Source organism: Arvicanthis niloticus, chromosome 10 (assembly GCF_011762505.2).
Source record: "Arvicanthis niloticus isolate mArvNil1 chromosome 10, mArvNil1.pat.X, whole genome shotgun sequence".
NCBI classification, from domain to species: Eukaryota; Metazoa; Chordata; class Mammalia; order Rodentia; family Muridae; genus Arvicanthis; species Arvicanthis niloticus.
In genome coordinates, this window is record NC_047667.1 from 64928120 (window position 1) to 65035273 (window position 107154).

A 107154-nucleotide genomic window follows, 5' to 3' on the forward strand; every position below is an offset into this window, starting at 1 on the left:
AAGTGCGGGGCTTAACTGAAGTCTTGGCTGCAACAGTCTGTGAGGCTGGACCAATTGAGTTAGCATTTTAATGTTGTCCTGGATGCAGATTTTTGAGCAAACAGCAACTAAGACATTCTGTGGGGCTGGATCATCTGGGCTATTTGTCTTGTCTTCATTGATGTTTGGTCCTTTTGCTCTGAAAACATAAACTTTTAAAAGTACACATATTTTGTATTAACACATGTTTGGAAATGTGTGGTGTGCATAAATCAGTTAAGATGATTCTCTGTTCTTTGTTTGAGCACGAAAGGCATCAAACTTTGTATGTTCGCTTGGATCATATAACCAAACTGTAATATAAAATTCCATTCATGGCATTTGAAAGGATGTCATATAATAATAAGTCCTGTGGACTCTGTAGACAACAAGATTTATTGGCTACACATAGACCTTCGTGTCTCAGCCAGTCTCAGAGCTGTTCTCACATAGAGGGATGAGCATCCACATCACCTGTCTGGTTGGTCTTCTAAGGTCTCTTCTTCATGTTTGTAGCCAAGATTTTTAGGCGGTCTCCCCTGGTGAAATCTGATCTTTATTAATTTTGAAGTAATCCACAGCGTTTCATTTCCTGCTGAAATAAGGGCAAAACTGCTCCCCAATGTAAAATATCTCTTGACTTCCATTCTGAGTTTAAGACATCCTCAAAACACATAAACTGGTTGAATTCAGCAGGTTTTTCATAAACCAATGTCTCTCAGCAGCTGTTGTTTTGCACATCAGCATTAAAAAGTTTAAAGTTAATAAAACAATGTAATATATCTTTGGCGTCTTTGTTAACCTTTTCTATTTATTTATTAAGCATCTCTTTTAAAGTATGATTAGATCTTTCTATAATTGCTTGTCCTGTAGAATTGTAAGGTATCCCTGTAAGATCTACATGTTGGTATGTATGTATATTACATATGTAATATGTTGTATATATATATAATGTTGTAATATGCAAAAATTATTTATTTTATTAGATAGATATGCTGGAGCATTCTTAGTTTAATTTTTATAGATATCCCCATAATAGCCATAATTTCTCATAAATGTATAATTATATAATTAGCCTTTTTAGAATTTCAAGCAGTAGTCAGTTGAAATCCTGAATATTTATCTGTGACATGGTGCACATATTTTAATTTTCCAAATTCTACAAAATGAAACATACCCATTTACCCAATTTCATTTTTTTTTTTTGGTACCTATAGGATTACTTATTGCAGGTAATGAAGTTTGGTTCTACAAAGAACAAGTAGGACATTTCCTTATAATTTCCTTGGCTTGTTTTCAAGTGACAGAAAAATCTTCTTCAAATCTTTGCTGTTAACATGATGTTTCCTATGGAATTCTGAGGCTTTTAGTGTTTTTCCTATTAATAGCTGATCAGTTTCATCATTAACTTGTGCTCGATGGCCTGGTAGACTGTTGTAGGATCTGTCTGATATGCGTTATATACAATGAATACTTTCTATTTTTTGATCACTTGTTGTATTGAATAAATAGCAAAGTTTAATTGTGAATCATCTGGAATAAACTCATCAGTTTCAATATGCAAAGCAACTCTTTCTGCATATTGAGAGTCAGTTACTATATTAAGAGATTCAGGGAAATCTAATAATACCATAAGAATGGCATACAGCTCTGATTTTTTAATTGAATCGTAAGAGCTCTGAGCCATTTTGTTTGTTTGCTTGTTCACTTATAACCTGCCTTTCTTGGTTTATTTACATTAGTATAAAATGTAGGGGCTCCAGAAATTGGTGTCCCTTTCACTATACAAGGAAGAAACCAATTAGTTCTTTTTATAAATTGAAGTCTCTTGTTTTAGGGATATTGTTGTTAATCTCTCCTAAAAAAATCACTGCAAGCTCTTTGTCAATGTTCATTTTCTGCCCATCCTGAAGTAATTTCAGTATTAGTCAAATGTACCACATTTTTGCTGGGTCTATTCCTGTTTATTAATGGTCTTATTTTTCTTTTCAGAATCAATTCAGAAATCTTTTTTACATAGGCTTTTAATTTTTATTCTGTTTATGTGCTAAAAGTATCCATTTAAAGACACTATCTTCTCTCTGTATAAGAATTCCTGTGGTAAAATGAATCAAAGGCAAAAAAGCTAAAATACAATCCAGCTTTGGATCCAAATATTAGAAAAAAGTCTTTGCATGGCCAATAGATCTTGACTACAAAATCTTTAAGACTTTTCATACCATTCTTAAATGGTATAGATAAAAATTAATATTATAATCTGATATATAATCCAAACAAACTTGTAAAGAAAGACAGATATCTTTCATCTGCTCAAAGAGTAGAAAATTGTTCTTAATTGATTTTTGCACCATTGTTGGTTTGCACCAACATTCCATAGAAATAAATGTCTTTATAGAACTGTATATTGCTTGTAAGGTATGTATGCTATAGACTGGAAGTCCAGGAGGGCAGCCGGGTCAGGATCCACCCTCTAGAATGCTAGGACGCTCCATCCTGCCTCAACTGATGCTGTTTCCAGGGACTTGTTTGGAGAGCAACTTCAGGAAGGGCCGCTAATCCCAGATGTCCTTGGTTCTTCCAGCCTTTCAGACTGATCCAGTTAAGACTTCACTTAATCAACATACAGAGACTGGACAACAAATGCTATAGCAAACTTTCTTAAGGATAACTATTTTTCTAATTCTCTTGGGTCCCCTAAAAAGGAATCCTTTGCCCCCAATTCAACAGGAATCAATTATAAGTAGACCATCATCCCAGTTCCTTAAGTTGGGGTGGATGGTTTTAGACATTTTTTGAGTTATAGATATGTTGTAATTTTAAGGGATGATTACAAATAATTGTGACCTTGGGTAAGAAAGAAATGAAAAAAAGAGGTATTTCTTTTCTTTTTAAATTTCTTTTCTCTATATTTTTTTTTCCCTTAGGTAAGGGAAAGAGGGTTGAAAAGGAAAAGAGAGAATATAGAAATATTATAAAGAATTAGACAGGTAGGGGTGGATTATTCAATCTACTCTTAAACCAAAAAACATTTTATAGTCATAATCTTACATTGGTAGAGAGATTTATATTTTGACACAGAATTGAGGATATATTTTCTTACAATGGTACAGAATTTTGTATATTCATACAGTTTTAAAATTTTCATTGGCATAAATCTTTTGTATATTGATACAAAATTTAAAATTAATTTTGTTACAACAATATATATATATATATATACATACACATACACATACACATACATATATATAAAATTTCTGCTGCTTTACAACTTGGACTACCAACCGTACTCATTGGTATGAGTTGGAGGTGGATTTGGGGTTGGAGCTGAGGTCCTGTGGAATCAACAGCTCAGACTCTGGGAGTAGGTGAAAAAGCTGCAGCAAGCTCCTGAGAATACCACCACCGCTCACTTATTTATCCTCAGTAGTGCCCTTTATAGCCTCCACTTGCATCCCATTGGTCCCAAGCAAGTGTGTCTTCCAAATGTTAGTTCTCGATTGGCTGGCTTTGTCTGCATCACCAATTTTTAGGCTCTCAGGCAGTCTTCAATTAGGTCCTCTCGTGGTCCTTCTCAGCTTCAATTAGGTCCTCATTAGGTCCTTCTCAGCTGGGCAGACCCCAACCTTTATATGGAGGTGGTCACTGCTCCATCAGTGAAGCCTGTCATTCCTCCTACATTTCCACCCTTTTGGTTTTAGATTTTGATAGCCTAGTGGGATTGCCTCCACATTGTTGGCCCAAGCTCAGAGGATTCCCAGTATATCGAACTGCGATTGTCTTTTTTTTTTTTTTTAATTTATTTATTTTACATATGTGAATATACTGTAGTTGTCTTCAGACACACCAGAAGAGGACATCAGATCCCATTACAGATGGTTGTGAGCCACCATGTGGTTGCTGGGAATTGAACTCAGGACCTTTGGAAGAGCAGTCTCTTAACCACTGAGCCATCTCTCCAGCCTGAACTGCGATTGTCTTAGGTTGTCCTGCCTTCCATAATCTTACTCATCATTGACAACAAGCCCTTAAAGAGACATTACTCTGGCCGGGCGGTGGTGGTGCACACCTTTAATCCCAGCACTTGGGAGGCAGAGGCAGGTGGATTTCTGAGTTCGAGGCCAGCCTGGTCTACAGAGTGAGTTCCAGGATAGCCAGGACTACACAGAGAAACCCTGTCTTGAAAAAACCAAAAAAAAAAAAAAAAAAAAAAAAAAAAGAGAGAGAGAGAGAGAGAGAGAGAGAGAGAGAGAGAGACATTACTCTGGAGGCATGTCGTGCAAGGGGGAGATGAGGAACAGACTACATGGTGGTCTCATGGATCTCTGCCATCCAGGCTTTGATCACTTCCTTAGGGGTGCCATAATCAGATTCTCTAGAGCCATCAGTACCTGGATGAAGCTCCGCCTGGAAATGTGCTGTGCAAAACACTTAATATTAGTATAACAATTCCTCCCATCATAGTGTAAGTGGCTATCCATGAGGGATCGGATAGCCCCTTAATATTGTCCCACACTTTTCCTAAGAAACTGGTATCTAGGGAGAGCATAAACACCCTGTTTGCATTGAGGTTGGGTATGCTCTCCCTTAACAGCACAGAATAACTAAGGAATTTGTCTGACCAGGTACCTTCAAGATATTGAGCCAACTCTTGTTGGGCTTCAGTGGTGTTATATACCTGATAAAGAGTTAGGCAGACTGAGTGAAACCACAGGTCGTAGGCCAATAGAGATATGTCCCTAACAATGGTCAACTCTTCTGCCAGAAGGTTAATCCATTGTTATAAAATGTGGATGGCTTGATAAAGATATTGATTTAATACCACCTGTGCCTGTAGTGCCTCAGCTGACTACCGTATTGACAGTCTCTACTGTCATGGCTGTGTGGGTCAAGGCTACAACAGCTGTTGTCACCCTAGCAATGGCTGTAATGATGGTCTCAGTGATGACAGCCATAATACTAAAATCTCTCTTTCCTCAGTGTAGGGGTTATAAGTGACTTTGGGCCATCAGAGTGACAACATGAAAGTGAATGGTATTTACCACAGGCACCCAAATGGCAGCTGGTTACCATTGTTGAAAACCCCATCCAGCAGACAGTCAGGAGACATTTTTCATTAAAGCAGTTAAGGCTGCCTCTGATAATGGAGGTATTGGTGATCAGAAAGAAAAAGGGAGATCAGATACAGACTGGGGTGGCTTTCCAGTCAACCTAGCTGCCAATGGTCACATTCATGGGGGGGCACCCCAGTCCACATTTTCGCTGACTGATTTATATGCAAATATGTCCCATTATAGAGGCATAGATATCCTGGTTGCATTGAGGTTGCAGCCACCTTTTAAGAGAGTAACAGGTGGCACAGATCAAGACAATTCAAGGGGCCACATAGATCCCAATTGCTCATAATGGGGTCATATCGAAATCTAATGGGATCCCTGTTGACATAGGAGTAATACTGGAAGCATCATGTGAGGTAAACCTCCACATACCAAGTATTAGGTTAGATGACAATATCGGGTAGTCCCCGGCGATTCTTACACCTTGTGCAGGCTGGCAGTGCTCCCAAGGGATAGGAAGTTCCATGAAAGTAGGTACTTGAGGGACCCTTGGAAGGTGAAGCAGGGGTGAATGTGATATGTTTGGGGGATTCTTTGGAATTTGTAATCAGTAATGGGAACGTGAGGTTCCATGCCTAACATGGTGCCACAAGTCCCCTGAAAGTCTCCTGTGGTCATATTGTATAGTTGGATACAAGGGCCGATGTAGGAGACATTGGTGGTAAAGCACAGACAGATGCCTTCCAGTCATCATGTAGTAGTGACTAAGCACATGAAGGGCAAACCCACATTGGAAGAGAAAAAGAACAGGGTAGGCTGGGGAGGTAAGTGCCACAGGCAAAAGAATGGGGGGCAGGGACACCAAAGTCCAGATCTCATCAGCCCTCCCAGGCTGAAGAAAAATTAATAAACACAGTAGTTACATTACCTCTCCCAGTCCTGGTCCTCTCTTGACTCCTTCATCACCCCCTGGTCTGTGGCTGGACGAACATCTCTCAAGGACACTCATACTGGCGCAATTGCATCCTGGGAGAAAACACAAGTATAACCTTACCCCCTTGTCAGAAGCAATGTGAACAATTGCCATTGAGAGGTTATTGGGTCCCTCCATCTGACCAATGGGAGGGGTATGTCCCCGGGCAAAAATGCCCAATGTTTGTAAGCAGACCTCAGCCCCTTCTCATCGAAGGAGAGTGTTCACATGAAATAAGATCTCCACCAATGCTAAATGTGGATCTCTTTTGGATTCTGAGGAGGTGACTCAAGCAAGTATTTCCTTCAAGGAGCAAATTGCTCTTTCCATTATTGTTTGGCCTTGGTGGGTATAGGGTATCCCAAAGGAGTGACTGACCCTCCATGAGGATAGAAAGACTCTGAACTGCCGAGAAGAGTAAGCAAGTCCATTGTCAGACATGAGTGCCCAAGGCACTCCCATTACCAGCATTGCTGATTTCATGGCCTTAATAGCATGAGAGGCCTTTGCACCTGCCATGGCCACCGTGTATGAGAAGGCTGAGCAAGTATTCACCACAACATGTACACACCTATGATTACCAAAGCCTGGGTAATGAGTGACATCCATTTGCCAAATTGCATTGAGAAGTAGGCCTCTATGGTTAACTCCTGATCTGCCAAGGGGTCCCAAAGGCACAGGAGGTACACATGTTGCACAGGACCTTGCAAGATGTTTACATTGCAACATAGGCAATTCAGCTAGGAGCTTTATGCAAATTCTGAGGGGAAAGGTGAAGTTGCTGGAGTAACATTCTGGTTTGTTCTGGCAATTCCATGTCTATAGCCATAATCAGGGCATCAGTCCTCTCATTTTCTTCTGCTAGTATACCAGGCAATTTAGAATGTGACCTTATGTGTGAGATGAACCAGAGATGTACCCTGTTCTTGAGAGCCTTCTGGATAGATTGCATACAGACATGTATAGGGCTGTTTTGCTCTTTAATATAGGAGAAGGACAGGGAACAGACAGCCTGTACTGCGTATTGGCTATCTGAGAAAATATTGACTGGCTCCTGTTGACAACACTTTGTAGGAAGCCGTGGTCAGTGGTTGCCATTCCAAGATGGCACTGGCCTCGTGTTTTCCCAGCAGTAAACAAGTAACTGCGCAGCTGCAAAGACAGAAAGCCCGCCAAGTCACTGGCCAATCCTGAGGCGTAATATTGGGTGGTGAGCAAACAGCCAATCAGAAGTGAATATGTCACTCTAGGGTGTATTTAAGCTAGGCCCCTTCCACGTTTGCTGATTCAGAGTAAAGCCTCATTTTGCAGTAACTACCCGAATTGCATCTCTTGTGTTTCTCTCCCATGGGTGAGGGAGGACACGGGAGGTGCGCGAAACAACACTTAAAATTTTTCAGAAGTCCAAGTAATTCACCTAGTTGCACTGAGCCAGGATTAGGGAGAATGTGAGTTTTGTTCCCACTCCATCCCACCCCCATATCTGGATAAGGACCCCATATCTGGCTTTATTAACATAAGAAAAGGCCATAATCGCCTTGGGAATGGAGTGAGCTAGGTATACTATGGTGTTTAACTGTAACTGGCAGCTGGGGCAGAGCAGTAAGATGCTTGGCTTATGGTGGGTGATTATCCAATGAGCCTGTGAATCCTGCCACCATTTCTTAAAAGCTGATGGAATCTGCTCATGATGATTGAGAATATCATAGAGAGAATGGTAGAATTATTTTGTCTGGTTCCCTGTTATAAGTTCTCCTTGCTAACTAAGCCTCTTGCCTTAAGGGCGAGGCAGAAGGCAATCTCAAACTTGAAGGTAACCTTAAGTATACCAGAGTGGGCCTGGTATAACCACATGAGGAGCCCATTCTGCCACAGCACTCCCAGGACCCCTCAAGGGACCACAGAATTATGATCAGGAGGGGTTTCTCTGGATCATTCCTTTCCAGAGTTGATATAGAAAGGAGGGCCATAACTTTCTGTAGTAGGTTGCTAGCCTCAGATGTTAGTTTAACGCTGGTGGAGTGGCTACTAGGGCCCTCCAAGAGAGAAAAGAGATGCCTCATCTCCTGGCCTGGAATCGGCAGGAAAGGTTTGAGCCAGTTAACAGTTCCACATACTTGCTATAACTCCACAAGGGAGTAGGATTATTCAAATCCATTTAATAATTGCTATTACAAACTGTTTAGGGTAATTAAGTAATGCATGTTAATAGTCAGTCAGTCAAATTCATGATGTTGTTAGGTACTAGTCTGAATTATCACAGAAATATACAGCCTGGGTTGTATTTATAATATGTAGCTGGAGACAAGCAAAATTTTCCTGATCAGATATGCTACGAAGAGATAGATGGTCTTCAAAAAGCTCAGAGACTCACAGAATATGGCATTTAAAGATGTTTGTATTAATTTAACGCTTTTTGACATTGAAACATGTCAGTTCCTGGCAATACCCCATTCAACTTGGAAGATGATCAACACCAAAGGACCTCCATTTGGAGATGGCTTCATTTGTGACGAGCTAGCAACTGGGCAAAGAAAATGCCGTAACTTCATCTGCAGACAGAATCCTGTCCAGAAAGGATAAACTGATACAGGGAAGGCGACTGTCAAGCTCTGCCAAGACAGAGTAAGCAAGTCCTTCAAAATTCCTGGTTCACAAAAGGTCTATCAGATATTCTGGACCAGAAGGCTGAAGATAGATGCTCCAATGTCATAGAGAATATTGGGGACTGTCCAGCTATCTCTGTCATTTCTATAATTTTTGGAAGTGGTATCCCTGCACTTCCCACACACTCAGGTAATATTTATTCCTTCTCAGGTCTCTGATGGTGTTAAAGACTAGATAGTTCTTGCCTTACTGTAAGCTTAAATTCTTTAGGATTGAAGATGATGTTCTAGGTCTAAGAAGATGTTTTCAGGTTGATAATGCAAGTTAGGATAGAAATTGATTTAGATACAGAACTCTGAACTCACCAGCATAGGAGTTGCCAAATACTAACAGACTAGACTTTTTTAATGTAACTCTTACTTAATAGTTTTCACAATTGTTCATATTTTTCCTACTGTATGTTGTTTATTATTATAACTAAAATAACCTTTTTATTTAGACAAAAATGGGGAATTATTGTGGTTTGGGCTGTTGCTATGTATTAAAATGCTAAATTCTTTACCTGAAGGTCTAGGCCTAGGACTGAATTCTCCACTTACCAGCTTTTGTTGTGCAAACATTGTTCCTTAATTTAAAATTATTGGTTAAATAAAAATGGCTACAGTCTATTGCTAGAGGGACTAGAGGTAGGTGGGCTTTTTAGTTACCTGGTTGAGTGGAGGAGAAGAGAGAGTAGGAGAAAGAGAAAGGAGAAGATGCCATGAGAAGAGAGGTATCATGAGCACATGGCCAGGAAAACCAGCAAGTATTTGCAGGTACACTGCTGGGGAGGTAGCAGGCCAGCAGTGGGAAAAGTAGATTAGGGGTTATTCCCCAATAATTAATTGTCAAAGTCAAATAAAATAACCATAGTCTGAGTCTCATTTATTTGTAAGCTAGTCAGGGATAAGCATAATTTGGTTCTACTATAGGCATTGTTAGCTCACACACAGCACTGTGTTTGGAAGAAACCATGGCTTCTATGTTCTGGGACCTATTCTCCCTCCAAGTTCAGTGCATGTGTGGCTGCTAGGGAAAAAATTTCCCTGCTTTCCATCTGGCCCCCTTTTCAAGGAAAATTTGGATTTATGCCCTACAATGTGCACAAATTATAATGTGACTTTCTTGGTCTGCTATCTCTCAAATAATGACATGGAGACATTTTATTAATTATGAATGCTTAAGGCCTTTGCTTAGGGTTGTTTCCAACTAGCTCGTATACCTTAAATTAACCCATTTATACTAATCTATGTTCTGCTATACGGCTAGTTACCTCCTGAATACTGGCATTTGCTTTGTCTTCCATGTCTGGCTTATGAATCTCCCATGCCTTTTCTTTTTCAGAGTTTCTATCTCTCCCTGGAAGTCCTTCCTTTCCTCTCCTCCCTCAATTATTGCTTGTTCAGCTCTTTATTAAAACTAATCCAAAGGCGTTGGAGGGGATGTTTACAAGATATACGTATCCATATGAATAACAATATCAAAGTCCAGGTATGCACTCAACTCTGTTGGCACAGAAATCAACATTTGAATAATACAAAGACAATCTTTACATAAAAAGATCACCCTAACACACACATATTTTTAAAATTTACTCTTAAATAATTTAGTTTAGGAACTGGGCATGGTAGCCATGGTGGTTGAATGAGACGGGCCTCCATAGGCTTACATATTTGCATGCTTAGTCCCAGTTGATGAGCTGTCAGGGAAGGATTAGGAGGTGTGGCCTTGTTGGAGGAGTTATGGCCTTGTTGCAGGAAATTTCAAAAGCCTATTCCAAGCCCAGAATGTCTGTCTGTCTCTTTGTCTTCATGCCCCACCTCTACACACACATATACAGTGGATCAAGATATAAAGCTCTCAGCTATTGTCTCAGTATCATGTCTTCCTGCCTGCTGCTATGCTCCCCACCATGGTAATACTGGATTAATTCTTTTAAACTATATGCAAGCTTCAATTACATGCTTCCTTTATACAAGTTGTTTTGATTATGGTGCCCCTTTACAGCAACATAACAGTGACCAAGACAGTGGCATATGCTTCTAATGCCAAATCTTGGGAGGTGGAGGCAGAAGACTAGTCAGAGCTGCAAAGTAGACTCAAAGACAGCTAGGCTATAGTAAGCCTGTCAGAAAAACAACTAAAACCCCAACAATTAATGCCTAGCATGAGCGAATCCTCAAGTTCAATCCATAGTATCACCAAAGCAAAGAAAAGAAAAAATATATAAGTTTATTAAGAAAAATAATACATATGAGAATATATACATATATATGTATATATAAACTATATTTTAATATAGTTGCTTTGAAACAATCTCTTTCCTATTGTTCAGCTGTTAAAAGTTAATTGTTTAAAAAGAAATAGGCTCTCACTTCAGTCCCATTCTGAGATCTAAATGTTCAAATTGAAGAATCTTCTTAATGCAAACTTGGGGCCCCTTGACCTTTTTGGTTTGAGGAATTTTTTTCCACAATGCTTATCTCAAAAGTTGAAGGTGTTTTCCATTCAATCCTACTTTTCCTAAGAACACATCACAAACCCAAATACATTGTTTGCATTCAAGAAATACATCATATAAATCTATACCACCTGATACATTCCTTCTATATTTGAAATAGTATATGAATGTCATATACTATTTGTCATGACAAATAGTCATAAAAGATGTGTTTAAAGATGTGTTTGGACAGTCTACATCAGACCACACTTCTTAAACATATGAGATCATGTAACTAAATGTGGGTACCATGAAAGATAAACTGGCAACAGTAAATGGTTCCTGACTGTGCAATACCCCAAAATTAATTGAAAATAAAAAACATAATGAATCTGAGGTGTTTCTGAAGCACTTGCTTCTGTAAAATCATAGGCTTTATTGCAGCTTTTGTTCTGAAAGCATAATGTGTACACTTTGTACTATACATGCAATCAACCATGCAACACCAAATGAATGTTATCTGAAACACCTCAGCTCAGATTTGAGATGACTGTATCTGCTTTTACTCCAAATGCAAAGTTTTTTGTTCTTATAGAAACAGTGATTTAATTATTGAAAACTAGGTCTTAGTATTTTTCTACTTTCAATTGTTAGAATATATCAAATAAGTATCTTTGTATTATAGTGTGAGAAAATGCTTAATTTATATAAAAAATAATAATCTGGAGTTGCTGAGTCAAATTTCACTTAAAAATAATTAATTTGGCTCTGGATTAGAACAGAATTTCCAAAAATTCTGAAATGGCCATAACCCATTTCTGCCACTTTGTACTCTGCATTTTTGTAAAAAGCAGGGCCCTCAGCATTGATGACATATAGCCAAATATCAGTCAACTCTGAAAAACTGAAGATCTGTGCCCTTATAAAATAAAATAGTTGACCAAAATGTAATCTTGATGTGAAAAAAAAAACAAAAAACAAAAAACAAAAAAACCACAAATTTAGCCCATGGCCCAGGCTTGTAATTTCAGCTACTTGGAAGGTTGACTCAGGAAGATCACAGATTCAAGACTTCCTTGGAACAAAGAATGAGTTTAAGGCCACTTAGTGAGACTTTGACTCAAAAAGTAAAATAGCTCAGTGGTAGAGCACTTGCCTCATACACATGAGGCCCTGAGTTCACTATCCAGGACCCTCAAAATAACTAACAAATCTATAAGCACATACATTTTTGTAGGTAAAGTTGCTATTGGCTTCAGTGAATGGTAAAATTATATACATACCAAATAATTGTTTAAAAGTATATTTCTCTATGATTCATTATAGTCAATGTTTGAACCTTATCCTAATTATTATACCTATAGATCTGGTGAAAGGGGGTCAGGAGGTTATTTAAGAAGCCCTGCATGAGGTAATGTAAGCAAAAGTGTTAGCTCTCAGACACCACGTTTAATATCATGCCAAGTTTCTAAGGTTGTATTTTGCTACCACATGTGCAATTATTAGGTTATGTTTTAATGATCTTATTCAGAGTATAAGAACATGAAAATCATAGCCCAAGGAAGGAGAGTGAGAAGTGGCAGAGGGAATGCAATGATTAGATCTTCATGTTCAGTGATTTCAAAGAAATCTATTATGAAATTATTTTGAGTTTTCTCCTGAAGGGCTGAAAGAGAAAGTTTTTGAAGTGTAGTTGCTTGTATTACAAATGCCAATTATGTTCCCCCAAAACTGCTTACACAATTGTCTGCACATAGCTTCTGGGAACCTGCCCCCAGCTGGTTCCAACTGATAAATAAAGATTCCAACAGCCAATAGCTGGGGAGGTCAGACAGAGGTGGGATTTTAGGATTTCCCAGGCTTGAGACTGGGAGGAGGAGAAGGAAGAGATCTGCCATGTGGGGAGAGTGTGGAGGAGAGGAGATATGCCAAGCCTGAGAAGAGTGCAGGACAGAGAGACATGGCCATCACGTGAAAGAGCTGGGACAGCGCCCAACTGGATGTAGAGCAGCCAATATAGAACATAGAATTTAATAAGTAGTAACTCGGAATTATCGGCGGGAGTCAGAGTCTATCAGCAGTGAGATTAGGCAGTGGTCCAGCTATTGTGCTGTTTAAGGCATATTAAAACAGAAAGGCTGTATGTGTGTCTTTCATTCGAGAACGTAAACCATTGGGGACAGGCAGTGAACCCGCTGTTGTGATTTATTAATAGTTATTTCAACACTGAAGTTTCCCAGCCATTTTGTAAGGTTGAGCTTTCCTTTACCCTGGAACTGCACTGGAGTGTTGCCAGGTGCTCTAAGCTAGTATGTTGAAATTGAGGAATGCCACTGTCCACTTACCCTCCCAGCATGATGGCATCCAGACAGAATTATTTCTAGTTAATCAAGTACTGAGTTAGGTCCCAGTGTGACCAAATGTTACTTGTTTGGTGTCAAGAATGACATTTAATTCTGTTTACTTGTCTATAGGATAGCACAGATAGAAAGTCTTCTTCAGCTGTTATGAGATTATGCATAACACAGGGACCAGGAATAAGCTGAAATTCAGTGAATGGTTAAGACAAATGAGTGACTGATGAGAGAACTGTATACTCTTTCATGTAGGAAGTAATTAGGAAAGTCACTAGAAGCTTTTTATGGCAATGTAAACAATATAGTAAATCAGCAATTACAGTTCATGGATATCTTTAAGTATAGAACAAAGCTGATGAGCCATTTCAAACAGCCATGTCAAAGGAAGCTGTACTCTGTAAAAGAAGCAAACTACCTTGTCTCTGCTAACTTCAAAATATCATTGAGAGCAAGGTTGGACTTATGTTACATGATATATTTCACAGATTAAAAACCAGGCTCCAGAGTTACTAAAGATGACATGGGGTGAAGGTAGCAACTGCATTCAGGAGACATGAAGGTGCCGAGTGGTCTGAGTAGCACAGCAGTGATTGCTAATGGGCAGTCACCTTCTGAAGCAGCAGGAGGTGCCCTCACAGACTAGCACACAACCAGACAGTTCCCGAGAATTCTGAGGCCTCATAGGTTAGAAAGTGTCTATTCCAATAGTTCTCAAAGTAGTCAAGTATTTCCTAAAGTGTGGTCAATCTCAGCACTAAGAAGCAAGTGGCTGCCATGCCCACAGAGATGATATCTAAAAGGAATACAGTATTTATATAGGATCCTAGCCAAAACCACATAACCAAAAATTTAACCACAAGATATCAGCCAAACCTTCAGTAAGGAATGGTCTATAAAAGAACTAGCTTGTATTCATTTTTAAAAATGCCAATGTCATAAAAGGAACAAAGACAGGCTAATGAACACTTTCAGAATTAAAAAAAAAAAAAAAAAAAAAAAAAAAAAGGATGACACTCTAAAGATAATGTGTGTCCTTGGACTGCATGTCAACTTGGGAAGAGAGGTGCTACAAAAGGCATTATTGAATCAACTGATGATTACGTATTATGCATGAGATAAAGTACTGTATTAATGTTAAATTTCCTGAATAACTTGACAGCAGATACATTATTGTTATTCTTAGGAAACACTGAAGTTTTTAAGGTAGAGATATAATGTACAACATATTCTCAAATTGTATTAAAAATACTTTGAGACAGAAAAAGGGACTGATAAGTTATTAATAGCCCTACTTTTTACTCCTTTTGCATTTTCCTAGAAATGTAAAATTATATACAAAATTAAAAGTTGGTTTTTAGGTGCCATGGATCACCTGCATCAGAACATGGGAGAACTGTATTTGCTAATGACACAGACTCACAGGACCTGTCACTCACTATTGAGTAAGAAATTCTATGGGAAGAGCTTGGGGGAAGGTAATTCAGTAGTGGAGTGCCTGTCTAGCATGCACAAGGACCTGGGATCAATACACAGAATAACAAAAACCTGGAGAAAAGTCTGGGAACTTTGATTAAAATATCTCCCTGGCAACTATTTTGTTTGAAAACCAGTTGGCATGGATTTTAACCTATGCTTCCATTTTATTTTAGCGGCTAATATATTTTCTTAATTAAGTAGTTACTTTGAAGTCTACCATCACTAGTTAAAATGCATCTTATTGTAGTCAATTTATTCAACTCTCATAATAATTTCTATAATTATGTACTTCATACAGATGAGGGAATAGGGCACAGAAAGATGATAGAAACAGCCAATTCATATTAATAAAGGATAGAAAGAGGACGGAAATTCAAGGCAATCTGACTCCAGGGCCAAACTCTTGGAAACCATATGTTGATATGATTGGCTTTGGTTATCATAAACTGCTATGCTACTTAGTTATAAAATCCATTTTGAGCTACATATTAAGGAAGGAGGAAGTTGGGCAGAGTGATGGTTTGAATAGGTGATGAAGGTAAGGCACTATGGACTCATGCTTTTGAATACTTGGCTATAGGGAGTGGCATTTTTAGGAGGTGTGGCCTTGTTGGAGTAGATGGAGGAAGTGTGTCACTAGGAGACTAGCTTTGAGGTCTCAAATGCTCAAGTCGGGTCTAGTGTGACATTAACTTCCTGCTACCTTCAAATCTTAGCTCCGTCTCCAGTATCATGTCTGCCTACACACTGCCATGCTTCCTGCCATGATAATAGACTAAGCCTCTGTAACTGTAAGCCAGCTCCAGTTAAATGCTTTTCTTCATAAGAGTTGCAGTGGTCATGGTGCCTCTTCATAGCAATAAAACCCTAACTAAGGCAAGCAGCTAATCAATATACATTGTGATAAGATGTGGGGTCCCCTGCTAATGCCTGTCCAGATGATAGAGCCTTGGCTCTGTGATGAAGGTAAGGCCACCCCCCTTTTCCCCCCTCCTGAGTTCTACTGTGATGTTTGTTTGTTTTTACATTTATTATTATTTCATGTGTATTAGTATTTGTCTTACATGTATGTCTGCACATCATGTATGTAGTTGGTACCTGCTGAAGCCAAATGAAGGCATTGGGTCTCCTGCAACTGGAGTTACAGATAGTTGTGAACCACTTTGTGGGTGCTGTAGATAGAACCCTGGTCCTTTGCAAGTGTAACTCGTGTCCTTAACTGCAGAGCCATCGTTTCTAGCCCCTCAACTATGATGTTTCCCATCACAGACATCTTGATCCTTTTCAACCTTCAGGACAAAGTTGGGTGACATCTGGATGTACCTTCACCAGAGCTTCAGGGTGGGGCTAAAAATGAGCACCAGAGGGTCTCCTCTCAGAGGGGAATCTCATAAGTGTTTTAAGTGAGAAAAAGAACTAACCTTGATAAAAAAAAAAAAAAAAACAAAAAACAAAAAACAAGGAAATTCTTTAACTGCAATTAAGGCATTGCCTTAAGGTACAACTTAGCCCCTCCTGCTGGAAATGTTACTCTTCTGAGGCTCTGCAGAGACAGCCAGTCCACAGCAGGGCCCTCAAGAATAACCCTGTGAAGTAAGCTGGGCAGGCATTAGTCTCACTAATGTCTCTATTGCAATTTTATTTATTTGTTTGCTTGTTTATTTTTACATGTATTTTCATTTTATGTTTATAAAGTGTTTTTCTGGCATGTATGTTTGTACACCATGTGCATTCTTGGTCCCTTGAAGAAGCCAAAAGAGGGTATTGGATCCCCTGGAACAGGAGTTACAGATGGTTGTAAGATGAACAGAGCTGGGCTGATTTCTCTCAGTTACCCTTAAAAGGCTGCCTCCTAAGTCAAGCATATCAACACTGATTGTTAGGATCGTTGCCTCCGTGTTTACAGGGAATGCTGAGTGCAACTTTAAAGTAGAAAGTAAAAATATGTTTTCAATTATACCCAGTTGAAAGAAAATGTAAAAATCATCGATGACTTTCCTTGAGAGATCACATTCAGTGTGCCAATCTCCTGCCTGAACTTTATGCTTTGCCATAGATCAAATCCTGTGCATTAAACAAATATTCTAAACATATCTCTTCCTCTGTTCTAGGACTTAGGTGATTCAGGTTCCTAATGAGAAGACAAAACATCTTTCAGCAAGACACCACACTATTTTGAAAAAGCCACCTCTAGTGCAGCTCTGCACTGCACCCACACCAGTGTGACTGTCATTTATTACAAGAACCCTCAGGGTACAAGTATATCATGATTTGATATCATGAATAGTTTGAGAGAAATTTTTACAACTTATAGCTAAGTTCAGCAGAATTGGAACATGCAGACTAATATTTTTAAAATCAATTATAAATAAAATGGGGAAAATATATTAACAGCTGCATAAAATAAAATACTTAGAAATAAACTGAATAAAAGACATACAGAAACTTCACTCTGAAAACATAAAATAACACTGAAATTAAAGACCTATAAGCAAAAGGACTTCATTGTTAAGATGGCAATGTTCCCCCCCAAAAGATATTTTTTTTTCCAAAAACTGAATAATCTGATTGTAAAATCTATATAGAAATCCAATGCACCAAGAACAGCTAAAACAATCCAGAAGAAAAATAAAATTGGAAGACTCATATGTCTAATTTTAAACATACTGTAAAGTAACAGTGATCAAAGCATCAGAGAACTGGCTGGCACAGGAAGAACAGGGCAGTGGAGGGGGTGGAGTTCAGCACTTGATCAGTTGTTTTTGATCAGCTTGCTAAAACCATCCAATAGAAGAATATTTGTTAGTCAAATGTAATCCCTGCACTTGGAGGGCAGAGGCAGGCAGATCTCAGTGAGTTCCTAGCCAGCCTGGTTTACACAGTGAGTTCTAGGGCAGCCAGAGCTATATAGTGAGACCAGGTCTTGAAAATAAAAAAACAAACAAAAATTTTTAAAGAAAAGAAAAAGAATATTTGGTTAATAAATGATTCTGGGTAGCTGGGTAACTATATACAAACTAATACAGTTGTGGCATAGGAAGCTCAGGGGCTGGAGAGGTTTAGGGTAGGGGGCGAGGTGAGAGAGCTGAGAGGAGCCAAGACTCCAGAACAGGTAAACTTGCAAGACTGAGAGAGTTTGGTAGCCAACATCTATGTGTACCGAGTTTCTTTGGGACCTATGTTAGACCTGTGAAAAAAAAGCCATTTCCATGACAGATTAAAGCAAGCTGTATTTAGAAGTGCAAAGGGACTGTCCAGACAACTAGCTTCCCCTAAGTCAGGGTTTCAGAGAGCAGCCCCTCACTGGCTTTTGAGGTCTCTTTTATGGGGAAGGGTTAGGGTTACCAGAAAACAGCTGTTGAGAAATTGGTACTTAGCAATTGGAAAGAAGAGTGGGGAGCTCAGGGCTCAAGGCTGCCTGTGGGTAGATATCAGCAAGAATACATCCTGTGGAAGGGGAGTCATCACAGGTGTACAGGAGTTTAGCAAGACAAAGGGATGGGTATACTTCATGGGGTTATGATTCAGCAGAGGCTGAAGGACAAATGATTTTCAGGATACATTAGGCTTAGGAAACAGATACTTACTCTTGTATGTGTGGAGACTTGGTAACAATGTATAACAATATAGCTCCTGTTTTGGTTTCACACCTAACAAATCTTTGCAGTTTTGGAGTAGGCAATGATTTCTTAGATGTGGCAACAAAAGCATAAGCAACAACAGAAAAAAAAAAAAAAAACATTAGTAGGATATTAAAAAAAAGGTTTTGTGATATATCATAAAAATGGAAGATGGGAAAATATTTGCAATATGTAGCTGATAAAAGGGTTGCTTTTAGAATGTATAAAATATAATTCAGCTATAAAAAAAGAACTTAAAGACAGAAAAAAGTTTGATTGTTATTTCTCCAAAGAAAATACACAAATTGTTAGTGGGCACATGAAAAGACATTCATCGTGAACCACAAGAGAAATGCAAATCAAATCAAGGATCTACCATTTCACAGCCACTAGGAAGGTGTGTTACTTTTGCATGATGTGACAAAATATCTAACAAACAACTTACAAGGAGTTAAAATTTCTTTAAATTCATCATTTCAGAGATTTCCTCCATTATGATAGGGAAGCATGGTGGAGCAACTTACCTTGAAGCAAACAAAAAGGGGGACATGAGAAGAGTCCCAAGTGAGATACAGCCCAAGGACACACCCCTAAGTGATCTACTTCTTGCAGCTAAGCCCTACCTCCTACTTTAACCACCTCCCCAAAATGCCACCATATTCTGAAACTATCAAGGGGTTAAGTCATTGATTAGCTTAGTGCCCTTGTGATCTAACTTGTCTCTGGAGATGCCAACCTGATGAGGTGGGCTGCACCAAACCTTTAGGGTTGTTTTAGTCCAATCAAGCTGACAACTCAAAGTAACTCTCTCAGATGGCTGTGATCAAAGAGAAGGAACATAAGAGTGTGGGGAACCTAAGCCACCGTCCTTTGCTGGGGGGCTGTTAAAGAGTGTAGCATGCTGTCTTAGAAAATATTTTCAAAAGGTTAAACAGAGTCACTGTCTATCCCACAATTTCATGCCTAGGTATACATTTAAAAATACTGAAGCTGGGCAGTGGTGGCACACGCCTTTAATCCCAGCACTTGGGAGGCAGAGGAAGGTGGATTGCTGAGTTTGAGGCCAGCCTGGTCTATAGAGTGAGTGAGTTCCAGGACAGCCAGGGCTACACAGAGAAACCCTGTCTCGAAAACAACAACAACAACAAAAGTACTGAAGACGGGCCCACAAAAAACTAGTTCATTAATGTCCACAGCTATGTTTTCATAACACCTACAAAGTAGAAACAACCCAAACATCTATCAGTTAATGAACTGACTGACACATGTGGTATACCCAGACAATGGAATTTTTAGCAATACAAACAAGTGATATTCCAATGCTGTTTACAATGCAGATAAACCTTGAACTAATACAAAGTGAAAGAAGCCAAACTCAAAAGGCCGTAAATTTTATGATTCAATTTATTTGACCTGTTTAGAATAGATAAATCTTTAGAGACAGAAAATAGTAGTTTTCCTAGAGCTAGAGAATTTGAGGAAAGTTAGTGAATGATCACTAATGGTCTTTTGGGGTTGACAGAAATACTTTTATGGTGATAATTGTATAACTCTGCAAATGTACTAAAAAGCATGCTTTATATACTTTAAATGAAGAAAACAAAGGCTGTGTGAATCACATCTCAAAGAGACTGAAATATATACTGTACATTGATGAGAACCGCACTGCCCCACATTGCTCCAGTCCGAGGGTCAGGGTTCAGCAAGAGAGAGTGAGTACAGATGCAAGGAATAGAGACCAGACAGAGTGTGATTCAATCCTGCTTATTCTTCAGTCTCTCTTCCTAGTCTAAGTCCCAAGTCTTGAGTTCCTATTCCCTAGTTCCTAGTCTCTAGTGCCTCCAAGTTCCAAGTTTCCAGTTCCAAGTTCTAGTCTCGAGTCTCATCCAAGTATTCTTCCAAGTACAAGTGTCTAATCCAAGTTGCCTGTCTCGAGTCTCAAGTGCCTACTAATTTCTTCTGTCTGCCTCTCGCCTTTTATATGTCTCACTTCTAAGCCACGTCTTTAAGTCACACCTTTAAGTCTTGCCCTTAGGTCTTATCTCTAAATCACACCTTTAAGTCTCACACACCCAAGGGAAGATCCTGGATATCTAAAACAAGATGTTATTAGAGTGTGCTCAGTTGTTGTAGGCTATTGTAAACAAGTCTCTTGTCAGGGTATATGGTTCAAGATGGCTGCAAGGATGATAGCAGCCTTCTGTACATACTTCTATGTACATATGGCTCTTTATAATTATAATACATTTAATTATATCATGATCTATATTGGTATAGCTGCATGATGTGTGTATACACATACACACATACATATATATATTTCAGGACTGGTTCTTTTCCTTCTTTTCTCTCAGCTGATCAATAGCTATTTTTTATTACTTAGAAATTTGATAGTGTATGTATTTTTTTCTCCTCTCCTTCTTCATTGAGACAGGATCTTGCTTCTATTACTTGCTAGCCTGAAACTCCCTATGTAGCTCAGGCTAGCCTTGAACTTACAGTAAGCCTCCTGCCTCATTCCATCCCCACAGCACTAGAATTGGAATCATGTACTATCTACTGAGTTTTATATAGCAACACGAACTGTTTTATGTATCTTAAGAAACATGAACTATAACTTGTATAGTTGATGAGAAGCATATAAAGATGGATACAGAGAGGTTCTATCTGGGGCAGGAGACTAGGCTTTAAAGAACAGGTGCTGATCAACTCATACATTAAAACTATAATTTGAGTAGAAAATATACATAATACACTTAACCTATAGAATACCACAGCTTTATCCATACAATACAACAATCTGTAGTTGGCTAGGGGTGCCCTGACTGCCCAGCATCAAGAGCATCGCACTGTATATCACCTGTCTAGGAAAAAACAGACTCAGAACAGGAAGCAGTTTGTATCTACCACACACACATCCCTTTGTTGTGGATGAAACACTTCCTCCAGCCTTCCAGTGGAGGCTGAAATTTCTTGTGCTCCAGACAGAATAATTCACAGCTGGATAAGAGTAGAGTGAGAAAATAGTGAAAGTGTAAACTACCCAGGGTAGAGGGCAGGGCAAGTCAAGGAGCAATGGTTTGGTCTTCCTCCTGCATATGCTCCTTTAAGTCTTGTTGTACCATTTCTCTTCCTGTGGTCTACCTTTGGGCAGTCTACAGTGGTCTCCTGGAGGAAGCTCTGGCCTTTTTAGGAAATGTTCTAACTAGCTGGACACTAGTGCATGTCTTTAATACCAGCACTCAATAAGCAGAGGCAGGTAGATATGTAAGTTAAAGGCTATCCAGTCAGGGCTACACAAAGAAACCCTGTCTCAAAAACACAGAAAAGGGGGGCGAAAAGAAGAGGAGGAGGAAGAGGAAGAAAAAGAAAGAAGAAAATGTTCTTACACACAATTTAGTCTGTGAAAATTAGATGCAAGAACACGTAGAAATGTGTAATTGCCCATAAAATTAGGAAGTTCACCAGGGGAAAGGGCAACTGTACTTTGCAGGCATTTCTTGGGTGGGGGCTTCATGAAAGCTGGCTAGAGCCTGTTCAGCCTGGCTTGTTATTTTTCCTAGAGCCCTGCCCCTCCTCTTATCTGATCAGCATGGCTATCTTCATATCCATCAGACACCTTTTCATCTATCTTCTTCCCCATTTGTGCCATTTTAATCCTGATACACTTTTTAACCATAGCAACCTCAGCAACACTGTAACATTTCTGAGCCAAATCATCATAAGTTGGGGGTGTCAAGAAGACATTAAGTTTGACTTGAGGCCCATGGAGTGAAAGCTGGTCAGAGTGCTCAAGATAAAAGGATTCCCAAGTGCCTCCACTGCTGGTTGAGCCTGGAGCCATGTTATACCGTGTAAGGCATTTGTATCACACCAAGAAACTTTCTCAGGCTGGTCCAAGAGCTTCATGTTGGTATGATAACTCTGCTGGCAAGGTACAGAGTAAGGAGCAAGAGGGGACAATGAGAGGGACCGAAGTGGTGAGAGAGGTGAGAGAAGCACAGAGGAAAGGGCAGGTGGAAGGGAAGTAATGGAGATGTGAGGGAGTGAGAGTGGGATGAAGGAAGCTGTGGTCAGAGGCTGGTAGCAGAGCCGGCCTCATGATCAAAGCAGTTACCTTGTCAACCAGCTCCAAGATGACTTCTGCCTTGGGGCTTCTAGACATTGAGGAAGCATGTACTTTGTTGCTCACTTGTTTGTTTTTACCAAATCAGTTATTCCCAGGAAGGGAAACAGGATTTAGTGCTGCCTTTAAAGAGTGGAGAAGTTGGGTATAGTGGCACACACCTGTAATTACACAACTAGGGAGGGAGAGGCAGGAGGATTGTGTATGGGAAGCCTGATCTGCAGTGAGAACCTGTCGAAGAAATCTAAACCTAACAAGGCAGGCAGAGAGCACAGGCCTGCACGCCTTCCCTCCCGTTGTCTTTTGCGTTTGACTCTGTTACCTGAACTTATCATAGTTAAGTCCAGGCCGTTCTGTACTTCGCTGGCATTGCTGTAGTATTTTATGATGGAATCAATGAATTCAGGTTAAAATACTAAATGCTGCAGAGTATAACTGAGCTCTCCTACAATAAAAATACTAACTTATTATTATTATTTTGGTTTTTTTTTTTTTTTTGAGACAGAGACAGGGTTTTTCTGTGTAGCCTTGACTGTCCTAGAACTAGCTCTGTAGACCACACTGGCCTTGAGTTCAGAGATTCACCTGCCTCTGCTTCCTGAATGTTGGGATTATAGGCATGTGTACACCTGGCTTTATACAAAGTATTATTTTACAAAGAAACCACTTTAAACTTTTTCCAGTGTATGTTTGCTGTGCTTTCCTGGGTTCCATAAGGACAACTTCTCTTAAGTACGCCATATCTTCACCATATTTACATTCCAGACCTGCCCTGTCTCTCTCCTCCTCTTCCATCCCTCCTTGTACTTTATTGTTAGTCTGCTTGTAATTTATTGGTCAAAATAAAATAAAAGTACTGAAAGTTCTTGAAGGCTTATTAGAGACTTTAAGTTAAATATAACCAGAGAAAAACAAAGCATGCAAAGGGACCGGGCTAGCCTCATACTGCCTGCCTCTGCCTCCCAAGTGCTGGACCTAAAGGTGTGGGCCACCATGCCTTGACCACCTTTTGATTTTATAATATCATCTTTTGCCCTTGTTTGTTTTGCTCATAACTTTAACTTCCTACTTCTAAAGCCAGACATTAGTTTTATGATGTATAAAAGAACACACAGCAATTGAGAAGTTTTATCTATTGTTTGTTAGACTTAACTAAAGAAGTGGACTGTCTTACAAAGGATGTTAAAGTGATCACAAATAACAATGATAATCCTAAGTAAGCAAGAATTTCCTTAACTATCTTTAGCACATGAGTTTGTGAAGCATGGCAGAAACAAGCAATTAGTTTGAAGCACAGTTCTTATACCAATAAAACTGAGTAAGTAACTCAGAAGCCATTGAAGCATTTTCTAGAGGGAGGAGCAACACTTAGAATGGATCCAGGCTAAAAGACTTTTTTGGCCTCATTTCCAGTGAATCTGCTTGGGTTAGGTGTAGGGTCAGGATATAAAGACTGCTTTCCTTCTGGAACACACTGATCTGAGGTGGTTTAGGTGGCCCTTGCCTGAGGCAACAGTTAGACAGCCATAACTATTTCATTATAACTTTTAACTCTTAAGCCTGTGTACCAGGCTAGTTTGTGATTTCCCAGAAACTACCTCCCACTGTATTTGACGATCACAGTAATAGAGAGTGCCCTGTGTGGTGAATGCAGACTTCATTCTCACGCTTCAGTTACTTTATATGGTCTGGGATGTGGTTCTTCCCATTTCTTACCAAGTTCTGCCCATTTTTTTCCTCCTAAATTTCTATCAAGTCCATCTTTTTCAGTGTCACCATCCCCACTCCAACATGAGCTACAGTAGTCTCTCTCATGGCTAGATGCTCCTGAAAACGTAACTGAGCTGGTGTCTTAAAAACTGCACTCTGCCTTTGTGCCTTCCATGCTATTAGTTTTCTTCACAGCTGTAAGGGAGGGGGTGACAGGAACAGAGAGAGGGATATCAGACTGATGGGACAGACCTGCAGATGTGACTACAAACAGACAGTTAAAATCTCAGCACTCTGAACATTGAGCCTGCAGGATCATTTGCTTGAGGCTAGCACTGGTTCCACAGCAAGATGTTCACCACCCTAAGATTCTGGTCAAAGCCTACCCAAAGTTCCCTGTCATGCTTAAAATACAGCTTTCCTTCGTACTGCCCTCTTGGGCCCCCAGGACATGTACTCCTCCAGGCTGTTCTTGTTCTCAGAACTCTGGTCTGTCCTAGTGAAGGAAACGTGCATTCTATCTACCTTTACTTAACTTAGCTTCATCCTCTGTAAGCTGGCTTAGCTACCCCTCTATGTCAGGTCCCAGGTGTAGCTTCTCCAGACATACTGCCCTTGCCCTTCAGGTCATTTACCCCACTTGCCATTAAATTACATTACTCATCAATCATCTGACATTTAAACTCAGCATCTTGGTTAAGATTTCTAGTGCTGTGATAAGATACCATGACCAAAAGCAACCTGGGAAGGAAAGAGTTTATTTCATCTGGTTTATGGTCCATTTTCCAGGGAAGTAGGGGTAAGAATTCCAGACAGAAACCTGGAGTGAAGGGTGTTGCTTACTGGTTTGCTCATCCTGCTTTCTTATAGCATCCAGGACTACCGGTCCAGGAGTAATACCCTCCACAGTCAGCTGGGCCTGCCCTCAACATTCATCAATCAAGAAAATGCACCACAGGCCAATGTGATGGGGACATATTCTCAATGAAGTTTCGTCTTCCTAAATGACTCTAGCTTGTGTCAAATTGACATAAAACTAGCTGGCACAAGGCCATGAACTCTGCATGACTTTTTGTGTGGCACCACTCAGCAACACTTCCATTTCCTATAAGCTCAATGTAAGAACCGTACCTGCTTTTATCATTGTAGATTTAAGTTCTAGAATGTGCCTGGCACCCAAGAGGTTAAATAAACATCTATGCTTCAAGTTCTACTTCAAGTGCCACAAGCCAGATGGAACTTTTGAAGCCTTTCCTGCTTTTAGACTATTCACCTTCCAACCATGAGTGTCACCACCGCCACGCTGGTCTTTCAGATGTGAACATCTTCACAGAACACCACTGGCACAGTCTTCTAAACAAGTCTGCTGATCTGTCCCTCTGAATAATCAGAACAGACACTCTCTGTTTTACTTGAGAGGAGTCAAGGGTTAGTGAGATTAATAATCCACAGGGTACTGGGTCCAAATAAATCAGCTTATAATGAGAAACGGTTTGTTTTATTTTGTAGTTCTGAGGATTTTTGCCCATGGTCTTGTTAACTGTGATAAAATCATGACAGAAGCTAAAAGTGGGGAAAGCATTGAGCTACCAGGATAGGACACTTTAGAGAAGAAAAGGAAGGTCCTGGGATCTAATATCTCCTTCAAGGGCACACACCTGTAACTCAAAGGCCTCCTCCTAGGCTGCATCACTTGCCCATCATGTTACAGATTAGGGTCCTTTGTCTCATGGGTCTTTGGGCAGTGGTTCTCAACCTTCCTAATGCTTTGATCCTTTAATAATAACTTGGCTCCTATAACTAAAACATTGTATTTCTCCATTCTTGCCCTCCCTGCCCCATTGATCCCCAGTGTCAGCTGCCCAGGAGAGACACTTGTCACCCGACATTTTCACCTCTCACTTACCTGTCTCCTTCCCTAACTACACCTACAGTGGCCAATCACAGGCCACAAAGGGAAACTGCAGTTGCTTTCTCATAGCCCCTTTCTTCCCTACTTCTACCCCAACGTGGAAGTGGCTCCTGCACTGGAGAGCCCCTCTGCAGGCCTTCTCCTGACTTAGGCCTGCGAGGTCATGAGTAGTGTGTCCCTTTGTCTTGCCTTCTCACTGAGATCACTGTCCTCACTTCATTAACAGAAAGGAAAGGTGTAAGGAAAGGCATGTCTCTTTCCTTTAGAGAACTGCAGAGAAGTCATAGCCAATCTTCTGCTTATGGCTCACAAGCAGGGACATTGTCACATGATCCCACCTCACTGCCAAAGAGGTGTAGAAATGCAGTCTATGTTTTGGTCAGCTACAAGCCCAAAGATTATTTCTATTTAGTATTTATTCATTTTATTTACTTAACCTATTATTAGCATTGTTATTAATTATCATCATTATATCAGTTAATGTAATCAATATTTATTATTATACAATTTTATATAAACTATAAATTGTATTTATAAATTATATGCATTTTAATATTTTATAATAAAATGTTATTTTTATATTAAATATTAGTTTATATCATTATATTTTTATATATAACATAAATAGAATTATATATAATAGAATTATAAGTATATATAATTAAATATAATAGTTATATATTATATATAAAATATAAAATTTACACAAAATATAAAATTGACTGATATAATGATGATGATATAATTAATAATGATGATGATGATAATAATTTTGAGACAGGGTTTCATAGCTCAAGAGGTGTTTTCCTCTTACAAGAAAAAAAGGAAGAATGGATGTTGATGAAAATAATCAGCATTTACTAAACCCACATAAAGCCACATAAAGCCTCTATTACTGTAACTGGACTTTTCTTTTGCAGAAACCTGACTTTTAAAACTCTACATTTTGACTTCGCTCTAGTCACATTAACCCACACTGGGGCGTTTAATCGCTCTGTCTCTCTGACAAATCAAGTCCATTTTCCCTTTCTTCTTGTTCCTGACCAGGTGATTCCTTCTCCTCCACAGGGGGAGACTGTTGCAGTTGGCTTCTTCTCCTTCCTTGAAATCCAGCTGTAGGCCAGATGCAAGGAAACACATCTTTAATCTAGCTGCAAATGCCAGATAGCCATGAGGTATAGGGCCATTTCACTAGTCCTCAGTGTCAGTTTTCTTTCCCCCTAGAATGGGAAAGCAAAGTCTAGACACCTAGCAAACACCTACTAAGCACTTCCTGATTAATGTGTAAAGCAGGCCTACCTGTTCTAGCACTTGTCTAGACCCCTGCTCTATTCAGGAGACTGTTAACACAAAGTACACACGGTGTGACTTCTACACTCCCTCTCCTGTGAAAATGGATTCACTTAACCAATATTTATTGAGTGCTTGCTACAAAGCATGAAAGAGCACCACCCCCCCAACCCCAGATCAGCTATACACAGCTCTCACTTGCTTCCAGTTTGCGAACTAACAACTTTAAACAAATTGGGATCACATAGGAATCTTATTAAAAATCTTATTAAAACGTAAAGTCCTGGCCCAGGAGATCTGCAGTATAGTCTGAAGGACTGCATTTCTAAACAAACTCCCCTGGTGACTCCATAATGGAAGACAAAAACAGCAATGCTCTGGATATGCCACACTGCCCACCTCCAATCACAGGAAGCTACGTCTAAAACCCAAGGCTCGTGAGCTTGCCCTAGGCCCTAGGAATCAGGACCTCTGGAATGTGGTCCCAGAATCAGGGCTTAAAAAGTCTCCCAGAGCCGGGCGGTGGTGGCGCACGCCTGTAATCCCAGCACTTGGGAGGCAGAGGCAGGTGGATTTCTGAGTTCGAGGCCAGCCTGGTCTACAGAGTGAGCTCCAGGACAGCCAGGGCTACACAGAGAAACCCTGTCTCAAAAAAAACCAAAAAAAAAAAAAGTCTCCCAGATATCGATATCTACAGAAACATAAAGTTCTGAATGAACTGCAGGTGATTCCTATGGCATGGCATGGCATGTCGAAGAACCAGAGTAGGGCAGTCAACCTTTGGAAGAAACTTCTAAGACAGAGAAGCTAAAACTACCAACACTTGATGCAGGAACCTAACTATAATGATTCAACTAGAATGGTTCTAAGATTTAAAAATCCCTTACTTAGGGCTGCAAAAGAGGCTCAGTGTAATCGTACCTGGGGCTCATTTGGATCTCAGCATGCACACTACGGGACTCACAACTACTTGTAATTCCAGTTCACACACACACACACACACACACACACACACACACACACACACACAGGACCTAGTGTGGTAGTGTATTCCAGCACCCAGGAAGCAGAGGCAAGTGAGTCTCTGTAACTCTGAGGCTAGCCAGGTCTAGTAAGGTAATTTCTTAAAGGATAAGTTAAGTAAGTAAGTAAGTAAGTAAGTAAGTAAGTAAGTAAGTAAGTAAATCTTTAAAAACCCCGTACTTAAACCCATACTTTTAACATCTTTCTTTTACCCAGAGCTTTAATTCTAAGCACTTACAATTAGAGCTGACCCAGCACCACCCCCAGTCTAATTGGTGGTTTCTCAAGGTTGTTGGGCTGCCAGTGGCTGATTTAAAACCATTTAGATCTCTGCTTTAGTGGATACTTTGAAGAGAAAGTTTGTGTTTGTTTGTTTTGTTTCGAAAGAGGGTTTCTCTCTGTGTAACTCTGGCTATCCTGGAACTCTACACTAGACTGGCCTTGAACTCACAGAACTCTGCCATGCAGGACCATCACCTGGCTAAAGAGAAAGTTTAAGAGAAATAAAGGATTTAAAAATATGCTTCATAAACTACTCCAGAAGTCATTTCAATGGAAAACAAACAAACAAAAAAAAAAAACAAAACAGGCTGAGCAAACCAGTAAGCAGCATCCCTCCATGGCTTCTGCATCAGCTCCTGCTTCCAGGTTCCTGTCCCACTTGATTTCCTGTCCTCACTGCTTTCAATGGCAAACTATTAGATGTAACTGTGAGTGAAGTAAACCCTTTCCTCCCCAAGCTGCTTTTTGGTCATTCAAATGAGGTTACCAATCATTGGCCAGGGTTGAGACATCTCCAGGGTTTGAGATTCTCAATGCTAAAACTAAATGTCCTGAGTAAGTAGGATGTGTTGGTCACTGTAATGACTATTCCTACTTATCAACTTGCCTATATCTGGAATGAACTACAATCCAGAATTGGAAGGCTCACTTGTGATCCAGATCTTGAGGCTGGGAGATACAAGTTTCTGAGCTGATCTTGGCATGGAGATCTTGAGGCACAGTATCTATGAATTCCAGGAGACTAAGGCAAGGAGATCTTTGAGTTCATGGTCAGCCTGGAACAAAACAAGTCCCAGACCCAGGCATGGTGGTATACACCCTTAATCTGAGCCATACCATTAGCTGGAGACCTCCATAAGGACATTGGAAGAAGGAAGATTTGTTCTTCTTCACCTGCTTAAATTTACTTGCAAGCATATCTGTTGGAATCTACTAGCCTTGTAGGACTGAGAAACTACTAGATCCTTGGACTTTTCATTCACAGTTGATCACTGTTGAGGAGCCGGACTCTAGACTGTAAGTCATCATAATAAATTCCCTTACTATACAGAGACTATCCATAAGTTATGTGACTCTAGAGAACCCTGACTAACACAGTCACCTTAAGATAACACAGTCCAATTTTGGTACATGTTGTGATGATCTGGTCCCTAATTTCTCCATACCTGAGTTCCCCATTCATAAATGGCATTACTGTATAAACTAGGTGTGGTAGTAGAAGTCTTTCATCCTAGTAGTAGAGAGGCTGAGACAGGAGGATCAAGAGTTTCATACCAGTTAGGCATGGAAGCATATGCCTTAAATCCTAGAGCTCAGGGGATCAGAGGTGAAATTCTGTGAGTTCAAGGCCAGCCTGGTCTACATAATAAGACCCTGTCCCATAATAGATAGATAGATAGATAGATAGATAGATAGATAGATAGATAGACAAAGAGACAGATATAAAAAAAAATAGTTCCAGGTCAATCTCAGTTACATCAGGAAACCCTGTCTTATCCTAATTCCCACCAAATTGGAATTATCCTGTGTTCCTTTCATGAGGAATTCATTTCTATCATTAAATGTCACCAAACCACAACACTTGAATTCCAGAGTAAAGGTGGCCCAGGATTTTTTTTTAAAGTTGTGTTAAAGTTGGAGATAGAGAACACTTGTAAGTGATCCAGAAGCCAGGAGTTCATCTGTGCTAGGACTTGCTGCTGTGAGACGAAACATGTGATGTGTCATTCTGAGGTCTTCTGTGGGCTGAGGGAAGAGAAATGAGGGAGGCATGAATTAGTTCAAAAGCCAGTCAAGGAACTATGTATAGAAAGAAGTCTGCTTTGGAAATGTCTATTGCTACAGGGGCATTGCCAAGTTGGAATTTTGATGACTTTGAGCAAACTCAAAGCCCAGGAACCTGACAAGAGCCAGCTTTCCCAGAAGCTAGGGAGTCTGGGGTAGGAGTTGGGTTTAAGCAGGAAGATGGAGGATGAGATAGAAGAATGGGATGATTGGAAGGATCAAAATACTGAAAAGTCAGTAGATAAAAGGGCAAGGTTGGGGAAAGAGGATAAAAAATAACTTGGCATGTGCCAAGAAGGAGACTGTACAGAAAAGGAAGAACACCAGCTAAGAAGGCTAGAGAGGAATGAGAGAAAACTGAGGCAGGAGGGCAAACTGAAAAAAAAATCATACTGTCACATATGTCTTACAATACCTTAATAAAACCCAGTGTTTTGTATGCTAACTTAAATTTTTTGATTATAAAAATTAATTAATGGGTTAGGCCCAAAAGATGACTCAAAGGGTAAGCGTGCTTGTTGTCAAGCCTAATGACTGGGTCTATCCCTCAAACCCACATGGAAGGAGGGGGAACCAACTCCTGATAGCTGTCCTCTGACCTACACACACACACACACACACACACACACACACACACACACGAATGCATAAATAACAAATGTAAATTTTCTATAGTGAATTTCCTCAAAAGAGTGCAATCAGACATGGAAGTGCACACTTGTAGCCTCAGGACTGGGGAAGCACAGGCAGAAAGGCTGTTGCAAGTCAGATACCAGCCTGGGCTGCAGAGTGAGTTCTAAGTCCCTTAGGCTTATGTAGCAAAATCCTGTCTCAAAGAAATCCAAAATCCATAAACTTTTAAAGACATATGAACATCATGACTGCTCCTGGTCACGGACTAAATTTCATCATTTAATATACCCAACTGTTGTTAGAAAGTAGAAAAATAGGTCAAATAAACAAAATAAACACTGAATTTTAAAAATCTATTTCTTATTCCCATACAATAGTGGTTCTCAACCTTCCTAATGCTGTGACCATTTAATACAGTTTCTCATGTTGTGGTGACCCAACAACCATAAAAATTATTTTGTTGCTACTGTAATTTTGCTACTGTTATAAATCATAATATAAATATCTGATATGGGAACCCCTGTGGGGTCCCTACCCACAGGTTGAGTAACTGATGTCATTCAAGGCACCAGAGTAGCTGGAAAACAGCAAATGAAAAGAAGGTAGGTGCTCGGAGCCCTCACGGAGAACCTGAAGTGTAAATGCCCAGGCTTTCCCCAATCAAGTCAGCAGAGGAGGCAATGAATCTGAAGTGATCTAGGAGTGTGGAGATGGTGCTGTTGAAACAGTAGCCACAAAGGGTGAATTTGACTCATGGACAAAGGGAAGGGAAAAGCATGAGATTCTAAATGCAAAGTAACTAACCACACCCCTCCCTCCATCCCAACTGTGGGTACTACAGCAAAGTAACTAACCACACCCCTCCCTCCATCCCAACTGTGGCTACTACAATGGGGGGGGCAGAGCCAGAGGCCAGCAGGAGACAAGACTGAAAGAGACAAGGCTGATGAGATGGCACAAGGGGTGATGTATTCCTTGTACATGTAGGACTTGATTCAGCTCTCCAGCACCCACATAAAAAGCTGCGTGTGGTGGGACACAAATGTATCCCTGGGCTCACTGGCCAGCCAGTCTAATCAAAAAGGGAAACTCCAGGTTTGGGGAGAGACCCTGTCCCAGAAAATAAGGTGGAGAGTGATTAAGAAATACACCTTGCTGTCACTCTCTGGCCTCCACAGGTGGCCATAGGCACCCATTTTTTTCTCCCAGCCTCTGCTCCCAGAATGATGACTCTGAGACTATTTATTATCAAATGCCAAGGCCATAAACTTTGGCTCCTTCCCTGACTAGCTCGTAACTTATTTAACCCATTCAAACTATTCTATGTCTTCCAAATGGTTAGTTACCTCTCCTTCAGTCCTGATCTGCTCCTTCCTTTGAGGTTCTCTCAGCTTCCCCTTTTATGCTCCCACTATTTCCCAGAATCCTCTCTCTTCCTGCCAGTGTCCCACTGCCTATTTCTTGCCTCAGCTCATTGGCCATCTGCTTTTTTTGGTTTTTTGTTTTTGTTTTTTTGTTTTTTTTTTTTTGTTTTTTTCGAGACAGGGTTTCTCTGTGTAGCCCTGGCTGTCCTGGAACTCACTCTGTAGACCAGGCTGGCCTCAAACTCAGAAATCAGCCTGCCTCTGCCTCCCAAGTGCTGGGATTAAAGGCGGGCGCCACCACCGCCCGGCTAGCTTTTTTTATTGATAGATGATCCGATGCGCACTATCTTAGAGCTGGGAGGGGAGATGGGAGAGTACCTGGGCTTGTTAGCCAACCTAGCCTTCTTGACCAGTCCTTGACCAATCAGAGACCGTTTGACACCAGATGGAGAGAGAGAGAGACACACACACACACAGAGAGAGAGAGAGAGAGAGAGAGAGAGAGAGAGAGAGAGAGAGAGAGAGAGTTTGTGTTTCTGTCAACAGCTAGCTCCCAGAGGAGCCCTGAAGACTGTGGACAGGAGCATACCCTTGGAGGGAACTGAAAATTTATTCCAGATTCCTCCATTTGCTAAGTGACCCAGGTTAAATTGCTTAACCTCCTTGTTTCTAAAATGCAGGTAACAATAAACCTTATAAAGCTGTTACAAGGATTAGAAGAAGGAATGCAGGGTGTGATGTCACAGACCTGTAATTACAAGCATACTTGAACATCGGTTTGAAGATTGTAAGTTTCAGGCCAGACTGAGCTTCACAGTGACAAGTTATCTCAACAAAAATAAACAGCCAAGGAAACAATGAGGGCCAGTGAAATGGCTCAGTAGATAAAGGTGTCCCCCAGCAAGCCAGAGTTTGATCCCTGAAAACTTCTTAAGGTGGAAGAAAAGAGCCAACTCCACACAGTTGTCCTTTGACCTCCACACATGAACTCTGGCCTGCAGGCCCCTACCCCCCATCATATGTACAACAGTAAACAAAATGTTTCGAAGGAAGGAACGCACACAAAGCACTGAGAACATGACTGGCCAGCTTTGGAGTGTGCTCAGTCACTGCTGGGGTGATCACAATTAGCAAACACATTGTTCTTTTCTTTCTTGCCTCAGGCAGATATAATTTTAAATCTGCATTTGTCTTATTCACAGGTGTACCATGTGAATCTGTGGGTTCTGGAGGATCAAGAACTTGCTGGTTTTTTTTTTTTTTTTTTTTTTTTTTTTTTTTTTTTTTGAATATCTTACACACTCTAGCCCCTAAGAAGCCCCCAGTAGAAATGGGTGCAGCTTTGGGCTTGTAGAAAATGTTAACGCTTTAGGAATAGGGATCATTTTCACAGCCAGAAGCTATGTGTTGTGTGACTGTCAGTAGGCAGGACAGATAGGGTGTGTCTAGGGAAACAGCTCTGGGCAGAAGATTCTAGTTTAGGGTGCTATCTATTGATGAGATTGCTGTCTTACGGACTCTCCAGGGGCCTAGGGATAGTTTTAGCTGGGGCAGAATAAAAAGGAAACCAGATGGACAGGATTGGATCCCAGAGAAGAAAAAGTTGTTTAGGTCATAAGAACGTTGTTTGGAAACAACCCTGTTGAGAGATTAGTTACTGAAGTGTTTCAGTCAAGACTTGAGGGTCTGACCCACCTTGTCTAGAGGACTTTAAGATGACAGCCCCATAGGTTTTATGACTATGGATATCTTTTCGTCCAGCCAGAGGTTGATGCTGACAGCAACTGGAATGCCAGACTCTCTGGGGCTGCAATCTTCTAGGTTGCCACCGTTTCCTAGCAATCCCGGGCCTGTGCCAAGTCACTGCACAGGCACAAAACTGCTAGTGGGTTCCCCCTAGAGAGGAAGTAGTTCATTGGAGCCTCATTGTAGAAACCAGCACAGGCAGGTAAAATGTTTTTATAATTGCCACTAGGAAAAAGAGCCGGCCCAGGGGGAATCTTCTACCCAAGGGGCCCCCCCTCTAGTTATAACCTAATTCATTGTGCATATGTGGATCATGTGGGTGGAATTTATCCTTCTGAGGTGTAAGGTTAGATTGCTTTCAAATGTGTGGAGACTCCAAGAAATGGAAGTTGCTGCATTTTCCCACCATGTTCTGTGGTTCAAATGTAAGGTTTTGAGACAGACCTGTTGCCATAAAGTAGGGTGTGTTTCCTTTTATCCCTATGTAGGTTGTACACAAAGGCTCTGCAATTCTAGAATTCATGTTTGCATTTTGTTAAAGACAGCTCTAAGGTGGTGGGACAAGGAACTGGAAGCCAGTTGTCACGGAATTTTCTACAGCCATTTCGATCTTCCTGTTAGGATCATTCAGGGAATTTATATCTCTATTTGCATGTGGTAGAGTGCAAATAAACCACAGGAAAACCTCAGCAAGTTAGTGTTAAAAAGTGGCAAGGCAAAAAAGTTTTCTGGCAAGAAGTTATTATATGCAAGGTGGAAAAAATGAATGCAACATGATTAACTAAAATGAATGTTGAAATATAAGGAATTGGTGTAAACACTATCTGAAATGGTTTCCTAAACACGTTAGACCAAACACCACTTTTCATGATTTCTAGAGGTTTAATTGTCTTAAGCGAACATAATTCTGTGGTCGGAAAGCTAAGATAAGACCCTTCCACACACCCTTGGCATATTTATTCCTGTAGCATCCTGTGCAGCACAGTTGGCAGAACTTGAAGAGAAGCTGCACAGGCAGCTTCCCATAAGGCTGGGGTATAGCTAGAGCTGTAAAGTGCCTACTCAGCAGGCATTCAGCCCTGGGTTCTCCCCTCACTAAACAACAACAACCAGACAAACAAATCCTCCTGGGTTGAAGCTAGTTAACATAATGAGATGATCGAGGGAACTGGGCTTCCTGGTCCTTTGCCTGAAGAGGTGGTAAACCGACAATGTCTGCAGTGCAGGGAATAGAATGTTGTGGCTGAGCAGCACCCAGAATTCATACACTGGAACTCAGTCTCTGCTTCCTCAGAATGCAAATAGACTTGGGCCTTAAAAGAGACAAGTATTTTGAACCGCAGCCATTAGTGTGGGCCCCAATCCAATCAGACTGGTTATCTTATAAGAAGTTTGACTGGGTGTGGTGGCACAAGCCTCTAATCTCAGCATTTGGAAGGAAGATACTTCTGTAGAGTACCGTCTGAGCCAAATAATGAGTTGAAGGCTGGCCTGCTGGTTTCCTATGGAGACCTGTCTCTCAGAGAAACAATAGCAGAAGAGATTTGGACAGAGCTAGAGACAACTGCTTACAGAGAGATGATGTGTGAGTACAGGGTAAACCAAGGAGACAGGCCAGAAGAAACCAAACCTGACCACACCTTCATCTTTGGCTTCAGTTTCCAGAACTTGAGGAAAACTAATGACTAGCATTTTGTGTGGCCACCGTTGTGGACTAATGCAGACAGAACAGATGTGATCCAATAAGAACTTGCAATTAAAAGGTTGTATATCTCTAAGATTCCGCTTACTTAAAGTCTATAAACTATCAACCTCAGAATCTCCTATTAATGATTTTTGTTTCTTTGGTTGGTTGGTTAAATTTTTGAGACAGGGTCTCTTTCTACATAGCCTCAGCTGTCTTGAAACTCACTACATAGATCATGTTTGCCTCAGACTCACAAAGATCCACCTGTCTCTGCCTCGGAGTATCTAGTGTTCAGGCAGATATTCTACCATCTAGGAAGCAGATGTAAATCTCATTGTTTGTTATCAGTGTCAGTGGGTACCATGGTGTGTGGGGGAGCTAAATGAGGTGAGAACAAATGGAATCCTTGAAGAAATTGATGTTTGATTCTGGAAATATGTCTCTTGCCTATCTTCCTTAAGAATATAATGACACAACATGAATGGTCATCTTATTACACTTCTCTGCTTAGGTTTATTTGAAGGTCCAATATCTTGGTGCCTAAACTGACAAAGGAAGAACAGGAAATGAATGGGTGTACCTGACTTCTATTGACACTCATCAGTTGAGCCTCTGTGGACAGTTCCCTGACACAGCCAACTGCCTTTAATTCTTTTTCGTTGTGCTTTGTCATATGCTGGGCAGGGCCTTGAAAATACATGTGAGCTACATCCCTAGCATGCCCTGTACAGTAAAATATATCTGTGAATAGGTAAAGGATAATAATAGCTCTACAAGCTAAACATACATGGAAAGGATACATATATTTCATACAGGTTCTATGTAGAATGGGAATAAAAATATTTCTATATGGCATAAGGCAGTTTTTCTGTCATTCCTGGATCAAAGTGGGAGGGAAAAGAGAGGGAAAGTTTATAAAAGGATGAACATTTTTTTGGTTTGATTTTTTTTTTTTTTAAACGAGGTCTGGTAGCCTTGGCTGGCCCAGGACTCCTGGTACTCCTGCCTTAGCCTCTCTGGTCCTGGGATTATTGATGTGTACCACCACACTGGGCTTTGACATTTTCACAGTAGAGACAGACAGTAAGTGATACTCCTTCAGATATGACAGTTCCCTAGGAACATCCCATCCTAACTAGACATTGTGGTTCAAACCTATAATCCTAACAATGGGGAGAATGAGGTAGGAAGATTTCTGTGTTGGAGACCAGCCTGAACTGTTATAAATTTCAGATCAGCCTGGACTACACAGAAAGTAAGGCCTGGTTTTAAAAGAAGGAGAAAACAAACCGCTGCTCGATTCACAAGGCTTTACTTATTCATAGGCAGGGTCTCACTCTAACTCGTGTATAGGAACCCATTCTGTATCCCAGGCTAGCCTGCAGCTCACATCAACCTTCCTGCCTCAGCTTCTCAAGAGCTGAGATTACAGGCATGAGCTACCTCGCCCAACAAGAGATACTGGGTCTGTAAGGACTCCTGGTTTTGGAGGTTTTGTTTTGTTTTAGGTGTGCTGTCTGTATTCCTTATCGTGTTCAGCCTTTGAACCCAAATTCAGCTACTACCCTAGTAGTGACCAGGGCTGACTAGGAGTCCTATGGCCACTGGAATCAGTATCAAGCATGTGGCTAATTGTTTTTTCTTCCTTCACTAACCCAACTATTCCTGTACAGAACACTGGATTCTCACTGGATCCGCCCCCCACCTCCCCACCTCGTGTGTGTGTGTGTGTGTGTGTGTGTGTGTGTGTGTGTGTGTGTGTGTGTGTAGCGGGATTGAAAATGTTGTCATTCAGGTTCCAGGTGCTTTCCAGAAACAAGAATTCTGGCACTTAAAACAATTGATTTAAAACGCTAGACCGTAATGCCTTGGGGAGGTTCAGAAGAAAAGCCCTGAGCGCAAGCGGGCTTCTTTAGGAATGAAAAGGAGAAAGCGTGCCAGCCTGGGCAACCGAGGAGCCTCAACAATGCAGCGCGGCGGCCCTTGTGGCTGAAAGGGGTCCAGGAGGGTCCAAAAGGTCCCCGCGCAGGGAGGGCCGGCCTTCTTTCCAGACCTTTCCGAGCAGCGTTCTGTCCCGACTCGGGGCTCGGCGAGGTCCGGGGCCTAGGCGGCGCGGCCCGGGGCGCCCTCAGTCGCGCACTAGGGGGTCCGTGGGGCGGGCCGTGCCGCGCCTTCGTTAGAGGGCGCTCCGGGGCGCCGCCGCTTCCTCCCGCCAACCCTCCCCGCCGGCCGGGGCGCACGCAGCCGCCGGGCCCTGGGGAGCGAGTCTCCACGCCGCCCGGGACCTGGAGCCGGGAGGGCCGCGCCGCCGCCTCCTTCCGCCGGCCATGCATTCTTCCGGCTCCCACAGCCCGGGCCCGGCTCCGGCCTGCCCGAGGTAACCTGGGGCGCGGCGGGCCGGGCCCGGGAGGCGCTGGGGGGCGGGGAAGGGTGCCGTTGGTCGCGTGGCCTGTGGAGGAGGCGGCGGCGGCCCGAGGGCCGAGGGCGCGGTAGGCCCGGGGAGGAGGCGGAGGCGGGGGCGCGGGGCATCGCCCGCCTCCCCGGGACCCGCCCCGGTGACAGGTCCGGCCTCTGAGTCCCCACCGCGCCTCTGTCCACAGGCAGCCGCGAGGGGACTAGGGCGCCCGCGCGCCCGCTCGCGCCGCGCCTCGGGCCGCCTGGGCCGCCGCAGCCGCGTCCATGACCGCGACCCCCGGGCCAGGGACTCCCGCCGCCGCCGCCGCCGGCCCTCGGCCCTGTCGCCGCTCGCCGCTCGCGCCCACTGAGGTGAGCCCTCTGAGGAGACCGTGCTGAGGGGAGCCGGCTGAAGAGACCTGGCCGGGGATACCTGGCCGAGGGGAGCCCTCTGTGGAGAGCCCGCTGAGGGGACACGGCCGGGGAGAGCCGGCTGAGGGGACCGGGCGGAGGAGAGGCCGCCCCGCTCCTCACCTGGGGAAACCGCTGCCCGAGCCTCCTCAGCCGGGCGTCGCGGGCTCCGCATCCCTCGCCCCTCGGCTTCACCTTCTGGTCCTGCTCCCCTCCCCCTCCCCGCCGGCTTCCTCTCACCTTCCTCCTCCTTCCTGGGCCCCTCTCCTCTCCTTCCCCCTTAGAGGCGAGGAAAAGCAAGCACCCCGCTGTCGCGGACGAGCCCTTGGGGAGCCCCGGTAAAGGCATGGCCGGGCGTTCGGGACCGGCGTGGCGGGACCTCCGGCCGGCGGCTCCGGGTCCGGGGCAGCGTGCGGAGACCGAGGGTCTGGCGGAAGCGAGGCGGCCGCGGTGGGTCGCGGTGCGGGACTGCCACCGGCTAGCGGGACAGTCTAGCGTTGGCTAAATATATTCCGCCGTGGTGGCCCGCGCCCCGCGGAACGGCTCTCTTGACCTTGTGCGGCTCCTCCCTCCTCTCTGTCCCCCCTCTGGAATTTGCCCTCGAGATCGCCCGGCGAGCGCTGCACCGGGAGAGAGCTCAGACCCTCGCGGTTCCTTGTATTTTTGTGCTGGAGATTTTCTGTGCTGCTGACTGCACCCATTTTCATTTTGAAATGATTTTTCCTTTCATCCCCAGAAAGACAGGATCGACGCCAATGTGAGAATGGCTGTGACTGTGGAAGAAGCTCCGTGGCTGGGCTGGATCGTAGTGAAAGCCCTGATGAGATTTGCCTTCATGGTCGCCAACAACCTGGTTGCTATTCCATCCTACATCTGCTATATAATTATACTGCAGCCACTCCGAGTGCTGGACAGTAAGCGCTTCTGGTACATCGAAGGACTCATGTACAAATGGCTTTTAGGAATGGTGGCTTCCTGGGGGTGGTATGCTGGATACACAGGTAAGAGTGAGAGGAGAGCACTTTAATGCACTTGAACCAATTTGCAGTGCTACGCATAAGTCAGGAGCCATGATTGAATCTACATTATGCTTTTGGTTGAGAATGCCTTGGCTATTAGGAAAGAAATAGTCTTGTTGGCTTTCTCATCAAAACCTCAGCCAGGAAGCCTGATGATTTATAATTAGCATAGAAGTATGATTTTATAATTAAATATTGTTGATAGATTCCTTAGTGTATTTTTAATGTGATTGACTTTGACTTTTTAAAGTAGGTCCTTAAAAGCTGTGCTAGAGGAATAGAATGCATTATATAGGACTTGAGGGCTTACAAAGTGAAAATGTAAGATACTTAGTCCATAAGCGTTGGACACTCAGAAAAGCCATGGAGCCATATTTCTGCTCAGTTTAATACATTTTTTTCATGTAATGTAATACTGCACTGTGTAGTGTTTTAAGCTAAGCTTTCCCCGTTTCTGTTAAGTATGTTTCTTTTGTTTTCTAGAATTTACATTTTATCTCATGAATCTATTATTAAAATTTTACAAATTTGTTATGCTAATTTCCCGAGTGTCTAGGTGGATTTCTCGATTTGCTTTTAGACTTCCTTTTGCGGAGGAGTAATGCTGTGCTGTAGTGGACTTTAATAGCACTAAACGAGACGAGATGCACGTTTTCTACAATAAACTTCATGTATTTTGAGAACTTCCATTTCTGCACAAATGCTGTATCTTTTTTTTTTTTTTCATTGATTATTTCTTCTTTAGGATTACAAGAATGCAGAAAGGGTGAAGCTTCTAGCACTTGTGAGATGTGGAAAGTTTTATGATGGAAACAAAACTGGTGGGCAGATTCCTCAGCAACTATGCTGCAGTTCATAGCTAGAAAGAGTGGAGGGTGTTTTTTAAGGATCAGACAGCAAAAACGATTCTCCATTTTTAGATCTGTCTCCCTCTTGCCTGCACTGCCTGCATCTGCAGATTTTACCCATACACACCAGAGATGGAGTGGCAGTATAGGGCCTGGCAGCCTCCTGCTGTGTGAGAGGATGTTTCTGTGGTCTAGATGAAGGGTTTGTCCTTCCCTCATTGCTGTCTGGTACTCTGTAAGCCCCTGGCATGGTACCCGAATTGCTTCTTGGTAATGAGCTGTTGAGATGCCAGTGCCTTTTTGGATACTATGGGTAAGCTCCTTGTCCTTTTCAGTGCCTGGTAGCAACAGTGATGGTAGAGAGAACATGACATTCCTGCCTGTCATGCTGAGTCTCATCTTAACTGCCTTGCTTGCTTGCTTGGTGTCATTGGCTTTCCCAAGTATTGTATGTAATAGCTGGCTGGTAGCTCTGCTGTGTGCACAGTATACTTGTGCTTGCTTGTTTAAAATGAGCTTATAGGCTTTCAAAAGCAGCTTGTATTTTTTTCTACTTAAAAACAATGAAATAACTGAACTGCCTATACTCATATGTGATACGAATTTGTGTAGACCAGCCTGATGAAGTAAAGTAGCCATTGACCTTGAGATTCTGAGAGCAGAGTGCTGCTGCCTGTGACAGTCACCTGTGGCTAGGGCTCCCTGTAGTTATCCTTTTACTTCTCTTTTTTGGGGAAGGTGTTATTTGTTTTGTTTTTCTTGAGGCAAGATTTTGCCTATATATCCTTGACCATTCCTAAACATGTCACCCATGCTGGCATTAAACTCAGATCAGAGCATTTCTCCTGATGCAGCTTTCCAAGTGCTGGGAATACAGCTTGCCTCCAGTGTGTTTTTAAGCAAAGCTTCTTGGGGCATCTTCTTCTTACTGACTACCTATCTATGAGGGTTCTTTTGCCCCTAGCTCAGTGGTCGTGGTGTGACCTCTGTGTTTAGTCTCTTCCAAACATTTGCTCTTCTTCAGCCTACTACATGTTGACAATCTGATCAGTTTTTCATCAGATTTTAGTTTCTTGTGAGCAAAATACTTGCTTTTGGAGAGTCTGGTCACAGCCTGATCATAACAGAACAGGTAAGAAGTCAAACAAAGTGGGAACTAAGTCTGTTGGAAGCCTGAGCGAGGTTTAAAGATGACGCCTACCTAGGCGTAATGAGCTCCTTTCTTTGCATTATGTATCTCGTTTCTTCTCTGTGAGTCAAGAGGACAGTAGGCATTTTATTTTCCTTTCACAGATGAAAAATTGAACAATGTCAAAGTAGCTCAGTAGCTTGGTGTTAAAACATTTGCCTAACATCCACAAATTTCTGGCTCCAAAAACTAACAAGTGGGGCTCCTTGTTAGTGTCCAGGAAGATTTATTGAAGCTCTGTGAGGAGGCAAACATGGAAATGAGTCCTTTACACACACATGGTTCTTGCCCCATAAGCCCATGGCCCTGTCTTTGTTTCTTTAGACCCTTTTATAGGTACGCCTGCTCACCAACTCCTGTCATTGCAGCATTGTTGGCTCTCTTGACTGTCTGTTATGATTGTAGTAGCAAGTAGAGTATGTTCGTATTTTAGAATAAAAATTGCCAAATATTTATTGAAAATCCACTTAAGGAAGTTTTAAATATCAGAAAACTGAAAACTGGATTTGAATGAGAGATTTCAAACTGGTATTTTAGTGTAAGACAAGACAAGGTTGCTCAGCTGGGGACTTATGCTGATGATCTAACCTACATTGCCCTAGATGGTAGCAACTAGCTGGATGTGAATTAACAAAACAATGTGAAGCTGATATTCAGTTTGCTTAGACCTACAACACTTCAGCTGTTGTTACTGGGTGGCTTAGGGGCTGCTGAACTGAAAAGTACAGATACAGATCAGGCCATCATAGAAAAGTCTACTGGACAGAGACAATAAATAGTGCTTAAGGCTTTTTTCCTTTTCTTAGAAAAATTGCATTTTCTTTCTATCAGGAAAGTATCTTTTTTCTTTTTAATCTAACGGATTTCCAGGCTAGGGGTATAGCTTAGTAGTAGAATACTTGCAGTTTATGTAAATAAATAAACAAGTTCCTTTGGGACGTTCAGGAAGATTTTTTAAATTTCTGTAAAGAGGCAAACAAAATAAGTCCTTCAGACGCACCTGTGATTCTCGGTGAGGAATTACAAGGCCTGTCAGCCCAAGACTCTTTTGTTATTGTTGGTTGTGTTTTGAAAGAAGGTCTTATTATGCTTGTACACAGCCCTAGAACCTCAGGAGCTTCCACTTCACAGTGAACATCTTTAAAATGTTTAATGCACTCAGACTGTAATTAAATGTGTCTGACTAACAATCACTTTTCCAAAATAAGGGAATGAGAGCCAGACTGACCTTGAACTCATGATGATTCTCCAGCTTCAGCTTCTGATATTCTGGATTATGAGCATGAGCTACCATGCCCAGCTGCCCAGAATTTTGTTTTTAGTTTGTCTTCTCAGAGTTGAAGAACTACATGTAGACACAGAAGATAGAAAGGAGATTTCCTGGTCCTTCTGCCTGTTTCTGACTTTGTCTTGTCAGATGAACACATTTCTTGAGAGGACTCTGAAGACAGTGTGTTTGTGCAGGCTCACTTGGTCCTAGGGAGAGGTGAGCATTGCTGCCGCTAGCTCTTCAGTGGCAAATAATGTACAGACATTGCATACTGTGGACAAGTTATACTGCTTTGCCCTGATACTTTGAAGACAGTCTGAAAAGGTATTAGTTTAGCCAGGGATCTACTTCTACATGTATTACTTGGATCTGAGGTAAATTAGCCTATCTCTCCTCCAATTTAAGTGGAGACAGGCAAATTTCAGAGAGAGATTATATTTAAAACAAAACGTACTTATTTAAAGTATTTTGCTTTGACTTTCACTTATTTTGGCAAAGTCATTATTACCCAAACACATTTAATTAAAGTCTCGGTACGTTAAGCAGTTTAAAGATATTCATTGTAAGTGAAAGCTCCAGAATTTCTATAGAGGACTGAGAGTCTTTGGGCCAAAGTCTGGCTAGCAGGGGCTTGGGGGCTTGCTGCCAAGCTGGCCTTGCTTAGCAAATGCTGCTTTCCTTAGAGTGGATATTTACCTCTGCTGGCTTTAGGGAAAGCCGATGCAGACTAGGTTTACTTTCCTCCTGATCTCAGGCTTTGATGGATATATATATATATTCATCTTTGTGTGTCATTTGACTATTTGGTAGTGTTAGTGTGCCGAGCTGCAGAATGTGGTGGGGTTTTTTTTGTTGTTGTTGCTGTTACTTTTACTTTATTTTTTACTGTGAGTGCAGAAGCATCTGAGAAGCATTATTCTGAAGAGAAGTACACTGCAGTTTGTTCTCGAGTCAGTGATACTAATCCATTCATTGGTGGGTAAGATGCTTGCCTCTGTCTTACCCACAGGCTCCCTGTAATCCTAGAGCCTGTTCCATTGTCTGATGTTCATAGGGTGCTTGGTAAGTGTGTTTATATGTACGTTTGAGATAGAGTCTCATGTTCCAGGCTAGCCTAATTCACTGTGTAGGTGAGGATGCCTCTACCTTCCAGAAATCTACCTTCTGGGACTATAGATTTATGTTACTCCATAGAGGCTAAGGTGATTATGTTTATTTGCTCGTTTTTCTCAGGAGATAGAAGCTAGGACTACATACATACTATTTGAAGCCCTCAACCCCTGAGTTACACTTCTAGTCCAGCAGCCTCTTTCTTGAAAGACCTCTTTCCTTTTTTTTTTTTTTTTTTTTTTAGGAAAAAAATCTCTTTCACTGAATGCCTTCATGATATCAAAGTGGCTACAGGCTATAAAATATGAACCCTGAACCAGATCATATGAAATAAGCATTTGTTCATTTAGTATGCTTGTTTGTTTTTAAACAGTGTTTTGCAATGTAGCTTTGGCTGGCCAGGAACTCACTATGAAGATCTGTTTGCCTCTGCTTCCCAAGTGTTTGGAAATAAAGATGTGCACCATCATGCCCGGCCCTCATTTAATGAGTAGGAGCAGGTGCCCTGGAAGTATTGAGACACACAAGAAGTAATTGACTTTAGGAACCCTCAGCAGCACTGGCAGGGAGAGTACCACAGAGGAACATACACAGAATGATGCTAGGGAGCTGTGCTCCTGCTTGATGAACGGCTTCAGTAGGGGTGGAGGTGAGAGGGAGGTCACAGGGTACACAGTGCTGGGGAAGGAGAGAAAAGCTTCAGTTTCTCTCCCTGGGGGCTTACCACTGCCCCACAGGAAAATGCTTCTCTGTAGGATCTTTCCCCTAATTCTATCATCAGCACTTAGAGTAGATTTAAAATATTTGAGTAACTTAGCAGTTTGAAATTTGTGTCTTTGTAGCAACAATATTAGTCAACACTGAAACAAAAGCTCAGTGGTTCTCAGCACTTCCGTTTTCATGAGCTTGTCATTTTACTTCACTTCCCTTTTTGCTCATGTCATACTTGGAGCAGTTGTGTCGTCTGGTACTGTTATGATCCCTTCTCCTTTTGTTATTGATGTGGAAATAGAAACAGGGTTTATAGTTGCTTCCCCTTAAACATTAGCCAAATTGATGTTTGCCACAGTTTATTTTTGTATTCAAAGAGCCAATATTGATCTCTAGATCATGTTCCTAGAGTGTTTCTTAGCTTTACCTTCCTCTTTGCCCTTTGTTTCAGAGTTGTGAGCTCTCTGAAATAATTCTATCATCTGAAAACAGTATCACAACTGGATTTCTATAAGAAGCTAAATATTGCTACTTTAATTTGTAATGTATTGGAAATTTATAAAATCACACTTCCTCTATGTTTTATATTTTCATATATATAGAATTTAGGTCTTTAACTGTGTTGCCTGGTTTTTGTTGTTGTTGTTTTGGTTTGGTTTGGTTCGGAATCTTTGTATTTTTGCCTCATTTCTTTATATCATATTCTTAGTTCTCTATTTAATAACCCTGATGAAGAAAGGTGAAATTCTTTTTAATCCTTTTCCCCCATTTCCCATCTCCATCACTTGATTTTAGTAATTTTTGTGAATTTTTTTTAATGAGACAGAGTCTCACTATGTAGCTCAGGCTGTCCTAAAACTCATTATACTTTATGTTATCTATCTATCTATCTATCTATCTATCTATCTATCTATCCATCCATCCATCCTATCTAGATATCAGGCTAGTCTCAAACTCACAGAGATTCACCTGCCTCTGCTTTGCAAGTACTGGGATTAAAGTCATGCCCCACTATGGCTGGCTGATTTTATTCATTTGTATGCATAGTTGTATACAAATTTATGTTATTATGTGTGCTTATATTGACTACTTTGATTTGTGAGCTATAAGGCTAATCCGTTGGCTCTCAACTGTTACATTTAGATATTTCTCTTGGGTTTTTCTCCTTACAATTTGTTATTTGCTTTTAGATAGTGTTATAGCCTGCAGTTTGTTCTATTTTATCTGTTTTTGTCTTAACTCTTTACTTTAATTTATGTAATGGCCACCCAGATATATGTCAGGAGTTTTCTTACAGCATTTTCAGAACTTGTTGCTTCACCTGTAAAGGACAGCTCACCAGGTTATAAAATCCCTGGCTCACACTTTGGTGTAGTAGCTTACAATACTGTATAAATGCCTTCTGCCATTTACTAGTACTGTAGAGATGTTAGACACTAACTTGAAATTTCCTCATTGTTAGTGATTGATCTTGTTGGTTTATATGTCCAATGGATTCTCTCTTTGTTTTATTATGTAGTAACTTTACTAGGATATATTGCTGTAGTAATTGAACTCTCTTTTTTCCTGTGATCTTTATAGATTTAAATATTTTTGTTGTCATTGTTGAAAGGGTCTTGTAGGTATATTGTTATTGTGCACTGTGCAAAGATTATCCTTGTATTATTCAAATGCTGATTTCTCTGTCCCCATATCTGGTTGCAATCTGGACATGGCATTGTAATGCCTATTCTAAGAATCTTCCCTCTCAGTTGTCCTGTCAACACTGCTCCCCATTTATTCTCTAATTTGTCAATAAAAGCTGATCAACCAATAACTGAGCAGAAGAGAGAATAGGGTTGGATTTCCTGTCGCAGCCACGGGAGTGATGGGAAGGAGGGGGAAATAAAGGGGAATACACCTGGACCAGAGAGAGCCAGATCAATACTAAAGTGCAAGTGTCTTGGGGCTTTTGGCTGAGAGGTAGCCAGATTAGCTCAGAGGATTAGAATAGATTAATAACTGTTCAGATATTGTATTGTAAAGCTTGATCAAATAAATTGTATAGTCTTTGTCTCATTTAGTTAGGAGCTAGCTGGGATAAAGGAAAAAACAATCACTTAAAAAAAAAATGGTTCTAGCCTGGCAGTGGTGGTGCATGCATTTAATCCCAGCACTTGGGAGGCAGAGGCAGACGGATTTCTGAGTTCAAGGCCAGCCTGGTCTACAGAGTGAGTTCCAGGACAGCCAGGGCTATACAGAGAAACCCTGTCCTTAAAAATAAAAAAAAAAAAAAAAAAAAAAAAAAAATTCTAATATGTATGGTCTCACTGTGTAGACCAGACTGGCTTTGACCAGACTGCCACTGCCTCTGCCTCCCAAGTGCTGGGATTAAAGGCATGCACCACTGTGTCTAGCTGGATTCAAATATTTTATTTCAAATTTATATTTTTAAATGTTTATTACAGTTCATTGTTTTGGTTTTCTGCAAGCTCTCTTTGTATGTCTTCTATATTAATTGTTTTTCTATTTAACTATCTTTAAAATTTTAATTGCGCTTGTGTATATACCATAGTGTGTATATGGAGGTCAGAAAAGAGTCTGAAGGAATTGGTCCTCTCCCTTTACCACATGAGGCCTGGGGATTGAGCTCAGGTGGTAGTCTTGGTATGCTGTCTTTCAGTCCTTTTCCTCTAATTCTTTTGTTGTTTTTATTTGAGACAGGGTCACCTGTAGCCCAGGCTGACTTTGAACTCTGTGGAGCTGAGAATAACTTTAAACTCCTGAACCTCTCAAGTGTTGAGATATAGGTGTGTCACACATTACAACCAGCTTTGTTTTTTCCATTATTTCTATCTTTAATGTCTGGTTGTGTTTTGTTGTTGTTGTTGTTTGTTTTGTTTTTTGTTGGGTTTTTTTTGCAGTACTTTTTCTTTGTGCTCCTTTATATTTCTTCCTTACTCCTATGATTTAAAGGTTTTCCATGTCTCCCTTGAATTCTGCCAGCCCACACTTCCTGTATTGCTGTAATCTGGATATTCTCCTTTGAGTCTTTCTTTTTGTTTTGTTAGTTTTTTGTAGTCTTATTCATAGGGGAGGTAGTTTCATTGATTCTTACAAATTTGTGCAAGAATATTTAGTTACAATTTTACTTTCTCCATCATAATTCTCCTGGTGGCTGCTCTTGGACACTCACATTTTGTTTGTTGCTTAGTCCTATGCCAGGTCCTTTTTTTATTCCTTATAATGTAAATGCTTGGATTTTCTGCAGTTGCTGTGACAGAAGGTTTGGATGAGGCCAGGTAGAGTTCTAGATTTCTTCCTCATGATGCACATACAGCACCTGGATGTGTTTGTCTATATTGCCATAAGACTTGTTTCTTCCTAAGTCAAATTGAGTCTGGGAGGCCTTTTATGGCCAAATCTGGACTTCACGCTCCTTCTCTTGCAGCTGTGGTTGGACTGACATAGCCCTTGAAGAAGAGAGTCAAACCTCTTCCTCAGGAAATGCATTGCCAATGTTGATTCATTCTCTCTCATTCTCTCTCTCTCTCTCTCTCTCTCTCCCTGTATACATATAATTTCTTTTTATTTTAGGTTCACTGGTGTTTTACTTGCATGTACTATATGTACGAAGGTGCTAGAAACCCTCGTAGAGTTACAGACAGGTGTGAGCTGCCATGTGGATGCTAAGAATTGAACTCAGCTCCTCTGAAAGAGCATCTAGTGCCCTTAGCTGCTGAACCATCTCTCCAGCTCAGTTTCTCCCCCACCTTGCCGTGTGGCATGATACTATCTCTATACTTCATCCCAACATGGATATTCTCAGCCTTGTTTCTTGTTAGCCTTGTTCCCAGGTGCTTTGTAAGTTTTATATTTTTGCAGGGTTTTTTTTTTCTGGGTTTACTAGAAGAAAAGGACTTTTGTGGTCCCTACTTCTCATTGCTTTGTGTGCTTCCTAAGGAGAGTTATACCAGGAAGTCTAACACAAAGATCCTTGTTCACCTGTGTGATAAAACCCAAATAGCCCTGCCATACTTGTACTGGACTGTAGTTGGTTGTTATAAAATGGTTACAAGTTTTATTATCAAGTTAATTTTCTTCAAAGTCTGTCTAAAAGCAAGATATAGCCTCCAAAATAAGTATGCACGCTCGCGCGTGTGCTTTCCTGTTCTGTGGTTCGGATTGGTTTTGGTCCTTGATTATCACCAATTACACAGTTAGACTTTTCACTTGTTTCTTCTGGGCTCAGGTTAGGAGATGTCATCAGATCGAATGGAAGAGATGGCACCTTTGATACCTCAATGGGGAGTGTGATGAGATGTGAATTGATACTCTTAGGTCTGGTCTGTAAGCCACCTTGAAAACTGCAAGGACACCACCGTCCCCCAGTTTCTTGTGACTATTCCCAATCTAAAATTCAAGTTTATTGAGTACTTAGCTTTTCTTGTTTGTTTGTTTTGTTTTTGTTTGAGACAGGGTTTCTCTGTGTAGCCCTGGCTGTCCTGGAACTCTGTTCCGAGGCTGGCCTTGAACTTAGAGATCCACATGCCTCTGACTCCCAAGTGTTGGGATTAAAGGCATGTGCCACCACCACCTGGCTCAGTACGTGGCTTTCAGAAGTTCTTTATAGTTTTAAACTAATGGCCATATTTAACACTTGATATGCTTATTTGACCTTGGCACTACTTAAAATATAATTAGTTGGCAAAATTTAAAATATAGATATATTTCACAAAACAGTTAGCTACTCTTGCAAAATTAGAAATTGAACAAATCTCTTGGCTGGAGCTGTGTAACCTATCTCCTTTAGATGAGACAGGGCCTGTACTTTCCAGTTCACCAGATATCACATCTTATTCTTAACCTGAGCCTAATTAGTCATGTGCATCACCTGAGACTTGAAGGATAGTCTTTAAAAAAAAAAAAAATCCAAACTGTAGTTACTAACTAGTCTGCTTCCTTTGGAGAGATAATGGTTGTTTTATATTTATATGCCATAATATAGTAGTATAGTATCAATACCTAAAACCAGAGGACTCTCATTTACAGTGGACAGTTTGTCAGTGAGCTTACCTACTCATTTCATGGGGGAGAGACATTCACTGAAGGACTAGTAGCAAGCCTTGTGATGAGTTTTCAAGCCATGTGTATATCACCAATCTGTTGAGTCATTCCTGCTATTCCTGCACACATTAGTTAGTAAAATGTATTATTTCTTTCTCTTTTATCATCTCTACACTATATATATGCAGTGTCCACAGAGGCCAGAATAGGGTTGGATTGAACTGGGGTTACAGATGGATGTAAGCCGTCATTTCGGTACTGTGAATTGAATTTGGGTGGTCTGGAACAGCAGCCAGTGCCCAAGTGCTGAGCCATCTCTCCAGCCCATCTTATTTCTTTTTATAAACATAGCTGGGTAACATGTAGAACATTAAAACTTAGTAATTTTTCTTTGCTGTTTCTTTTTATTTTAATTTTTACATAAAAATTGTCTTTTGACCAATTTTATACATACATATATATGTATGATTTTGATCATATTTATCCCCATTGGCGTCTTTTATTCCCTGTGACGATCATCTTCCTCCCAACAAGTATCCTTTTTACTTTCATCTTTTTTAAGCAACCTGTTGAATTTTATTAACATTGCTTGTACGAACATAGAAATGGATTTATTAACTGAAGCGTTGGCAACTTACCAGTGGCTATCCCCTCCCAGCAGCCATGGGCTGCCTGTTAGCTCAGCGAAGAGGAGGGCCTCATAACCACACCGCTATGCAGGACAGAGTGCTGCCAGGCTTGGTCAGGTGCAGGGAACCGCAGCAGCTGTGAGCTCGTGAGTGCACTGGCCGCGTGCAGAAGACACTCTCCAGTCTGCAGCACTCTTCCTCACTCCACGCTCTTACATTCTCTCCATCCTTTTTCCTGTGATGTTCCCTGAGAGGGAGGATTGATACCGATTATCCATTTAGGGCTGAGCACTCACACTGAGAGTCTCTGTATTAACTGCAGAAAGAAGTTTCTCTGACCAAGGTTTAAAGTAGCACAAATTTATGGGTAAAAATATAAATATTTAGAAGGCAGTTTGACAACATTTAGCAAAATAATAATAGTTTGCACTCTAAGGCTTATGATCATCCAAGCCATTGGATTTTGGCTAGGGTCACAGTATCAGGCATGGATTTCTTTCTAGGGCACGGGCCTCAAATCTAAGTAGAGAGTAGTTGTTTACCGTCATAGCAGTCATTCACGATCACACCTGTGGGCACATCGTGCGGGCTAGGTAGATGCTGCAGCACACAGGCTCCAGCGCTGGGTAAGACCACTGATACCTTTTCCCCCTGGTAGCCTGCATAGCACTTGGTGGTGTGAAAACTCACCAGTAGGAAAAAAGCTTTTAGTTCAGTTCCAGCTTAGCTTGATTTCTCTGTGTTCTGCAACCAGAGTGAGTGGTGTCATCAGTAGTATGGACTTACCATCTCCAGTCAGAGTGGGCATGCAGCAGCCTGTGTTATCCGAGGAGCCTCTGGGACCTCTCTGATACACTGGCAGGTGTTCCATGCCTGGTTCTGGGGGTTTTGTTTAATAACCAGTGGTTTCTGGAAGAAGCATTATCTACCCATGCAGAGTACCTCTCTTCAAACTCCTTTTTAAGAATTTAAAAATTTGGCCTGGCGGTGGTGGCACACGCCTTTAATCCCAGCACTTGGGAGGCAGAGGCCGGCGGATTTCTGAGTTCAAGGCCAGCCTGGTCTACAGAGTGAGTTCCAGGACAGCCAGGGCTACACAGAGAAACCCTGTCTCGAAAAACAAACAAACAAACAAACAAAAAAAAAAAAAAGAAAGAAATTAAAAATTTAAAAATAAGCTCATAAAGTAGTGACTCTTCATACAACATTTAAAATACATTGTCCGTCCTCCCTCTTCCTCTCCCTCCTTCTGTCTCTTCTTTATTTTCCTTCCTTCCCTTATTTCGTTCAGTTTGTTGTTGTTCTTTAAAACAGAGTCTCTCTATGTATAATTCATAGAGACTTTCTTGCCTCTGCCTCCGGATTAAGGTGCTGGGACTAAAAGGTGTGTGCCACTATGCTGGACCTCCTTAGTGGTTTTGTTTTGTTTAGTTTTGTTTTTGAGGTAGAGTGCTTTGTGTCCCTAGATTGGCTTGCTACTTGCTGTGTAGCCCAGATAGCTTCAACTTGAAACAATTTTCCTACCTCAGTCTCCTCAATGCTAAGATTGCAGGCTACCATGTCTGGCTATTTTATACTTTAAAATATGAACATCAAAGCAAGCTTGATTGATTTGCTTCTCATTTTAAGTTGTAATAACTAAAAATAATAGTGGTTCAGTGTGAGAGCACGTACTGTTCTTGCAGAGGAGTGGAGTTCCCAGCACCCATGTGCAGCTACAGCTATCCTTAACTCTAGCTGTCAGGAGGTCCAGTGCTCTTTTCTGGCCTCTGTGGGCACAAGGCATATATGCAGTGCACATATGTACATGAAGGCAAACAGTTATACACATAAAATACAAGTAATGAACATTTTTTAAAAATAGCTTGGGGCTGGCCAGATGGCTTGGTGAGTAAAAGCACTTGCCATTACAAGCCTGATGATCTCAGTTTAATCCTTGGAACCCTTTGTGGAAGGACAGAACTGACTCCCAAAAGTTGTTCTCTGATCTATGCATGTTCCATAGCATATGTGCACTCCTCCCTCACAAGGCCAGTAAAAAAATAGATAGTAAAAGGTTAGTTATATTATGTTCACCATCAAAGTTTAGCAGATTTGATGAGATGTTGTTAGCAAACACTCTCCCAAACTATAACAATTTCATTAACCACTATGAAATCTTATGAAGGAGCCCAGGGAGATCATCCAGTGGGTAAAGCACTTTTCACATGGGCAGGAACGTATGTGCAGAGCACCCCTGAACTAGTTAGTTAGCACACAAGCCAGAAGGCAAGCCTGGGCTGCAGTGAGGGCTCTACTTCAGTACATAGGGTAGAGCATGATTAAGGAAGGCCTTGACTGTACACACGTGTGCATCTACCCACATACAGGTGTTCACACATGTGCAAACATGTAGAGCATTAAAACTCTACATACACCAGACACACATGCAAAGAAACCATACACCCGGTGAATGATGCATGCAATAGCATGCTGTTGATTAGAAGTTTGCTAATGCTATAAGTAGGAGCTTGTATTACTTGATAGTTTAGGGGACAAAATGTTTATAACTTAAATATATGAAGATGTTTCTAACAGGTAATATATTCAGGGCAAGAAGATTATGATTTGAGGCAAGACTGAGCTATAAAGTGAGAACCTCCCACAAAACAAGGTGTGGTGTTAAATTTATATATATATTGTGAATTGGAGTATAACTCACATGCCCTAAAATTCACCATTTTAGAGTGGTCTAGTAGTTTGAATGAGAATGGCCCCCAAGGGCTCCTGTATTTGAATGTCTGGTTCCCAGTTGGTAGACAGGAAGGATGAAGAGGTATGGCCTTGTTGGAAGAGGTTTCAAAAGCCAGGAAAGGCCCAGTCTCTCACTCCCCTCTGCTTCCATCTTGTGAGCTCTCAGCTACTAAAACTGTGCCATACCTGCCTGCCTACTACCATGCCTCCTGCCATAATGATCATGGACTCACCCTCTGAAAATTGTAAGCAAGCCCAATTAAATACTTTCTTTTATAAGTTGCTGTGGTCATGTGTCTCTTCACAGCACTAGAACAGTAACAAAGCAAGTCATGTCAGTGTAATCACATGGTTATTTATCACCATTGTCTAACTCCAGAACATTTCATCACTGAAAGGAAAATTCCAAACCTATTAGCTCTCACTTACAATTCCTTCCTCCTCTGAGCTGGCAGCCACTAATCTATGTTGTGTCTCTATGGATTTTTCTATTTGGAACACTTTATATAAATGGAATCATATGACATGTGACCTTTTGCATATAGCTTTTTATACTTACTCTAGTGTTCCATGTTCATCTTTATGGTAAGATGTGCCAGTCCTTCTGCCTTTGTATAGCTGAGTAATATTCCATTGGACAGATGGACCACATTCTGTTTATATATTTAGCAGGTGATAAATGTTTGGCTTGTTTCTATGATTTGGTTATTCTGAATACTGCTGCTATAAGCATCCATATGTAAGTTTTGTTATGACATATGCTTTCAATTCTCTTCGACATAGGAGTCAAATTTCTGGATCACATGGTAATTCTATGTTTAACTTTTAAGAAGCTGCCAAACTGTTTTTCATAGCAGTTCTACTGATTTACAGTTTCATCAGAAATGAAGGAAGGTTTCAGTTTCTTTCTTCCTTGTTCATACTTATTTTCTGGAGTTTTAATTCTTGCCATTCAGGTGGATATGAAGTAGTGTCTCCCTGTGGTTTAGAATTGCATTTCTTATTGACTAATGTTATGTCCATGTATGAGTGGCCATTTTCGGCTTTTTTCTGGAGAACTCTCCCTTCATATCTTCTGCCCATTTTAAATAGATTGCTTACCTTTTAAAGGTGACGTTGTGCTATAATTTGGATATTGTTTCTCTCTCCAAAGATTTGTGTTTTGGGAGCTTAGGCCCCGGAGTTAGTGTTGGAGACAATATGGCCTTTAAGAGGTGGTACTAAGTGGGAGCCCCAGAGTTCATAGGTTAAGTTTGGACAAGTCCTCAAGAGGTTGATAGTTATTGTGAGACTTGTCATTCTCTTGGAAGGATGATTGAAAGTCTGAGCTGGTTCCACAGTGTCTCTCTCACATCCTCTTTGCCATAGTGATTTCTTGTTCCTGCTGTTGTAGTCTGCTATTAGCTAGCACAGGGAAGGTAGAGCAGCGTGCCCGTCCCTGCTATTTGGATCTTCAGCCTCCAAAATGGTGAACATTTTCTTTATAAAGTCAGCCTACCCCTAGCATTTTGTTTTATTAATGCAAAACTGACTAATAGAAGTTTTTATAAGAGTTTTGGGGCCATAGGCATGGTGGCATATATATACCTTAATCCCAGCACATGGGAGGCAGAGGCAGACAGATCTCTATGAGCCAGGCTGGTCTACATAGCATGTTTCAGGCCAGAGCTACACAATGAGACCCTGTTTTAAAACAAAACAAAACTTTATAAATTTGGTACCTTATCTATTTTTCATTGGTTTATTATATTTTTAGTATTGTGACGCAATTGAAGGTCATGAAAACTTACACTTCTTTTTCTGTAAAGAATTTAGCTTTTATATTTAGTTTTGTGAACCATTTTGAGTTAATTTTTCTATGTTCAGTGAGGTAAGGGAACAGCCCTTTTTCTTACTGTCTGTCTTGATTATGTATGGGAGTATCTGCATGTGTGTGGAAAGTTCATATGAAGGTCAGAGGAGGACATTGGGTATCTTTTTGGTGATTTTCTACTTTATTTACTGAGCAGAGTTACCTGTTGAACCAGGAACTCAATGATTTAAGAATCTAGCTAGCTAGCTTGTCCCAAAAATTCCCTAGTCTCTACTTCCCAAGAGTGCTAAGATTATATGTGGGCAACCACACCTACCTAGTTCTTATGTGTGTACTGGGGTACCTGAACTCCTGTCTTCACACTTGCATGGCAAACTCCCAAACCTCATTATTTATCTATCTTCTCATTTTCTTTTTTTTCTTTTTTTTCTTTTTTTCTTTTTGGTTTTTTTCGAGACAGGGTTTCTCTATGTAGTCCTGGCTGTCCTGGAACTCACTTTGTAGACCAGGCTGGCCTCGAACTCAGAAATCTGCCTGCCTCTGCCTCCCAAGTGCTGGGATTAAAGGCGTGCACCACCACTGCCCGGCTATCTTCTCATTTTCTGAAAAGAGTGTTTTTTTCCTAGAGTGAATGAACTTGGTGTCCTATGACAGATCAGTTGACCATAGAGTTATGGACTTATTTTGGGGATCTCAGTTCTGTTCTGTGGTTCTGCACTTAATATATGCCACTTTGCCCTGATTGCTGTAGCTGTGTAGTTAAGTTTGGAATGTTTAATAGGTGTTGCTGTTGACTTTCTGTTGTTATTGGTTTGGTTTTTGAAACAGGGTCTTACTGTTGTGGCTTGGACATGGGTATAAGCCAACAGGAAGTCCGTCTTTATTACCCTTTCTCAGGATGAGCTTTTAAGCACAAAGACAAAACAAACAAAACAAAAAACCAAACCAAACAAAACAAAAAAACATGTTTTGGGTTGAAATAGTTTAGTTAAGAACAGTTAGCCAGAAGTGGAACTACAAGGTTAGTACATTTAGGGACTTTCCTAGAACTATGGGATTTGATGGATTAGGTATTTGTTTTCATTTTCCGTAAGTGGTGCTGTCTACCTACTGAGTCTTACAGCCTGAATGGCCCTTCCATCATGGAGTCAGTTGTGTTAAAGTCTGGAACCCTGTTACATTACTATATAACTTGCTGTCCTGGAACTCACTATATACATCAGGCTGACCTTGAACTCACAGAGATCCACATGCATCTACCTCTTAAGTGCTGAGATAAAAGGTATGTACCACCCACAGGGTTTTTTGGCTTGGCTTGGCTTGGCTTGGCTTGGCTTGGCTTGGTTTGGTTTGGGTTTGGGTTTGGGTTTGGGTTTTTGAGACAGGGTCTCACTATGTAACTCTGGCAGTCCTGGAAACATTTTAATTCTATAATATGATCCTTCTAGATAATACATACTTACTATGAGACTGGCCTATATGATATGACTCTGTCAAAAATAAAAACAAAAAGAAAGAAAAAAGATTTTTTTTAAATGTATGTATTAACTGTTTAGAAATCCTAATTTTAAAAATGTTTGCCGAGGCCAGGCATTAGTGGGGCATGCGTTTAATCCCATTACTTGGGAGACAGGCGGGTGGATCTCTACAAGTTTGAGGCCAGCCTGTTCTACAGAGAGAGTTCCAGGACAGCCAGGGATACACAGAGAAATCCTTTCTTGATTCCCCACACCCACACCATTTGCTGAGTTATATAATAGTGGGGTTTTTAGGAATTAATATACATAATTGGGTTAAATGACCCCTTCCTGTCTCCACTGGGAAAGTGTTTACTAGTTGTGTGTTTTACTAAGAACTGTCTTGAGATGTTGCTGTTACTCTCATCAAACAGAACACCAGTTGTAAAAATGTCTTGCATTATAATCCATTACATGTTTATTGATTATCTATTACCAGTTAGCAAAGATACTGACTGGTAAAATCCTTAAGAGTGTGATTAAATTTAACTTGTAACTTGTTATTATTGCGTATTTGTGTATGTGTGATGGGGGGCATGTGTGTGGAGGTCAGAGGACTTTTTTTCTTTTAAGGACAAGCAAGCAACGTTTATTGAGAAATAAAGACATAGCTCCCTAAAGGCAACTGGGAATGCAAAAAGGAGTTGTCTTCAGAGGACCACTGTTGTGGTTGGCTGTCTCCTTTCATCTCTACATAGGTTCCAGGGATTTGAGCACAAGTGGTCAGGATCATGTGGCAAACACTTTTATCCACTGAAACAGCTTGCCTGCCTGGATTAGATTAATTTCTACTAAAAAGATTTTTGAAGGAAGTAGTGGTTTGAATAGGAATGGACCCGTATGCTCATGTGTTTGAATGCTTGGCCCATAGGGAGTGGCTGTGTTAGGAGGTGCCACTATTAGAACTTGTTGTAGTGTGACCTTGATTGAGGAATTTTGTCACTGTGGGGGTGGGCTTTGAGGTCTCCTATTCTCCAGCTAGGCCTAGTGTGGCATTCATTTCTGCTGCCTGCAGATCACCTTGTAGAACTCTCAGCTCCATGTCTGCCCGCATGCCACCATGCTTCCTGTCATGATGCCCGCATGCCACCATGCTTCCTGTCATGATGGTAATTGACTAAATCTCTGAGCTGTAAGTAAGTTAGCCCCAACTAAATGCTTTACTTTATAAGAGTTGCCATGGTGTCTCTTTATAGCAATAAAACCCTGGCTAAGATAAAGGGACAGATTTTGAGAATCAATTAGGGTGAATTCTGTGTTCAAGAAGTCCCCCCCCCCTTTTTTTTTTTTTTTTTGAGAAAGAGCATAAAGTTCAGTAGATAAGAGAGATGGGGAGAATCTGGTTTTTTGTTTGTTTGTTTGTTTTTTTGTTTTTGAGAGAGAAAACAAAGTTGAGTGTGTGGGGAGAGGTAGGGCAGGTCGGGAGGAATTAGGAAGGGAGAAAACATGATCAAAATACATTGCATGAAAAAAGCTTTTTAATAAAAAATCTTATAAAAGAAGTTTTTGGAAGAGCAAAAGTCAGTGTACACATATCAAGCCATTGCATGGTTCCGTCTTTGAAAGCTGATGGCTCAGTGGTTCAGAATACTTTTTGATTTCTCATCAATAACTCTGGGGCTCTGACCTCTTCAGGCACCAAACACCCATAAAATACACAGACATGTATATTATGCATGTGAGTAAAGCACTCAGATATACACTTAAAATAAATCTTAAAAAATAAAGAGAAATCTAAATGAGTTTCTTGCAAAGAACAGGGTTAACTGGAAATACATTTATTTGGCAAAATGAGTTGAGAACCAAGATGTCATTTGGAATGTCACAGGCTATAAGGTTGGGTAGAATTTGTGTGGAGTAAGTAAGAATAAGTAGATGATGGCCCATTGACACAGGAGCAAGGGCGTGTGTACAGGCAGGAAGTGTTTGTGTGTTTGAGTAAGGGGAAGCCAGGCTAGCTGCACCTTGGAGGAGGGAGTGGGAGAGGGAGCAGAGGGTGGAAAGCTGGCCTTGAAGTGCCTGAAAGGATTTGGGAATTTCTCTAAACAGATTTTAAGGAAATGATGAAATTGGATTCTTACTTGTAATTCTATTCTCTGCTTGCTTTGTGGGAATGGATTAGAGAAATGAGAGAATGTGTGGGAGATTGTGGGGCGCTCCAAGGGCTCTTCATAGCCAGGGAAGTGGAGTTGGGTACTAGTGAGCTGGGGAGTGTTACAGGAGGAAACTGTCAGCACAGTGACATGGAGGGTCAGGTGTCAGGACAGGTAACTAGAAAGCCCAGAGGAGGAAGACTTGAGGAAGATTTAGAAACACAATCAGAGCATAGCTGAAGCCCATTAAATGGAGCAGTGGTGTGGATGTGGGTGTGCATCTTGGAACTCAAAGGAAATCTGAGCCAGAGACTGAAGTTGGGGAATTATTAATGGTGTTATAAAGTTGTGGAGCTGGGCCAAATCTCCTAGGCCAGTGGTCCTCAACCTTCCTAGTGCTGCGGCCGTTTAATACAGTTGCACATGTTGCAGTGACCCCCAACCATAAAATTATTTTCATTGCAACTTCATAACTATAACTGTTATGAATCATAATGTTAATATCCGTGTTTTCTGGTGATCCAAGGTGACCCCCATGAAACAGTCGGTTGTTTGACATTCTCCCCCACAAGGAGTTGCTACCCACAGGTTGAAAACTGCTGACCTAGGGAAACTAAGACCTAAGGGAGGAAGAATCTGGGAGCAGACCTCAGGATGTGCAGGTGCCTAGTGACTGGGGAGGTTGTAAGTACAAACTAGGGGAGGAGCTAACAGAGCAGCAGCAGAGGGAGTGCCTGCCTTGAGTCAGCAGTGCATGTGAGGGAGCTGCTGATTGCTTCTGTGGAGTTTGTAAGGTGAGCCCTAACGTCTTTTATTGCATTTGCCAGGGATGGTTTCATTGAGGTGGTAGAATTGGAAACTATATTGGACTGTGTTAGGGATGAGTGAGAGATGGAATGACGCAATAGGTGGTGACAGCTGTAGAAGTAGGTAGTTTATCAGTTCAACTAGAATGGACAGCCAGTGAGCCACCCACAGGTTTGCCTGCCTCTGCTGCCCAACAGCTAAAAGCAGGCTTTGCTGTTATTGGGTGCTGGGAATCGAACTCAGGTCATCAAGCTTCTTCAGGTTCTTTACCAGCTGCCATGTCCTCAGACCCACATAATTGTTGACATTAGAAGGAATGTTCATTGTAGAATCTCTAGTAAGCATCACCTGTCAGTAAAAAACCAATGGCCAATGAACTCAGGCAGGAAATAGGTGGGACACTGGCAGGAAGAGAGAGAAGATTCAGGGAAATAGTGAGAGAGAAAAAGGAGATGCTGAGAGGCACTAAGGGAGATTCTGAGGAAGCTGAAGGAAGAAGCTAGCCAGGACTGAAGGAGAGGTAACCAATCATGCGGAAGACAGAATAGTTTGTGTGGGTTAAATAAGTTATGAGCTAGTCAGGGAAGGAGCCAAAGCGTATGGTCCAGGCATTTAATAATAAATAGTTACTTTCAGAGTTATCATTCCAGGAGTAGGGGCTGGAAGGAAAAATGGACTGATTGATTGATTGATTGATTGATTTGATTTGATTTGATTGATTGATTACATCCCTCATAAGGCGAGGAATAGCTCCTCTATGCTATCTGCATGTTCTGCCTCTTACCCCTCACTTTCCACTGATGTTGCTCTTGTCTCTTTAAAACTAGTCAGTTGCTTAAGGGACAGAGATTTGTAGTCCTTCTACCTAAAAGTCAAGGTTGGGAGACAGTGATCCTTGGGCTAAATTCAGCTCACTTCCTGTTTTGTAAGTCCTGATCATCTAAGCATATTTTACAGCTGAACATCTGTAATCAATTGATAATACAAAAACACTTTAAAGGATAATTAAATATATTCTTACCCAACAAAGAATTCCATTCTTCTCATTAGTGAAATTATATCACAAATAGTTGGGTTCAGGTATGTTTATATTTTGAGTTTTGTCAATAATTAATTCTGCAGAAATATTTTTTAAAATGTTAAGTACATACCCGTGCAGTATCTTCAGGCTTGTCAGCTTTGCATTGTTAATGGGAATTCACAGACTTACCCTGTCTTAGTTACTTTTCTATTGCTGTCACAAAACACCATGACCAAGGCAACTTATAAAAGAAAGTGTTTGTGGGCTTATGGTTTCAGAGGCTTAGAGTCTCCGATAGTAGAGGAAAGGCTTGGCAGCAGAAACAGCTGAGAGCTCATATCTTGTTTCACTAATTTATTAGTTTCTTGTGACTGCTGTAATACATTTTTGCACAACTATAAAACAGCAGGCATTCTCTTATAGTTGTGGAGACTAGAAGTTCAAATAAAGGTGTCAGCATAGCCAAACACTGCAAATGCTCCTCCGCCCTGAACCCCAGATGTCTTGTCTCCTCCTAATTCCTGGCTGTAGCCTATGCTCAGCCTCTTCCTCCAGTGTTACATTGCCATCTCCTCTTTTGTATTTCTTCATCTTCTTTTGTTTTTAAATACATGTGTGTAAGCTTAGATATTGTGGGGCCAAGTGTGATATGTGTGTGCATGCATGTATGCCTGCCTCTCTCTCTCTCTCTCTCTCTCTCTCTCTCTCTCTCTCTCTCTCTCTCTCTCTCTCTGTGAGTGTGAGTGTGTGTGTGTTTCCTTAGGCCCTCTCTACTTTTTGTTTTCAGCATCAGTCTCTTATTGGCCTGTAGTTCATCATTTAGGATAGACAAGCTGGCTAACAAGCCCCAGTAATCGTCTGTTCCCCACTTCCCAGCACACTTCAGCATACCCGGTATCTTTATGTGGGTTCTGGGGCTCAGTTCAAGTTCATGCTTCTGAGGCAAGTACTTACCTGACTAGGGTGTCTCCCAAGACCCTCCTCTTCCTTCTTTCCTTCTTTCCTTCTTTCCTTCTTTCCTTCCTTCCTTCCTTCCTTCCTTCCTTCCTTCCTTCCTTCCTTCCTTCTCTTTTTTTAATGGTTTGGTTTAGTTTGGTTTTTTAAGACAGGGTCTCTCTGCATAGACTTGACTGGCCTTGAATTCACAGAAATCCACCTGCTTCTGGCTCCCAAATTGTGGGACTAAAGGTGTGCTCCACCACACCCTGTTTCCTAAGGTCTACCTGAGTAATCTACAAGAAGCCCTTTGAGACCTAGACTTAAATCACATTTTAAACCATGTAAGACAGCATCCACTCATTCTAGGAATTTAACCTGCACAGGAGGAAGAGGGGTAACTTCTTACAGAATCTGTTTATATACTTACTGTTTTATAGTTTCCTGGAGCCACCAGTCTTTGAGATCCTCGTGCATATCCCACAGACTCTAGATTTGTTCAGTGGTATGCCTGTGCTAAGTGGTCTTTTTAGTCTTGCTCATACATTCTTTATCCTCTTAGAATTAGTCTTGAAAATGACGTATTTTTTTCTTGTGACCATAGATTCAATCCATAGTTAGGGAAAAAAAAAAAAAAAACAAAAAAAAAAAGGAAGTATTAGTCTTTTGTTAAGACTTACTGTTAAGAGAAAAAGCTTTTTCTTTTTCCATTCTGCAGTTAGGTGAATAACTTAAATGATAAATGATTTGTAATACTTCCAGTGAGAAAAAAAAAACTTACTGTGATTGAGTACTTAGTGTGCCCAGCCTTTTAGACAGTGCTTATGTTACTGAGAACAACTCTGAAAAGAAGTCCCCTCAGCCCTTTCTATACTGGGCGATGGGGAGGTTAAACAACATACTTAGTGAGGGTTAGTAGAGTTCAGAGAGTTGGTGCTGTGTTTTCTGAATGAAGCTCGTTATGTCATAAAGACACAGCGTACCTCAGCTTTCCTTAAATGGTTAGTAATATAATTTTACATGAGCAATCTTTGCTTGGTTTGAGGGATCATAGACTTGAGTTTCAGTCAGATTTATGATGCTTATTGGTGCTATTAACTTAGAGAGGTATCATGTCTGAGCCTTAGGTGTAAATACAATTAATATGTGATTTGTATGTCGTTTAGACATTGTATGTATTTTAGACATTGAGAGAGTATGGGTGAAAGCCATTCCAAATAGGGAAAATTTGCTAATATGTTTTAGAACACAATTAATTTTTCATTTGGTTCTGACCTGGAACTTGGTGTGGAGACTAAGCTGCCTTTGAACTCACAGAGGTCCACTGCCTCTGCCTTCTCAAGAACTAGATTTAAAGGCCTGTACTTTGCTCGTTATTCAGTCACATTCTTACTATGTTCTTTTCCTTTCCTGCATTTCAGTTTGTGGAAATGTGACCAAAGCCTCCAACTAGAAGCTACACTAACTTCAACTATGAATTTCTTTGTGTAGGATCTCTTGGGTATTTAGCTGGAGTACTGCACACATTTTGCTTTCTGCTCTTTAATTTTAATGGGCTTCCCTAACTTGTCTAATTCAGAAGTTCTTCTCTCCCCTATACCCACCCTTCACCTTCCCCTCCTGGGTTTGTTTATTTGCTTTCTGTTGGCTTTCTGTAGTTATAAGCTAATATTGAGAATGTTCATCTCTCATAAGGCTGTGCCCAGGCCTCCTTGGGCTTAACTTGGCTGTCCTTCCTCTTTCCTCTGCTGTAGTGTGGGACACCCCTCCTCTCAGAGCCACTGCCTTTGTCTGGATTCCACTCCTTCCTGTTTGCTTAGGAGCCTTTTTTTTTTTTTAATCACTAATCTCTTTAACTTTCATAAATTTTATTTATGAAATTAAATTTCTAATAATAATTATTAGTTGCTTAATGATGGAAATGGTTTTTGAGAAGTTTGATATACAACAAGCTTTTGAGAAGTTAGTTGATACACAAGCCTGTATCACCTAAGCCAGTGGTTCTCCATCTTCCTCATGCTGTGACCCTTTTATACAGTTCTTATGTTTTGGTGATTCTCCCCCCCCCCCAACCATAAAATTATTTTTGTTCCTACTTAATAACTGTAATTTTGTTACTGTTATGAATAGTAATGTAAATATTTTTGGAGATAAATGTTTGCCAAAAGGGTCATGACCCATAGGTTGAGACCTGCTTATTGTTTAGGTCCTGTGTGTGTGTGTGTGTGTGTGTGTGTGTGTGTGTGGTTTCCATCATGTATATAACTCATAATTGACTTAACCTCATTATACGAAACATAACTATGATATTTTTTAAAAACTTTGTATATGTACAAGTGCCTGTGCAAACCAGAAGATGATGTCAGATCCCCTGAACCTGGAGATTCAAATGGTTGTGAGTTGCATGATGCAAGAGCTGGGAATTAAACCTAGGTCCTCTACAAGAGCAGCAAGTGGTCTTAACCATTGAGCCAACTCTCTAGCCCCATAATTTACTCGTTGAGAATTGGAGGGAGTTTAGGAAACCTAAACCGAGTTACAGTCGAGATAGAAGCACCTCAGCATTTGTAGTCCTCCTGTACTTGAGTCCTCATGACCAGGAATACAGCTAAGGGCAGCTCTGGGCTAGAAAAACACTTAAAACAGAGCCATACCAGACCTTAAGGCTAGGAAAGTCCTGGTTACTGGAGTCAGCCTGAAGGAGGAACAAGTTGAGACCTTCTGTGCCCATCCATTGTTCTGCCTCATACAACATCCTGTCTTGTGTCTTCCACAAGGCCCACTACTGCTAGCCACTACTGCTAGCCACAAAGCTGCCAGTCTAGGCCCATTCCTGTCAGCTCCTCAGAGTCCTCTACCAGCTGTGAGCACAATTGCTGACTCTGTCACTCAATTTGTTGCCCCACAGGGCCACTGCAACCTGTCCCCTTGCCTCGCCCTGGCTATACTAAAATCACCAAAATACTGGAGACCTTCCAGAGATTCTGGGTCACTGTTGCAACACCTGGGTTCCAAGACAGATGGCATAGGATGGAAACTACATGGCAGATGACAAATCAGCCGGTTTCTGAATCTATAGCCTGGGACTCCCTTAGACTGGACAGATTTACACCCCACAGGGGCCCAACCTCAGTGGTTTCTGCCTCTTGTCTAAGCAGATCCTTCAGTCAACTGGAGATAGTAATTCAAATTCCCACCCCTCTCCCTCCAGAAGTTACCTGTGTCCCAGCCAGGACCTAGATATAGGCATAGGATAGGAGAGAGAATGTTTATTTGGGAGGGCATGGAGCTATTCTGTCTCCAATATGGTGTTTGTTCATGAAAGACAATGGGCTTTTATGAAAGAACATTCATCTCTTGTTATAATTTGTACTCTTTTAAATTTGACTAAAACATGTGTAGGAAAACTTACAAGACAAATTTTTTAAAAAATGTTTTCAATCCAGTTGGTAAATAAAGTCATAAATAAACATGAAAGATTTTAGATGTAACTATATTATAGATGATAGAGTACAGAGGGTGCATGGGAATGCGAGAACAGACATGAACTACAGAGTGCTGTGAAGGACAGAAAAGTCAATAAAAATAAGAGTGACTTTTGGCAGAGGTCAACACAATTTATGAAATTAACTAAATAAAACTAATGAAGGACAAATGTAAGTCACCAATGTCAAGAACAAAGGGAAGCTCTCACTACCGACACCAATAGCATGTCAGTAAAAACACCAAAATACTTGCAAAAGACTACAATTTGACAATGTGGGTTTCATAGGCCAATTCTTTAAAAATTATAACACAGTCTAAGATGAAACAGAACAGTTTGTTTTTATTAAATAAATCCATTTTATACATAAGAACTTTGAAGAAAAAAAAAAAAAAAAAGACAATTTGGATGGTCCAGATGATTTACCAGAATAGTCTACTAAATGTTTGCTTTGTGCAGGGTGAGAGATAAGAGTCTAGTCTCACTCTTGTACATGTATCTGTCCATGTTAACTAACACCATTTCCTGAAGATGCTGTCTTCTTTCCAGTGTCTGTTGTTAGCCTCTGTGTCAGTAATCAGGTAGCTCTAGGAGTGTGGGTTCTCAGCTGTATTCCATTCATCATAGTATCTATTTTTATTTCAGTACCATGATGATTTATTACTATTGCTTTGTAATATAATTTGAAATCATGAATGGTGATAACTCTAGTAATTCTTGTATTACTCAGGATTATTTTGTCTGTCCTAGGTTATTGTGTTTCCAGATGAAATTTAAGACTTTTTAAAATTTCTGTGAAGAATTGCATTGGAATTTTGACAGGGATTGTGTTACATGAATGGATTGCATTTGACAGAATGGCCATTTTTAACACTTTAAGCCTACCAAGCCATGAACATGGAAAGTCATAGTCTGCTTTCAGTTGCTATGATCAAGAATGTGACTAACAAAAACCCAGGGAGGAAAGAATTTATTTCAGTTACAGCTGTAGTCTGTCATGAAGGGAAGTCAGGGCAAGATTAAGATTTATTTAATTTTAATTATGTGTCTGTGTGTCTGCATATGGGTATGTGCATGTCTGTTTAGGTACCTGTGGAGGACAGAGGTGTTGGGTCCCCTTGAAGTTAGAATTACAGGCTATTGTCAACCCCTTCCCCACAAATGGCTGTGGGGAGCCAAACTTGGGTCCTCTACAAGAGCAGCAAGTATTTGTAAATACGGTGCCATCTCTGCAGCCCTTTAAATCAGAGGTTCTCAACTTTCCTTAATGTTGGGACCCTTTAATATAGTTTGTCATGTTGTGGTGACCCCCCCCCCATAAATTAATTGGTTGCTACTTCATAACTAATTTTGCTATTTATGAACTGTGTTGTAAATGTTGGCTATGCAAGATGTGTGATCTGTGACCCCTTGTGAAAGGGTTTTACGACCTCCCCCAAGGGGTCTCGATCCACCGGTTGAGAGTTGCTGCCTTAAATGATACTTAGAAAGTAGATTTTTCTACTTTGTATTTTAATTTTATTGTGGTTTAGGTTATATAACATTTATAGCCTTTATTGTGAATATATAGTTTAGTTATAACTGAGCCATTTGCAAAGTTTTTTACTTTTATTTTCCCAAGATACAGTAACTTTTCCCTGTGCTTACATTATGTGTGTGTGTGTACACACTCATGTGTATGTACATGTAGAAATGTGGAGGTCAGAGGTCAACCTTGGTTGTCATTCTTCAGGAAGCTGTGTGCCTTGTTTCTGTCACTGGGACCCAGGATTGGCTGGTAGCCTAGGCTGCTATACTCAGGGTCTGCCTCCCCCTACCTCCCCATCCCTAGCACTGTAAGTCATGCCAGCATGCCCAGCTTCATGGGTTCTGGAGATCAAACTACTTCCTCTTACTTACATAGCACTTGCTTTACCAGGTGAGCTATTTCCAACGCCCACTGAATTTTCTATGGAAAAAATGCTAATTTGCCCTAAGCTCCATGTCCATCTTCATTTGTTTGATCTTGTGATAGTGGTGGTTTTTAAAATTTGTTTGTTTTTGAGACAAGGTCTCATAGAACCCAAGCCAGCCTCAAATGCCTATCCAGGCCCTGCACTCCTGATCACCTCTATAGTGCTAGAGTCACAGTGTGAGCCACCAGGCGCTCCATCCTTCTTAGTTTTAGTTCTCTCCTTAAGTTAGTCAGATGCTAGTGTAAAAAATCATCTGGAGCCGGGCAGTAGTGGCGCACGCCTTTGATCCCAGCACTTGGGAGGCAGAAACAGGCGGATTTCTGAGTTCGAGACCAGCCTGGTCTACAAAGTGAGTTCCAGGACAGCCAGGGCTACACAGAAAAACCCTGTCTCGAAAAACCAAAAAAAAAAAAAAAAAAAAAAAAAAAAAATATCATCTGGGAACCTGTAGCTTGCTCCAAGTTGGTACGGCTAACCTATGGATTATCCTTCCCCTTTTCCTGGGAAGTCAGCAGATTGGTTCAGAGGGCTTTTCAAAGTTGAACAGAATATTATGGAGATATGTGTGACTGCCAAGCTGCTGCTTCTTTCTATCTTTATGATAGCATCTTGCTCTGTATCCCAAGCTGGCCTAGAACTATTGATTCTCCTGTGTCTGCCCAAAACTGGACTTCGGTACTATCAGCATGTACCACTACTCCCAGCTTTCCCTTTTCTCATAACCACCCCCTTGCTTGACCACGTTTCCTTACCAGAGAAATAAGGTATTATTTTTCTTTTTGTTTGCGTGTTTGTCTGTCTGTGCACCAGAGGCCAAAGGGGGTATCAGATCTGCTAGAAATGGAGTTATAGACAGTCATGAGTTGTCATGTGGGTGCTGAGAGTTAAAGTCAGGTCCTCTGGAAGAGCAGCCAATGAGTGCTACTACCCGCTGAGCCATCTCTCCAGCCTGTGTTAATGACTTCCCAAGCTGCCTTCCCACAGCTGCCCTTGGTGAACATATTCATGCTTCTGTCCTGTTTGTCCTGGGGATTTTTATTTTGCCTTTTTCTTTTTTTCTTTTCTTTTTTTTTCTTTTCTTTTCTTTCCCCCCAGAGCTGAGGACCTTGTGCTTGCTACCACTGAGCTAAATCCCCAACCCCGTCCTGGTGATTTTTAACCTTAGGAAAGTACAGTTAGGGTCTGCCTGTAACCTGGGATGCTGAAAGCATGGTTGGTTAATAATGATTCTATCTTAGTTAGGGTTTCTGTTGCTGTAACAAAATAACCATAACCAAAAAAGTGAAAGGGAGGATAGGATTTATTTGGCTTATTATTACTTATTTATTTGACTTCCATATTACTGTTCATCACCAAAAGAAGTCAGAACAGAAACTCAAACAGTTCAGGAATCTGGAGGCAGGAGCTGATGCAGAGGTCACGGAGGAGTCCTGCTTACTGGCTTGTTCATCCTGCTTTCTTATAGAACCCAGGACCTCCAGCCCAGGGATGGCACCACTGATCACTGTGGAAATGCCTTACAGCTGGATCTCATGGAGGCATTTCCTCAGCTGAGGTTCCTTCCTCTCTCTTGGCTCTAGCTCGTGTCAAGTTGACACACAAAACAAGCCAGTACAGATTCCAAAAATGGTGTGTCCAATTATCTTAATGGACTATCAATTATACCTCATTAATTTTTACAATAGGTTTGAGTATTATTAATGACTAAAGTACAGGATGGTAAAAGAATGTGTAATATCAGTGTCCTAGTTGATGTTTGTTAACCTGACACAAACTTAGACGTATCTTGGAAAACGAAATCTTGAGAAAATGCCTCCCTAAGACCGGCCTGTATGGTATTGTTTGTCCTAATTAATGATTGCTGTGGGATGACCCAGCTCATTGTCGAGTATGTGACCCCTGCAAGTTCAGGGGCTGGAGAGATGGCACAACAGGTCATAACAGTGGATCCAGAGCCAGTGTTTTTTCTGGGATTTTGTTGTTGTTTCTTGGTGTGAAACAGGGTCTTGCTATGAAATCAAGTATGCATGTGATAGGGGATATTGTTAATCTTCGGTTTTGTTCTTAAAACTAAACAATTTTCTGTTCAGTTTTTTTGTTCAGTTAAACTTCATTTCCTTTGGCAACAGTGGGCTGTCTTAGTCGCTGTTCTTTAGCTGTTAAAAAAAACAAAACAAACACCATGACCAAGGCAACTCTTATGGAAGAAAGCATTTAACTGCGGCTTACAGTGTAGGGCCAGTCCATTCTCATCATTCTCATGACAGGGACCAGCAGGGAGCATGGCAGCAGGTGTATTGGAGAAGTAGCTAAGAGTGTTATGTCCTAATCTGCAAGAAGCAAAAAGAAAGCAGACTGGGTCTAGTTTTGAGACCTCAGAGCCCACCCGATGTGACACGCTTCCTCGAAGCATGGTTTAAAATTGCAAAGAATGATCAGGGCAGGGGTGGCATATACCTTTAATCCCAGCACTGGGAGGTACAGGCAGGTGGATTTCTGAGTTTCAGGCCAGCCTGGTCTACACAGAGAAATCCTGTCTCAAAAAACAAAACAAAACAAAACAAAAATTATAAAAAGCCAGAAGAGGGTGTCGGACCCCTGAAAACAAAATTAAAGCCAGTTTAGACATCATATAGGTGCTGTGAACTAAACCAAGATCCTCTGCAAGGATAGCAAGTGCTCTTAACCATTGAGCCCCCATCTTAACTATTTTAAAGAGTACACTTGGGGCTGTTGAGGTGGCTCAGGGGGTAAATAGGAGAGAATTGATTCCTCCGAGTTGTTCCTCATCTCCATGGTATGTGTGTGTGCATACACATTTTTTTTTTTTTTTTTTTTTTGTTTTTTGAGACAGGGTTTCTCTGTGTAGCCCTGACTATCCTGGAACTCACTCTGTAGGCCAGGCTAGCCTCGAACTCAGAAATCTACCTGCCTCTGCCTCCCAAGTGCTGGGATTAAAGGCATGCGCCACCACTACCTGGTGCAAACACATGTTTAAGTAACTATATAAATAGTTTTTAAAAGGGAAAGAAAAGCCAAGGAGTATGCTTTAGTGTTATTAACTGTGTCGGTAAATCTCCAGCCCAAATAGCCCATGCAAGGAAAGCACAACTCAATTATATGAATACAAGCTGTGCTCCTAGATTGGACACATCCACTGCTACACTACCATATTCCCCAGCTGTGAGATCCCTTATAACCTGTGGTTTCTCCAAGCCACGTGCTCTGCTCCATTTTTCTCCCACCTCCTCCTCTTCAGTCTTCCTTTCTCTCCTCCTTCTTGATCTCCCTAAAACTTTCAGCTCCACCTTCTCTTCCACCACCTAATCACAGGCTCTAGCCTTTATTTTACAAGTTAAAATGGGGAGAAGTTTCACATGAAGCCACCTGAGTATGTGATTCACTCCTGTCTCAGGCAGCCCCTCTTGGGGAAGTGGAATTAGCATCAAAATAGAAACAGCACCAAGGCAATCCGAGACATAAATGTATTCACATTGTTGTGCAACCAAGTCTCCAAAATTTTTCATCTTGCAAATTTAAAACTATATAATTGGCCCTCCATATATATAGGTTCTCTGTCTCCAAGTTCAATCAACTTCTTTCTTTTCATTATTTCCCAAACAGTGCAATAGTATAGTATTTACATAGCAACTTATATATCAAGTTGTCTACAAATTACTTAGAGTGTATGGGAGGATACATGTAAGTTGTATGCAAGTACCACATCACTTTCTTAATGAACCAAAACACCTACAGATTTCAAAACCCTTGTGCAACCAATCTACCATAGATAAGGAGGGTGGACTATGTTCATTAAAGAACAATTTCTCGTTGGCTCAGACCCTAGCAACCACAGGTCTGCTCTCTGTTTCTATGGATTTAGGCTAGCCTCTGCTTTTGTTCTTCCTATCTTTGCAATGCTGCTTTAAACAGGCTTGTGTACATGCCATTTTGCACATACTTCAGTTTATCTATAAGATGAATTCCTAGAGTTACTAGGTAAAAAGGTTTGTGTACTTCTGAAGTTTGCAGTGTATGCACAAGTGAATCTCTTAGTCCCTGTGCGATTGCTGTAAGGAGACACCATGGCCAAAGCAAGTCTTACAAGAGAAAGTATTTAATTGGAGGATTGCTTACAATTTTAGAAGTTTAGTCCATTTTTCTCATGGCAGCACACATAATACTGGAGCAGTAACTTGGGAGCTACATCTTAATCCACAGAGGGGGAGAGGAGGTGTACTGGAGATGCATGGGCTTTTGAAACCTTAAAGCCTACTCTCAGTGACACACATCCTCCATCAAGGCCACAACTTCCTAATCCTTCAATCCTTTTCAAATACTGTCACTCCCTGATAACTGAGGCATTCACATATATGAGCCTATGGGGCCATTCTTAGTCAAACTTCCAAACACGGAAGGTTTGGTTTGCTTGCTTGCTTGCTTTTTAAAGAGTACCACCCGAAAAGATGGCTCAGTGGATAAAGCTTACTTGCTGGTCACACACACACACACACACACACACACACACACACACACACACCAGACATGTATATACACACATGCACATAAATATATATATCCATGCAATTAATGTGTACCCACATCTACTTCCTCCAGCAATGTATCAGCTATTGAATATGTATCAGTAAAGTGAGCGTGCCACTTGAGTTGAGCTGGGGACTGAAATGCTACTGTAGTTTGCAAGAGGCTGGGCTCTCTGGGGTTCTGCCTTTCTTTTTAGGGAGCAAATGGCATTATCTCCTAATGTAGCTTCTGTAGTGCATTAATTTAAAAATTTTAAGTAAAAACATTTAATCATAGACACTAATCTATTTTTATATGAATGATAGCATCTTAATTCAGTGGGTACTACAACTTGGTATATGTTGACCCTGTCAGAAATTTCTTTAGCATGGAATCTTAAGATTGCTAATATGAAAGGAAAGATGCCTTCCTTGAACTTGTTTGAAGAAGTCCTTCATACTAAGAAGTTTGAGTGTACTGGGGTAACAGGAAGCAGGGGGCGGGTGAGTGTAAGAGAGGAGTGCCAGGTGTATCAGGTGTATGAAGAGGATGCCTCAGAGATCACCCAAAGATGTGACCCACAGCAGGTCTGAGGTCCTTGTAATGGAGGTATGGTGAAAGTGAGCAGTCAGCCTCTGGCTGTTTACACAGACTTCTCTGTAAAGTCCTGATGGCTGGAAACTGATGCTCAGTTTCTTTTCTTTTTGGAAACTTGCCTTTCCTTAGGATGTACAAGTAAATTTTGATGCAGTAATTTTCTACTTAGAGATTTTAAACTAATTTAATTTGTTTTCTTCCTTTAAAATGAAGATATATAATTTTGAGATATTCTGATATTTTCTTGTACAGTAAAATGAAAGCGCCTAGGAATCATCTCCTAAAAATGACTGGTATTTATAGTCTGGAATTCAGTATATAAGTAACATGCAACTTTATTCCTTCTTCAGCTGATTCAAAGATATAGTAGAAAAACAAAACTTAAACTCCAGGGCTGGGGAATGTAGCGCAGTGATAATGCACTCCTTAACATGCAGAAAACTTGGCTTCTATTATTAGGGCCTTAAAGCATCTCTAATTTTCCTCACTGATGGCCTTTAATGCCTGATGGGTGGGGTTTTTTTCTTCCATACACTAAACAAGCAGTTCCTCTATGGAAGATAGCTGGGTGTTCCCTAAATTCCAGTGCCGTTTACTTGGAGATAGCCTCGGATCTCATGGGTCAAGGAATCAGTTAATCAACAAGATTGCCTGCCCCCATAGATGCCAGTCACAGGTGTTTGTAACCCACGTTTCTGACTGGTTGCTCTAAATTAGAGTTCCACAACTGTCTTCTCAGGGTCACTTAATTTGCTCAAGTGGCTCACAGAACTCAGGACAGTTTTATAGAGGATATTACAAAGGATATGGGTGAGAAGATATACAGGGCAAGTTCTGGGGGAAGAGCAGAGAGCCCTCTAGGAATTCCCATTCTCTCAGAGCTGGATCCTTCTACAACTATAAAGAGACTTTATTACACCAGAGGTTAACAGGATGGGCGATAAAACCCCAGGAGGCCTGTCTGTGCAGCATTCCTTCTCTAGATATGTGCCAAGACTTCTGAAGTATCTTACTACCTGTCAGACAAGGATGGCCAGAAAAAGCTGTGGAAGACTGAGTGTTTCCATGAGCAGCCACAGAATGATGTTTTAGTTTCTGTCACTTGCCCTCAGTATGTAGGTTCTGAGTGAGAGACCTTAACACAATAACTAAAATGTATACATCATAATTGCATAGTTGGTACAATAGTTTAGGGGATTTACTAGTAGAGAACTCTGAATTTTTTCCTGTGATATCTTATATCATAATTTTCTTATCTATTTTCCTGTTGGTAAACATCTAAGTTGTAATAAACATCTTTTATACCTATGTTTTTAATTATTTGTACAATGTAGGATAATTTAAAAATGATCATTTTATATTTTAATGGATATGTTGAGACTCTAAAATGTTGTCAACATTGTGACTTTTATAGGAAATAAGTCTAGTTCCAAACTTAGAAAAGTGTTAGCAGGGAGACATCACTAATGTTTACATTTTTTCTAATAAAAGGTTTCTAGACACAGAAACAACTTCTAATGACAGATTTGAAATGTGTTATCCTTACAGTGATGGAATGGGGAGAAGATATTAAAGCAGTCACTAAAGATGAAGCAGTGATGTTGGTGAACCACCAGGCAACTGGAGATGTGTGCACACTGATGATGTGCCTCCAGGACAAAGGACCGGTAAGCATCTTCAGTGCCTCGGGTGGATATCCTGCAGGGATGGACGTATGCATTGATTAAAGTATTTCACTGTTACCATAGCGTCAGTATAGATTCCATGAAATTCTTGGTCACCCCTGGAAGGTAATTTAAAGGCTTTAAAACATAAATTACTAGAATATTGAATGTCTAAGTGTTGATAAGTCAGTATTTAAACTGTTGATTTTGTATCATTTATATTGGTAATTAAAAATAATAAATCAAATAGATTTAAAATGTTTGCATTTATCATTTATAAGGTAAAATTAAAAGAAACTATTTTTAGTTATTGCATAATCTGCTTATCCTCTCTGAAAAGCAGCGCTATAATCTTGCTGGAATGTGAAATAAATTTAATCCTTCTTTATAATCAGAACCTCAAACCGTTAAAAGAAAGAAAATACTACTGGGTAGATTTTGCTCTTAGAGTAAAACATATTGTTATCCCTTAAATTCATAGCGTTAACATTGTGTGGGTAGTTAAAAAAAAAAAAGAAATTCTATTCGGCTTTCTGTAAAAGCAAGTAACCAACTAGCTAATATTCTTTAATCTCACTAATAATAGCAATCACACTTATAACAGTTGTTTTGAAAGAATGCAATGTGCTTACGTGGTCTTAAGTCTCAGAGAATGATGCACACGATCAGTATAAAATATGCTGTGTTCCAGTGCTAGTTTGTCGAGCGTGATAAGGGTACTTAATGTTAGATAGTCATATGGACCAAAGAAAGGTTGGTTTGTTTGCTTTCTAAAGATTTGAATTAATTTGTTTATATTTAATTGCTTATCCTGGGAAATTTTTTAACTTTTATTTTTAATTTCATTTTATTTACTGGTATTTCTGTGTGTCTGTGTGACTTTATGCCACATGTGCATGAGTGCCTGTGGACTCCAGGAGAGGGTGTCTGGTCTCTGGAGCTGGAGCTCCTGACAGTCACACGCCAGCCATCTGATAAAGCTGTTAGCAATTGAACTCTGGTCCTCTATGAGAACAGCAAGCGCTCTTAGCCACTGAGCCATCTCTCCAGCCCTTCCTGAGTAATTTTCTATAATTCTCTGATATTATCAAATAATTTAAAATCTAGGCACATCTTAAAACTAATTTTATAAGAGATAAATTAAAAACTATAAGGTAGAAAAAATACACTTTTCCTCTTGCTTTATAAGCATGAATCAATATTAGTTTATATTGACAAGTAGAAATATTTACTGTACTGACTCTTGTTAAATTGTACACCAGTTTAAAAAGACCTCTTTGGGCTGATGAGATGTTTCAATGAGTAAGGACATTTGTTAACAAACCCAGTGACCTGAGCTAAGTTCAAGCCCCAGAACCCACATGAAAAAAGAGAACTGACTCCTAAGAATTGTACTTTGATCTCCACACATGCACATGTATGTGTACACACACACACACACAGAGAGAGAGAGAGAGAGAGAGAGAGAGAGAGAGAGAGAGAGAGAGAGAGAGAGAGAGAGAGCAGGGTGGGGGTGGGGGGTGGGAGAGGGAGAGAAGAGAGAATGGCATGTGGACAGCAAGGCCCTGGGATCCTCTTCTCTGTAACTCCCTGTACTGGGATTATAAGGAGCCTTCACTCTTGGCTTTTACATGAGTGCCAAGAACCAAACTCAAGTCCTTATGCTTGCACGGTGTCTAAGTCACTGTTGTGTTGCTGTGAAGAGACACCATGACCAAGGCAACTTTTACAAGAGAAAACATTTCATTGGGGGCTAGCTTAGGTTTCAGAGGTTTAGTTCATTATCATGATGTGAAGCACGATGGCATGTAGGCAGACACTGCAGCAGTGGCTGAGAGTTACATCCTGAACCATAAGCAGAGAAAGCAAGCCTGGGCCCTGCATGAGCTTTTGAAACCGCAAAGCACAGACCCAGTGGCACACTTCCTTCAACAAGGACATACCTTCTAATCTTTCTAATTCTTTCACTAATGTAATCATTGGTGACTAAGCATTCAGATACTTGAGCTTATGGGGTAGGGGCCATTCTTATTCAAACTTCCACATAGAGTGTTCTGGCTGGTTTTTTGTGTGTCAACCTGACACAGGTTTGAGTCATCAGAGGAAGGAGCTTCAGTTGAGGAACTACCTCCATGAGACCCAGCTGTGAGTCATATTCTCAATTACTGATCAGTGGGGCCATCCCTGGGCTGGTGGTTCTGGGTTCTATAAGAAAGCCAACTGAGCATGCCAGTAAGCAGCACCCCTCCATGGCTTCTATATCAGCTCTTACCTCCAGGATACTGCCTGGTTTGAGTGCCTGTCCTGACTTCCTTCAGTAATGAAAAGCAATATAGAAGTGTTAGCCAAAGAAACCATGTCCTCCCGGATTTGCTTTTGATCATGGTGTTTCGTGGCAACAATAGAAGCCCTGACTGAAACACATGGCAATTGAGCCATCTCCTCAGTCTTTATTCATGTATGTATGTATGTATGTATGTATGTATGTATGTACTTTTTAATGTTTTAAGAAATCAAGTCTATTAAAGATGATGGTTGTTTCCCTGAAAAATTAAGGCAGGAGCTGTGTTCTTTGGGCATTCTTTCACATTGCCTTTATAAAAGCAGATGGTGAGTGTCAGCATCTAGTTCTTTTCCTTATATGTAAGTTCACCCAATTTAATACTCAGAGTTATTTATATCTGTCATTTTCTTAGAGGTCAAGGGTAGAGTCCATTACATTCTTAATGGAGACTGTAGCTTTCCTTTTATTAAGGTTTAGTGCAAGGAATGTTTACTTCCTCATCAGGAAAGAACAATTACACAGTTCATTAATAGAGACTTGTATATTTAATTTAAAATTTTAAATTTGCTGCAAACAAAGTCTTCTCAATATGAGAATTAACTTGTCAGCAATTAACTTGTCAGCAATGGACAATGTTTTTTTTGTGATTAAAGACTAAAGTCATCGCCAGGCAGTGGTGGCGCACGCCTTTAATCCCAGCGCTTGGGAGGCAGAGGCAGGTGGATTTCTGAGTTCGAGGCCAGCCTAGTCTACAGAGTGAGTTCCAGGACAGCCAGGGCTACACAGAGAAACCCTGTCACAAACAAACAAGACTAAGGCATCTTAAATATAATGCTAGCAGAGAGTGTGCACTTGAACAAACTAATGAATTGTGTTAATAACAGAATATGTCATTGTATTATTTTATAAATATTTTTAATGATTTTGTTTTATTAGTCCAGTGTAATTTTACAAGTTATAAGAATTACCAAAGACTTCCTTTAGATAGAGGGAGAGTATTTGAAATTTGCAAAAATTTCTTCCCAGGAGAGACATAAGTAACATTTACCCCTCCCCATAAGGTCTCAAATGACAAACATGATTCCACAAAAGTTCATCCTGGGGAGCTAATGAGTTTTGGGGGGCATCCTTATAGAACATAGGTAGAGGGTTGCATAAAAGATTGTGGCTGCTTCCCAAATAAGCCACTTGTAAAAAAGCCTCTTAGAGCCGTAGAGCTGAGGCCTTCCTAGTAGCCACATAGACCAGAGCCCCCAGTCTTCTTGACCTATATATGCTTGCTTCTTCCCATGGCCACTTGCAATTAAGTAAATAATCATTGAGGCTAAATTTAATAAGTTAATTTAGCTTCATTTTTTTTCTGTATACTTATGGGCTTAGGGTTCTAAAGCTAGAAATCAAGATTTATAATTCTTTATGTAAAGCCTGATAGTAACTGCTGAATTTATAGAAACAGCATTAGATTTAAAATATTTACAACACTAAATGGACTTAGCAGACTGGATTTATGTATACATACGTGTATATATAGCAACAATAACTGAAGAAGAGGTGATTGGAAGGAGTGGGATGGGTAGTTATGTAAATGCAGTATTCATATGGAATTCTCAAAAGAATAAAAAATCAAAAATATATTTAGTCACTAATTCAAAATATGTTTAGATGAGCTGGGAATGGTGGCATGTGCCTTTAATTCCCCAGCACTGAGAAGGCAGTGGCATGCTTATCTCTGAGTTGGAGGCCAGTCTGATCTACAAAGTGAGTTCCAGGACAACCAGAACTGTTACACAGAGAAACCCTGTCACAAACCCCCCTGGTGGGGGAGCAGGGAAGCTTGGGTGATTATGGAGGCTTGACTAGAGTGTAGTATAAAAGTATTTTTTATTCTGTTGTAATTGTCATCTCTGAGGCTTACTGTTTCAGTCTGCTAACCTAAGGCTAATCCTTGAAGCTTCTAGCCTCCGTACAATCTTGTCTAGGCCTAGAGACTTGCTGCTGAGTAAGCTCACCCTTTCTAGCTCTTTCTGAGCTTTGGCTAGCTGATTGAACTCAGTTGTTCTGGCTCAAACTCCTCTCCAAGCTGACAGATTCAATCTGTCTTCTCTCAGCTTCTCCTGAATTGCTCTGTTTGGCCTTGTACTAACTTTGGCAATATGTTCTAATCTTCTGGCTCCTCATTATTTGTCTTTAGCAATGTCTAGCTTTGTCTCTCTCTGCAACATGTCTTTTTGTAAAAACCACCTCTTCCTTTCTCTCCGCATTGCCCCTTAAATAGCTTCCCTTTCCTCTCCCTGTGAGAATTGGACATATCCTATTATGGTAATTTGAATATGGTTGGTCTAGGTAGTGGCACTAGAGTTGCCTTAGTCATGGTGTCTCTTCACAGCAGTAAAACCCAAAGTAAGATCCCTATTCTATCAAATCTTTCTTTGATTCTTCACTTTGACTACTGCTTTATTACACATCACTTTCAAACATGGCTGCTTCCTGCTGCAAACTAACTTTACCTTCATTGTTTGGACATGATTAAAAGTGGGTGTTCATGCTGAGCCACACCACAACTAGAAACAGCTTTTTTTCAGTAAATAACACAATCATAGGGTTCACAGTGTGATCAAATATCCTGCAACAGTGTAGCAAGTTTCTTGTCTCCAACACTGAACCACTGAACCATGTCTGCCTTTAATATTTCAGGTTGTGGCTCAGATGATGTGGCTGATGGATCATATTTTCAAGTACACGAACTTTGGAATTGTCTCTCTTATTCATGGAGACTTCTTTATAAGACAGGTGAGTGACGAATGTTGTTCTTTAAAGTGCTTGTGTTGATGATGAAAGAGTCGTATGACAAACTAGTTGGGCTAAGTAGACCCTGTTCTCCAGTCTTGGCTCCTCCTTTGAATTTTTGCTCTGTAAACATTTATTTCAGTCTCACTTGCAGTATACATGATGAAGCACCTGCCACACTCCTGCTCTTCATATCATAAGCTGAGTGGATTGGGCAAACGAAATGCTCCTTTTCCTCGTTTTCATATGAGAACAGTAGGTGATCTCCCGCAAAAAGTTGTAGGAGTCATGTGAACAGTGCCTGCCGCCTTCAGCATCTTGCCATGAGCACACTGCCATTGTCTGACTGCTACTGTTACTACTATTTGAAGTACCTTGTTGTGTGGTAAGAAGATATCTTAGTTGCCAGTAGAGAGATTATTAATAAGTAAATAAATAGAATAATAGGAAGTGATGGGAAATTCATAGAAACACTAATGAGTATATCAGATATCTATAAATCCAAAAATTTTGAGGAGAATGTAATATTTGGTATATGGATCAAATGACTAGAGATGAGTTGGGAAGGCTTGTAAGCTCAAGGAATAGTCTCCCGTTGGCAAGAGAATGGTAACTTCTTCCCCAGTCAGCACTGCACAGCAGCATTCTCACACACACTGAGTGCCACACACTTCCTTCTTCCAAAGAGGAGAAACACCAGTGCCGTGGTTACTTGATGTTCATGTATTTAACAACTTTAATCTTGATTGTATGGTCCTGTGCACAGAAGTTCTTAATGAATACCTGATAAATGAAATGAATCTTGTTCTGAGGAACTACAGATTACCACATAAGGCAGAAGTAAGTAGAGAGCACAAGAGCAAGCAACAGAAAGACCCACAGCTGTGCAGGGTCCAGTGGGAAAGCTAGCCAGTCCTCTTCCATGGTAAAGTCTGAGGAAGCGACTGAAGTAGGGTAGTGTAACCGTTGATGTTGATGGTAAGCACCAAGAAGTTAAATCCTCAGTGTGCTCTGAAGTGTAAAATGAAAAAATATGTACTCAAAGCTTTTCATTTAATGGCAGTCAAGGTTTTGAATCCAAACAGACTATTTCAGAGTAACTGAAAATTAATTTCTAAACGAGCAACATTGTCCTCTCAGAGATTAGGAATAAAGATTCTATAACATGGGAATGAATGGTCTAGAAAAGATGTAAATTTAGTCTAATGTGTTGGCTCACTCCTGTATTCCTAGCACTTTTGACAGAAGTGGGAGGATAGATAGGGAATTCAAAGTCGTTCTGCAGAGCAAATTCAAGGTCAGCCTGGGACATGTAAGACCCTCTCTCAAAAGAAAGACAACAAGGTTTTTTTTTTTTTTTTTTTTTTTTTGTTTGTTCATTTTTCAAGACAGAGTTTCTATGTATAATAGCTCTGGCTATCCTGGAACTCCCTTTGTAAACCAGGCTAGCCTCACTTAGAGAGAACCAATTGCCTCTGCCTCCTAAGTGCTGGGATTAAAGGTATGTGTCATCACACCCTGCTTAATTGTACTTTTTAATCATAATCTTAATTCAGTAAGCTTTAAAAGTCTTTTTTTTTTTTTAATTTGTGATACATTTAATCTAAAGACTGGAAGCACACCTACTTTAAGGAGCTTTGTGACTGTGCTGGCTGGCCTGCATTGACAGGAAGGAGGCTTCTGATGCTGACTGGAGGTTGGGGCCTTCCAGTAGCTTTGTCTGGCTGGCTGTTTTCAGCCTCCAAGCCATTCTTTCTCACAACTAAGATCCAGTTCGTGCCCTTGTCCCATCTGCTTCCAGGGATTTCCCTGCATGCATCTGTTCCTCATGCATTCACATAGCTGAGCTTCACCAGGCCTCTGTTGGCTATTGCAGTATTTCCCTGACTTACCACAATGGCTTTTTTTTTTTTTTTTTCATCACACAAATCAGTAAAACTTGGCTGCTGTATAGATAAGAGTTGGGCTTACTTATGATATAAGTAATATTATGGCATTTCTTTGCTCAAAATTATCCAGCAATTTTGCATTTAAGGCTTAGCCCTGTGGCAGCTGGATAGTTCAGTTCATATCCATATTGCTCTTACAGAGGACCTGAGATTGGGTCCCTGAACTTAAATCAGACTTCTCACAACCACCTATGACTCTAGTTGGAGGAAATCCAACACCCTCTGTCTCCCTGAGCATTTGTAGGCAAGTAGTGTACATAGTGTACATAGGCAGGCTATTGTGTGCACATGCTCACACACACAGTGGTGCATACACTACGGTGTACACATGCACGCACACACATTTTTTTTAATTAAAAAAAAAAAAAAAAAACAGTAAAACTCAGCACCATGCCTGAGGCCCTTTCTGTCTGGTCTCTGCTTTTTGTCACCTACCACTGTCTGTCTCCTCCGGGTTGACCAGGGCACTGCTCTTGTTTGTTTCTTTGTTTATAAGGCATAGTCTTACTGTGCAATCCTGGTTTGAAACTCATTAGGTAAACCAGGCTAGTCTTGAATTCATAGAGATCCACCTCTCTCTGCCTACTGATACTGGGATTCAAGATGTGTGCTCCCACTCCAGGCCCTAGCATGCCAAGTGTCTTCCCACCATGTCCTGTATCTTTTTTGACTCTTGTCAGTTGAAGTATTCTGCCTTCATCTTGTGTGGCTTATTCTCCCCTCATGTTATCTAGCAGGTCTTTGTTCAGCTGTTACCTCCTGGCATCGCTTGCCTTGCTCACCCTGGTACTTCTCATCCCTCTTACAGTTTTCTTCCTAAAACCTATCACCCATGGAGTTTTCCCTCCACTTCTCCATGTACTCTCCTGTTTACTCCCCTGCTTCTGGGGTTGGAACTGTAATTGGCCATACTATACTATTGCTTTTCCTCCAGGAAGAAGTTCCTTTGTGTAAGTTTGAATAGCTCCTCCCCTTTACCTTACCACTCCCCTCAAAGAGAGAAATAAGAGAAATATCTTAGGACACCACTGTTCTATCCTACAGTTGCATTCCAGTTTTGAAGCAGTTGTTTTTATTTGGTCTTGGGGTATTTTAATCTCAACTGTCCTTACCATGTGTGTATACCTTTCAGGGAAGAGCCTATCGTGACCAACAGCTGCTGGTTCTCAAGAAGCACCTTGAACATAATTACAGGAGCAGAGATCGAAAATGGATTGTTTTGTTTCCTGAAGGGGGCTTCCTCAGGAAGAGGAGAGAAACAAGCCAGGCATTTGCCAAGAAAAATAATTTACCATTTCTTACACATGTCACTTTGCCAAGATTTGGGGCAACAAACATTATTCTGAAAGCACTTGTAGCACGGCAGGAAAATGGAAGCCCAGCTGGAGGAGACGCTAGAGGCTTAGGTAGGGTACCTTAGCATTGCTTGTCTTGTTTGAACTGAAATGTTTTCTAGAGTTCTAATTTTTTTGTTTTTGTTTTTGTTTTTTGTTTGTTTAGTTGGTTTGGAGTTTTGAGACAGGATCTCTTTATGTAGTCTTGGGCTATCCTGGAACTATATAAACCAGACTAGTCCCAAACTCAAATAGATGTGCCTGCCTCTGCTTTCTGAGTGCTGAGTTTTACACCACCATGCCTGGCTCAGTTCTTTTTAAATAACTCTCAACAATTAGAATTGCCAGTCGGGCAGAGGATGAAGTTATAATCTCTTCTGGTTTCTCTTTAAAGGAGTTGATATTCACAATAATGCCCTAAAACAATTACAAGTTTGTAGTCAAAGATGTCTTCCCTGCCTGCCTGTTCTTACTTAGGATAATGATGCAAGTTACTGTAGAAGGTTTTCTTTGCTTTTAATAGACAACAAAGTTAACGTAATTTGGCAGTATTGATTAAAACCCTTAAAGTATTAATAAATGACTCAGTCATTCTACTACAAATAATTTTTAAATGGAAACAATCTACATCAGGCACAATGGCTCGTGCCAGTAAATCTAGTACTGTGAGTCTGAAGAGGAGAAGGAGAGGGAGGAGGAGGAAGAAGAAGAAGAGGGGGAGGAGGAAGAGGAGAAGGAAGAAAATTACCTTTGAGTTCAAGGCCAGTCTGGAATATGTAGTAAATTCTAGGTCAGCCTGAGCTGCAAAATGAGGCTTTGTGCCAAAAATAAATAATCATAATCTGCATATAGGTAGTGAAACTTGTCACAGGTTTACTTATAATAAACCAGCCAGAGGGAGAATGGGTAAGCAATTCCCATACCACAGCCACACAAATGATGCATATGGAGAGTTTGGGTTGCCTGGCAAAGTATTTACACTATGTTGAAGGTATGTGGGGGAGGGACTACATATAGGTCTTGTGGAAATAATGTGAGCTCCAGACTTAACCATCAGACTGCAGGAAACAAGTGACAGGAAGATACCAGCAGCTGGCAGAGATTGTCCCATGAGCTGTAACGTTGTGGCTCATTCTCCAGAATTTTAAAATAATGAGCACATACTGTTTTAATAGCCAAGAAAGAGCAAGCAGCACTCAGTGATGCGCCTCCTAAGGAACAGGCGAGTCTCAGAAGCTGTGCAGGAGCAGACGTGGCCTCCTCCAGGACACCTCTGCTACAAAGGCTCTCTGAGCAGCTCAAGGAGATTCCTGAGGCCTATTTCTCTGATAGCATTTCAAAATTCTTTTAGTATTATTTAAATAAATGTTGAAGTGGTTGGCTTTCAGAAACATTTTCAGATTCTGAACAGAGCAGATGTAGAAATAATGCCCATGAAATCTCTCTGCATTTTTCCTTTCATTTGCTTTTTTCAAGTAGCTACTTGGCAGTCAGCTTTCTTAATCTTTTATCATCTATTAAAAAGGCAAATTGAAAGAGTCTTTTAATAGAAAAGCAAAGTTCAGAGCAGCTTTACTGCTGGAGAGACACTGCAATATCAGGCAGGCCAAAGCTGCAAGCAAAGGTCTTCCAAACAGGATTAGTCCAACTAAAAAGACTGCTATTTGCACAGCTCACCCAGACAGTGCCCAGTGGTGGGCAAGATCTCAAAGGACAATTGTGATAACAGTTGCCTGCTAATGAAGAAAAGGCTTCTTTCAGATAGCCACAAATTCATTATATTTAAATCTGAAGTCATCAGAGTACCTGAAAAGTATTCTGCTTTCTTCTATTTTGATATTTTTTATTGTTTTCTTTGGTTTTCATATTCACTAGTACTTATTATCCTCTGTAAACATAAACTCTACCTTTGTGTTTTAAAATGATATTCTGCCTGATTATCTTTGGAAGTGGCAGGATCTTCTCATGCTGACCTCAGCCCAGCTGGGCCTTTTACACTTCCTCTCATCATGAGAATTCTAAACCTAGAGTTCAAAGAACTTACACTGCCTGTCCGGGAGCTGCCGTCTGCACTCTCAAGTTTACCACGCTTGCTGTAACCTCTCTCTCTACCCTCTCCTTGTCCAGTAGTTTATGTTGTTTGATTGCTTTTGCTTTTTTGCTTTGCTTTGGTTTTTGAGGCAAAGTCATGTAACCCAACCGCCTTGATCCACTTACCCTCCTGTCTTCCTGCGGTCTTCTGAGAGCTGCAGCTGCAGGCCTGAGTCTCTGTGCTCAGAGAAAACTGCTCCTTCTTAAAAATTACCCCCGACAGAATGCTGCTCCAAAATGTTTTAAGGAATTTAAAGCTTGTTTGGTTGGTTGGTTGGTTGGTTGGTTGGTTGGTTGGTTTTTTGAGACAGGGTTTCTCTGTGTAGCCCTGGCTGTCCTGGAACTCACTTTAGACTAGGCTGGCCTCGAACTCAGAAATCCGCCTGCCTCTGCCTCCCATGTGCTGGGATTAAAGGCGTGCGCCACCACTGCCCTGCTTTGTTTTAATGTCTAACAAGGAAAAGTAATGTATTATTGACTCCTAATAAAATTTAGACTCAGGCTGGAAAACGATTCTAGACACTAAATGTGTAGAACAGACAATTCCACTGTAACACACTGAAAGCCAGTGTTCTCTGTGAGAATCCCCTCTCCATTCCTGCTCATTTTGTACTCACTGATGTAAACAAACTGTGTGAAGGAGCAGAGTAAGCGGAGCTTCCCGGTCCCTCACTGTGGTAGCTATTCATCATTCCTTCTGAAGGGCAGGGCAGGAACATTATTTATGTGTAACTCTTGCTAAAATTGGGGAAGCCCCCCCCCCCAAATAAGAACAGTAACCAAAAATAATATATGTCTAAATTTATTTTATTTCTGTTTTTCCGAATTTGTTTAATGTCCCCTAAGTATTAATATGGTAAATCATAAGTTTTGTTTAATTTATTGGTTTAGTTTTGAAGTCTGCTTTTTATTTTTATGATGTATGCTTTACTTTCTGGCCTTTTATAGGCTTTTTTTGTGTAGGAGTGATAATATATAATAAGACCTTGCTATTGTATAATTGTACTGAAAATTTGAATGAGCTGTGTGTAGTAAATAATAGTTTGTTCTGAAGTAATGCACTTTATAGTAAGATGCTTTCCTTTTATGCTGAGAGCACTGTTGAACAGCAGGAACATCCACCTTTTTTCTCATAACAAAGGCACATGAGTATTCTCCAGCTGCTGACGTGAGCTCTGTGCTCAGGTACAGAAACCTCACCCAACCGGACTTTTTCTTTATTTTCAGAATGCAAATCAAGAGGCCTCCAGTGGATAATAGATACAACCATAGCTTATCCCAAAGCTGAACCAATAGACATTCAGACCTGGATCCTGGGGTACAGGAAACCGACAGTCACTCATGTCCATTACAGGTCAGTGCTCTAACTCTGTATGTGTCTAATACAACCACCTCAGGACATTGGAAATACTGACATAGTTCATGTTTATAGAAATAAAAATCATTCTTATGCTGAATTTTTATATGAAAATTAATTTGAAGTAGTTATTTTCACTGATGATAAAGATTTCTAAAACCAGTGTTCCTCAAGGATCAATATGCTCACAGGTGTTAAATAGATATATTAATAGAAATGACAAAGTTTCAAAATAATTCATTATAATATTTCTGAATGCTTTTCTTGATAACTCAGTTATATTGCACCCATAAAATTTTTAAAATTGTGTGTGTGTGTGTGTGTGTGTGTTTCTGCCGTGGTCACTTGGCACAAAGTGCTGGTAAAAGTAAGTGCTTATCTGCCTGAGGTAGGTGCTGAGAGTGGAACCTAGGTCCTCTCGTGAGACTATTTGAAAGTGGGGGAGAGGAAGGAAGGAAAAAAGAAAGAGAAGAGGAGGAAGAGAGGGGAAGAAAAACCTACCACCAACATTGCTGTATAGGGCCAAACTGAGATCAATGAGAAGATTAAAATGTCTGTATCTGTGTGACTCAGGAAACAATTGAATATCAGTGCATAAAGGATAAACTAATGGCTTTGGTACCATTAATTGACAATGTGGAAGTAAGTGCACTTGCTAGTTCACAGTGTACCTATAATGAGATATTGAGGAATTTGAAGAAAATGTAGAAGACTCTGTACAGGCACCATTTGTGCATTTGATACACATATTCAGGAAGATACTCATACACATAAAATTAAATAAAACAAATCTAACCAAAGAAGATGGGGTAAGATCAGTGTGGTTATAGGGGCATGAATACATTAAGACATGGTCATAGCATACTGTTTGAAGAGCAGTTTGTCAGTACTCTTTAAAACCTCTATGATCCAGCCGCTTTACTTAAGGTGTCTGGTTCTAGAGAAATAGAAGGTATTGATTTTGGATTACTTTATATCTGACACCCAGATAGCTGCATTAGTATACCAGTAGTAAATCTCTACCACTAAATTGTGGCTTTCCCTAAAAATGTCCACATGTCCACCTTTCCTTCCTGTTATCAGTGGCAGGGCCCACCCTCCTGTTTTCAGATAAGAAGTGTCAGAGCTGCTGGAGAAAATCACTCAGTAGGTAAAAGGACTTGCCGGTCAAGCTTTAGGACTATAATGGAGATCCACAGCACACGGGTAAAAGCCAGGTAAAAGTCCATGTATAATTCCAGCATGTGGGAGAGGGAGATGGGATCCCAGAGCAAGCTGGCTGGCCCGATTTACAGTGTCATTGCTCCCTGGTTCTGGAGAAAGCCCCTGCCTTACTGAATGAACTAGAGAGTGATCAAGGGAGACCATGACATCCACCTCAGGCCTTCACATATACACACATGCATCTTCACACATGTGTCCACATGATGGGAACACGCACACACACATACATGTGAGGTGGAAACAAAAGAAGTCTTGGAATCATCCTTTCCTCCTCTTTCCTCCACACTTCATATCCATGTAGTCAGGGAATCTTTGTTTCTAAATTCTCACATGTATCTTGGTCTGGCTATTTCTTTTCACTCTGGCAGTATCTACCATCACTCTCGCCTTCCGAGTAACTATATGCAATGCTTATTGGCTTATCTGTGTTCACTTTTGTCCCTCATGGTGGTTTCAATGACAGGTATCTTCTCTGCCCTTAATAGGCTCATCTATTTACATGCTTGGTCCCCAGTTGGTGAACAGCTTGAAAGGATTAGGAGGTGTGACTGTTGGGGGAAGTGTGACTGTTGGAGGAGGTGTGGCTCTGTTGGAGGAGGTGTGGCTCTGTTGGAGGAGGTGTGGCTCTGTTGGAGGAGGTGTGGCTCTGTTGGAGGAGGTGTGACTGTGTTGGAGGAGGTGTGACTGTGTTGGGGGGGTGTGACTGTTGGGGGAGGTGTGACTGTGTTGGGGGGGTGTGACTGTTGGGGGAGGTGTGACTGTGTTGGAGGAGGTGTGACTGTGTTGGGGGGGTGTGACTGTTGGGGGAGGTGTGACTGTGTTGGAGGAGGTGTGACTGTGTTGGGGAAGGTGTGGCTCTGTTGGAGGAGGTGTGACTGTGTTGGAGGAGGTGTGATTGTGTTGGGGGAGGTGTGGCTCTGTTGGAGGAGGTGTGGCTCTGTTGGAGGAGGTGTGGCTCTGTTGGAGGAGGTGTGTGACTGGAGGTGCAGAATACTTGGAGTCTCACTCTCTGCCTGTGGATCAGAATGTAAAGCTCTCAGCCACTGCTCCAGTGTCATGCCTGTCTGCTCTCCACCATGGTAATAGAATAACCCTCTGAAACTGTAAGCAAGATTAAATATTTTATTAGCGTTGCCTTAGCTATAGTGTCCCTTTCACAGAATAAAACAGTGACTAAAACATTCCTCTAGCATGCATTTCCAATCTAATAGCCAGAATGATCCTTTCGAAATCTAGATTATATCAACCTGTAGCTGAGATAATATGATGTCCCATCTAAAGCCTGGCTTCTTCTTCTTCTTCTTCACGCCTTTAATCCCAGCACTTGGGAGGCAGAGGCAGGTGGATTTCTGAGTTCGAGGCCAGCCTGGTCTGCAGAGTGAGTTCCAGGACAGCCTGGGCTATACAGATAAACCCTGTCTCCAAAAACAAAAAAAACAAAAAAAAAAACCAAAAAAAAACAAAAAAAAAAAAAGGAGGAGGAGGAGAAGAAGAACTTAAAGTTTTTATCATTCTAGTTTCCAGTTGGAAGGTTACACATGTTTAGTTAGTTCTGAGGCCTCAGAGCTGGCTCAGCAGTTAAGGGCACTTTTTTCTACCTGATAACCCGAGCTTGGTCACCTGGACCCACACAGTGGAACAGGCCTGATTTCTATAAGCTGTCCTCTGATCTCCACACACATGTACTCTAGCATATGTGTATACATGCAGATGCAAATGCATACGAATAAATGTAACAAGTGTTTTTTAAAAATAAAACAGTGAATAAGTAGACCTAACACATCTGGTCCTGCTTCTGTAGTAAAGTCAAGGATGTGAGGTAAGTGAGGCATTTTCAAACCCAGTAGATCTTCATCCTCTAGTTACATGAGATGCCAAATTTCTTCAAATGTAAACAATTTTACATGAAGAAAACATGTTATTGTAGTATGTTAAGAGTTCTCCAAGCTGGGCAGTGGTAGCACACACCTTTAATTCCAGCACTCAGGAAGTAGAGGCAGGTGGATCTTAGTTTGAGGTAGCCAGGTCTACACAAAGAAACCCTGTCTTAAAAGGCAAAAAAGAAAAAAAAAAATGTTCTCTAGAGAAACAGAACTAATAGAACATATTAGTTATGGATTCTCAGTTGGTTATGGATGCTAAGAAGGCCCGGGGTTTTGTAGACCGCAAGATGGACATGCAGGAAAGCCAGTACAGTAGTTCCAGCCCAAGTCTGAAGGCTGACCATTCAGGAGCCAATGTTATAGGCCCTAATCCAAGGCTGGAAGCCCCACACCAGGGCTCCAGTAGTGTAAGCAAGCCCTGGAACCAGTATGAAGGCTTGAGAACCAGTTATGTCATTCTGAACCTAGTCTAAAGCTTGAGGAACCTCAGAAATTTAACCACGTATAGTAAAGAACCACAGTTAGAGCCGGTAAAGACAATTCACTGGTGAGAATATACAACTCTAGATATCATATGCTTTGCAGAAGATTATAATCTGTTTGATGACTGGGTAGAAACACTGGAAATGAGCTGTATCCTCTATTTGTCTCTTCCAGGGGTACCAGGTATTTTCCCTGTGAGGTAGGGGTGAGATTTAGGGTCTCACTGTATGACCTGACTGGACTTTGCTTTGCAGACGTGGCTGACCTTGAACTCGCAGATACCCACAGATACCTTCCTGAGTGCTGGGAGTAAAGGCATGCACCATCATGGCAGCATTTTCCACTCTGAAGTCCCTTTGAGGTCTAACAAACTGTCATTGCTATTCTTTTTTTTAATTTGTATTTTGAGGATGGTCTCATCATGTAATCCTTGCTGGGCTGGAACTCTCTTGGTAGACCATGCTGGCCTTTAACTTAGAGAGACCCACCTGCTACTGCCTCCCTATAATTAAAGGTGTGCACCACTGTACCCAGCAGTATTCAATATGTTTGTTGTTAACTCATTAACAGTGTGGTTTTCATTGTGACATTTCCAGGCATATACATAGTATATTTGATACTGTCCCCTTCTGATATCCTCCCTGAGTCTCACTCCCACCGATCCAAATTCCTCTTCCCAGCTAGCCCCCTTCTCTTATATTTTTATTTATTTAATTGTGTGGGTGGGTGGCCTAGTAAGTTTCATTACGGTTCGTTACAAGAGCAGAGTGTAAGGGATTGTTTCAGGAGCACGGGCAGCTTACCAGTGGCTGCAGTACTCTCCCTCTCCATCAACCATGAGCTGTATAAATCCTTGAGGAGAGTAGACCCTCATGAGCTTAGTTTAGTTTTATTGAAAACATTATGCCTAAAATATAAAAAGTCTTAGGGCTTATGTTTTAATTGACTATTGGTTGAGCATAGCTCTCATTGATGGTCATTGTTTAATCTGAGCCAGCATGGACACAGGGCTTATAATCTCAGCACTTGGGAGATAGAGGCAGAAGGACTAGGAGTTCAAGGCCAGTCTTGAGCTACAGAATGAGATCTTGTTTCAAAAGCAAAAAAATAAAAACAAAAAACAAACAAACAAACCAACTAAGCAAACGGCTCTCAGGTGAGACACTGTCTCGAAGCATGAAACTGTTTTATGCACGTGAGGGTTTTGATTCTCTCCACAGGCACTTAGAAGAGGGCATCCTAGAACTGGACTTAAAGGTGATTGTGAGCCACCATGTGTTACTGAGGCCTTTTGTCAAAATTTAACTTAACCTCAAAAGTTGAGGAAAAACTATAAAATATGTATCAGAAAAAGTTTATGTAAAATAAAATATCAGAGAAGATAGTTGTCTTCAGGTGATACTCAAAAGTCATTCACTGATGTATTAATGTCAGTTCAGTTCAGCAGACCTAGGTTTTGGCACTGTGCTGTATTTTATACTGTGTATACAAAGGTGAGTTACAACACAGTTGGAAAAAGAAAAGAGACGCATAAGAAATAGGCTCCACACCAGAAAGTGTAGCTGTGAGCTGCAGGAGGAGGCCAGGGCATGCTACAAGACAGCTAGGTCCTTATTCTCTTTTATTCTCTTTTTTTGTTTGTTTGTTTGTTTGGTTGTTTTTTGTTTTTTTTTTTTGTTTTTTTTTTTTTTTTTTTTTTTTTTTTTTGGTTTTTCGAGACAGGGTTTCTCTGTGTAGCCCTGGCTGTCCTGGAACTCACTCTGTAGACCAGGCTGGCCTCGAACTCAGAAATCCGCCTGCCTCTGCCTCCCAAGTGCTGGGATTAAAGGCGTGCACCACCACCGCCCAGCTTTAGGTCCTTATTCTCAATGGAAGCAGAGGAATCTGAACTGAGAGTCCTCATTCTTTTTGTTATCTAACTTACAGGTGCTTTAACTTTTGAACATAACTAAGCTATGTTACTTAGACGAGACGTTTTTAAAGTTCTGAGTCTTATTTTTCTAGACAGCACTCGAGTGCTTTTCCATGTCCTTAGCTGTGAGCAAACATTCAGTCCCTCATTTAAGCTCAGCCAATAGTTCTTCAAAGTAAAGTACTTACATATTTGACTGGCTTGCTTTCCAATCCCTCTGCTAGATAATTAGCTTCATAAAATCAGGAGGGACTGTTTATGTCAGAATCTCTCTCCGTGATTAGCCTCTCCCATGTATGGGGGACTACCCACTATGGGATTATTGGAAGGAGTAAACTGGGGGTAAATCACAAGGTTTGTCAGCTCAAGTTTCACAATCTTGATGGCTTAAAAATTCAAATGTACTATCTCAGATGTGACAGTCTATCTATAAGCTAAACATTATTTTATATCTTTTTTAAGTATAATCTCACATAGTGCTCTTAGGATTTTATGGATTTGGGGAAAATGCTTTTTATTTAAAAGTACATTCTTGGTTACAGATAATAAGAACTTTAATTGCTTACAAATGACAAGCTTGTTTATCATTTGGGTAGCTAGCTATTGGGATTGTAAAGTCCTGTATCTGGTAGGTCTAAGTTTACTTCCTTAACTTTCCCAAGAGCTCCACTTATTTTGCTTGGAGAGAACAGGTATTTGCTACATTTGATTCCTTACTATATTCGAAGATTACTCATTTTAATATTTTAATCCTGTGGTAACCTAACAAGCAGAGTAAAGTAGACTGCTCTTGAGAGGAAGCATTTGGTCTGCCCTCCTAGCTGTGTTTTAGTCAAGAGAATATCCAAGCAGCTGTGGGCAGATGGTAGGCTAAAGTCTCAGTCTAAGTGCTGCCCTGGTCTCTGTGCCAATCCCCATTTAAAGTGACAGACAATCCAGCAATCACATTGTTCTTTCAAGAATTCCTTTTTTAAACCCAAACTTTTGCTGTTTAATTTGGTCTTATTTTTAATGTTAATGTTCTCCTCATAAGAATATAGACTACTTAAGACCTTTGATCTTATGGCTCCTGCTAACTCATCCTTGTTAATATGGCCTAGTTTTAAATTATCACAAATTAAATTAATCTTATCTAATACAGCACATATTTCAAATGCTAACTGATGTGATTCACATTTTTTAAATCTTTTTTCCAAAGAGTACCTAATCAGAGATAATCACTAGTCATGTGGCCTTCATAGAACAGAGAACCCTGTGATTGATGTGTGCTGTGTCTTAAAGGGCACTGGGTAGAGTTTGATGGGAGAGATGCACACATAGAGGTCTATTAGGTAATCTGTAAGAGAACACAAAGGGAAGCGGTAAGAGTAAAGCTGGAGGGTTGAGATGAGATATTGGTACATGCAGGGCTGCCTAGATGTTCTTGACTAAAACACAGCCAAGAGGCAGACCAAATGCTCCCTCTCATTGAGGGAAGTCAGGGCAAGAACCCGAAGCCAGATCGCATGCTATTCCATACAGCATTACCTCTGACCAGAGAAGAAACTCATAGGAAGAAAGTTGTTTGCTGTCTGGCTCACTCTCTGGATCCATGCTCAACTGGCTTCTTTATACGTTCCAGGCCTACCTGCCTTAGGGATGATGACACCCACAGCGGACCGCTTCTCCCTGCAGTATCAGTTATCAGTCCAGACAGTCCTTTACAGAGACACACCCACAGGCCTGTCTGATCTAGGCAGTTCCTCAATTGACTCTGTTGTGTCAGGTTGACAGTAAAAACTAACCAACACGTATACCTTAAAAGTTAGCCCAAATATTTATATCTCTAAGTAAATGAAAAGTCCAGTTCAAACAATTATCTTCTAATAATCAGGGAATTGGTTCACATAACTGACATCCATCCAAACCCGGCAAGCTCTGTGATGTGGTTAACCTCCCAGCTCAGGCTTCCTATGCTGCTCTCCTTCAGGAAGTATTGGTTTTAGTCTTATCAGCTGGGTGGCCCAGAAATCCAAGAGCTCGTACTTCCATGAAAAATAAAGACAAGTGACAAAGTAGACTTAATTTTTCCAAGAAGCTCTCTTAAGCTTCCCTTGAGCCATAATATAGCTCCCAGTATATCTCCTTGTCCTGATGTGAGCCTACTGTACCTGAGAGAGCAGTGTCTGAGGGCAGACTCCTATGGCTCCATAACAGGAGGGGGACTAGGGCTGTAATTGGTTAAGTGGTAGCATGTTTGCAACTTTTGCTTTGAGTAGTTTTTTTTTTTTTTTTTTAAATTCTAGAGAATCTTAATACTTGGATGTTACTGTGCTGTAGAAGTAAAATTTCTATTAATGCTGCAGAATCATGTCAAGAAGTGTTGTTATCAGAAAGATAAGCCTCAGAAATTTATAGCTCCCTTCACTTATAAGTAAAACCTGATTTTTTCAGTTTTAATTTTTAGATTTAAGATATACCATAGTACAAAGACAAAGTTAATGGACATTTTAAGGCCATTTACATTAGAAGAAAGAAAAGAAACAAATGACTGACTTGCCTATGCTCAGAACTGTACTGGCTAAGAATTATACCACTTTATTCTGCTTGGAATCTGCCATATTCACAGAGCTGTAGTGGTGTTTGTACTTGATCTATGGCTCCCACTCTGTCATTTCTCCTTCAGGGGATCCTCTCTGTGCTGCAGCAAGTCATGTCTTCACAGTTCTGTAGAGACTTAACCAACCCCTCTTGGTTTGTTGACTGAGAACTGTTCCCAGGTGAAAGAAAGACTGTGAAGGTGTTTCTGTGCCCTTGAAGGCAAGCCCCTGCCTTCAGTCACTCCCTAGTGCCAGCTGTTTTATCCAGAATTGATCACTGGAAACCCCACCACCATCATAACAGTAAATATGAAAGTCAGCCTCTGCTCATGACTCAGTCCTGAACTTTACAGACACTTTTCTCTGAAGAACACGCTGTTCACTTCCCTGCCTTTACTTTTATTTCAGGGACCACAGTGATGGCAGGACACACACTAGAATCACATCATATTACTCAATTATGATTATCCTTACAATTGCAAATAGTCTTGTTAAGATTAATGTTAAAATGAAGGCACAAGATTGCTGAACACTAAAAGGACTCACAGATGGACTCCCAAGAACTGGGATAGGCTAGTTGGGAAGTACTGCTGACCACTGTCCATACTAGATGCTAGTCTTCTGGTTTTGTTTCTGTTTTGTTGTTTGTCTATAAAGAGTATTACCCTGCAGTCTACACTGATCTGGACCTCACTGTGTAACCCAGGCTGCCCTTGAACTAGAGCTAACCCTCCTGCCTAAGTTTCTGGAGGGCTGGGATTACAGGCATGAGCCACACACTCAGCTACCTAAGAGCCTTCCGACTGCTGTTTTCTACTTTAGAAACCTCTTTGTTGGGGCTGAAACCATAGCTCGGGAGCACAGTGATGACCTAACACATTCAAAGCCTTGGGTTTGATCCCCGGTATCACAAAAACAAGGAGGGGCCTGGAGAGATGGCTTCAGTTAAGAATACTTGCTCTTGCAGAAGGCCCAGGTTTGATGCCCAGCACTCACATGACAGCTTACAGCTCTTCGTAATTACAGTTCCAGAGAGCCAGTGCACTCTTCTCATCTCCACAGGCACACACATGGCACACAGACATTTGATCAAAACGCTCATACACATAAAACAAAATAAATAAATCTTTTTTTTTAAAAAAAAAAAAAAAAAAAAACTCTTCCCTGTTTATAAATCCAATATTTTGATATACTTAGTAAAAAGGTGTCAGTTTGGGCAGATTTTGTCTGGTTTTCACTTTCTCATAAAGCAACATTGCTAAGGAACATTCTTTGCCTAGCACTTAAATCACTTTGTGTGTGCGATTCATTAATAAAGCTAAGTTAGGGTTCTGAGTAGTTTTCACTTCTGAATTAAAGCAGTTCTTTTTATCTTTCTGAATCTTCACAGGATTTTCCCAATTGGAGATGTGCCCTTGGAGACTGAGGACCTCACCAGCTGGCTCTACCAGCGCTTTATTGAAAAGGAGGACCTCCTGTCCCATTTTTATAAGACAGGTATACAACACCTCGTGTGTGCACAGTTCTGAAGTTATCAGAGCATGTTATTGTGAGCATGTGCTGCAGACAAGATAAACATTTTTTAGTTATTCTCTTTTATTTTTAAAAGATTTAGTTTTTAATTATGTGTGGGTGGGGGTGGGGTGGGGGATGCCTGCCTGTGAGTATGTGCTCCTGAGTATAGGGCCAGAGGAGGCCAGAGACTTTGGAACCCCTGGAGCTGGAGTTAGAGATGGTTGTGATGTGGGTAGAGATGTCCCGGCTTCATATGGGTGCTGGGAACAGAACTCAGAACCTTTGAGGAACAGCAGATCCTCTCTAACTCTGAACTGCCTCTCCAGCTCCCTACTCAGTTATCTAGATCAGAAATCAAAGCCATTCTCTATTTAAGAATTTCAACTTATAATTTATGGAAAGAAAAATTGGTGTTGCTGCATTCCAGTTCTTACACCATTGCTCAGCATTGTGTGACAGACATGACACACAGTGCCACAGCTCAAGGACACAGTGACAGACAAAGGTACACTTGTTGGAGAGTGAAATGACTAATGACAGTCATGCTTGACACTGTGCTCTATTGCTTGGTCGTCATTTGAGGTCATTTTTAGATGCATTTTTACATGCTTTCCCCTCCCTTTCAAGGAGAGATTTATTCTGTGCATGGGTTTGGTTCAGTCACTTGGCCCCATTGCTGTAGTGGCAGCAGATAGATGCCCTTCTCTCAACAGAAAGCATAAGAGCCAAGGTTACTTTCGTTTAAGAGCACAGTTTACTGTTTTCAAGGGTACAAAGTTGTTTCTCCTAGGAAGGGAAAGGAAATCTATCTTTACTCCTTTATAGTCTCAGTATTCTGTATACTCCTTAACTACAGAGTCCTGGTAGCACAGGCCTGGGAGATTGAAACAGGAGTATCCCAAAGTCAAAGCCATCCTTAGTAACTTCCTGAGACCTTGTCGCAGTATAAAAATTACAATTCACACTGAAAGTGTGGCTCAGTGGTAGAGTCCCAACACAAAAACAAAAACACAAAACAAAGCCGGGCGGTGGTGGCGCACGCCTTTAATCCCAGCACTTGGGAGGCAGAGGCAGGCGGATTTCTGAGTTCGAGGCCAGCCTGGTCTACAGAGTGAGTTCCAGGACAGCCAGGGCTACACAGAGAAACCCTGTCTCTAAAAAACAAAACAAAACAAACAAACAAAACACAAAACAAAACAAAAAAATATAAGGAGAAAAACATGTGATGGAAGAAGAAAGGAAGTTGGAAAGACGAAAATTAAAATTAACACTGGTTGGTACAACCAGCATGCTTTCACAAACTGCTGTGCTATAGGCCAATTTTTTTAGTGCCTAAAGAATGGAGACAGTATATAAAGGTGGCTGTGGAAGCTGGGGTTAATGAAAAGGCTTAGCAGACAGCATGGGGTGATCCAGGAGTAGCAAGTCGGAGCGCCCCACCCTCAGTCCCTAACCTTCTGATATTTGGCCTAAAGTGTAGCAACAGTAGTGAACAGCTTAAAGAAGGTCAGCTGTGCACCTGTCCACCAGACCTTGAGACTAGGGAATGCCCCGGTGGATTGCTTGTGAGCAGCAAATCCTTTTATAGCCAGCTTACCCTAGGGATTATCAGCAAGGACAAAGACGGAATGCTGAGAGTGTCATAGACTTACCAAAGCCGTGTAGCTTTCCTTTCCAGAAAGAGTGGACTTGTTCACTCTGTATTGTTGTCTTTCCTATTGTGAAGACATATTTTGTAAAGCTTACTGTATTTTGAGAATGTCAGTGTTATATAACTACTTTTGTAGAAAAAAAAAGTGCTATTCAGAAATTACTTGATGTCAATTTCACAGATCCTGTGTCTGACCACACTGGAAATGTAAGTGGGAATCAAGGCCCTGGACACTGACAGTCAGCAAACTACAGAAAGAAAGCAGACAGGACCACTGAAGATTGGGAGACAGGGAGCCAAGGCTGGAGGGGGCCTTGCTTCTGATCTGGGACGGATGCTAATGACAGTTATTCACCCAGTGGGCAGAAGAGTGTTGGGCAGAGGCCGGGTTGCTGAGCAGGGTAGAGATCTGGAGAAGTGTTAGAGGAAATCCCTGCAAAGCAGGGCAATTCACAGGAAATCCTAACTGGGCGAGCCATCTCAGCTTGTGTTTCAGGAGACTGGTACTGCAGGGAAGCATATCACTGTTTCTGTCTTGTCTCCTAGGAGCCTTTCCTCCTCTTCAGGGCCAGAAGGAAGCTGTTTCCAGAGAGATGACCCTCAGCAACATGTGGATATTCCTCATTCAGTCGTTCGCATTTTTGTCAGGCTATCTGTGGTACCACATCATTCAGTATTTTTACCATTGTCTATTTTAGGAACTGACTTGGACTTACTACATAGGAGTTCAGACTTCTTCATACATGTGCATTATTTTACATGTGCAAATCAAAATATACAAATCAAAATATATAAAAGGAAAAGGAAATTCAATGGATGGATTAATGTTTATCCCCCTTTGGGATATTTTAAAACTCTACTACAACGAGGATCAGTAATACAATGATGTGCTAATATATTTTAAGAACTTTTCATGTTTTAAAGAGATACACTCTACCATACATTTACGCAAGCATCACACTGGGAGAAGAGGAAACCATAAAATCATCCTAGAAGACTCCGAAAGAAACTATCGCCACCAGATGCACTTAGTCAGCCCCTGTGACTTGCTTGTGACCTTTAGTTCAGGTTCAGAAGCTACGCTCCTCTTCCCTAGGACAGAACGGCACAACATTAATGTGTCTACCCTTCATGCTGAGGTACTGGTAGCCTGGAGAGCTGGTGGGCACATCCTGAGGAGTGGTCTTGCTCTCTAGCAACCCTGGCTAAGGTGCAGCATTGGCATTCTCTGTGGGGAGCAGTGTCCACTGTCCACCTGACATCACTGTGTCCCTTGAAAGGCTAGCTCAGCCCAGTACCATGTTTACATGTGCTAGTGCTTTCCCTTCAGGAGAGGGGAGCACCCACTTTCTCTTTTTGTATAGAAGGCATATCATAGAATGATAATTGTATTTTACAAAATGCACTTTTATCAGTTGCAAATCTAGCAAAGGATAGTAACCTAGCCTGAAACTAAGGGAAGCCTCACCCGTGAGCAGGCTCCCAGGAGGCTTTCCTGTCTGTGCTTGCCCATAATGCTCTAGCACCACCTTCATTGGCCACCTCCCTGACCCCACTCCCCTACTGGTAGCTGGATCCCCTCCCCGATTTTGAAATTATAGCACCAAATGTATGTGGAGGCGGTTAAAGCAAATTAACATAAAACATTTAAATGGCCAGTTTCAGGGAACTAGGGCAGCTTATTAGGAAACAGGAGGTAGAACCAGACCTTGGCTTGCAGTATTGACAAGGCCTCTTGTGGACCCCAGCTCTAAATGTTCTGTCATTACGTCAGCAGCTGCCCCCTCAGGGTGGCAGGACCAAGAGACAGCAGCTCAAAAACACTTCCCAGTCTCTTCCAGTTGTCTTCTAAGAGGGCAAAGTCAAGCAAGTTTCTGTTCATTGTAGGAAACTTTTTAAAGATTTGTCGTTTTGTTCATGTAATTTACCTCACAGGAGAACCAGACTTTACAAAAATGCAGGCTCTGCATCCGTGTTGAGACAGGGTGGGCTTGGTTTAGGACAGTAAAACTGCTAAGCTTGGGAACAGTGAGTCAGCGGTAGGTTCTGTGGCATGGACACTTGGTAGATCCCCTGTTGTTACCAATAACACAAATGACAATTCTGAGAAATAGGTTGTAAAACAAAAGGAAAGATTAATGTTTCTGTTTTCAAATAAACCAAAAAAAGAAAAAGGAAAGATGTGAATTTTCCCCAGCTGTGCGGGAAAGGTTGACCAACAACAGATAAAAGCCCATAGCAGCTTCATCTTTAGCAAACCCCAAGTGTGTACAGAGAGAAAGATGTTACCTGAAATACCTCACTGGAACCACACCACTGCTGGTAAACTGAAGAAGGCATTTGGTTTGTTAGCAGTTGTCATAAAAACCTAAGCATTTCACTCTGGTTTACAGGGATAGTGACTATGCAAAAGCAGTCTCAGTCTAGAAACAAAGGGAAGCCAGAGAGAAGCTACTCAGTGCCCCTATTTGAGGCCCAGAAAAAACTTTTGAGTTTCAGGATGAATTGAATTGAGCGTGAGTTGGTTGTCTGGGGGAGAAGTTGCTCACTGTCAAGTACAGCATGTAGTCCTAGCTAAGAGACCATGTCCTCATTGCAGAGCAGGCCACAGACCACAGTGGCCAGATCCTATAAGGATGTATATCCCCATCTATATGTGCATACAGAAACGTGACTGGCCCACTTTTACCACTGCTGTGCTACAGAGGAATATGACAGTTAAGTATACTATACATGCAAAGTTGACTCTTCTAAGATGTGTCGCTTTCAAATGCAGTCTCTAAAGCGACTATGACTATCAATTTGTGAGCTGACTTCTGATAATAGAGACGAGCTGTAAATAGATGTGTCTGGTCTGTCCCACACCTCTCCAGTTCAACATGTCTTCTGTGTACAAAACAATCAGAACTGTGTGTTGAGAGTATTGGTAGTGCTTCCTGATCATAGCTGGCGTCCACCTGCTTCTACTAGGGAATGCAAAGAGAGAATAAACAGGCGCTCTTTATGGCCATCTCGGGAAGCCACAGGATGCCACCGTAGAGAGCTGGATAGAACTCCCCATTTTGTACTTAGTGTGTAAAGTGGGATGCAAGAAGTTACTGTGTTAGTCGGCGGAAGGGGAGCAAAGCCATGCCAGTTGACACCGCATCCTTTCAGGCTGCAGCTCTTTTTGCCCTCAGCTGCATTGCCTGGCTTCCTACCACACACAGGCTGGGCGACTCAGTGCTAGAGTTCTTGGACCACAGGTGGGACCACGCAACAGCTCACCTCATTTCAGAAATGGCTGTCTGCAATGACAGAGAAGCCTGTGAGCAGAGGAAGCAGGGAAAGCAAGGATGGGATGAAACTTTAGATCAACAAGTTAGACGAGAATTTAATAGGAAGTTTGACAATGATAGCTGTGGGTTCAGATCTGTCACGTCATTAGTTCTTGGTGTTACAACCCTTAATTGCCTACAGTAAGAAACTAGGGAATGCTGAAGAAGTAATCAGTTACAGGGTAGTTAATCCAGTGTTAAGTCATAGGAAGCCAAAAATTCAACTTTCTGTAGGAATTTCTGATTCTTTTACTCTCATTGAACTTTCCCTCCTAGGGATGCTTACTGCTTTACAAGCTGACTTTAGTTCTTTCCCTGACTAACTTTTGTCTGTGCATCATAACTGTGTCAGTGGGTAGTTATGTAACAGGAAGTCAAGACAACCATCTGGAGAAGAAAGCACCAAAGACATCGGACATAACCTGAGGGCTGGAAAAGACAAAGGTTGGTGCAGCTGGAATTGTCCCAGAGGTGGAGTCCTAAGTCAGCCATTGCTGCCCTCAGGTGTGGCTGTGGTGTTGCTGTCTGGGTCAGTGTTCAGAATGCTCCTTGCTCATGGCCATGTGGCTTTCTTCTCATTAATTTTTCTTAGTGATGTATTTTGACAATCGGTACCTTAAAGACTCGCTCAGCTAGTTGTTCCTAGTTATAATCACAGAGAATAGTCTTTGATCATAGGTAGTCTTCTGTGACCTGTGTATGTTTAAAGAGAAAATGTTTGTTTGCATTACCAAATAGGAAAGGTTAATTGATCTTTTCTATGGTTTTTCATCCTTTTCTTTGAAGTCACTATACAATAATGATCACAGGATTTCACTCCAAAGTTGTCATTACAAAAAGTGTATTCGGCTCTGGTCCACAAAGGATTGATGATAATGATAATTGGATGGGATTTTTGCCCCTGCAAGTGCTCTGAGCCTTATGTCTATCAGCAGGCAGGAGAGAGCCGGACGAGAACTGCAGCAGGTGTGCTAGTTCACATCATGAGGGGTAGAGACTAATATGTTTGGGACCAAAAGCACCTAAGTTGGGAATTTCTGGATCACAAAAAAGCCTGGCATGCTCTGAAGCAGCCCCTGGCTGTTGCTGTCTGTCTGGTATCATCTTGCACCAGCCCTCAGTAATTTCAAAGTGGGCTCTGAGAATATGCTACAGGTTCCCAGTTGTTGGGAGACCGGCCATAGTCAAATGAAAGATGCAATCTGGAGTTTCTGCAGAAATTCCATCTGAGGATTTTCACATTTAATATTTTTTTTAAACAATCTAAAGAGCAAAAAAATTTACATGTATTCTAGTTGCAAAGTATGCGGATGCTCTGGATGGCTTTGTTTTTATTATGTAAAACTGTTGAACACAACTGTGGTGCACAAATTCTTTCCATGTAAGGAGTCTATGCATTTTACAGTAACATATCTTATGATTGAGTAATGAGACAGTTATACATTCAACTGCCATTGTTTTTATGAAGTGCTTTCACTTTCTTTACAGTTACTATAAGGTTATATTTATTTTCTGCAGATGGGTTTCTGTTTCCATGATGCTGTAATGTTTACTTCAGCTTGTTGAGCTTTCTTTGTGATCTGCATGTCACAATGTGTGTTCTAAGGTGACTGTAGAGGCTTTGACAACTGTAATTCATTTTGTAAAGGGCTGGTCACCTGTGGATCTGGTTTCTAAATGCATCGGGAATGATTTTACCAGATCACCTTTTCAGAAGTTTAGATGTTGTAAACACCAAAAGAAGCATTTCCTCAGCAAAAATTAATAGCTGGTTCTATTTTTTTTAATGTAGAGAAAATAAAGTTGATTTCTTTTTTTTCAAAAACAATGCTTTTAATTCTTACTAGTGGGGGTGGATGTCGGCTGTGCGGGCACCTCAGCGTTCACTGCTGTATCCCAGGCCTGGAGCTCAGCATCATGGCCGCTGAGGAAAGACTTGCCCCTTCCTCTAGTCTTCTCATTTGGTGTGAGCTCTTGGAAAAAAATTATGTAAATGCACATCCATGAGTGATAAATTTTGCTGATTTTGCTGATAACATATTTAATGCAATTAGCCAATAATAAAATATAAGTAATTGATCCTTAGGATATAATTATCATTGCTGAACCCTCAGAGCCAACCTGAGACAATATCAACCATGATTTGATAGCATTATGCCCTGATAACCATCTCCAGATAAACTCATTCAATCTAGTGTATGATTTATATTAAACTCTTACCCTTGTACAGAACCTCCTTTTAGTTTCAGCATTAATTGGAAGTTTAGATGATTTGTTTTTAAATATATTAAACCCTAGAATTAAATGATCTGCTCTTAGAGATAAGCTGGCACTACTGTCATCACACCACTGTCCTGATCTTTTGTGTTTTGATTTGTTTTAATTACTAGTGTTGAATAAAATTCTCAGAATTGATTTGCTCACTTGTCCAAGAAAACTCCTGACATTGGCCCCTGCAGGTTTTAAAGTGGAAAAGCACTGAGACCAGAATGAGCAAGGGAGCTTTTGATCCCGGAAAGCCCGATGAAATCAGGCTTCCCAGGGAGCATGGGGCCGGCATGGAGCTTTTCTCAAAGCTTTTTTTTTTTTTTTTTTCACATTAAAAACATTGATGGTTTAGTCGCTTGTTTGTAGAGTGTGTTTGACCCATTGAAAACATTTAATGTATTAAAATATCTTGCACAATCCTACCAAATAAGTTGAATAGTTACAGTTGAGTCTACCTCTTCTTTTCCTGGCTGGATTTAGGCTGCTGGTTGGGTGAGGCTGCAGTTTTATTTCCCCTCTAAAGTACTTTATGTGGAAGACAACAGATGAAGGGCCTGAAAGCAGATTTGAGGCTTTTGAGACCTGTTGCTGACCAGCCCTGTTCCCCGTGAGTCTGGGGAAAGCCATTGTTTTTAATGCCCACTTAATATGAAAATGTTTGTTTTAAAAATGTTTCTTGCTGGTGAAAAAATGTATTTTTAAAAGGAAAAACCAAATCCTCTTTTGGTCTGAAAAGTCAGCTGTATGTGCAGGTGTGACCGTATCATAACATGCTGATGTCATAGAAATCAATAAATTTTTACCTCTCAGGAACTGGGTGGCCTTGTTCTTAACTCTTACAGGCTGGAAAAACAGACTGGAGGTGTCTGCAGTTCAGGATGCACAGATATAAACACACAGGTGCAACATGGAGTCGGGGAGGAGCTGGCTGGCCACCAGAGCTGAGTGGGCCCCTTTCCTAGTCAGAAAAACTCTTTTCAGTGGGTGCAATTGAACCAGTGTTCAAGGAAGAAACTGTATGCTTGAATCTAACTCTGGAGGCAGGGATAGGTACTTACTGTTTGGCTGAAGCAGAAGAGTTATTTACTTTTATGTGTATGGGTGCTTTTGCCTGTGTGTATGACTACCATGTTCATGCTGCTGGCCCCTGAGGTCAGAAGGAAGCATCCACTCCTCTGGGACTGAAGTTACAAACAGTTGTAAGTTGCTGTGTGGGTGCTGGGAATTGAACCTGGGCCCTCTGGAAAATAAGCCAATACTTTCTGGGTTGAGGGGGTGGCAGGGCAGGGAATGGCATTCCAGACAGGTTTTCTCTGTGTAGCTATGTGGGTCCTGGTACTTGCTCTGTAGACCAGACTGGCCTTGAACTCAGAGGTCTGCCTGCCTCTGCCTCCTGAGTGCTGGAATTAAAGGCGTGTGGTACAACGCTGGGCTCAACAAGCCAATACTCTACTGGACCCACCTCTGCAGCCCCACCTGGTATTATTGAGGAAATGTGGAACTGACTGAGAGAGCATGAATATACCAATTACTGGTTTGTGTTCCTTTGTTTCCCTTTGGTTCAAAACTATCAAGTCTTATCTGCAGTTTTCTATCAGTTAATACTGTATCAGGACCATCTGGTGGTCAGTTGAGGGTAAAGAAAATAGGTACCCAAAGGGGGATCGATCTGAAGAACTGGGCGCTGAGAAGAGGAACCCCAGTTATTGGGTAATAAAGGGAAGAACAGGTACTGTAGTCCACAGCTGATGTACACACTCCAGACATACAGACTACAATGAAATTAGGACTAGAAAGTCAATTCCATTTGTATATGTCTATTAAGAGTATGTAATGTCTTCTGTCTAGCCTGCATGTTATTCCACCTGCATGTCTGATGACTGTCCCATGAACAGGAGAAAGGCATACCTAAATCACTAGGAATCTCCCTCCAGAGGCCCAACAAGGGCACTCACAGTTCACAGTGCTGATGACTCAAGCCCTTCCTGTAACCAGGGCTCCCACAGTCCACAATAAAGCTTTTTGTCTGCCCTGGTGTGTACATGTTCCAGTGAGGACAAAGAGTGACACTAGTGTTTGGATCTGTCTTAGACACGTTGGATGCCGATGTGGGACAATGGGCAATGGCAACTCAGCTTCCAAAAGCACAAGTAGCCAGCACAGCTTTGAGGAACTCAGCCCAGGAGCAGCAGCACTTTGACAAGGGACCGCCCTTCTCATGCAGAACCTGTTCCAGAAGGAGTAAGAATTCATCTTTGAAGTTCCTTAGCTATTTGAATAAAGAACATAATTATGTCTAGGAGAGTTCTCACCCTTGACAAATTTGCCAGCAATATCATTTGAAAATGCTTTGAGTTGCCGAACACTTAAAGGATGGTTACATCTGTGGTACTGCAACTCATTCATGTAAGTCATGTTAAACCATTGAACAGCTAGCTGAAAGGTATTGGCTCATGCCTAGTATGCACAGGGTCCAATCCTCAGGACTACAGAGATAAAAAAAAAAAAAATGGTTTGCAAAACACTGAGGGATACCATAATCCCCACCCTCAGGAAGATGGACGAAGCAGGAAGATAGAAAGCACAGGGCTAGTCTGGACTACGTGGTGGTGAGTTGGAGACCAACCTAGACTGCAGAGTAAGACTCAGCAATCTATGCATGGTTTGTGGCGGTGATCAGCACATGGCTCATTGGCCTTTGAGATTTCAGAGTTAGGGGGAACTTTGGCATTTCCTTCTTTGGGGTGGTGGGTTTCCTTGTGCAGTTTCACCCAGCCACCAGTAGAGTTGGACAGCTGTCTTGAGAACTGAGGACTAACTGGTTCTCAGTCCCTAAGTTGTAAGGTAGCATACTGTTCTTGCAGAAGACCTAAGTTAATTTCCAGCATGCTTGTTGGCCTGAATCTCCAGGGGCAGGGATCCTGTATGCTTCTCTGAATCCAGCAGCCCCACACTCCTACATAGATGCACATACATGATTTTAAATAGTCTGCTTTATAAAGAATGCCAAAGGTTAAGTAGAAGTGTTGTTTTTTCAGTTTTAGTTTTTTGAGACAGGGTTTCTCTGTGTAGCCCTGGCTGTCCTGGAAATAGCTCTGTAGACCAGGCTGACCACGAACTCTCAGAGATCCTCCTGCCCCTACCTCCTGTCTGCTGGGATTGAAGTGCTGGTGGATTTTGATATAAACATAATAGTCCCAAGAGCTCCAGGATAATGTTTTAGAATGCCCCCTGACTCTAGTAGAGAGACCTTAACCACTAAAAGAAGTTTGGGGTCTGTGGCTTTTATCTCTTTCCATGTGGAGGTGACCCATGTTTTGCCTTACTCCATGTGAGAGGGAAAGAACACTTTCATTTCAGACTGAAGGAGGGAAACTCTGATCCCATAATATTTCCTGTTCTTTCTGAATTCTAGATCTGAAACAGACAGAGGGCAACTAGGAGCATCTAGTACCTTGTCTTTCCATCCACTGTCAGGGCCCACAGACGAGGACCTACGACTCTTCCCATTGACAGATTTATTTTCTTCTCAATTTCACTCCTTGTATGTCAAATGGGAAGCTGTCCAGGAATAGTTCTCAGTATTAAATGAGATATTGTACCCGAGGCACGGAGAGTGGGTGTGCTTTGTACTGAAGAAATGCTGATGGGTATGGCCATGCTGCTGACCCCGCACAAACTGTTCTAATGCCCCCAGACAGCAGCAGGAATGAGCTTTGAGGGCATGGAAACAATTAGGAGCTCAAGGGACGAGAGCATAGAAGAAACTGGATCGGCTAGACAGAAGACATTACATACTCTTAATAGAGACCTATTTTTGTTCTGAGACGTGACGTCACCTGTGGTCACCTGTGGTAAGGATCTTGAACTCATTATCAGAAGGGAGAGAAATATTTCTGGTGATTGGAAGCTGTTCTCCAAGCCGTGGTCCTCTCTGTCTAGTTCTTATAATGGTAGCCATGGCACCAAAAGCCGATAAAACTTCAAAGAGGTCGGCATAGTACTGAAAAGCTTTCTCCTGTCTTGTGGCACAAATCCCTGAAGTCATCTTGAAATCTGATCTTTACAGTGTTAAGTACTGTGCTGGGTGCTCATCTCTAAGGAACTGAAGAAGCACAGGAGGTAGGCAGTGTGGGGTTAGGTCTTGCTGATCCTTACTTGGGGATCAGGGTAGACTACAAAAGGAACTGGAAGGTGCCTGGGACAGCAGGCGTAAGAGCTGGCATTTCTAGCTGCTCTCACAAGTTGGAGTCGACGTAGAGCTCCTGCTTTGCTTGCCCCTGTTTCCTCCAGTGTGGGTCCAGGGTAAACACCACATGGTTCTGAAGCTTCTACGCCCTTTCCTTGCCTGGCCCTTTTCACAGGCAGCTCGTTCCTTGTCCCTCAGGTGACCAGCGTTGCTGGCTGGCTGTTTGGAGCAGTTGTTTTGTGTGTAGTTTCTGCATGCATTTCCTTAGTCAGTAGTCTGCATGCTTCTGCATTTTTCCTTGGGCAGTTGTGGAGAGGAGCTCTGGGACCCAGCTTGGTTCTTCCTCCTTTGAGTAGATGTCTATACACACATGGAAAATCCACTTTGGCTCCTACCATCTTAGAACTGTCATTCA

General features: G+C 41.3%; 1 protein-coding gene and 1 long non-coding RNA gene across 3 annotated transcripts; one reads left to right on the top strand and one right to left on the bottom strand.

Annotated features, from left to right (window-relative positions):
• Positions 1–30516: 30516 nt before the first annotated feature.
• Positions 30517–39680, bottom strand: LOC143443744 (uncharacterized). Its single transcript, XR_013113009.1, has 2 exons — positions 39191–39680; positions 30517–30676 (listed from the first exon to the last, which is right to left on the bottom strand). It is a non-coding gene; the product is annotated as an uncharacterized LOC143443744 (long non-coding RNA).
• Lpgat1 (lysophosphatidylglycerol acyltransferase 1) lies at positions 38352–103363 on the top strand. 2 transcript variants are annotated; one of them, XM_076941624.1, is made up of 9 exons: positions 38378–38522; positions 38746–38911; positions 39687–39951; positions 73801–73919; positions 78895–78990; positions 82069–82342; positions 85589–85715; positions 95190–95296; positions 97512–103363. In XM_076941624.1, the coding sequence occupies exons 2-9, from the start codon at positions 38825–38827 to the stop codon at positions 97661–97663; spliced, it is 1227 nt and encodes a 408-aa protein (XP_076797739.1). In that variant the 5' UTR covers positions 38378–38522; positions 38746–38824; the 3' UTR covers positions 97664–103363. The 2 variants fall into 2 exon arrangements, with proteins under 2 accessions (XP_034368653.1, XP_076797739.1); XM_034512762.2 differs by lacking the exon at positions 38746–38911 and having other exon boundaries at positions 38352–38522.
• Positions 103364–107154: the final 3791 nt, after the last annotated feature.

What these genes read in the sequence shown, in the direction of transcription:
- Lpgat1 (XM_076941624.1), top strand. Translation starts at nt 38,825, where the DNA reads ATGACCGCGACCCCCGGGCCAGGGACTCCCGCCGCCGCCGCCGCCGGC. An exon ending in GTCACTCATGTCCATTACAG is followed by an intron (nt 85,716 to 95,189) that starts GTCAGTGCTCTA and finishes GAATCTTCACAG; the next exon opens with GATTTTCCCAATTGGAGATG. An exon ending in GTCCCATTTTTATAAGACAG is followed by an intron (nt 95,297 to 97,511) that starts GTATACAACACC and finishes CTTGTCTCCTAG; the next exon opens with GAGCCTTTCCTCCTCTTCAG.